At 47.6% G+C, this 129,308-nt stretch overlaps 14 protein-coding genes across 28 annotated transcripts; 7 read left to right on the plus strand and 7 right to left on the minus strand.

Annotated features, from left to right (window-relative positions):
* Positions 1-7,323: 7,323 nt before the first annotated feature.
* LOC105704486 (LIM domain-containing protein jub) lies at positions 7,324-17,743 on the plus strand. The gene is made up of 6 exons (XM_012433746.1): positions 7,324-9,658; positions 14,408-14,498; positions 15,565-15,734; positions 16,203-16,265; positions 16,492-16,674; positions 16,852-17,743. Exons 1-6 carry the CDS (start codon positions 7,856-7,858, stop codon positions 17,071-17,073), a joined length of 2,532 nt encoding a protein of 843 aa, XP_012289169.1. The 5' UTR covers positions 7,324-7,855; the 3' UTR covers positions 17,074-17,743.
* On the minus strand, positions 17,515-20,110 carry LOC105704490 (uncharacterized protein C18orf19 homolog A). Of its 3 annotated transcripts, XR_001104460.1 has the most exons (6): positions 19,154-20,110; positions 18,931-19,076; positions 18,777-18,853; positions 17,943-18,027; positions 17,739-17,823; positions 17,515-17,644 (listed from the first exon to the last, which is right to left on the minus strand). XR_001104460.1 is itself a non-coding variant. In XM_012433756.1 (4 exons), the coding sequence occupies exons 1-4, from the start codon at positions 19,528-19,530 to the stop codon at positions 17,944-17,946; spliced, it is 684 nt and encodes a 227-aa protein (XP_012289179.1). In that variant the 5' UTR covers positions 19,531-20,110; the 3' UTR covers positions 17,830-17,943. The 3 variants fall into 3 exon arrangements, 2 of the variants coding, with proteins under 2 accessions (XP_012289179.1, XP_012289181.1); XM_012433756.1 differs by lacking the exons at positions 17,515-17,644; positions 17,739-17,823 and having other exon boundaries at positions 17,830-18,027; XM_012433758.1 differs by lacking the exons at positions 17,515-17,644; positions 17,739-17,823; positions 17,943-18,027 and adding an exon at positions 18,034-18,677.
* A 97-nt stretch (positions 20,111-20,207) lies between these two features.
* On the minus strand, positions 20,208-21,278 carry LOC105704491 (CDGSH iron-sulfur domain-containing protein 3, mitochondrial). Its single transcript, XM_012433759.1, has 2 exons — positions 21,103-21,278; positions 20,208-20,849 (listed from the first exon to the last, which is right to left on the minus strand). Exons 1-2 carry the CDS (start codon positions 21,169-21,171, stop codon positions 20,493-20,495), a joined length of 426 nt encoding a protein of 141 aa, XP_012289182.1. The 5' UTR covers positions 21,172-21,278; the 3' UTR covers positions 20,208-20,492.
* Positions 21,279-21,341: 63 nt separating this feature from the next.
* Positions 21,342-22,734, plus strand: LOC105704489 (proteasome subunit beta type-4). Its single transcript, XM_012433755.1, has 5 exons — positions 21,342-21,571; positions 21,741-21,947; positions 22,009-22,155; positions 22,291-22,489; positions 22,567-22,734. Exons 1-5 carry the CDS (start codon positions 21,441-21,443, stop codon positions 22,660-22,662), a joined length of 780 nt encoding a protein of 259 aa, XP_012289178.1. The 5' UTR covers positions 21,342-21,440; the 3' UTR covers positions 22,663-22,734.
* Positions 22,676-25,084, minus strand: LOC105704487 (methionine aminopeptidase 1D, mitochondrial). Of its 4 annotated transcripts, XM_012433748.1 has the most exons (8): positions 24,715-24,820; positions 24,503-24,565; positions 24,166-24,315; positions 23,808-24,056; positions 23,519-23,710; positions 23,263-23,413; positions 23,061-23,171; positions 22,676-22,987 (listed from the first exon to the last, which is right to left on the minus strand). In XM_012433748.1, the coding sequence occupies exons 3-8, from the start codon at positions 24,241-24,243 to the stop codon at positions 22,797-22,799; spliced, it is 972 nt and encodes a 323-aa protein (XP_012289171.1). In that variant the 5' UTR covers positions 24,244-24,315; positions 24,503-24,565; positions 24,715-24,820; the 3' UTR covers positions 22,676-22,796. The 4 variants fall into 4 exon arrangements, with proteins under 4 accessions (XP_012289171.1, XP_012289173.1, XP_012289170.1 ...); XM_012433750.2 differs by lacking the exons at positions 24,166-24,315; positions 24,503-24,565 and adding an exon at positions 24,926-25,084 and having other exon boundaries at positions 24,715-24,806; XM_012433747.2 differs by lacking the exon at positions 24,503-24,565 and having other exon boundaries at positions 24,715-24,819.
* On the plus strand, positions 24,833-30,248 carry LOC105704485 (solute carrier family 12 member 9). Of its 3 annotated transcripts, XM_012433744.2 has the most exons (11): positions 24,861-24,934; positions 25,207-25,470; positions 25,586-25,720; positions 25,823-26,160; positions 26,239-26,452; positions 26,539-26,808; positions 26,881-27,088; positions 27,167-27,955; positions 28,075-28,500; positions 28,568-28,768; positions 30,230-30,248. In XM_012433744.2, the coding sequence occupies exons 1-10, from the start codon at positions 24,913-24,915 to the stop codon at positions 28,764-28,766; spliced, it is 2,865 nt and encodes a 954-aa protein (XP_012289167.1). In that variant the 5' UTR covers positions 24,861-24,912; the 3' UTR covers positions 28,767-28,768; positions 30,230-30,248. The 3 variants fall into 3 exon arrangements, with proteins under 3 accessions (XP_012289168.1, XP_012289167.1, XP_012289166.1); XM_012433745.2 differs by lacking the exon at positions 30,230-30,248 and having other exon boundaries at positions 24,833-24,934; positions 25,163-25,470; positions 28,568-28,766; XM_012433743.2 differs by lacking the exon at positions 30,230-30,248 and having other exon boundaries at positions 28,568-29,591.
* Positions 30,249-30,607: 359 nt separating this feature from the next.
* Positions 30,608-32,183, plus strand: LOC105704488 (coiled-coil domain-containing protein 130 homolog). Of its 3 annotated transcripts, none has more exons than XM_012433753.2 (5): positions 30,608-30,789; positions 30,938-31,304; positions 31,396-31,656; positions 31,731-31,869; positions 31,942-32,183. In XM_012433753.2, the coding sequence occupies exons 2-5, from the start codon at positions 30,993-30,995 to the stop codon at positions 32,145-32,147; spliced, it is 918 nt and encodes a 305-aa protein (XP_012289176.1). In that variant the 5' UTR covers positions 30,608-30,789; positions 30,938-30,992; the 3' UTR covers positions 32,148-32,183. The 3 variants fall into 3 exon arrangements, with proteins under 3 accessions (XP_012289176.1, XP_012289175.1, XP_012289177.1); XM_012433752.2 differs by having other exon boundaries at positions 30,609-30,789; positions 30,973-31,304; XM_012433754.2 differs by lacking the exon at positions 30,608-30,789 and adding an exon at positions 30,810-30,897 and having other exon boundaries at positions 30,973-31,304.
* Positions 32,181-33,120, minus strand: LOC105704493 (ragulator complex protein LAMTOR4 homolog). Its single transcript, XM_012433760.1, has 3 exons — positions 32,995-33,120; positions 32,735-32,806; positions 32,181-32,678 (listed from the first exon to the last, which is right to left on the minus strand). Exons 2-3 carry the CDS (start codon positions 32,804-32,806, stop codon positions 32,436-32,438), a joined length of 315 nt encoding a protein of 104 aa, XP_012289183.1. The 5' UTR covers positions 32,995-33,120; the 3' UTR covers positions 32,181-32,435.
* A 1,977-nt stretch (positions 33,121-35,097) lies between these two features.
* LOC105694225 (polypeptide N-acetylgalactosaminyltransferase 1) lies at positions 35,098-39,209 on the plus strand. The gene is made up of 10 exons (XM_012414693.1): positions 35,098-35,247; positions 35,337-35,632; positions 35,713-35,901; positions 35,977-36,143; positions 36,226-36,400; positions 36,463-36,793; positions 36,881-37,066; positions 37,165-37,413; positions 37,498-37,644; positions 37,720-39,209. Exons 2-10 carry the CDS (start codon positions 35,424-35,426, stop codon positions 37,867-37,869), a joined length of 1,803 nt encoding a protein of 600 aa, XP_012270116.1. The 5' UTR covers positions 35,098-35,247; positions 35,337-35,423; the 3' UTR covers positions 37,870-39,209.
* On the minus strand, positions 39,032-40,078 carry LOC105694229 (60S ribosome subunit biogenesis protein NIP7 homolog). Its single transcript, XM_012414701.2, has 4 exons — positions 40,023-40,078; positions 39,659-39,884; positions 39,446-39,586; positions 39,032-39,380 (listed from the first exon to the last, which is right to left on the minus strand). Exons 1-4 carry the CDS (start codon positions 40,076-40,078, stop codon positions 39,261-39,263), a joined length of 543 nt encoding a protein of 180 aa, XP_012270124.1. The 3' UTR covers positions 39,032-39,260.
* On the minus strand, positions 39,811-45,174 carry LOC105694226 (EGF domain-specific O-linked N-acetylglucosamine transferase). 6 transcript variants are annotated; one of them, XM_012414696.1, is made up of 11 exons: positions 44,739-45,174; positions 44,449-44,655; positions 44,218-44,366; positions 43,968-44,131; positions 43,772-43,892; positions 43,552-43,705; positions 43,273-43,473; positions 43,024-43,157; positions 42,861-42,963; positions 42,580-42,787; positions 39,811-39,884 (listed from the first exon to the last, which is right to left on the minus strand). In XM_012414696.1, the coding sequence occupies exons 1-10, from the start codon at positions 44,910-44,912 to the stop codon at positions 42,599-42,601; spliced, it is 1,596 nt and encodes a 531-aa protein (XP_012270119.1). In that variant the 5' UTR covers positions 44,913-45,174; the 3' UTR covers positions 39,811-39,884; positions 42,580-42,598. The 6 variants fall into 6 exon arrangements, with proteins under 6 accessions (XP_012270119.1, XP_012270120.1, XP_012270117.1 ...); XM_012414697.1 differs by lacking the exon at positions 39,811-39,884 and adding an exon at positions 42,414-42,482; XM_012414694.1 differs by lacking the exon at positions 39,811-39,884 and adding an exon at positions 42,462-42,499.
* LOC105694228 (uncharacterized protein At4g17910-like) lies at positions 40,303-42,460 on the plus strand. The gene has a single exon (XM_012414699.2). The coding sequence runs from the start codon at positions 40,770-40,772 to the stop codon at positions 42,324-42,326; it is 1,557 nt and encodes a 518-aa protein (XP_012270122.1). The 5' UTR covers positions 40,303-40,769; the 3' UTR covers positions 42,327-42,460.
* A 16,568-nt stretch (positions 45,175-61,742) lies between the features above and the next one.
* On the plus strand, positions 61,743-77,813 carry LOC105704516 (protein Wnt-1). Its single transcript, XM_012433807.1, has 4 exons — positions 61,743-61,843; positions 67,274-67,536; positions 76,239-76,513; positions 77,256-77,813. The coding sequence occupies exons 1-4, from the start codon at positions 61,743-61,745 to the stop codon at positions 77,811-77,813; spliced, it is 1,197 nt and encodes a 398-aa protein (XP_012289230.1).
* Positions 77,814-93,707: 15,894 nt separating this feature from the next.
* LOC105704518 (protein Wnt-6) lies at positions 93,708-120,987 on the minus strand. Its single transcript, XM_023434238.1, has 5 exons — positions 120,926-120,987; positions 107,602-107,822; positions 95,066-95,191; positions 94,672-94,871; positions 93,708-94,169 (listed from the first exon to the last, which is right to left on the minus strand). Exons 1-5 carry the CDS (start codon positions 120,985-120,987, stop codon positions 93,708-93,710), a joined length of 1,071 nt encoding a protein of 356 aa, XP_023290006.1.
* Positions 120,988-129,308: the final 8,321 nt, after the last annotated feature.

Raw genomic sequence — 129,308 nt, forward strand, 5'->3', positions numbered from 1 at the left:
CTATATTTGTTGCCTGGACGGCAGAGAATCGCCCACTCGAATTAATATTCACCCTGCGCTCGGTCTCTCGTGCACGTCGTTCCGGACAACAGATATCTAACAAGTATCGACTGGTATCGAACACTTGTCACGAAACACGCACAGCGTGTGTATGAACCCTCCGGGAAATACGTAAAATCTCTAGAAGTCTGAGACGTTATAAGCCAGGAAATATCCACCACAACCCAAGTTCAACCAACCAAGAATTAACATCTCCATATTGTCTCGAAATCATGGAGGTTAATGTTTTATCTATTGCTTGTGAATTAGATGGGTACTTAAAAGATCGATTAATTCGAGAGCAGATTCTTCGATAATACCGTTCTCCATTTCATAATACCATTCGATAATACTCGGTTTACCATTTATAATCGCTTAAGGAAGAGGCTGCTGGTTAACCCTTTGCACTCGGCATCATCCCATCTAATACATCTCGTTAATAAGCGCTGACAAACAGTAAGCCGATTAATAAGCTGCCGGTTATTAAGCGGTTCCAATAAAAAGGATATTTATCGAGTATCGGTAGATAAAGCGTTAAGAAACTTGATCGAGTCCCGCGCCTAACTCGTTTTCCAGAATTTTCGAAAGTATTTCGCAGATTCGTGATCATAACTCGGAAGGGATACAAAAGACACATTTGGTGTAAAAAACTAATTGGGGTCTATGAACTTGGAGACACGACCGTGTCTCTTGATGCCGCTACGGCAACGATCGTCAAGAGCCGTTGCGGATTTAACGACCTAAAAGTTCGTCCATCAAGACACCAACGTCTTCATATCACCTCGAGACGATTGAGGTTAACCTTCGTGTCCTCCTCAATTTTCACATCATTTACCACCATCGCGTTAAAATAAACTCATGGAACAAAAACGTACCCACATAGGAATTCACAATCGTCATATGATGAGGATAATCGGTTTACAATCAATTTGCACACCATTTGCTGCATGGAATCTCCGCAATATAAGTGCGCATATTACGGAATAAATTTCAACAAAAATTTGCGACAAATTTGTCAGGAGCTATAGCATCATTCCATGAGATTAATTTGCGGACATTGTATGACGTTAGTTAATGCTACAAATGTGAGCTAAATATGACAATTACACATGAAAGAAGTATGAAAGAGAGACGTATAAAGTAAGAAACACAATTCGTCTGAGTGGGCCAGAAGAAGTGACGAGAGCCAAAAGACCCCATTACATTCCCTCCTCTTCCCGCGCCAACTACACTGGGAGACATCAATGCCCTCCCAGGGGAGGCATTCATGTCCGCCATTATACATTCCCTCCACTTTCCGGGAAGGTTTCACAGATTCATGCTCGCAACGTCAAAAGGGACGCCGCTGCAGCGACGATCGCCGAGGAGGAGCGACCGAAAGAGTCGGCGCGGTCTTAATCCGACCGCGATAAGAACCGAGTGCGCCGAGACAAGGGACCTCCTGTAGAGCGGATCGATCTCGGGTAGAAAATCGAATTAAGCACGGCTGGAGGCGAAGCGCGACCGCGCGGCCCTTTCGGGAAAGACTGGCCCGATTTACGGGGGGAAGAGGATGCGCTTCGCGAAGCTCGTTCCTCCGGGCGTGGTGCACCGTAACACCACGAGAGAGGACGCAGACCGCGCACCGGCACGCGGCCTGCGTCACCCGAGTTCGCAGCGGCGCGGCGCTGCGAGCGGGTCCCATGGTGTTACGTTACTTTCCCACAGGCGAGCGTCTCCGCGTGCGAGAGATTCTTTCCTGCGGCGTGCACGGCCCGCGACGGGATACTACCGCTCGCGAGCTCCCCGACGCGACGAGACGCGACAAAACTCGACGGCCAGGATCCGCTCTCCATAGGAATCGAGTACGGGGCGGAAGCGATTTCCGGCTCCGAAAATGGAACGTCCTCGGGTTGATCTCGTTTCGCGATACCCCGTGCTGAGTTACTTTCTTCGGCCGATCCACCGTTACGGTCTTTCCTCGCAAGCTGTACCATAAGTCCTTACCATGAGTGCCCAAATTGGGTTCTTCTAAAAAATCATGGAAATCCCAAGTCACAATGTAAACAATGTCAAAATTGCCATGAATTCTTCCAATGAAACTTATAAACCCGTCGACGCTGTGGGAAATTTCATTTAAATCCGCGGATTAGAAATCGCTAGGATTTATCGTAACGTGTGTAGCCTTTAGTTTATACGTTAATGGAGTGCACAATGGTATCGCTCTGCCTTCGGCTGGACCGCAGCGTATAGGTTGAGTTAAGCTACACCATTTGGTTATTGAAAAGAAGTGTTTTGAAAGAATGCGCTCAGCGAGGAAAGGTATAACCGCGAACGTGGGGACGATGCGACATTGCCGCTCGTGTCTACATTAGTCACAACGGGGACAGTAATTACGCCGCTTGGCTCGACCGTTGTTTCGTCATAGAGCCACGATAACGCTCGCCGTTTGAAACGGCCGCTTAAATAGGAACGGACGAGCGGAATCGATGACTCGACGTGCACATTTCATCATTTTCTAGCGGTCGAGTCGTCGGAAATTTTGGAAGGAGCGATTCGGACGACGCGATCTGCGGAACGGTCGACGTGACGGAACAATGCCCTACGGTGCCCCGTGGTGCCCTCTTCGATTGGTTTACCATCCACTTCCGGCACGACGATCCCTTCCCTGCTCCGCGATTCGCATCCGCGTCTCTACTTCCGATGCTGCTTCCGGTGGGGACTTCATCAACCCGACCGTGACTGGGTTCGAGGGACCCCATTCGATGCGTCCACAAAGGGAAATGGGGTTTCGATATTGGTCACCATTGAGCATCGACGTTGCAACTCGAATATACAGTGTCTTCAATATTTGTCAAATGGCGGGATATCGTTACATCCCTAGTAGCACAAAATATTTGTCCTATATTTTCTATATATTTAACGAATATCGTACATTTTGTAAATATTTACCAGACATTTGAAACATTTGCAAAACGTTTACTTTAGAATATTATCCATATAATATTTATATAATATTAGCTCCACGTGTTTTCATAATATCTTTCTACCAGATATACAAAACATTTCGTTTGATTTTAATACAAGTATTTTTTAAATATCCGCCGAATACACTATAAACGTTTTAAAAATACTTAAAATCAAAATCACACGTTTTGCTCCCATAATGAAATAGCGGAACGAAAATATTAGAAAAATTTCTCGTGTTTTTTTGATACCAAATGAAGTGTCCGATAATATTCGTGAAGTAAAAAATGTATTTTTATTACATGTTCATAAATTAAAAAATATAATTTCACTATAACTTTATAAATTATTGAAACTAAATATGTCATTGAGATTTTCAACAAATATTTCGGATATCTTCGAAAGAAATCTACAAGAAATCTTAAGAAATCTGTCGCTTGAGATATTTAGCAAAGATTACAAAGAAATATTTATAAATTATTCTATGCTACTAGGGATTGAACGCGAGAATGAGCTCACCGGTTTAGTAGCTGACTGCGGAAGGTCGTGCTAGATGATTAGTAACGTTGGTGTGTTTGCAATGGAAAAGTGGGGTTTTGATATTAGTTACCAATGAGTAACTCATCGATGCTGCAACCCGAAAATACCGTGTCATCAAGATTTGCTAAGTAGTCGTCTAGCCATTAGATCGAACACGAGAATGATCTCACCGGTTTAGTGGCTCGCTCGCAGAAGATCGTGTAAGGCGGTCAGTAACTCATCGCTGGTAATGCATCGCAATCGGTACTTTACGGTGGCCGGTACTGTACTACGAGTAGTGGTGTACCGTGACCAGTTATGCATAATGACCGTGCCGTATAGCCGATAACACACGACGGTCACCATGGAACAGGTCTCACGGATAGTCATTATATCTTATCGCGAACTACCCGCTGTCTATCCTCTTCCTAAAGGTATGTTATTAGGCTGTTTCGGAAATTTGCGGACGAAATATTTCGCCGAACTTCATTTGGTGTCATAGTCACCGAATGAAGACGACCCGAAATAATCAACGTTGTTGAAGCGAGCGTTGCTAATTAATACGTTAGTCGTCTCCTCGCAGAAAAAAAGAAATACATTTTTGAATTATTAATTTGTTCCCCAACATACGGAATGTTTCGTTTTTCGTACCATCACAACTCGACATAGTTACGTGTAAATATTATATATGCAGCATGGCAGCCATGGTATGCTCCCGTTGACTTTTATTTTACATGACTTTCGATTCCTTAACGATCTGAGTTATCTAAGTCAGAGAAAGGCGCAATTCTACGTTAAAATTGAAAATGGAAATAAACGTAAAGTGCTCAATCGATGAAGCATGCGTGATTTCTCATCGAGCCAGATTCAGTGGAGAGGATTTCTGCAGACTCTGCGAATATGGGAAAAATGAAGGATGCCGGTTCGCTTTCCCACTTCCGCTCGACGAGCGGCTCTCTCGAGGACGCACGCACGTTCAGGATGGCCCGGGCTCTGGGAAAGGAAAGCAGCGGGTCCCATTGTTGCTGTCTAACGTTGCTTCCGTCGGCCTCGGCGTCGCCGAAGGTGCCTTCTATGTTGACTATTCAATTACAGGCTTTTTTTTCCGGCTCCCTTGCTTCTCGGTTACAAAATATCCCTCGTAAATGAAAATATACAGTTTGAACCGTTCCCTTCCCCTGCACCTCTTTTTCTTACTCCTGATGACGGTGGTCTCTCTGGTACTGTGAACCGATTAAGTGAAATACTTAAGGTGTTATGAAACTTGTTATGTCGGTATGTTATACATACCAAGCAAATGTTTATAAAACTCTCCTCCGAACTGGTACACCAAATAATTTCAAACTTTAACCCGTGATTATGAAGGTCCTAATGAAGGTCTTGAAACTCGTGAGATTTCAGTTTTCGCACAAAATCTTTTGTCATCCCGAAGAAGAACCAAAAAAAAAGTATTTTTTTTAAATATGAAATTTCGAGTTTCAAGACTTTCATTAGGACCTCCGTACTCATGTGTTAATGTTTTAAATTATTCCGTGCACTTAGTTTGGAGAAAAGCTTTATAAATATGTTGATATATATATATCGAATGACCCTTTCATATCACTTTAAGTCAGTTTTACGATCGCTTGTTCCCAATGAGAGAAGTGAGTAAAGATCTCATCATACTTTAACACTTTACCGATCTGCGAATTTGGAGATAAATGGCGATCACGCGTATTGCGAAACTAATTAATAGGCTTCTAACAGGAAAAGTGTTAAGATCTAATGATAGAGAAGTGGTAGGATCGAGGTAAACGTTTCGGTGCTCCTAGACGGATCATATTAAGCGACAACCTCCTCTTATGGGGCTTATGATGCGAGCACAAGAGTGCAGATATTTTTGGCTTAGTACTTCGGCTTTGTTCACAGCGCACCAGTTCGTATCGAATTTCTCAAAGAACTGCGGTTTAACGCTCACATTCAAAGTTTTTTTTCACACAGGCGCATAAGTAGTCCCCCGTCACATACATTCCACCGAAGGTCTTCAAATTTCATCCGGCATCGGTAACCCGCCCTTGCGAGGCCAAAAACTATATTTTCATTTTACCTCTTCTCTTTCTCTTAACAATTTCTATAACAAGGCACTGAGTTGCACCTGTTAAAAATGCAGACTCAAGGGTACATTGATAAATACCTGCTCCTTGCAACGATTACCCCTTTCGAAATACGCATATTAATATATTGCAAACGTCTAAGCACATATACATACATTATACATACATTACAGATACATTTAACCCCGATCGCTAATCTTCACAGTTATCGGGCGACCAGGTTGATTGCGTAAAATATGTATTAGCAGCGTGTACATTATTTCCGCTCGACTGTTGCATCCATCTGCGTAAGAAACATCTATGTCACGATATTAATCTGTGAATATATATATATACTTTTTTTCTATAAATCTGGACATATACGAGGTCCCCCAATCGCGGTCACCCCTTTCGCACGCCCCCCTTCGTTAAGCTGGCGTAAATTCACAGCTCTTTAACATTTACTCTCAGCAAACGAGGTTAAATTCCTCTCCACGCGCTTTATACACGTGATTTCCGTTTACGGCGTACTTTCCTACGTGCGAGGTAAAAAACCTCATTTTCACGTAATTACCTGCACCCACGGATCGGTTAATGCCCAGAGAAACTGGTTTGTCTAGTCAATACTGGTGGTGCATTCCACTGATGGAGAACCATCCATAATCTCTATTTTCCCCGTATTTTGTCCTTGAACTAATTGTTTTGTTCCTTAGTTTTTCCGTCTACCGTCCTTTTCAACTTTGCAGGTCTCCAACACCTCTGTCACCAGCTGGTGGCAATGCCCCGAACTCGATCGAAACGATCGAATCGATCCGAGCGCCATTTGGGTAACGAAACAAAAAGAGGCAGCAACATTACCGACAGTCATGGCGTCCCATGGAAAAAAAAATTAGGAAATGTGCTTACGTGCACTCTACAGACAACGCAATGCACTACGATCGGTTACATACTTTTGCCTATTTTGTCCTCAAAATTCGAACAAGTTCGGGCAAATCTTTGGCAACCATTCATGAAATACTGTACAATTGCGTATCTTTATTCTAGTTTATAGCCGCATAGAATATTTATTATTTTAAAGCGTTACCATGTTGCTATCTTCGTCTATGACTCCAAACTGTATGTCGTCCTTCTCTACCTATATAATAGGCTTTCCGTTTATTCTTATTCCTATTTCCCGGTTTATTAGCAATTTATCTCTAATTTTTAATAGAAATGCTCATATCGAGCATGACAATTTATGTGTTAACAAGATCCGCAATTCTTCATCATTTTCTCAATTCCAGTATGACTCGTATAGCCATTCCAACAATTTATAAATCATTTTGGAAAATCATTACACTTTATCAAAAAAGAATACCATTTTTTCTATAAACTCGTAAGTCGTCCATCGGTCAGTTCCACAGAACGCGTCGTGCGTCACACAGAGAACAGCGCTTAAACGCGCAGAGGATAAAAAACCCATCAAACCTCGGTTTAACTCCCTGCGTCACTTCCGCCGCAATTTCGATTGGCCTTCATTCTCGCCGTCTTGACGTGCCGCGTTCGGCATAACACTCTTCCTTTTCTCGAAGCCTGCGACTCCAGAAAAGTTAACTCTCCGCATTGAATATACCGTGCGTCGATAGAGTAGGCTCCGAGTTCCCGAAGTTCCCGCGAGATGACGCGCTCGCCCGCTGGCAGGTGGCGCGCGCGTCGCGCGGTCCCACGTCCCGATCGAGCGCGTCAGCTCCTTGGGGCGGTCAGCCGCTGCAGCTCGCTGGGCCGTGAGCTGCGACGCCGCCGGACTCTCGTTGGGAGGCACGCAACGCAGTCGCAGACGCCGTAGACGCCTTGGACGCGTCGCGCCGTCGAGGGTGGTCGGGCAGCCGTCAGTGCGATCGTATTCGCGAGTGCGAGCCGGTGGGCCGAGTGTCGCGGTGCGCGCGCATAACCGTCGCAGGTGGTGGGTGATACCTCGGGTCGGTGCGGGCAGGTGCTCGCGCACGGCTGCGCGCGGAGAGACGCGTATTCGATCCGCGGAGGCAGACGCCGCGGGGCGTATCCCGAAAACGGGGAACGGATCGTCCGGCGTGCTGGTCGGGGAGAGCCGGCCACCGGGTCGACGATCGCGGAAACTCTGAGCCCGGATACGCGTCTCGTGGCTCCCGGGAACGCAGACCGCTCGGATTAACGTCCCGTCCCCGGCGTCGTGGCCCGGGAAAGGCGTCGATCCAACTGCCGAGGGTTGGTCGAGGATATCCCAAGGGGTGGCCGGGTCAGGGGCGAATCATTAGCGGCAAATGTGTGACTCGGCCGACGCTCCTTACGCGCAAAAGTTGGCCTACCTCCGGCTGGACGATGAGCCCAGCCCCTACTCGTCGGCGGCCGCGGCTTCGCGGCGCGGCTCCGGGTCGCGACCCGAGGCGCAGGTGCCCGGCTCCGCGTCTAGGTCGGGCCGGCCGGTCGGGGCGATCGAGAGCTTCATCGACGGTGGCGCCCCCGGCGAGCACGCCCCCGCGCCTGCCCCGACCCTCGAGTACAAGCTCTACGAGCGCGAGAACATCATAGCCGCTTCCAGGTTCGCCACCCCCAAGCCGGTGGAGCAGGTGGACGGAGGCAAGCAGTATCCGCACCGGCACCACCACCGGCACCAGCAGCAGCAACAGCAGACTCCGGTGTACGAAAACATCGAATACTACCCGACGCAGCACCCCGTGCACCAGTCGCATCACTCGGCCCAGCATCCGGGGTACTACCAGCCGGTGGAGCCGAGGAAGAGTCCGCCCCCGGGCCAGCGAGGGAGTCCCAGAACGTCCATGGCAACCACCGGGGACGCCTACGATACCGGACTCCTGGGGTTCCGGAAAGCCCAGCCGCAGGTGCCCAGCGGCGGTCGACCCCAAGTGCGGGAGGCTTCTCCGAACAAGGAGTCCCCGCCCTACGAGGCGCCGCCGGTCTACGAGAACATTCAAGAGGTGCATCTGCACCAGGAAGTCGGCCACAACAAGCCCGGGCCCCAGGTGCCCAGTCCGTACCACGGGAACGTGAACGGCGGGGGGTCAACCGGGGGCGGCGACTACGTTGTCATGACCGGCAAGGCCCATCTCGGCCAGAACCCCCGCGTCGGAGTCGGAGTCGGAGTCGGGGTCGGGGTCGGCTCCCGCACCCGCTCGCCTCGTAGCCAGAGCTACGACTCCAGCGTGTCGGCGACCACATCCGTGGCGGACCTGCAGGCGGTCAACAGGAGCACCTACGTGCCGCCCTCGGAGCTGCAGCAGGCGAGGACCTACGGAGCGGGCTACTCCCCGGAGCGAGGCTCCCCTAAACCGGGCGTGCCCTACCACGGGGAGTCTCCTCCGATGAGGCTGCCTCCGGAGCCTGGCCACTATCGCGGCTCATCGACGGAGGACCCCACCAGGACCTACAACCCCGCCGCGGCGATACGGACCGCGGTGCCCGTATCTCACCTCCCTCGGAACGACATTAGGAGCGACCCCAGGAACATGCGCTACCGCGATGGCCGACCGGCGGAGGCGCTGATGGCGACGGCCACCACTATGTCCACCTCGGCCGCGCCGATCTGCTCCTCCGGTCGGCAACGACTGGAAAACCGCGAGGACGATGTCGATGTCATGGGCAGACAGTCGTCCGCCAACTCTGCCCCGCCTTATCATCCCGGCCATATCGGGCCCGTTCCCTCCGGCGGACATCCGCCACCCGGGGCCTCGCCCTTTGGTAGCCCCGGGCGAGGCCGCGCCCCGGGCTTCGTCCCTGGGCCCAACGATCTCAACGCCAACGGCAACGCTCGCGGCACCGGACCTAGAGGTGGCAACGGCACCCCTACGGCCTCCGACGACGACTTTTCGGTCGGCCTCGGGCCCAGGATCACGAGCCTGCCTCCTGGCGTCACCAGCGGCGTCGCTGGACCTGTGTCTCGCGACGCCGTCGTGTCGGGCCCCTCCGCAGCCCAGGGCCCGGCTTTGCGACGCACCGACCAGGACTCGGATCCTCGGAAACCCATCGGCTCGCCTACCGCACACGCCAAAACCGCCGCACCCGGGAAGGGCCTACTACCGTACAACGTTACGCCTGCTAGACCTCCTGTAAGAACACGCTCTAGGCCCTCCCTGCCCGGAACGTCCTGGTTCATCGATTTTATTTACACTAAACGACGAGACATTGCCGATAACCCACCTTGCGGTGAACGAGTCGATGGAAATTTATAATCCTTGAACAGGACGTTTTAATGGCAGGAAGGCGTTACCTTCCAGCTGATCAGATGTTTAGGAGGCTACGCACATGACGATGACTCCTGGTTCATCTATATTATTCACGCTAGATGTCGAGTCTTAGATGATAATTCATCTTGCGGCGAATGAGTCGAAAGAAATTTAAAATCCTTGGTCAGGACGTTTCAATTGCGGGGTGGCGTTACTTTCCAGCTGACTAGAAGTTTAGACGGCTACGCACGTGACGATAAGTCCCTGCGATATATTGGTGCTAACCGATCTCTGCAGGTTTAACTCACGGGTTAACGTTATAGAAGTGGATTAGACTGCACCGATTGGAAATTACGACGGTAAATCTCTGCAAACCGATCTGTACGGATTTAACTGACGCTTGGACGATATAGGAGAACTCGAATTTAATTGTACGGATTAAAAATGAGCGCGATAGATGTGAACAATTCGGGCTGTATAAATTTAACTGACGCGTGGGCGGTATCGGCGAATTCTCGATTTAACTGCACAGATTAGAAAAATTACTGCAATGAATATATGCAAATCGAGCTGTATATATTTATCTAACGCGTGGACGTACGGTAGGACTTGATTTAACTGCACAGATTGTACATCGCCGCGATAAACCCGTGCAAACCCATCTGTGCAAGTTTAACTGGCATTTGGACGCGACGAAAAAGAACTGGACTTAATTGCACGGATTTATAAATCGTTGCAGTAAATCTATGCAAACAGATCTGTACAGGTTTAACTAACGCGTTAACGCTTAGACGGTGTAGGACTCGATTTATCTCTGTACATTACATGTCGCTACGACTTATCATTACGTGTTTAGCCACCTGAGAGATCGACTACTAAGGTTGAGACCAGGAAGGACCGAAGGCCATTTTTAAGGCGCGATGTTAGGCTCGTTGCTTATGTAAATTACGCTATCGTCTTTAATGCTTAAACGAATATAATCATGACGTGAACATCCGCGAACGGGGCTCCGTCGATCGCAAGGAAACAATTTCTTCTTCTTCTCTCTTTTTTTTTTTTCATTCTCGTCAAAGCGAGTACTTCCGTTAACTCGGCTACGGCGCTTATTATGCAAATTATTCGAAAACTTATAATGCGCGGGCGAGAATAATCGCCACTCAGCATATAACGACGGTCCGTCGAAGCCGAGTCGAAAAAAGTGTAATTCTCTCCAAGTGGAAGGCAACGTCTTATTTTTTTTTTTCTTTTTTTCCCCCCTTCTTATTTCGGACAAAGAGTAGCCTGAAGTCACCCCGTAACGAGTATGAGTATTCCCGACGAGTCAGACTCGAGATGCGACATCACGCAAGCAAGTATCGGAAAGTCAGATTTCAGTAGCAACGAACGACTCCTGATCTCTCTTAAGGGGAAGTGAAACACGTCGAGGAACTTGATCGACGTTGATAAAGAAGATTTTTCTAAATGCCTACGTTGCCGACGTTCGTTTTTATATTGACAGCCGTGTCGAATTATATTGGGTATTGTACCAAATGGCATACTCCACCTGTCGTTTTCGAAAAATAATTATAAAGAAATCGAAGTAAAACTCCAGAAATCCTCTGGATTCATGCTTTCTGGGGCCCTAATTAACTGCAGAGGGACCCCCTGCGCCATCTGTGAATTCCAGGTGAATTAAATTTTCACTCCGAGACCTCGTATTACCATCATTTTAGCATAGAAACGTATACAACACTTTTTTGCCCTTATCCCGTTCAAATGCGAGTTTATCGATTACCAGAGTGTTCTAAATTGTCGTCAAATTGTCCTGACTTAAAAAAAAGTGTTGTATTCGATTCGACTGATTTGAAGGATGTTTCACTTCACCTTAAGAAACGTCAATAATAATTGAAGAATCCGCGGCTGGGGGTAAAGGCCTTCCCAGATATCTCGCGTAAGCGTAGAAGCCGTGATAAGAACTGGTCAATGAAATTGTAAACAAATATGTAACATGATATCGAATGTCGGCAATTTGGTTGGCTCTAATCTTCCTGTTACGGTTATGGTTACTATCGTGCGAGGTACTTGCGAAGGCCCATAAAGGTCCCAACAATAATCGGCATTCCTGTAACGTTATGATTTCGCGACCGAAACTTCGACGACTCGCGATCGCCGTATTTGGGAAAACTGCATTTTCTTTTTCTAACGTCAGCCTGAAAAGTCACGTGACTGCCTATAACGCTAAAATGGAGCGTCCATGGATTGGCAATTAAACTGATTGAGCCTTGAGTAAGAATAGTAGAACGCGGATTCCTCGTATCAGAGGGTGCCGAACATGGGCCGACTTCGCGCAGAAATTTCTGACTTGTGATCGCCGTATCGAACGATGTCCTGACAAGGAAGGTATCCCAGGTCGATCTCTCCGATTTGATTTTTTTTTATAATATATTATAGCAGACTAAAAACTAAGCGACACGTATTTTTTTTAATCTGCCTATAAACACTAAGGGGGTGAAACCACCATCCAAAGTAAGGCCTGTGAGGAGTCGCTCACCCCTTAACTTTTTTTTTTAATTGAGAAAGTTATATTTTTCATTCCTCGTTATGAGAAAGCTTTTCCAGGTGGATTGGTTAAAAAATATGTTCTCGTGGGTGAAACTGCCAAATCGCTCATTGACGTGCCTTACTTTGGAAGGTGGTTTCACCCCCTTAAAGTGTTTAATGGCAGATAAAAAAAATACGTGTCGCTTAGTTTTTAGTCTACTATAACATATTATAAAAGAAATGAAATCGGAGAGATCGATCTGGGATATACCTTCCTTGTCAGAATTCTTCTGGCGACAGCGAGAACCGCCTCGGCGATGTAACGGTACGCCGTTTCGTCGAAGGAAATAATCCTACTTCCTTTAAAGGTTCCTCTCTGCCCACGAGTGAGTCACTTCTTGAGGAACATCGGCGCACACTTATTTCAGTCCGTGGACTTTAATCTCCACGTGCGAGCTAGGTGGATATGACTGAACTTTTCTACACGTGGAAAGTAGCGGGAAGGAAAAACGCAAACGGGAACAGAAGTAAAGGAGAATCGACCGTTTAGGATTTTCCTTGCTACACGTTCAATGCCATTGAAACATTCAAATTTTAAGCATCGAAAATACTTGTACTCGATACGCTCGTACGTGCTGGCGACTTTAATCTCCACGTGCGAGCTCGGTGGATATGACTAAACATTTTTACACGTGGAAAGTAGCGGGAAGGAAAAACGCAAACGGGAATAGAAGGAAGGGAGAATCGACCGTTTAGGATTTTCCTCGCCACACGTCCAATGCCTTTGAAACATTCAAATTTTAAGCGTCGAAAATACTTGTACTCGATACGCTCGTACGTGCTGGCGACTTGACCTAGAAAATCGGACGTGTTCGTACACCTCTTGTTTCTCCTTTCGTCTCTCGTCTCCTCGTTTTCCCTCTCTCCTTCTCTTTCTCTCCCGTTCGGTCTCGCCTCGTGTCTCAAGCCCGCGCCCATTCGGTTACACGCGAGCACATCCGACGAATCACTCTGTCGATTGAACGAGACCGTTTTGCCAATCAATTATATAAATGCGATGATTTCGCAAAGCCAAAGCAATACTCCAGGTTCCGCACCCCGGAAACGAGATCGCGAGCCCGGATTATTCGGTGGAAAAAAAAAATATATATATAACGTCCCGGCAAAAAGATTACGGCCAAGGTTATCATTCTTTAAGGTGTCCACGTACACTGGGAGACATGAATGCCCTCCCATCCTGCACAGGCGATGCCGTATCTGCAGGGGAGGCATTCATGCCCGCCATTGTACGTAACGAAAAATCGTTGTAATGAGTACGTGCCAACCGATCTGTATAGATTTAATTGAAATGTGGATGACACGTGAACGCTATATGAACTCGATTTACCCGCATAAATTACAAATCGCTTAGATTTATCGTTACGGGTGCAGCTAATTTCACGGATTAAGGCGACGTGAAAGTGGCACGAGGGGTCAATCGATGATGAACTTTTCTCCTAACTGAGTGTATTGAATCATTAAAAACTGTTACCTCGTGAATGTGGAGACCCTAAGGAACGTCCTGGTACTCATGAAATTTCATTTTTGTTCATATTTTTTATAAACAATTTTAAAATTTTGATAAATCATGGAATTTTCTGGGTGTCAAGATGTTCCATAGGGCCTCCGTATTCGCGTGAAGAAATTTCAAATGATTTGGTACGTCCTGTTGGGAGGAGTTTTTCATAAACCATCGACTCTTCGGGTGGCGCTTTCACGTCACCTTAACCCTTTCATTGCCAAGTCCTTTCGAAAGGCCTTGGCGAAAGTCACGACAGGGTACAAGCCATAGTGCATCAAATTTTCAGCGTGTACATACGATATTAGCACCGAAGGGGTTAAAAACGATTCCTGCCTCCATTCCTAACAATGCTTCACCACAACGTCATTTTGCAAAACAAAAGGTGATGGCCAAACCGCCATACAGAGCTACTTCTTATCGATTAACTCGATGACCCTCGGGTCATTGCGATTGTCATGCAATAGAGGCCTGTTTTCTGGTGCCATTTGCCAGTTCTCCATAACAATTCCCCAAGGCCGAGCCTCCTGGTCTAATCGATGTCATCGTTTCAGGGTCCCACGGAGGCCGAGAGGAAGATCGAGGAGCTGACGCGGCAGCTCGAGGAGGAGATGGAGAAGCAAGAAGAGGAGGGCGAGTACTTTGGTAAGAGTGCCTCCATGGCTTAGTTCACATAGATCACTTTATACGCGCACTAAAGGCGTAGTTATATCAAGCTCTCAGTCTAAACTATATTCTATCGTCTTAATACAACATATTGAAAAAGAGCATATCGTACCGTCTTGGTACTTAATCGCTTTTACACCGAGTTTAGTATGCGTACTAAAAGTGTAGTTAGATCAAACTCTCAATGTAAACAGTGTACCAAAACGGTACGGTACACACATTTCTAGCGTATCGTATCAAGGCGGTACACGGTTGTTTATTCTGACAGTTCGATAAATCCACGGCTTTAATATGTGTGCCAAGTGATCGGTGTAAACCAAGTCTATGTCGCATCACCTTGCAGCACCTTGCAGCACCTTGCAGGACCTTTTAACACCTTGCAGCACCTTCCAGCGCGACATACAACGTGCCCGCGATCCTGTAGCAAGGCGCTCCAGCGCGCCGTTCGGCATTTCGTTGACATTCGCCTAAACGCGGGGGCGAGGGTTGTGGGTAGTCGGTGCACAGGCGAGTCGAGCCAGCGACCGATCCGTCCAACCTCGTTATAGATAGATCGGGCCACAGGACCAGTCGGACCGATTGGCGAGCCGTAGTCCATCGGCGAGTAGCGCCGCGTCTCGCCGCTCGTTCGCTATTTACGCGCGGGTTCCGCACCGGGGCCAAACGGGTTCCGCGGCCACGGCTTCGGGAAAAGGAACCAGAAAGATAGGAATGGCCGGACCCGTTCTGCCAGTGGCCAGCTGTGAGTCCATCGGCTGGTGCGAACGGTTCGAGCGCGTTCCCCCGAAGCTCTGGTCCATCCGCGGTCCAACCTTGAATCTGCGCCGCCCCGTTACGCCGTCCTGCGGGCGAGGAAGCGAAACTCGAGACGTGAACGACCAAGCTATTTCGGGGAAGGTCTCGAGAAACTCGAGGCCGATTACATTCGATTCGCGTAGATTAAGCATCCGCGACCGGGCCACCTTACCCGAGTTCCGAGGTCGAAATCCCCGGAGCGCGATCGCCGCCTCTTCCGGTGCCTGACACGGTGTTTCTCTTCTGGCAGGCATTTGTCACACCTGCGGCGAGAAGGTGACGGGAGCTGGCCAAGCTTGCCAGGCGATGGGCAACCTCTATCACACCAACTGCTTCATCTGCTGCTCCTGCGGACGAGCGCTGCGCGGCAAGGCCTTCTACAACGTCCATGGGCGCGTGTACTGCGAGGAGGACTACCTGGTAAAGATAACGGATTCACTCTAGTTTCCTTAACCCTTTGGCTACTAAAGGCGCCTATAGATGCCCGACGTTTGGTCCAATATTGCCAGCACGCATTTATGAATTTCGCCCATATGTGGGTAGGGACTTCCGAGGGGACTCGTTTGTGAAGCTCTTCTCCGACCTAGGTATACCGAATCGTTTGAAATTTTACCTCGTGAATGTGGAGGCCTTAAGGAAGGTCCTCGTACTCCTGAAACTTCATTTTTTACATCTTTTTCATAAACCATTTTTAGTTATGAAGAAATGGGATTTCATGGATATCGAGACCTTTCTTAGGGTCTCCGCCTTCATGTGGTAAAATGTCAAACAATTCGGCAGGTCCAATTCGGCGAAAAGTTTCATAAACGACTGACCCTTCAGCTGCCCCTTACCCTAACGATGGAACCGAATAAGTGGGTAATAAATCATTTCACTTTCAACTTTCAGTACTCGGGATTCCAGCAGACCGCTGAGAAGTGCGCGATCTGTGGCCACCTGATCATGGAAATGGTGAGTAGAAGCGCGTTGTCTTTTCTACCGCCTGAAAGACCAGGAGAAAAATATGCGTCTACTTTGAATTTCACGTATCGCCCTTACGGGACGTTGCGCGATGACCATGTAACACCAAACCTCGGGAATCCCCATACGGGAGGGTCGAGAATCGCCCGACGTAATTTATGGACGCTTTTTTCCCCTCGAGTCGCGGCTCGATCAGTGTGCAGCTCTTGCTTCGCAGATCCTCCAGGCCATGGGAAAGTCCTACCATCCCGGGTGCTTCCGGTGCTGCGTATGCAACGAGTGCCTCGACGGGGTCCCCTTCACCGTGGACGTCGACAACAAGATCTACTGCGTGAACGACTACCACAGGATGTTCGCCCCCAAGTGCGCATCCTGCGGCAAGGGAATCACTCCGGTCGAGGTGAATGCTTCGTATTTCTCGAATACGTGTCTCTCTAGACCAGGCTCTCTTGTACCTAAAATTCAGAAATCCACATTATAAAGCCGTACCTTGTAGCGACTTAATATCGGAATCTGTGATATAACGTTGTAAAAGAAATAGGCAAGTCATGTTTAACGTTATATTCCTCATAATCAGGGCACGGAGGAAACCGTCAGAGTGGTCTCCATGGATAAAGACTTCCACGTGGACTGTTACGTCTGCGAGGACTGCGGCATGCAGCTGACCGACGAGCCTGATAAGCGATGCTACCCCCTGGAAGGCAGACTGATGTGCCGGGCCTGCCACATACAGCGCATATCGCATACCCAGCCCAGGGCACCGCAGCCGGTCTCGGCGAGTTATCAGTACATGGGTTGAGCACTATTATCCATCTCCAATGACTGTCAATGCCCGCCAATGCCCAACTCTAAGCCACGAGCTGCTCCGATACCTGCACCACACATCGACCATGGACAGCGTTATCACCGTGAACATTGCGTATCGAGAAGTTGGGATGCAGATAGAAACGAGCTATATCTCGGGCATGCATTCGTGAGCGTCGGTGGTACCAGTGACTTATTTATGGGCTTATTTATATACACAAATTATATATATATAAAGGAACACTGCCAGCGGACGCGATCGGGGCCCCGATACTAGCGCGGGCCAATTGTGATACGACAACGTAATGACACTTTCGTTGATCTTTTGTACATATATACATATAGATATATACCTACATACACACACACGTGATGCGTACCGACGTTGTTTGTTGTTATTATATTATTATAATTAGAACTATGCTATCGGTAGAGTCGTTTTTATAAGGTGAACTTTTGAGACGATGACTTTGAGGCTCCCCTGTTGGATACCGTCGTCGAGAAATGCCTGTTCCTTCGTTCGCTGACTCGTCGTCCTAAATGTCGACACTCTTTCCAATATATGGCTGTAATGTGGACGAATTATCCCGAAATTGTAACGCCGTTGTACTGGATCGATATCTGCCAATGATTCCCGTAAGAAATAAAGTAGGATCTTACCCTTACGAAGGTCTTATGTTCGTTGAGTCGAGGCTAAGGAGTGAATCGGATGGAATTAATCCTCGGACGTCCGTATAGGTCAAATCTTTATGGTACACGTTGTTATAAGGACATACATTTACAGATTAGACATAATGTATATATTAACAATTCCCAAAGATCGTTCGATCTCGAGGATACGAGGCCTCGGTGTGAACCACTTACGTTACGTCTTTGGTGGTTCGGGCTTGGGTTCTTTCTCGGTGAGATTTGTCTTCTCCTTCGCTGTGCTTTTGCTTAACTGCTCGTCCTAGAACGTATGCATAAATGCAGAAAATAAAACTAAACGGGGATGCGGCATCGAAGAGATCGCTTCACGTCGGGATTTGTTAGTCATTGCGGAAAGAGAACGGTTCGAAGAAACTGAGACATGGTTCCATTTTGGAGAGTGCCTACTGGAAACTCGTTAAGTATAAAGTAAATGTAGGACACTTGGAAAAATATGCATTCTTTTCCAACACGTTTACAGTGGTCTCGATGCAAACGTTTTCATAGGACAATGAATGAATAGAACAATGGTAGAAATAAGCATTCTAATTATCCTAAGAATGACATTTCCTCCGTAACATTAAATGACACGTTCCCACTCGCGTTACCATTGTTCTACTGATGCAACAATGATACTATTTAAACAAAGCGGTACTTGCAATTAATTTAATGAGGAAAGTCTCAGTTCAATCCTGTCTTTTCTTCTACCAAGGAAATGTGCATCCAAAAATGAAAAATAACCATGCTATTCCTTAAGTCCGAGTAATGATGTAGATTACATAATGTTAATACAAATTAATGGATCTGCGTGTAATGCCGTCGTTAACACGCTCGGGAGGAAATCCACCATAGGTACAGATTTGGAGGTCAATCCGCTTCCCTTACAGAGGTAGAAGTCTCACCAGCAGATGACTAAACGGAAAATGGGCTTGATGGAAAATCCAAGGTACAAGTCATCGGGAATACTACGTATGCTCTTTCTCACAAATTATTAATCCAACTTAAACCTACCTTCTTCATGGGTGGAATCTGCTTCTTATGCATATATCCCCACCTTCGCAGGTATCCAATGGCTACAGTCGTGCCACCTACAAATAAAACGATACATGAAATCAAATTGCCCTCTTGCTCAACCATCTGTTGCCTCATTGCCGTTCGATCTTACCAACTGTGACGATGTATCTTAGCGGCGTAACTAATTTGTACAGGGCATAGACTACCGCCCAGTGACCAGCACCAGAATTATGCACCAGCTCTATGTACTTCTCACTGATGTGCAGGTATTTCATAATGGCAACTATGTCGACTCCGCTGCAAGATCGAGCAATCCAGTTATCAATTCTACCTAGTTTAGAGTCTTCAATTGCTCAACCCGGAGATATACATACTTCTTCGCAGCGATGTAAAATATGCCGACCCATCCTGCTGACGTAATAAGATGCACCGGTATCAGGACGTGCCAGTAGTCTTTGTATAGCTGTTTCATCCTCTGGAATACGGAGAGCTTCCCCGACGAAGGCGGGCTCGGTGCTGAAGCCGCATAACCGCGGTATGCAGTTCTCGTCGCGAGCGTCGATAGAGTACCTAACCTCACTCCCAATGTAAGGGCCGTCGTCGGCGCGGCAGAGAGTGCGACATCGTCTCTTCTTGTGATCTCGTGCTGGCATAACGAAGCCGGTGAGCTTCCACTCGCTGGCAGGACCGCCGAGGTATATCTTAAAAGCGAACTCGAGAGCCGTGCACTTCGCCCGATGATCGACACCATTCTCGTGAGGAATCGCGTCCGTGACACCGCGCCAGGTCCCTCCTCGCGGCCCTCGAGACAAGCTCATTGACGAGCCAGCCGGTGCCAATATTGTCGGTAATTTTGTTCAAATGAACAACATACCTTACTATTTCAGCCTGAGACTAACCAGGACTGAAGGCCTGAGTCCATGATTAAAAAACTTTGCCAATGTTTTTGTCAAATAAATATCTTACTTGCAATTTGGTCAACACTAGTGCTTCCGATGAAAAGCTTTGATGCTAAACTTTTACAGAAAAATCTAACTGGTATCTTTTTTTTTATAAAAGATACATTAAAGTTGCAGACTTCAGAGCATTTACATGCACAATTGTCAATGGAAAATAGAACAGATATGAAGTAAACTATTGTAAATGACAACAGAATTAGATAAATAAATATACATATAAAATAAAATTATGTATCTATATAATTGTATAAAGTGTACGTAGTAATTGAACACATTTCACAAGCATAAACCTTGGTAGAATTGTAAAATGACTTTATTACGAGTAGCAGCACCATCTTAATACATCCATGAGGAAATAAAAGATTTTGGGAAGAATATTGACAATGTTCCTTCGTCGTGGACACAGACCTTTACTTAATAATTTGAGAATTCTTTTGTTCCCATTTTGGTAAAAGTGCGAACAAACCAGTGAAGCTATGAAATATAATTTATATTTGCATGTTTCCATTTGTACACTTTCAATATATTTAACACTTTTAACATGTTTTCACAAGGCTTTCATTTTATTAATTAACTATTCTAGAAAGTATTACAAAGGAAAAAGTTAATAATGTAATTACATGTAAGATTCTACCCAGAACAAAGGATAAGCATACACGAGGACATTCTTTTAAAAGATAAGTGTACATACTGTATTGAGAGACCTTTTTCTACAAACTATTTCAGCTAATGACCTTTTACTTCAGGATCAAAATTAAAACTTAATTTTCTCTTGAATATCTTGCCTTTTATGGGTTCCATCGCAAAATGGTCGATTAGATGTCTGTTTGCAATTACAGAGCCAATACTCCTTCGTTTCTGGTACCTTGAATCGTACAGGTCTTTGTTTGACTTTAAGAAAGACATTTTTATGCGTTCCATCACAAAACGGTTGACTTTTGCTTTTTCCGCACAGGCACCACATATACGTTTTGTCTGCTTCACAAAGGTACTTGAAAGGTTTTTTGTCATATATCTCGCCACTCTCTGGCTGGTCACTGGCGCTGTATACATCTCTTAACAAGTTTCTCGGTATTTCAGACTCGGATGATTTGGACGAGTATCTTACGATCTAAAAAAACCCAGTATTACATATTGACTGTTGTACAGAAAATACATCATTTCTACAACGAAATGTTAGGTTATACTTCTACACTTCTCGACTTGATTTATATCTCATACTTAACTTCTTTCTTCTGATTATCACAAATTTTAATGGTTGATTTGAGGTTAGCTACACTTAAATGGATGTCTCGAGAAAACAATGGAATCTACTAAGGTGGCATAACTAGTAATTTATAAAGCTTCAGATACTGCTTACTTACACATTTATCTTTTAATAAATTGGAACTAACGTACTGCACAAACTTCTTTAAACGAGCCATCGAAGACATGTCGTATAACCTATGCGATCGCACAGCAGAAGTCACGAGTTTGTATCATGAAGTACATACAACCTAAGAGGTTCCTCAGGATGAAAACGTTGAGATTATGCTATGGTGCTGCTCTCTGTGATAACCATGTCTATCGAAATATCGCTATCTGGTGTCTAAATATGTAAACTTTTTATATTAGTCTTCACATAATCTTCTATAAATGGGGTTCACAATTCCACTGCACTTGATGACGATGATATCCGAAAGTTAAATTGCTTAAAACAAATATGGCGCTGCTTGGGAGAGGTGACTGGCAAAGTCCGTCTCCTTTTTGGCAAAATGGTCCAGCACCGGGCGTTTCATATAATTTTCCGGGCACCGTCTCGCACGGTAAGCCTGATGGAATCCAACGGTCACAGTGAGTACATGTTTTCTTGGAAACAATAACCTCTATTAAATATTTCAAACAATAACCTCTGATAAATGCATGTCACTTGAGGCATTAATGCCGTCGTCATACTTTCATGCTTAGTTTGTGTTTAAAATTTGCTGGGAACAAAATCGAGTGACGAATTAATTTCTTTCAGAGCCCCAACTACAACGGGTACTTCGGTAGTTGGTATTCAGTACAAGGATGGAGTACTAATTGCTGCTGATATTTTGGCTTCTTATGGCAGTCTGGCAAGGTACAGAAATTGTGAGCGAATCATGAAAGTTAACAACAACATCTTGTTAGGAGCAGGTGGTGATTACGCCGACTACCAATATATCAAGAACCTCATCGAGCAAAAAATGTAAGTTGCATAAAAATTTGGAATTATAAGCTTAAACATTTACCATTTCAATTGTTTATAGTTTAGAGGAAGAGTGCCTTGATGACGGGTTTACCTTGAAGCCAAAGTCTTTGCACTGCTGGCTTACTCGAATAATGTACAACCGACGTTCAAAATTTGATCCATTTTGGAACAATTTCATCATTGCAGGCTTAGAAAATGGCAAACCGTATGAATTATTTTACATTCTATGCAATTATTTACTACAAGTGCAATGAAAAATTAGTTTGAATAAGTTAGTTTAATAAAAATAGAATATTCAGTAGAGTAGTGATAAACTTCACTTGTAATTGAAAACTTGCAGATTTTTGGGAACAGTAGATAAACTTGGCACGGCATATACCGATCCAATAATTGCAACAGGGTATGGTGCATATATGGCAACACCAGTAATCCGTGCGGCTTATGAGAAGAACAAAGAAATGAGTAAAGAGGAAGCCCTTGATCTCATAAAGCAAGTTATGACAGTCCTTTATTACAGAGATGCCAGATCTTTTCCAAAGGTAAGATTTATTTTCATCTCTGCTATTTCGATATTTTGTATATTAATATTAATATTAATAACTCCTCTTTCTTTCAGTATCATATCGGGATAATAGATAAGGAAGGAATAGAAATAAAGGGGCCGATTACATTGGAGAGCAACTGGGAGGCTGCTGTAATGATAAAAAGTTAATTTACAATGACAATTATGGAATATGTCCTTTTAATGTTACTTTTCATAAATAAATCATAATTTACCAATTAACGCTTAATTTGTACACTCTATGTTAACTTGGATTCACAGAAGCAACAAGAAATTTCTGGTGATTAAAGAGTCAATATCTCACAGCCGTTATTTGTAATTAAAATAGTGTGTTCACACTGAGCAGTCCGAGCCTTATCTACAGTAACTGCAGTCCATCCATCTTCACAAATTTCAATCTCTTCCGATCCTTGGGTAATGACAGGTTCAATTGTGAAAGTCATACCAGGTTGCATTTTTCCAGGCATGTCATTTGCTGTACATAAAAATGTCTTGTCTTACCAGTGCTGGGTATCCACATGAAAAGCAATACTCCATTTCATACGCACCAATGTGATAAATATCTGGTGGTCCATGAAAGTAGTTGCCAATTCCATGACCAACAAATGCTGGAATTACATTAAATCCATGCTTATTTGCTGTTTCTTCGATTATGTTGCCTAAAAAGGAAGTGAAAGGAATAGTGACATATTTTATATATTTAAAAATATGATATAATAACTCAACTAAGAACAGAAAGTTGTAACTTACCTATTGAATTGAAATTTTCATTAGGTTTACATAATTCAATGGCATGTCTGAGACAGAGTTGAGTGACTTCAATTAGTCGCTTTGCCTCGGCATCAACGTTGCCAACCTCAAACATTGCTGAACAATCTCCATGGTATCCATTAAGGTATACCTTAATCACGATAAAATAAAACCTACATCTTCAAATTTATACTACCAACTATTTTAGTTGTGTTAGGATTTGACACTTCATAGCGCATGTAAAACTGATTCTTACTGTAACGTCGACGTTTAGAATATCACCGTCTTGGAGTGGTCGATTGTCAGGAATGCCGTGACATGCTACATTGTTGACACTCGTGCAAACTGATTTTGGAAAACCCTTATAATTTAATGGACTTGGATAGGCAGCATTGTTGATGATTAACTCATGAATATATTCGTCCAGAAGATCCGTTGTTATTCCTGGCTGTCAATAAATCATGAAAATATATAATAAGTATTTGTACATGTGTTAATTTCATGTTGAATGGAATAACGCACGTTAAGGAAACACTTTATCTTACTTTGATGAAGCCTTGAACTTGATTTAAAACCCGTTTTGCTAAGCTGCAACTATGACCCATGCACTCAATTTGATTTTGATTTTTGATTTCAGGATTTTTGGGTGACTGGCATGGAATTGTCGACTCACTGTATAATGGCTTAGGGATATGAGAAGGTACAACTTTTTTTACAGATACGGTCCAAGGTTCAACTAAATCATACTGGCCAAACTTATTGTTCATCGTTTTATGAGTCGGAGTCGCTATTATCTGTATAAGAAGCAAAAGTATTAACCTTTCAAAGCATTTCCTAAAAGTAACTTCACTATATTCTTTACCATTTTTTATTCAATAAGTTGCATTAATAACATTATCATACCTTTGACTTTTGTTGAAATAATTTTTTAAAGAAATATCTTACATGTGATATACTTTTCATATTTTTAGTGGCAAACATTTCTGTAGTCTTTTAATGTTACAGAAGGTATTAATAGTTGACACATTACAATTTCCAATTCATCGAAGTCCCCTGTAGAATTATAAATTCATCGACTCATTGAAAGAATAGTATCGTATAGTGTTTAATGTTTAAAAAATTCTTGTCAATCGCATACTTTCACATTATGCTAATGCCATACATTATCTATATTTAAATTTTTAATTTATAATTCTGAAAACCATTCGAAACTCAGTATATACATGCATACGAAACCTACCATACTGAAAATCAAACTGAGAATTACGTGATACAGATCTCTGCGTGATATTACATATACAATCTGTAATACAGATATATATATATAGAGAGAGAGAGAGAGAGAGAGAGAAAGTGACAAATCTGATATAACCTAACCTAATTTAATCTAACAAGATGGTGGAAACTTGTACTGCGCAGAAATATTAGAAATTGGTACTCAAAAGAACATACCACATATTTATTTTGCCGTGCTTTTTCTGACATCACTGCATTTACCAGCATTTACTGCCACAACTGTCAGTTCGGATAGGTTTATTAAAACCCTGAAAGGAATGTGGGAGTGAAGCACGGTAGTTTGATGTTCCGATTTATGACATCACTATTCTGTGACTAATTCCATTAGACAGTGTTGTCATTTTTGGTTCTATTATGCAAAACTTACAGTTTTCAGGTAAGTTAATAACAGAAGTATACGTGGACGTTCTTGTACCCTCGCCTTGTAATATTTTTAAACGTACACAATTACGATGTATTTGTCACTAATATATTATAACCTATACACCATGATCTTTAGTGTTGTCACTTCAGTGTCAGCACTGAAATATAAGACCAAGAACAATTACCAAATCCTGTACTTTCGTTCACAAATACTTATATAAAATATTTTTCCCCTTTTCAGTGTGATATTATCTGGACTGCTTTTTTTTTTTTTTAAAATGATAGCCTCCGAAATTGGCTCTACAAATGCAGATCCTATACATATCAGGGTAACGAGTGAGAAGGCTCCTTTGATCAGCGGTCGAGGAATCTTTCATCGCCTTTTTGGAGGAATCTTTGGGTTGGGTAAATCACCACACGTTGAGGGAGATGGCTACATCGAGTTTAGCAGTTTGGGGACAGACAGTGGGCGTACATTGGGAACCTTTGCTGGAGTATTCAGCCCTGTCACCCTGTCCATGTTCAGTGCCTTAGTTTTCATACGAATGGGTGATGATTTGAAATTATATCTTTTTGTCTATGATTTGTGCTAAAGAGACTTTGAATTTATATACTGGTGGGGTATACGTACTAAAATGTTAATATTCTTAATGTTATTTTTCAGGATATATTGTTGGAAATGCAGGATTACTAATGACGTTGACTCAGTTTGTAATCGCTTATGGAATTTTATTATTTACAGTTGCCTCTGTTTGTGCAATTTCAACAAATGGGGCAGTTGAGGGAGGAGGCGCATATTGTATCCTTTCTTTTTCTAGATAGTTAAGAAGGAAATATTACATGTATTTGAAAAATGAATGATTTATAATAATACATGAATTTCTTAACATGCAAACTATAGTTATGATAAGCAGAACTTTAGGACCTGAATTTGGGGGCTCCATTGGCACACTTTTTTTCATGGCAAATGTTGTGTCCAGTGCTCTTTGTATCTCTGGTTGTGCCGAAGGATTAGTGGAGAATTTTGGACCATCTGGTTACTTGGCTGGCAAAGATGGACTATTACCTGATGGCAAGTGGTGGAGATTTCTCTACTGCTCTGTCTTAAATACTGCGAATCTGCTCGTGTGTCTCATCGGAGCTGCTATGTTTGCTAAGACCAGCATAGCCATTTTAGCAATTGTCTGCGTTTGTCTTGGAAGTGTCTTCATAAGTTTCTTAGTACAAGGAGCGGTAGAAGTGCGTAAATATTCTCTTCATCCATGAAAAAAATAAATAACTGTAGTGCTTTACTGATCTAATTTAACTATTTCACAGGTACCTATACCAGAAGCAAACATGTTGGTACAGAATGCTACAGTACATGTAAATGGATCCTACACTGGATTGTTATCGGCTACTCTTAAGGAGAATCTTTATACAAATTATAGCATGGATTATTCAAGTGATGGCACTAGAACTGACTTTGCTAGTGTTTTTGGTGTCCTCTTCAGTGGTGTTACTGGAATAATGGCTGGAGCTAACATGAGTGGTAACATTTTGATTAAAAATTCATAATTACTCTTAACGTTAAAAAATATGATAGAATTATTTGAAATTTCTTTAATCCTGTTTCAGGCGAACTAAAGAATCCCGGACACAATATTCCTCGCGGCACATTGTCTGCAGTCCTTTTCACCTTTGTTTGCTACATTTTCTTATCGGTTTTAACGGCTTCAACGACCAGCAGATTTTTGTTACAAAATAATTTTATCTACATGATGCCTGTAAACGTTTGGCCACCTTTTGTGGCAATTGGAATTCTTACCGCGACATTTAGTGCAGGACTGAGCAATTTAATCGGCTCCAGCAGAGTACTCGAAGCACTTGCAAAGGACAATGTGTTTGGTATGAGAACATGAGAACCAGAAAAAATAGAGATACTTATGTAATAATGTTAAAATTCTAATCAACTTTTAGGTTCCGCATTAAATTTTGTAATACAAGGAACCTGGCGAGGTAATCCAATAGCTGCGGTCCTTACATCTTGGACTCTCGTCCAAGTTATTTTACTTATGGGATCTCTAAATACCATAGCTCAAATAAACTCGGTCCTCTTCTTGTTGAGCTATCTCGCCACCAATCTTGCATGTCTTGGACTCGAACTAGCCAGCGCTCCAAATTTCAGGTAAAAAATATATCGCATTAATTTCTCAACTAATTAGTTTGATACATGTTGTAATATTTTCTGTAAACTTATTTTCAGGCCGACGTTCAACTATTTCACTTGGCACACTGCTACGGTTGGTTTGCTAGGAACCTTAATAATGATGTTCACGATAAATAGCATCTACGCCTCGAGTAGCATAATTCTCTGCCTGATCTTGGTGATCGTGTTACACCTTTTCTCTCCGAGTAAAAATGCTCCTTGGGGCAGCATATCGCAAGCTCTCATCTTCCACCAGGTGAGGAAGTACCTGCTGATGCTGGATTCTCGAAAGGACCACGTAAAGTTCTGGAGACCTCAGATGCTGTTAATGGTGGCTTCTCCGAGATCATCCTGTCCGCTGATCGACTTTGTCAATGATCTGAAGAAAGGTGGACTTTATGTGATCGGCCACGTCAAGGTCGGCGACTTTACCGGCCAAAATGTTGATCCTACCCTGGAAGAATATCCTCACTGGTTAGGACTGGTTGATCATATGAAGGTAAAGGCCTTCGTAGAGCTCACCGTCACCAAGACTGTTCGAGAGGGCCTCCACCACCTGATTAGGTGTTCCGGAATGGGAGCAATGAAGCCAAATACTATCGTCCTGGGATTCTACGATGAAGAGACTCCACAGGACTTCTTCCAGAACTCCCAGTATACTACGACTGCGTTTGATAATGTTAATGGAGAAGCAAATGGTACCCTATTCCCATTGAGGCGATCTGGAGAGGAGAAGAGCATTGATCGGATTCAGTATGTGGGGATGTGCATGGATGTGTTAAAGATGAAGAAGAACCTTTGCTTGTGCAGGAACTTCCACCTGCTGGATAAGAGTCGTATTAATAAGTGAGTGCACGTCTTGACAAACTTCGAATTGAAACTAAAGATTTTTCTTTATTTCTGTCTCACGTACATTTTGTCTATACATTATGTAGGATATCGTAACATGTCTCATATTCTTTCAGGAATTCGAATTTAAAATACATCGACGTGTGGCCAGTGAACTTCTTCCAACCCTCCGATCAAGACCCCTTTGATACCACTTCATTGTTCATGCTGCAATTAGCATGCATCATTAACATGGTACCAACATGGAAAAACCTGCACTTAAGAGTGTTCAACTGTGAGATCGCGGAGAGTGAAACCAGCCTGTCTATATCGGAATCGAGTTCAATAAACGAGTTTCCGAAGGCTTCGAATGAGCATCGGATAAAGAAACTGCTGAACATGCTTCGGATTTCTGCATCGATTCAGAAAATTCCAGATTGGGGAGCACAAGTTGGAGGCCTTAATGGCAGACCTCTCATTGAGCCTAAAGCAGAAAGCTTTGATGGCGGCCATGATTCGACCGATGACATTTTGAGCAACGTTTCTCGGTCTTATATATTAAGGTAATTATTTTTTAACGAAGCCACGAGATACAATTTGGGGGGTTTCAAATTTGTTATTTTATTCCAGCGTGAACCAGTTAATAAGGCACCATTCAACTCAAACAGCAGCATCTTTTATATATCTTCCGGCTCCTCCATCGTCAACTTCTTGGGAAGAGGAAATGGTCTACCCCCAATACCTTCAGCTTTTAACAGAATTGACTGCAGACTTACCTCCGACAGTGTTGGTGCATGGTGTCAGCGCTGTTACTTCCACAACTTTATAACGGTAGACAGTTTTAAAAGATGGGGTAGACATTCTTAAGTTTCTCAAATCGAGGAATCACTTCAGAAACGGAATTTTAATTAATTCTAACATCGTTACTTCACAACATGAACATTTGTGCTGTATGAAGTTTTATATGGTTTACATTAGGATTTCATGAGAATGACCAGAGAGCATTTTATACGTAAGCTTATATGCACAAGGGTACAGAACATTGTAGGATTTATTGAAGCCATACGCAGATCGAGATTTTAATTAGACAATATTAAGAGGAAATGGATTTCGAAATCTTTTACGGTGATATAATCGAAAAAGTTGTTTCTACTAATTGGGACAAGACTTTCGGAGTCATGTTCTGTTCAGTTTGGTATATTATGACGTTGATATTTGTGGGTACCACATACTTTTTGATGTAATTATTTCTAATTATTTGAAATCGTCACTGTTGAGTTTGGGAATTTTTTGCAGGGTTATATTGCATTTAGTGGAAATAATTTTATAATATACACAAATTGTCAAAAATTCAAGATGGTAATCTTGCAAAATGTACTATTTGGTGGAAGTAGAATGGCAAAGCAATTAGATGCGATTGAAATCTAAAAAGAAAATTAATAGACAAGGTCTAACCTTGATCATATCATATAAGAGAATCAGAAAAATCAACAGTTTTGGATGTTCAGTCCGAGAAAAATGTTTTTTAATTATAACTAGAAAACTAAGGAAACTTGAAAAACTTGAAATAATCAATACTACTAAAGTCATGCGTTAACGTTACGAATTTACTGCTGCGAGTATTAATTGGAATATGTATAAAGAAAAAAAAAGAGAAGTAACATAAGTAGAATGTCCTGTAGAATTTTTTACAGATTAGACTTGTATCAGTATTCTTATTACGAATTATTCAAAACGTCGGTCACTGTGATAACTAAATTAATCAATAAGAAACTCGTTTTCCCATAAGAATGAAAATATATTTTGAAAAATCCACGAAAACCAATCCGAATTTGTATTTTTTCAGAAATACATGGTAAGAGCATTAAATCGACCTATTAACCAATGCACAATGTATTAGAAACTTATTTTTTAATTAACTGTGGACTTTCGATTAAATACAAGAAAATATATAAACAATATCATAAAAATTAGGATTAATTTATTTGATAAGTGTACATACATACATACACGTATGTAACACTGGCATTCATCGATGGCAACCTCGCGAACCTACTGCCCTCTCCGGCCGCGCGACGTACTAGTGGCAGGAATAGCGTAGAATTTGAATCGCCCAAGGGGCAGAATGGGTTTGCTAAAGAAAATAAATGTTTATAAAGAAAACAATTAATGAAAATGATTTCAATATTATTGTGAATTGTCCCTAAGTTACTTAACGCAGTTTTTGTTAAATTATTATTTACAGAATTTCTTATAAAATATATTAAAACATGTTTTATTAAATTTTTCCAGGAACACGAAGAAAGGTGTGGAACGTAATATATAAGAGACATGAAATCATGATTCCGCTTCTATGTCCGAAAGTGAATGCATTGTAAATTTTCCTACGGCATTTCACTGTATAAATATTAATAAACTATTTTTTTAGTTAAGATAATATTTTAACTTCGTTCAGTGGATGAAACAATTAAATCGCTGAAAAACTTGTTAACTTTTAATAAAACGTGTTTTAATATATTCTTTAAGAACTTCTGTAAATAATCATTTAACAAAAACTACGTTGAGTGGCTTAGGGACACTTCGCAATAATATTTAAATCATTTTCATTCATTGTTTTCTTTACAAACATTTATTTTCTTTAGCAAATCCATTCTGCCGTTTGGACAATTCACATTACACGCTACTCCCGCCGCTAGTACGCCACACGGCCGGGGAGGGCAGTAGGTCCGCGAGGTAACCACCGATGAATGGCAGTGTACTTAGCATTCTAGGATCGTTAAACTTCATCGCCTGTGCAAGAGTTGACGTTTAACCTTAAAGGAAAAGTGAAGCAAGGAGTAGAATTTACCAAGGTGGAAATTATTTTAACTAGAATCGTTGTATAGTTAACATTATAATTTTAAATCAGTGGTTTTCGTAATCTAATATTTATTTATTCCTGTCACTGGATTTAGTTTGTTGTATTCTTATTTGTTAATTATTTTCTTATTGACTTTTTAGGATTCAGGCTTTAAATTGTTAATTGCATCTTACAGTTTCCCACACCAGTTAAAAAATGGGTGAACGTAAAGGAACGAATTTATATTACCCACCGGACTATGACCCTCGAGTCGGTGGGCTCAACAAGTTTATGGGGACCCATGCACTGCGTGAAAGAGCTCGCAAACTACACATGGGTATCCTCATCATACGATTTGAAATGCCATATAATATATGGTGCGATGGCTGCGGTAATCATATTGGAATGGGAGTACGATATAATGCAGAAAAGAAAAAAATTGGAATGTACTACAGCACACCATTATATCAGTTTCGGATGAAGTGTCATCTTTGCGATAATCATTTCGAGATCAAAACAGATCCTGCGGTATGATTCCCATGTGCTTGTCTTCTAAGATTTATTATGTTATAATTAGGCTTAACTGATGTATATTTAAATTAACTTAATTCTTTAACAGAATTTGGATTACATCATTGTAAGTGGTGCTCGTCGACAAGAAAATCGTTGGGATCCCAAGGATAATGAACAGGTAGTTCCAGAAACAAAGGAAGTATCAAAAAGACTGTATGACGATGCTATGTATAAGCTCGAACATGAAATTGAAGATACAAAGACTGCACGATCGCGTGATTCTGCTCTAGATAATGCTATTGCCCTTAATGAGGCAACTTGGAAGGATGACTACAGCTCTAATTGTGCTCTACGTGCTGCATTTCGAGTAATTCAAAAAAACTATTATTTACCTTCCAGGTTTTTTCTCCAAAAGATTTTTTACTTCATGAATTATTCTAGGCACGGAAAAAAGAACTTCAAAGTAAGCAAACGACTGACCACAAGTTACTGACGAAAATGGGTATTGATGTTGATCTTGTTAATGAACATGAAGATGATATTAAATTAGCACGTTTACTTATGTACAACAAGCAAAAAGGTATGATACGCAGTAACTATTACAATAACTTAGATTCTTTCAAGAGATTGATAAAAATAATTTCTCTTGCAGAAACAAAGAAATCAGGTTTGCGACTAAAGCGATTAGTGTCCATTGCAAGGTCTAAAAAGGCAACAAAAAGTACACAATTAACTTCAACCAATAAAACGAAATTGCCATCGGTTCCTCCAACACAAGCTACATCTTCTACAGGATCTTCTAGCACCAATAGTTCACTTGTTGGTTACGATTGCTCGAGTTCTGACAGTGATACCTAGTTTCCTTCAGGTTTAATAATAATANGTAAAAAATAATAAGTATACATTATTTATTAACGTTTTATCAAGTTTCATAGCTTTCCTCCATTTTGAAGTACCTCTTTAAGTTATGTCAACTTTGTGTAACGTTTTCTATTCTCAAAGTTAACCATGTCACAGTTATGAAATTGATTCTCATAAAATATTGTTTCTCAAGTAACACTTTGTTACTACCATGTAACATTCATGGAAATGATAGATATAAGCCAATGATCATCAAATTAAACTTTGGTGAGTCAAATGATTAAATTATATTTCTACGAGAGGCTGTTCTTCATTTGGGTGTACCGACTGTGCTATCATCTTCTTTTTGACAACGTGAATCCTTTTATTCGAGAGACAAATGACGTAGCAGTGATCAGGATAGGTGATAGAGATTTTATCAAAGCCTTCGTCTGATGGAAAAGCCTCAGGGTCAATTTTATCAATCGATGTTACTAGACCAGCTATTATATCAGCAATTCGCTCATCATTTTCCAGCTCTCCTCCAGACTGAAATGGAAAATGAATTAGCCCATTGTTTAAAGGAATACTTTGTCATGTATTACCGCTAACACTGCACCATCTTCTGTTAAAACTAGGTAGCCAACTTGGTCTGGGATACGTTCCATGGATAGCATCTTTGAAACGTCAAAAGGTCACATTATCACAAAATACCTATGTAACTACATGAAAGTTCATGTTTTGTGATGGCATCACCATATATACTACACATTACGTCTGAAATCTATATTCTTCGCTTGATGAAAAAAATTATGACGCTCTTTGCAAATTATTTAATCAATCAGAACAAATAGCGACGAATTACCTTAATTATTTATGCGATAAAATACGCAATCTTTTTTAGAAAATACAGAAGTGATGTCAGAAATGAGTTAGTAATAGAGATGACTTGGGAGATTGCTCACGGACAGGGTCGCGCGATCGTATTCTGTGCTGCCCTCTCGTTTCGTACGTCAGCTTTCATCGATTTTTGCCCTCAAGAGCGGCGCAATGAATTTCTGGTAGGGGCAATAAGGAAATTTTTCACAAGACTAGGTGTACCTGATCGTTTGAAATTTTATAACGTGAGTATAAAGACCCTAACAAAGGGTTCCATAGCTATGAATTTCCGTTTTTATAAAGAAATTGAAAAATTGGAATATACAAAGATGTGATAAGGAACTGCGCATGCGCACGCCGGGGTCGGGGACCCTATATAAGGCCGAGCGCGCGCTCGGAGCATCACCCTTTGGTCTTTCGAAGGGTAAACATCGGGTTACCTGCTTCTACCGTAACTGATTTAACCCCAGTTTTAACCTACTGTTAAACCTAACGGTTAACCCCAGTTTTAACCTACGGTTTAACCTAACGGTTAAAAATCAAACTTCGGTTAACTTGGGTTGTGAAACCGGGCCTTATGGGAGACGTCCCCACTCCCTTCCGTTCCCTTTCTTAATATATTTAAGTTAATTTATTACGTTTGTAAAGGGCTTCGGTGCGCAGCAACCTTCACGTGGTGAGCTTGGGGGATCGGTGGTTTCCAACTATTGTTCGAAACCACCGGTTCGCAAATAGCTGCACGAGTGGTTCCACTTAGCGTGTGTTTTTTTGTCTGATAGTAGTTTAACGTAATTAAAAGTGGAAGCACTCGTTGCGTGCGTGCGAGATTGTACATTGCGGACAGGACGTTGTCGGGTATCTTTCCATGCAGGTAGTAATTTCGGATTTGCGTGCTAACCGAAGTAGATTTTTGCAGGTACGGCATTGCCGTACCTTTAGTGTATCCGGCAGCTTCCGTCGGCACCTAGTACGTCGTAGCTAAGCTACGGCGTGCAAGGCTACCTGGCTCAGGTTGTCGGTTGCGCGATGCGTTGTTTCGCTTTGGCGGCATCCCGCGGGAGCTCTGCCTGCTGTAAGCCGGGACAAGCCCGTCGACTGAAACTCATATTCGCGGGCCGACAGCCGAGCTGGGTTAGTCGTCGGTGACGGTGGAAGCTGCTGGATTGTTCGCGTTAGGAGTAGTATGCCCTTCCGGCAAATTATATCCGTAATTCGATGCCAACTGGAAATGTACTCGGCGACTTACCCTGTACTCTGCGGCGAGCGTTGTATGGACGGATGAGTATGGTATGCGAGTGGTTTGTTGTATGGATGGATGCTTATGGTATGCGAGTGGTGTGCTGTATGGGTTATGAAATCCTGGTTCTGTGAGTTCCTGGGACGCCGGGAACTCAACGGAACCAGGTGCCTATGCTTAGGCGGGTCCTAATCGCAGCGGCCTCCTCGTGGCGGGACCTGGGGGATCGGTACCATCCTTATGGGATGACACCGATCCGCGAACTAGCTGTGAAGTAGAATTTAATTAAGGTAAAATTTCACTTTCTCGTAAAATAATTAAGGCAAGTGAAGGGTAAAGTCAAAATGGGTGCCACGAATGTTCTTCCCTTACCATCAAAAGCGAGCAGTGTCGTTAAGCGTTGGCAAGCCACCACCGTCAACAGCTGCAAGGTATTACCATCACGAGTACGTGAGCCGTCAACGGCTACTGGTAGATGGCACCGCCGTTGCAAGTACGCGAGCCCCTACCAGAAATTCGTTGCGCCGCCCTTGGGGGCAAAAACTGTGAATGCTGACGTACGAAACCAGAGGGCAACACAGGAAGCGATTGCACGACCCTGCCCGTGAGCGATCTCCCAACTCATCTCTGTTAGTAAATCATTCGTGGAAAGTGCAGAAAGATGCGAGCGTTGAATTAGCTACTGCCCTCTCGCGACATTGCTTGGAGTTTTTATATTAACTCTAGATAACCAAACCTATAGAATATTTGTAACTACTTTCCAGTATCAGTGCCATCTGTAGAGTGCTTAAGAAACGTAAACTAAACCGAGAATCTCACGAAGGCGACAATTCACGAGAGTTGCCACCGCAACTGGCAGCTGGAGATCTTTGCTTTGACATTTGCGGCTTGACAGGTTTGATTTCAGTGCCTTTGCCGCTAATTTTAGCTGCGATTGCGTTTAAAGTGTTTCTTTCCAGCAGTTTCTTTATGCAGCACTGTTTTCGGGACAATTTTGAACTGGTAAGCGGAAATCGTTAAGGACTTTATGTTATCTCACTTGCCACATATGCATTGTAACCTCACTTAGACGATACGTTTCTCTATTTCAGATGGATTTAATTTAATAATTTGCACTGCACAACAAGTTATTTTACGAAGAAAAAGTCTGTTCTGTTGATCATGTCCATTGACTCGCAATGATAGTCTTACGACGCAGGACACTCGTCAAGATTACAGTGTGCATGATCTATGTGATCGGCGTGCTGGTCATTGCCAAACGAATGTTAAGAGTAAACGATAGCTTTGCCTTTGACAAGCAGGCATTAACATCACCCGAGTCACTGTCAAGCGCACAAACACTTGAAAGTCCTCATAGGCTAAGTTGGAGAATTAAAAACAGGGACAAGTGCGTTTGTTTGTGGCATATTTAGTTTTGTGTTTAAAATGTAAAGAAGCTTATGCAACAGTAGCTTGGGAATGTTTCAGATTTGAAAAGGCAATCCAGAAGTTTGAGAATGGAATTGTACCAGGTCTTGGAGATGGAGGAGAACCGGTCTACCTAGAAGGAGAAGAGAAAATCGAAGGAGAAAAAGCTCTGCGGACGAAAGCACTTAATATCATTGTTTCCAATCAAATATCCTTAACGAGGAAATTACCAGACGTACGCGATCCTAGGTAAAGTGCTTTCCAATTAAGAATTTCTATTTTATTTTTTATTAAGTGCGGAATGTAATTAAAGTATTATCACAGTTGCATGGATATTACGTACGATAAAGACTTACCAACTGCTAGTGTAGTCATAATTTTTTACAACGAACCATGGAGTGTTTTGCTACGAACTGTACACAGTGTTCTGGGTGGTTCACCTACTTATCTATTAAAAGAAGTAATTTTAGTAGACGATCACAGTGACGAAGGTAATCCAAATGTATTCTCATATGGGAAATGATTTGTTGGTAGTCTAGTAAGTGAAATTCATATGAAATGCTTTACTTTTAGAGGAATTGCAAGGCCAGTTGGATTATTACTTGGCAACACGCTTGCCAACAAAAGTCAGGCTTCTTCGGTTGCCGGAGCGTCTGGGATTGATACGCGCTCGTCTCACTGGTGCAAAAAATGCTACCGGTGATGTACTGGTCTTCCTTGATGCGCATTGTGAAGTAATTCAAGAATGGTGAATATCTCTTGATTATAAGTGAATTAAATATTCGGAGAACCTGGTATATCTACTTTTAGGCTGGAGCCTCTGCTGCAAAGAATTAAAGAGAAGAACACTGCAGTACTGATGCCAATTATTGACAATATATCGGATGAAACTTTAGAATATTTCCATGGTAACGAACCATCCTATTTCCAAGTTGGTGGGTTTACCTGGTCTGGCCACTTCATGTGGATAAATATTCAAGAAGATGAACTTCGATTTCGACCGTCTCCTATTTCACCTACCAAGTCACCAACAATGGCAGGTGGACTCTTTGCGATAGACAGAAAGTACTTCTGGCAGATTGGCAGCTATGACGACAAAATGGATGGCTGGGGTGGAGAGAACTTGGAGATGTCGTTCAGAGTAATCATTTATGAATATTGCAGTAATTAAGAAACATGAATGAAAATCATCTGTTTCTTACATTTCTGACAGAAAACTTCTTTTAAGGTTTGGCAGTGCGGGGGAACTTTGGAGACTATACCCTGCTCTCGAGTTGGCCACATTTTTAGGGACTTTCATCCTTACAAGTTTCCAAACGACAAAGACACCCATGGTATAAATACTGCACGATTGGCTTATGTGTGGATGGATGAATATAAAAGATTATTTTTATTACATCGTGACGAGTTTAAGGTATGGCAAGTAATTTTCCTAATATGTACTAATGTTTCGATTATAGTTTATTCTTGTATTAAATTCTTTTTCTGTTATTTCTGTTAAATGAAAACTAGGATGATCAAGAATTGATCGGTGATATTAGTGAACGACTAAAGTTACGAGAGAGATTAGGTTGTAAGAGTTTCCGGTGGTACTTGGAGAATGTCTACCCTGAGAAATTCATTCCGGATGAAAATGTAATAGCGTACGGTAGAGTGAAACTGCGAGGTCGAAATGTTTGCCTGGATAATTTGCAGCGGAATGAAGAGAAACCTTATAACCTAGGTCTCTACAGTTGTCATGATAAAGTCTTCCCCAGTCAGGTTTGTATGTCAGTAAAATTTGTGACAAAAGTCTATTAAGACGAAGATGACCAAATATTTCTTTACTATGTTATTAAATTGTAGTTCTTTTCTCTGAGCAACATTGGTGAATTACGGAGGGAGGAATCTTGTGCCAGGGTAATAAATAATCCAAAGACAAAGAAGCATATGAAAGTTCAAATGACTAAGTGCTCTGGCTCAAAGGGAAATCAAGAATGGTTACTCTCTGATGTAAGTGTACTGCACAGATTATTATTTTTCGGCAGAAAAGTCTAATGTATGAAATTGTTTTGAAATCATTTCCAGGGTGGTAAAATTGTCCACGTGGAAACTGGCTTGTGCTTAGATGGTACTGATCGTAACTCTGAACAAGATGTTGTAGCAAGAACTTGTTCTGACGCACCTGATCAGGTTTGGCAGTTTGATTTCTATGGCGAAGAAATTATTCCAAGATAATGATCGTGGATTGAAAAGATTATCAAAGTGATACGTAAAGCGAGAGTATAATATTTTTATAGGTTATCTTACGTGCCTGCCAACTTATTGACTGTCTCCTAAAGGAGGCAAGACAATGAGTTGGGATTTATTAATTCAGTCATTGAACCAGTTTCAAAAGTAACAGTTGTTTTTATGAGATGATATACAGTAAGACTTGTTGATAACTCTAGACTTTCTAAAAGCAAATAGTTGTATTTGGAAGGAAGATCATTTTTGAGGCTTGCCAGAGGCTGGTAACGACAAGATACAAGTTATTTCTGCTACTATGAAATCATGTCTTCCAAAAACTTTCCTACAATTGCAACACTGTCAAGAGTTCTGTCATATTGCTAATAATCGGTGATATTTTTTTAATGGTTTTTAAAAAACTAACTCATGCATGACAGGTAGTAACATAATTTAATCATCAAAAGTTTTTCGGACGTCGGTAGAGATTTTATAAATAATTCTAGTTAAACAAAAAAAGAAATAAGAGAAAACTGTGATTCACTCCAATCAAAAATTTACTTGGATGTGAGACTGAGGTGAAGCAATGTTGTGAACTATAGAAAAGGATGCTTCCTATTTTTTTCTCGTATGTCGTGTTAGTTTCTATATTTTATTTTTACAATGTGTGGAAAATTAGACAATATGCAGTACATCTTAGAGGGTTTAATCTAAGATGTGCAAAGTACCTGGTTTACAACCCGGTGATAATGTTTATTCAATGTTATCAGAAGAAATGAATCTCTGTTCAATGTTCTGCTTAAGGTTGGAAATAGTGATCATTTCCACAGGTGAACTGATTATTGTCCGGTAGGGTGTAGGATGTATTATTGCGTGTTTACTAGGTTTTCTGTTGTGGTTATTTATCGTTTTCTCCTTTTTTTTTTTTGAAGACTCTAAGTACGTTTGTTGAGATTACAAGTGCATTTTGTAAGTTGCATCATATATTAAATGGGTGGTCAATAGCTTTATTTAATCGTTAAAAGAGGAACACTAGCAACAGAAATATGTTAAATGATAAAGAAATATTTATATTCTTTTACGTACGAACATAAGAAACGTTTAATGTTTCTTTTCCCCTGGAGAAGATTCTTGTAATAGTTTGCCTACAACTATGATTACAAAATATCATAAATTTGTAATGCCGTGTAATTTTAATTGTATTGATTTTTTGGTTGTGCCTTACACTCAAGGTAGCATAAGACGGTTGTAACGAATTAATGGGATTCACTCTTTTATCAAGAGCGCAACAGCTGTCTTCTGAATAGAAAATGTACAATAGGTGTAAAATAAACGTTATTTTTTTAACTTTATAAAAAATTGTCTTAATGTTGGGAATATCATTACACATACAGTCATATTCATTATAGTAAAGCATCTTCCGAACGAATGTATTCTCCAATGTCTGCTTGATGAAAGCAGACAGTTGCCATTGGATCGACGTGTTTACAATCTGCTGTACTTTTAGCAGCAACACCAAAGCCCTGAAAAAGACCTTCATTATATTTTACTTCAGAATGTCTATACCTCCATTTTATTTTTTACGTACCAAAGGTATGTCATTCATGGAATATATAATAACTCCCTGATACTGCGGGGTATTTTCTGTAATACGACCTAGCCCAGACTTCGTTATATGATGACCATATAAAAACTGTTGTTCTGCTGATGACTTTAACCATACTTTGTACTGGAAAGTTGGAAATTTCAATTTTGACTTGACATATGAGGTATGTTAAACAGAGATTCAAGTTACAATTACCTGTGCATATGGAGCCAAATAGTGTAACGCAGTAATATGTAACCTAAACTTTCCTGTCTTTGTGAACTTCCCAAAGCATATGCCTACACTGATTAAATTGTCTGGGCTAACTGTATTAGCCAATGATAAAATCTTTTCCGATACGTAGTAGACTCGGTTTTTCTTTTCTCGAAAACAATAAATGCCATCAGGACGATCCACAAGAACTTTAACGTTTTCGCCGATACTGAAAAGAAATAAGCATGATTTGAAATGCAGATCTCGGAAAGTGTATAAAGTTCCATGATTCTGTACATTAATGAAATGAACTTAATATGATTATAAATGCAAACCATAACCTCTAGAAATCTCTGTATTAACTTACTATTTTGATAATTTTTCAAACAAAAGTTTCATTTTGTCCTCTGGCAACCGTTTCATTTTTTTCTACTTTTATGAACTACTTTCACAGTTTATAATAAAATTTGATAATGGAACGCAGTGATGAGCAGAGATGAGTCGGGAGATTGCTCACGGGCAGGATCGTAAGATCGCATCCTGTGCTGCCCTCTGGTTTCGTACGTTAGCTTTCACCGTTTTTTGCCCCCAAGGGCGGCGCAACGAATTTCTGATCAGAGATGAGTTGGGAGCCAACTCATCTCTGGTTTCATAATCAGAAAGAGAAACAGTTGATGATTACAGATTAACCTGCCGTAAGTTTGACGTAGATTCATGAAATAGAAGATATTTATTCGTGTCAAGTTTAAAAATGCACAAATATGGAAGTAAGAAACGGGTTTGCTTTTAATTGCATAGAAATATAGGGCTGCGTATGCGTGGGCAAGTGTGTGGGAATTAATCGGCTTCATCAGATAAGGTTAGGGTTGGATTGGTGTCGTCAGTGGCGAATAAGTCGGTGGTTCAAGTTTGATTAGTCCACGAATATGCATAAAAGAACTATTATTTTAACCGTGAGACTGAATTGTTGAAACAGGTTTAGAACTTTATAACCTAGATGAGAGAATTTCGAGAGAATAATGAAATAGCGTTATGTAAACTGACTTAACCTAATCTATTGTCGCATGCCAAACAAATGTAAAAGATAATAACGAAGTTGACGGCTTAAGAAAATATGATTACTAAAGACGATGAACGCTATAGACGGCAGCAAGAGGAATTCGTTTCAAATCACGGCGGCACGACGGCACAAGAAACCATTTTCTTGATTATGCCAAATGTCTGCAGTCTTCTTTTGACGACAACCACGATGGGTCTGATTGGTCAATACTTGAGCAAAAACGTCAAGACATTCCTAGAGTTTTTGTTAATCATTGTGCCATGCATATTATGCTGTACGGTGCTCTCGCAACATGTCGTGTCCGTCTGTGTTACTATGATAATGTTGTCCCTCATAAATATTTTTCTTATGAGGATTCCTATATATTCGCTATCTGCTACGGAGCCAAGACCAATGATTGGTAAACGTCCTTTCATTACGATCTTCCGAGCTCTCACTAATGTGATTACAATAATTTGTATCCTTGCGGTTGACTTTAAAGTCTTTCCGAGAAAATTGGCAAAGACCGAAGTATATGGGTACAGCTTGATGGATACGGGTGTGGGTCTCTTCATGGTTGCGAATGCCCTTGTAGCTCCGGAAGCTCGGGATTTTGGAGAGAAGCCAAAGAAATACTTTTTTAGGTCACTGTTAAGAAGTCTGATAAGCTCTCTTAAAGACAGCATGTCTTTACTGCTTCTTGGGATGAGCAGATTTATTGCAGTGGAGTATTTGCAGTATCAGCGCCATGTTACGGAATATGGAGTACACTGGAACTTTTTTGTAACACTGGCATTTGTTAGAATATTTGCCAGCTTGATTACTAGTACCATAAGCTCAAGATATTCACTGCTTTCTGGTATTTGGATTATAATGATGCATGAGTATACTTTGAGTAATGTTGGACTGAAAAAGTGGGTTTTAAGTAATGCACCAAGGGATAATTTTATATCGGCAAACAGAGAAGGACTTATTTCAGCACCAGGATATGTTGGACTATATTTTGTTGGAGTTGCTGTGGGAAGACTCGTTCATGCAACATATCGTTCTTTGAATGAAAATCCGGAAGCTCGCAAGCACCAAAGTGCTGTACTTGGAATTCTAAAGCAGTCGTTAGAGATAGAGTATAACGAATCAATGGTATTGTGCATTAAACTGTCATTAATAGCAGCCCAGGCATGTGCGGTTACTTTGGTTTGTGATTCTTATTTTGGAGTTTCGCGAAGATTGACAAATGCTGGATATTGTGCCTGGATTACTACCTTGAGTACTGCAATGCTCACATTACTCCTACTTGTAGAAATTGTTTCTGATATTTTAATACATGCTACTGTGACAAACAAAACATCGTCAGAGAAGGATGCTGGAAAGATGCAAAAAGGCAACGACCAGAAATTTAATGAATCAGAATGTGGTTCAATTAGAAGAATACCTGAACTTTTTGAAGCAGTTAATTATAATGGGTTAGCATTTTTCCTGTTGGCTAATCTTTTGACAGGTGCCATTAATATGGCAATACGGACATTATATACCGATAATTTAAGAGCTATACAGGTGATCATGGTTTATGCAGCTGTGAATATGCTAATTTGCGTAATACTTTTCAGATATAAAGTACATATTAAGCTCTAACGAATACGAATGTAAACCAAAGGCAATTGTTTCTGCCATAGTATTGATGTTCGATAGGTCACAAAATAAAATCACGTTTAATAAAGATTTTTTAGGAAATTCTATACTTTAATAAAAAGATCACTTTGTACAAATCTTGTATCTCCTGGCATAGGTCTGTAAATGATTTAATACTTTTCTACAAATAATCTCAGAATATGTAACATTTAAAATATAACTACATTATCAAAATTGATCAAATATCAATACCTACAAAAATGTTACACCTCTTGTTATAGGTCGTCTCTAATTAGATTTTTGTGATTTGTTAAATTTGTTTCTAAGCTCTTCATCATAAAGTCTTTAAACTTATTATGGTTCTTTACATGTTTTTCTGCTAGTGTGACGATGCGCAAAAACTCCTTGACATCAAAGCTATAATTAGTGAATTTGGCATGAGCTCCGCCATCTGGATGAGTTCCCTGAGAAAGGATGAAAAATATGAGCACAGTGGCAAATTATATTAAGTTACGTTAACAATCCTGAAGTTCTTACAGGATCCTGTTGGACGAGTTTTTCGAGATTTTCCCATGTGAAGTATTTAATTCCACGTAGCCTTGCTAAATCCTTGTAACAACTAGGATCTTCACAGTTGTACCTGTAATGTTTCTGTAGATCTAGTATTCTGACTTATTTTAAATGATTTCTGAACACTTACAATTCAAAGACTGCCGCCCAATCTGGGAGGAACATCATATGAGTTAATCCTGCGCCATGGATGCCAATGAAAATATCTGCGTTACTACTGATTTCCAGCTGCTTTTTAAATGACATATTTTTATTATAAACTGCCTGTAAACCAATGTAACTAAATTATTCCAATATTTGCATGATTATCCGTTTTTGTAAATATTTTTTTTCACCGAAGTTAAGCCATTTTAATATTTCGGAGAATTCAGATAAATACCTTCTTAACGTGGTAATTAGGATTTTTCTTCAAAGCAGTTACCAGTTCATCCTGATTCAAAATGTTTCTATATTGTGTATCTCTACTGAGTAGAACTACCCGGATCTTCGAACTCTTTCTTGGATGCAGTGGAATTTTTAAACGATGCAAAACGTGTTCTTTGAAAGCTTTGAATAGCCCACTTTTTTCACAGCCATAAATCTAAACATCATTAAAGCACTGATTATTGTTTTGATTGTTTTCACGAAGAATCATATGAAGGAAGAATTTGTTACTCACAAGAGGCGTGTTGTAGTATAGACCGAAGATCATACGAGGTAATAGAGGGAATACTACATTTTTAAAACATACTGTCTCTCCTCTAAATGTCTTAAGATCCCACAGTGGGTTCCTTGTAAATGCTTTAAAGGTGTCCTTAAATGCAGAATTATAGCTAAAAAAATTAATATTATTAATAGTTTTGCATTGTATCGTAGTTATAAAAGATTCATATGTATACTTGTAGCTTTCCCAGATCAGGATGTTGTTGTCCGTACTGAAAGCAGCAGGATGCGAGAGATTTACGTGGAGAGATGCATAGAGATTAAAAAAGTCGCAGAAGTGATGGTACATGTTCACTGCTGTAACACAATATCTTAAATAGTAATATTAGAGATTCTTATCTTCGAGCATTTAATTGTTACAAATGAACATACTAGCATCAATCTTCAGGATGTATGTCGGTTTTTCAATTACAACATCGCAGAGTCCCGATGTAATTGGTCTTTGAGGTAGTTTTCTAAAAAATCTCAGTTCTGGTCCCCAAGATTGCAGTGGACTGAGGTGATCAGCTTGTTCTTCCAGCTTCTTCTCATTCAATCTGAATAAAATCCATCAGAAAATGCTCTTTCATTTAGCAGATCTTAAAAATATACAAAGGAATTCAATATTTTATTTAGTATTTACGTGCAATATCCTCCAATTTGTCCTTCGGACAGAACATCCATTTTGTACCTTATCGGCTCTTTTCTATTTATTAAATCAGTAAAGTTGAGCATGATATTTCTTCCTCGGCAGAATCTCATGTGCTTGGAACACTCCAGTGCCGAATCATCCTGAAATAATAAGTTCATTTCCGTTACCATCAACATACTTCCCTTAAATCTTTATCTTAACAACAAGCAGATTAATACTTACTAAAAATAATGGAGTACAGAGTACTGACATCTCTTTTCGCTGTTCCTTTATGTACCCAAAATCGCCTTGATTATAAAAGGTATCTAACTGTGCCTTCTTCGTTGCAACCCATCCTTTATGATCGCCTGGACAATGTGGAGTGGAGAATGAATTTTTTGATTTGCAATCATCTTCGTATCCCCAACATGCTTCTATATTTAAGTGTTCCTAAAGATTAAATTTAAATGTATCAACTTACTCATCGTTTAATAGTTATGAAATTTATATTTAAGAGAGATCAGCCTTTTCACCTTATAAGGGCACATCGAATCATTCTTACATTTTTCTGCTATCTTAGGAAAAGAATGAAAATAATATTTTAAGTGCTCTTCTGGTAAATCAATGTCGGTGTAATTTAGACCCATCGTAACAGTGAGTGCCGATGTAATTAAAATAAGAGTATTGGTGAACAGTCGATGATCCATTATGTGTAGAATCGTAGAAATGAATGTAGGTGCCTGATCCCCTCACGCTGACACTATTAGGGAAGGTAGAAAGGAACCACCTGTTCAGGTGGCCTTTCAAATATTGGCAGGAGACACAAGCACACATGTATAGGACAAAGTTAATCAGAATTGAAATTATCTTGATTTTGACACTTTCTCCGACCGGATGCTTTGAACTTCATCCCTTTGCGTTCACTGACTCTGATAACCCTTGAAGATCTCCACGTGGGAAGGTTCCTGAATTTCTAATCCATCCTCTCCGTTACATTTGAATGGTTTCGCCTATCGATAAAGTAGAACGTTCTATTCGTCGATTTTCCGATTACGCTTTATTACCGACTGGAGATATCTATTCTATGGTTTACCATGCAACGCTCTCTTCTGTACCTACTTTATCGGGACAGTTTAAAAAGATGGCGCCACGTACGTTATCTTACCAGCAGGCAATACTCCAAATTATAAGTGAAGAACTTGGTCTTTGCGAATAGTAACTAAACTGTTTTATTTCGGTTTTGAGAGACGAGGGATAGTAAAAAGATAGGGAAGTGTTTGTTTCATCTAATACGAGGAATATTATGTTGCAGGTATAGCAAGGAATGAGGTGTTGTTGTTCGCACTTCGAAAAGTGTAAAACAAGTCGCTTCAGAGGTTAACTGGATGGACCAATTATGGTATTAGTATGAGGTGAAGATGCATATCGCCGAAAATCGGTCAGCTGTCTCAGAGGTTCGAAATTATGAGGTGTGCCCGTCGGGAAGATCATTTTCTCGGATCTTGAGAAAACATCCAGAGAGTGGCCCGAGTTGAGAATTTTCCCTCCGAAATTGAAGGCAAAGCCGCTAAGTTTAACGGATTAGGGTCTTTGGAGCAAGAAGGGAAGAGAGATGACCTCGCCGAGAAGAAGTCAAGTCCTCTTTGTTCAAGAGTTAAGATAAAGTCGAAGACAAAGACGGAGGTGGACCGAGTAGGTCGTGTTTGAGTTCTGGCAAGACATTCCGCGCCTGCAGGAACAAACCGAACGCGCCTCGGTCGCATCCGTCGACAAAACTCAAATATTATAGGATACGTGTATTCTAGGCGAGCCGGAAATCTCGGGTGTACGACACGTGTAAATCGTCACTGCCGATCTACATACTTGCAGAGTGACCTGGCTCTTACACGAGGCGCTGGAGACGAGTTTGTTCCGCTCAGGGAAGCGTTTATATTGCTGCGGAACAGGCGGGAATTTACAATTTTGTGCATCATAAGATAACGAATACTGACCACTAAACTACCGAGGTTATAATATTAGTAATCGAATTATTTTTAATACTGCAATGGAAGTAGTAAACCAGGAAAAATACACTTGACGCTATATAAAATCCTAATACCGCTCAAGATCGTGTTCACAAGGGATAAGAAACGATGTGATATTTTCTCGGCATTTTCGCTTAAAAGTCGCTTCGAAAGCACGGAAAAGCTTTGTCGCCTTGAGAGTCCTAAAGGCTGTTTACCCTGCACTTATGGTGCAGCGCTGTCGACGGTTTGGGCCAGTCCGAGGGTGGCAAATATTTACGCGCAAGACCCCAAAGAAGTCTTCTGAACTCTCTACAGGGATTCTGTTTGCAATTCCGAGACTTCCTGGTTTGTTTCCCCCGGACTTCGGGCGTCGAATCCTTTTTGTGAGGATTTGGCTTCGCGTGATTTCATAGATAACACGGATGAATCATATTTAATTTAACATAAAGAACACGCGAAGGAATGAAGGATAATGGGCGATCTTTAAGAGAACTGCGAGTGTAAGTTCGTTTACGTACCTTTATCTCTTCGTAGTTCGTTTCTGCTTGATCTCGGGCGTTGAAGTCTAGACTCTCGAGAAGAAGAGTCGGTCTCGCGTGACTTTGGTGGCGATCGCGATGCATCGCGTCCCGATACATCGAAGATAATTGCCTCGGTTTACAGGGGTCCAGAGAGATTCCTAGATGCACCCAGGTGGAACCGCAACACCAGTCGGACGTTTGAAATGGACTCTCCTTTTTCCCCCGGAGCGGTGGAATCCCGTGGGATCACGTTCCCACGATCGGGTGCTTTAAGAGCTTACAGGATTAAGCAATCGGCAACGGACGATGCTTTCTCAGATAGCGATGCTAATGCGCGCCGAGGTGGGCGCATGTGCGCTCGCAACGACTCCTTTTATATCCCCTTTATTTGTTTAGGCAGAGTGACAATTCGCTTGGCAATAAATTCATTCGCACAGTGGCCGAGAGTACCGTATTTGCTCTAATCAAGGCGATTGCCGTAGAAACTAGAGAAAGTCTCTCGGAAATGTAAATTGACGAGTTGCGCCATTATGCAGTGTTACGGTGAAGGACGCCCGCGGTCAAACTGACGATCGCAGGAAAATTGATTTTACGAAGCACTTTGGTGAAATTCCGATGAAATCTCCACAAATGCGTTTAGCTGTTTGGCCAAAATGATAACTTGTTCTCTGAGAATCAAGATGCCTATTCGAGTTTGGTGCCCAACCGAAGGGGGGGACCGAATAAGCGAATCTCGCCTGACGAGGACCGGTTAGAAACGCTGGAGGGCATGCCTTTAGAGCGCGTCTTTCGAGCCACGAAATCGATAGATCTATCGATCTCACGCTCCCGTGGGTCCGATAGGTCCGTGGGTCCCGCTCGGAACCGATTACGAAACCTTGTCACAACAGTAGCCAGCCTAATTCGTTTCGACTTTTGGAGAATCCATCGGGATCGCCGAACGGCGAGAAGGTCGAGAAGGTCCTTCGGGTCCGAGGAATTAAACAAAACAGAACGAGACGACGGAGAGATTCCCAGGGGCGTTTCGGCAATAACTCCGAGGGATAGTAAAGGAAATAAGAACATGTCGATCGCGGCAAAAAAGTCCTCAGGTAGAATCGGCTTGCGCGGGTCCCACGGAGTCGTTTTCGAAGAAAGGAGGGGAAAAAAAGAGAGCGTCTTGGCGCGAGGGGGCAGGGGCTAAGGTCGGTGGCGATTAACCCTTACTTAGCGCCCGCCACCGCCCCCGTGGTCCAAATGTCGTACAACAATGGGGCACTTATGCCTCCGTCCTTTGGTGAGGAAATCATAGAGTCATCTCGGAGGCAGGGCCTCCCCAATTATCTCCAAGGCAAAACAATTAAACGCGATCGAGAGGACCTCTTTAGGCGATGCGTCCATTCGCGGGACAAAAGGATGTGCACCTTCATCCAATTAAAGGATAATGGGATCCTGCCGGACGTGCAATTTGCCGATCCTCTTTCTCCCGATCGATAGTCTTTTCTGGTGCTCTCTTTCTACGATTTTTTCCCTCCGTCTTTCTCCTTTTTTCTTTCCGACAAGAAAAAGAGACGGAGAAGGGGGACGATGAAGCGGGACCAAAATGGCGACCCTCCTTGACCAGGATCGCGTCGGTCTCGGATCAAGATGGACCCTGATCCGTTTGCGCCCAAGCGGGTTACAACTCAAACCTTTTAGCTATTGTTTGCGCGGCGTTGTATTCTATTTGTACAACCGCTTAAACACTACGGCCGGTAAGCTCGAGCGCGTCCTCGAGAGGATCGAGTGCATTGAGTGCATCGAGTGCCCACTTGGCCAATGGCGGCCTTTCGAGGACCCTCGAGGGCGATCTTTCCGACGTGTTTCCGAATACAAACGTCCAACCGTCTCTTTTCGTCCGAATTTTCCATCCTCGCTTACATTCTTCTTCGAAGCCTCGAAAACCCACCGAGAAGCGTTACTATTTCTTCGGAATATATTCTCTCGCAACCCTCGCATATATAACTTTACGATTAATTTTCGCACGACACCGAAACGCGGATTTAATTAAAGATCGTGTCGTTTTTAAGAATTGGTCCAATTTTACGGCCTGATCCTAAATTAGAATTTGATTTCGGACTCGACCCTGCGAGGACCTCGCTTATCCACCTCGAATCTCCAGATCGGAGTCGAAATCCACTCGCCTAGAAAGACGAAGCAGGTCCCGCGAAGGCACCCCGAGTAAATTAAGCCGGATTAGCCTAATCGGGCCCTCGGACCGTCAATTAACGAGGCTATTAGTCAGGCCCGGTGACTATTAATTCGGTCGATAGTCCCACGCCGAGCGATCTGTTATGGCAATATCGTGTATTTGTCACTATCGTCCGGCTCACAAATTGGTTACAGCGCACCTGGAATGCCGGGTCCTCCGTCGGAGGATCCTTCCTTTGCGTTCTTTTTACATCTATCCTTAACCCTTTCCTTATCCTCCCGGGTGCTCCTCGTTCCCCGGGGCTCATCGGCGCGGAATCCTTTATTCGCATTTCTCGTCCTTATCTCGAGTTCCGCGTATTCTTTTCTTTTTAATCGATCTTTCGCAGTCCCCGTGAAGAGGGCTTCGCGTTCCTCGTGCAGGTATACTCCTACAGGTACAGGTATACCTGTTATACACAGGCACGGGCATACGGAGAGGGCCACTTTGGTCATGCCCTGAAAAAGGAACGACGGAGATCGGAATGGCGCGAGAAAAGCGGCATCGGGCCCGAAATAACGAGATCAGGAGCGTAACGATCGAGGAGTTATGAATCGGCCTGTATAATGGAGGGCGGGGCGACGCAGGACGTCTCAAGAATGAGACCACTGAACGTCTCTCTTAGGTCGGGCCCAGCGGGGACCAGGGATGACAAGTTCATGTGCCACTGACAGTCCCATGGGCCTTGTGGACCTATAATGTGACGACCCATGGGGCCTCAGACCCCGGGGATTCCCCTTTGACCGTCAGCCAACGACCATATATCCGGCCTGCCGCCTTGTAGCCGATAGGTGCCTCTCCTTTTTTCCCCTCTCTTTCCACCTGGCTATGACAAATTCGAAAATATTTGGGGACGACCGACGAGGGTGGCTCGACCGGACCGACACAATGGGAAAAACCACGAGGATGTCTAATTTGGAATTCGGCCATTATTAAGGCCCGACTCGAGGACATCCGCTCTTCTTAGTTAACGCGCGGGTGCCTTAAATCAAGTTGTCGGGAGGGGCTGCTCGTTTTTCGGGAAAATGGTAAAAATCGAGGATAATTATGGACTGTTGGACCTGGGTGCCTCTGGAAATCTATTACCGTCTCACCTTGGGGAGAAATGGAAAGGGTGCGATAATTACACTTGCCAAAGGTATGGCCCAGTCTGTAGTTAAGGGTGCTTTGGTATTACCGCACCCTTAAGAGGCCCCTCTTAGACTTTATGACTCTCAGGACGGCGCAGGTTCGGAATGTTTTTTTTTTCCTTAAGCCTTATCGGCTTTTATTCGGTAAGATATTACTCCTACGGTATTGCTCATCTTTATACCTGTACGTACGTAATCTACGTACCTGATAAGGCGAAGCACCTATGACTGTACCGAGTAATCTCGGCGATACCGATCAACCGGTTAATACCTACTGACCGTCTTATTTCCAAGCGGAATTCAAAGTCCGCAAGTCTCCCGAGTATTTTAAAAGAATCGCGAAAAATCGCCGAGTTGGACGCCGAGTGAATGGCGTGACGAGGGAAAGAAACTGGATTAAAGACGGTCCAGTTCCGAGAAGAAGATTAATTGAATCGGTCCTTTGCGGGGCCGCTTGTCGTGCTCCTTCTCGAGGGGGCTTCTTCTTTTTAAATTCAATTCCAAGGGGGAGATAAATTAAATTAGTCCGTCGCGAAGACTCGTCAGGTTGGCCGATTACGTAAGCGAGTGGTTAAATTCCTCCGAAGGGGCGAGGAAAATGGCCGGTGCTTTGAAGATCGGAAGGTGCGAGAGTGGCTCGCGTCGGCCGACAAAGGGTCGCTCGCAAAATCGGACAAAATGGCCGCGGGCCAGATGGCCATCGGCCACCCGCGAGCGGAGGTTCGCTGAAATGCGTGAAAAATCAGAAATGCCTCTCCTAGGGAGATTCCAGAAGGCACGGACATCGCCGCGGCCTTAAGAAGGCCCCGACACGGCCACCCGCGAGAAATGGGCCCGAGAGAGGTGGCTGAAATGGCACTAGTCACGAAACTTGAAGCGAACTTGCAATTATCATTAGATATGCGGACCTCAACGGCTTGTCAGGGCCCGCGGGGATCATCCCCCTGGAATTCGAGGAATTCCTGCATTTGGCGAACCCCTTCTCCCCAATCTCCCCCCAAGTTTGGATCCCTGTTAGCCAGAAGAACTGGCGACACTTCAACCATTAAGACCTTCACACCTATTATAAGGAATAGCTGAGTATTTTATGAAAAGGTGAACTTTATTGAACGAATAAAGGTAGTCGTAAGGAGACCAGAGTCAATTGACTGTTGGTTGGTTGGTTATTGGTTATGGCTCCAGAGTCTTCATCGCGCAGACTCTATTAATGCCAATTTATTTACTGATGGGGCTATTGGCCCCGTTCAGTTTATTTCCTTGAAACGTGGTTGTTTCTCATACTATTTCACGGTTTCGCTGTTTTATTGTGTTATATCTTTGTTTAATCAAATTTTCACTCAATTGCGTAGTTGCGTATATTACAACACCTTGCATAAATATGGTAAGAAAAAACTGGTCAACTAAATAGCCGAACGCTGATGGTGTATTGTATTTTTTGCAACTTTATTGGTCGGTTCTCACCGTAGCGCTTATGGTTACCGTTATGCGAAGTGTCTGTGGGGGGTCCTTTTACGAAGGTAGGTAGTCACGATGCGTTTTCGGCGTCCCTAAAATATCAAACCGTCCTGTACTTATTTTGTACACGATGTTTAAATTCAATTCTTTTCGACCGAGCAATCATTATTTGGCGAGAAAAGACGCATTACGGCGCTGCCAGCTGCGAGGAACCGGATCGCATTGGTTAATTAGTATCTCGGCGATACCCCGTCGAATGAGTCCTCCAGGTTAGTTCGCCGGTCGGCCACCATGGCTGGGGGGGAGGGCGCTAGTAGTCGGGGATCGCGTGGTCCAGATATCGGAGACCGCCGTGGAGATCTTCACTGACTGTCCCTCGGGGGTGGATCGCGCCGCGGGTATTTCCTGTATTAATGGTGGTGCACGCTGTGTCCCGCGGCGCTCTAATGGATCGATCGTGGGTGGCTTCGATCTACGCGATCACGATCCGGAGAGAGATCGCGAGATCGCTCGAGACACGCGTCGTTACTCCGTGGGCCGAGCCTTTCCTTTTCTCAGCGTGCCTCGCGCCGGAAGCAGCCGCCATCTTGTTTGCGCAGCACAACCGACCTCGAAATCTATGTCTCTTTTAACCCGTCTATATTCCGCAGGGATTCGCATTCCAATATCTACCTTTCGGAGACACATTCGAGCCTGTTAGTTCCTACGTTCAAGGCATTGGTAAACCTCATCTCACATTTTGGGATTTTTTCCGAGAATCGTCGAGGAGATCGGCGCGATCGCAAGATGGCTCGGCGAGATATCGCGAGTACACCTCGCGAGTGCCTTACCGATTCCGCTCGTTAATTAGCCGGCATTATTAAAACATATCCCGGCCGTGCGGCGATCCCTGGCCCGCAGGAAACGTATGGGGCCCATTAAGGCTCTAGCGAGCCGTGATGCGGCTAATTAATCGGAGATTAAGAAGGGGTTAGGCCCGGAACGAGCATCTTCGAGGGGCCGAGTTGGGGATGCGACGCGATGATCTACGCCGGCTGCGATCGGTACTATTATTTATTGATCCCGGACCATCTGCAATATCTATGGACACCTCTTCGACCTCTTGGAGTTGATCGCGAAGCCACAGGCACGATTCGCTACCTCTGGATGTACCTATAAACAAAGTCTGCTGGGAAATTATCGAGACGGCGAGTATAAAATCTGCCAATCCGGTATAGAGACTTTGGGTGGCGCATGAAGACTTGCAAATTGGCTGTCGCTGTTAAGTCGACTTGTCGTCTCTTATCCTGTGCATGTGCACACACAGGCACACACATACACACACATACACAGAGACGCGAGATCGCGTGATGATCCCGGCTTTTAAGCTGGCTCGCTAATAAAGGCGAAACGATAAAAGCGATCGGTTGTCGAGACTTCCGATCGCCCCGAGTCGGCGTAATAATTCTTGCGAGAGTACGCTCGCGTGACATACGACGTATGTACGCTGCCGGCGCGGTTACTTACGTAAATACGCGCATTCGTGTCGGATAATTGATGACGCGAGTGCGCGGGCTAGCGATAAATTCGAACAGGTGCGCCGGACGAAATTGCTCTCGTTGGCACAACAATCATTATATTTGTCACACGGCGGGGATTGAAGATGCGGATTAATTGAAAGGTAGCGACGAACGAGGGAGGAAGGGGATGGAAAAAGAACTCGAAGTGGGATTTATAATCATTGAGCATTACGCGTGTACTCGGCGTAATTCAACGTTGAAAAGTGTCCAGGCTCGGTGTATCATTAAACAAAGGGCGCGGTTTTCCTCGCTCCCTTTCCCTCTCTCGGGTTTCCCTTTCTAACGGGGCCTTAAGCGCTTCTCGTAATGCCCACTGATCACGGATGGGGCCCGTTTTGCGCGGCAATAAATACATAAATGTTTAGCCATAACGGAAGGGCATAATTCGCCGCGCAGCGCGGTGGGTGGTTGCGAGCGGACCCCGTATTTAAAGGGGCCTGAAAGGGCCTTTCGCAAATATCCCACTTTTGGGAAGGCATTGTCGGCAAGGTGGGCCTTACGGGATAGGGGGGCGACCGCTTCGAGGTAGATCCGCCATTTTTCGCGCGTAGAACCACCACGGACTTTTGGGTCCGACGAGGCGGAGGCGAAGGTGACGACGGCCACCTCTAGGGAAGACTGGGAAGAAAGGCCCTTTTTCATCTCGGGGTACCATAACCAATCGCTTCATCTCAATCTTCGCCACACCGAGGGACCCACCCTTCGTGGAGGGGCCCAAACCTTCGGATGCTGAGAACTCAGGGGAGGAGGGAAATATATTTGGCTGGAATCCGAAATGGCCGAGTTTCTCTCGGTGGAGAAAAGATTGACTGGCCCTGAAGGGCAATCACCAGCGGAGTGGAACGGTCACATGCTCGCGTGGTCATATGGTAAGGCCCATTTATGCGCCAGGAGTTACGATTGGGACAAGAGGAGAGAATCGAGGAACTATTGGCTTACCTTTTTTCTTTCAGATTCCTCGTCCCAGGAGGTCGAGACAAAGAGGAGGGTGAAATCCGGATGTTGACGCAATCGAGGCGAGAGACGAGCCAGCTCGAGGTGGGGCGGTCGTGGGGCCCAGGAATTCCGGGGCCCGTAAAGAATCGAGGCGCTGGCGTCGCTTAATTAAGGGAGCACCCATCTCGGTCGCGGGGCGAGAATGGCAGCGCCTGGTGGCGCCACCACCTTTGGATCCGCTCGGCTGGCATCGCGGGAAACAATAATTACCATTCCGCCGGGTCCTTTTTCCTGGGCCTCATCTCACCGGTGGCGGTCCTTTGATGTCACCGACGTGTTCGCACCCCGCCCACTTCGGGAAGCCATTTCGTGGTGTCCCGGGTGGCCGCACACGCACCGGGCCCCGGACCCGATCCGAGGACCCGGGCCCCTCCACGCCACACGCCGAAAACGGACCTATTAATTCCCGAGCTCGATTTCGAGATTCCGCCGCGTTATCGGCTGATCGATAAGCCTGGGCCCTTATTTCGAGTCCTAAACGGATAGAAAAGTCCCCGGGGCCTGGCTCGCATCCTTCGCATTTCTGGGCCGGACGACGCGCGAAGGATTCTGTCCCGAATTTAGACTCCTCTAGGTCCGTTTCCGCGTTCATTCGGCGAATGAGGCCCTAATTACCTCCACCGTGTCGCTCTTACGGCGAATCAATTTATTTCGGGGAGTCTACCGGAACAGTGGACGGAGGTGGACGCAAATGTAAGGACACCCGTCTTTCGAGGCCTTGGAAAAATCCTACGCGAATTGGCGTCTTGGAGGGGTCCATGTTTGCTTCGGTTACCTTTCCTGCGGGATGGCGAATGAATTTATCCGGGGGATGCTCCTCCTTGTGGGGCGCAGACCAGGCGGATCAATTTATTTCGGGGAGTCTACCGGAACAGTGGACGGAGGTGGACGCAAATGTAAGGACACCCGTCTTTCGGGGCCTTGGAAAAATCCTCCGCGAATTGGCGTCTTGGAGGGGTCTCTATTTGCTTCGGTTACCCTTCCTGCGGGATGGCGAATGAATTTATCCCGGGGATGCTCCTCCTTGTGGGGCGCAGACCGAGCGGAAGGGACCGCTCCGGGCACGAGTGGTCGAGTGGCGCCTTTCTTGGCCCTAATTCCGGCAATTTCCCTGGAACTCGACCGACAGTCCGAAGGGGTGCACCTCGAAACAGGATGAGAGCCACTCGAGTCGAAACGAGCCTTAAGTTCGCCTTGTAATGGCCAAGCTCTCGCCGAGTCCTCGAGACTCAGCCGAAACTCGAGCTCGAGCCCCGGCTTTGTGCCGAGGTTTATTCGTTTAGTTAATGAGGATGAGTGTTAACCTATATTAAACTAATCCGGGGGACCAACAGTGGCCAATAGAAAGGACCCCCCGCGGATAGGATGATCCCCCAGGTGAGTTACACACCTGCCGGGGGCCGCGGCTCGCTGAAATGCGCGTCCTCTTTTTCTTTCTCTCTCTTTCCTTCTTCCGATCTTTCTCACCCTTTGGTAATCTCAAGAAATATTTAAGGAAGGCGGATGGGTTTACCGTAATCCTGGAAAACACTTCGGCGTGATTAAGGTCCTTGCAATGGAGGATGTCTGTAAAGATGGTGATTAACCCAGGTGAGAAGTGAGGAAACGGATTCTCATGGTGGTAGAAATCATCGAGACCATGGATATGGGAAGAAAGGGCTAAAAGGTATCGTTGCACCAATGAAACCACGACTGTGAGTAAAACCAAAGACTTAAGGGGAGGAACGGATGGCGGCCATCTTAGGTTGCGCGTTCTTGCCTGTAAACGGATATAGAACTTGTTCAAAGTACACGATAATTTTTATCTTCTTAAAAACATTGTCCAATATATTTCAGCGTCTTCAATGCCTTTTAGCACTCTCTTTATCGTACTTCAAAAAGTGCACCGTATGTAGACTTAGCCGCTGTTCATGAATACGAGATTGCGTGTATTATGCAGCAACGTAAGATGGCCGCTGTATCCACTATCAGGTCAGTTCCATCCGTTTCTTCTTTAGTTCCATGGTCGATACCCATAAGACCCTGGAAACTACCCAGAAAATTCGGCAGAGTTTCGCGCCAAATATTAATGCATACATATTAAAAAAGTTCTATTTCTCTGGAAATGAATGTTAGTAAATTAACATTTTATCCGAATTTCAGATCCGTGGTGGATGTATCAAGTATCCTCACGGTGGATGAGGAAGGTGCAAGGACTCTCTGGTGGCAGATCCTTGCCGATCGGCGATCTGGACCCCATGGGCGTGGTAGGAGTGCCATATCCGAAGAGGAGGCTTTCCAGTCGGGGCAGGAGAAGCGCGATCGGCGGGCCTTTCGTGTGGTCCACCGGCTCGCGTCGGGGACCACTGTGGGACTACCCTGTGGTGTGGTGGTCCGCAACAACGGCGGCCGGTGCCGCAACTTCATTTACACCTATTCAGCGTCGGGACGCGCCTTTTGGATTTACGAGCTACCTCAATCTCGCCTCCACCGGCCGGGCCTCCCCACTCGACGCCCCACCACCGCCGGGCCCGATCCTAGGGCCCAACCGCGGGCCCAACCACAGCCCTCGGCTCGGTGCATCTCGATAAGGCCCTACCTCCTCCTGCCGCGACCGCATCCTTAACCGCGGAAATTCGCCTTATCACTCGAGCGATTTTTCTTCCATTTTCTTTTCTTTTTTCCCAACAATTTTCTGGGCCCGATATCAGGGACTCATCTTGAAAAGTCGCTTCGGTGCGAGACGGGGGTTGAGACATCGTTTTCGGCCTTCCAGGAGCCTTATGAGCCTTACGGCGGAAAGGAAGGTAGAAAGGGATATGTCGCAACTATTCGACCCTATCGGTTGACTCGATTAGGCTTTCCTGAAACAGGGCCTGATCTTTGCAGCTGGACGTGCCAGCTGCATCCGCATCTGTTAGGGCCCATCCAGAAAATTCGGCCTAACGTCCTCCTTCCGGAAGGAGGATAAAGGACGCCCCTCGCATCCCTTGAGTTAGAAAAGAGGGGGCCTTCGATTTTCGGGGCCCTATCTGCCGGGCAGATCTCGATCTTATTGGTCCGTTAATTTGGCGCTTCCTATCTCATTGGGGTCCGATGGGGAGGGGAAAGGAGGGAGGCTGCCGACTCTCCTGGAAGGGCCTTACGACGGAAATTCCTTGGCAAAAGACTCGGGCGGCCATTTTGCCAGGCTGCGTGTGGTCCACCTCCACTCTTTGGGCCCTAAGTTCCTCGTCCTGCCCCCCCTCCCCATCCCCCTCCATCCCCTGCATCTCGCCGGGTTGTCTTACCTCAACCACCGTGAATAATCGCAGGTTGAGGAAGAAGGGTGAGCCGACAAATTAAGTCGGACATAAATAATCGCCGTGGCTTAATCCACCTTGCCCCCTTCGGGCCCCTTCCCGCGCGTAATTGCACCTCGACCCTGTTCAATTCCCTCTTAAATGGCGCGTTTCCACTTTTAATAGCTCGGACCGATCTCCAGAAATTTCCAGGGCCCGTTTCCGCCGTCCGGTAAGTGGCGGATACCGCTGAAAAATGAATACACCGCCCGGCTGCGGGGAATTACGACGGGCCCATAACGCGTGCGGCCGATTCGCCAGCGAATGGGCCTCACCGCCACTCATAGGCATTCTCCTGCCAGGTCTTCCACTTTCGCGGAGATGCTTTCCTCGGTGGGAAGAAGCGAGTACAAGAAGTCCTTACTCGAGCGCCACCCGGAGATATAGATTTCCGCCATGGCGGAAATGAAGGGATCTTATTAACCCCTTAACTTACAATATCGTACGAGAGACGTGGTATATCAATCGGGTCAAACGTGAACAAAAAGGGTGAGAGACGTGTGAGACTTTAATAGTTCAGCCAAACCGTGAAATGGCCAGATGTATGACCAACACTTTTGTTGTTTATGGCATGCGCTATTGGAATTTAAATCGTAAGGTAAGGGGCTAACTCCCATTTCCCGAAATATGGAGAAGAAAAAGAGATCAAGGAATCTGGAAGATGGAGGGCGCTATCGAAACTCGCGCCCACCAGGCCCACCGAAGAGGGCGGAATATCGAATCCCATAGAGCGCCGCCATGGCGGAAAATGAAGATATTAACCCCCATCTTCCGAAACGCGAAAAATAATGAGATATCGAGGAATGTGGAAAAGGGAGAACGCGACTTGAATTTGTGCCTATTAGGCCCACCGAAGGGAGCGGAATATCGAATCCTATAGAGCACCGCCATAACGAAAAATAAAGATATTAACCCGTATCAGTCCAACCGGCAGTAATTCTGCCATCTTCTTATATTCATCTAGTATTCTTGGAGTGATAAGGGTTAACCCCCATCTTCCGAAACATGGAAAATAAGAAAACGTGGTGCCACCGAGACGGTCGTCGGAAAAGTTCAAGCGACCCAAGCAGAGTGAAATATTAGAAGGACCGGCAAGTAATGTTGTTTCTGCGCAATGAATTTAATGTAAGAAAACGATATTACTTTCCGGTCGCCCTGATATTAAAAAATGCATGCCTCTGTATTAATGGGTCAATCGGTTTCGTTCGTAGCTTGAAAAACGCAGAAAAATCGTCCAATCTTGATGGCCTTGTTCTAGTTGACTTTACTTATTTAAGAGGTTCGGAAAACGACATTCATTGTCCAATTTGACGCGCCAGGCTGAACATCGCAGATAATGACTAGGTCTGAGATTCGCGCCTCTATGTATATATATTTGGCGCGAAAATCTACTGAGTTTCTTAATGTCGAGGAGTCTGGAAAGCGTAGAACGCGACTGGAATTTGTGCCCATAGGGCCCACCGAAGAGGTCGGAATAGCGAATTTGATGGAGCGCCCCCATGGTCGGAAAAAGGGAGCGATCACAAAGTGACGATCCACTTTGCGTAGCGGGTCCCACGGAGGAATTACGCGGAAATCGCAGATCCGCACGGTACCAGGTTGACTCACGCGTTCTCGTCATCCTGCCGGCGCAGAATGCGCGTCCAGAGGTGGGGGGAAGGTGGGCGAAGGTGGCGGAGGTGGCAGGGACGTCGGGGAGGAGAAAAGGGAACGAGGGGAGCCAAGAGGGAAGAAAGAGGGAAAGAGGGAAAGAGAGAAGGAGAGGAGGAGAGAGCAACCCAGAAGGGTGGAGAGAAGGCCGGGAATTCCCCTGCGGGAAAAGTCGTGGTGGCAGCGGGTGGTGGGGTGGGGGCGTGGCCCCCGGAGGGACGCCCACCGGGTCCCGAGGGCACCACGTGCTTCCCTGTGACAGATGCCAGCCGGCACGAAGCGCGAAGCGAGGAGGAACGGGGATCCTGTATCGGCGACCCGGACAAAACGACGATTCGGTGTCGAGCTATTTTATTAGAGATTAACACATTTGCTCGCGGCAAATTTTTTCCTTTTCAAATACTGAGTACCGGGGAAAATAATGAAATTCTGAAACTGGTTGCCGCAAACTTGTATCGTTAAAGCAAGGATAAAAATTATAGAATTTGTGCGCCGCGCTGGCTAACAATTAGCGAGCCAACTAAGGAGGACGTGAATTCACGTCAGCAGCAATCAGAGATAGAATTTAAAATTACGTGAATTCACGTCAGCGGTCGCGAATGTGTTAAGAGCCTTTAAAGAAATTAAAATTACTCGAAAAATGAGAATTTCGCCAGAAATTATGGAATGGGCCTCGAGGCCTATCTCCCATGCTAGAGCATAATTCAGGAACATTCAAGTTTTTATTACGTCTTCCCGCGAGTTCGCGGGCAAAATGCCATTGTGGCGAATTTTCTTTCGAAATATCTTTCCGCATGTACCTGGAAGCGAGTACACGCCAAATTGGTCGGTACGTGGTTAATTTCGTTGGGGGAAATATATTTTTCTCAAGCCCTATAAATTTATCCATGAACCCATTGGACGTGACTTCGTGGACAATTAGAGGTTTGTTCGTTTCGCCTACACTTTCTACACTTTTACGAAAAGTGTACACTTTGGCGTTCGATTTGATGGAAGGGACGCAGAGGTCCCTGTTCATTTTGCGAGGGCATCTATCCCGAGGGTAGACTTCCTCTACACTTTCTACCCTCGATCCCGAGCTAGTGCAAGATGTTATAAAAGGCGTAGGCCGTGAATTCGGCGGCAAGTTTGAAAATTGAAAAGACCAACAAACAGGAAAGTACAAAGTTTGTCCGAAGATCTCAAGGTAATATAAATAGAAACAATGATCAATACACGTTCTTCGTGTATAAAACGATTTAGAGTTTTAATTATCTACGTAATCTTTGAAAAACATGTACAATCGTTTTTATTACAAATTATGTATTAATTTGCAGTTTATTTATTTACAATTATTATGTATCACTGCGTCACGTATTATCCCTATCATCATCATTTGTTAGAAGACATAACGGAGGAAGCGTTACGTATTTATTTCCATCATCATCCGATTAGAATAGCTCCAAAGTCGCATACTGTCTCGCTAAATAGGCCATCTTGTACTTTCTTGAGCTTCCTGGTGTTCGGGAAGTCGATGGAAGCGTATCTACCCTTCCGCACCTTTCAAGAAAAGTCTGGTACCCTCGTTACCCTCGAGGGTAGAAAGTGCAGCAACGCGAACAGACCTTAGGTTTCGGGAGAAATGGATATTATTTTCTGGGAGACGCTCGCTCGCGCAAGTCGATAGGGCATCGTTATCGGGTGATAAGCGCCCGGGCTCGGAATTCCCGCCCAGCCGGTCGGGGCCCGGTCGGAGTGCAGGGAAGGAGGCGCCCCGGAGTGGGGGGAGGCGAGGGTCCGGGCGGTGGGGACCGGGCCGGGGAGGCGGGGCGAGACTTAATCGTCCTCGGGGCCCCGGGCCGGCGGCCCGGGTGGAGGGATGGGGCGCCGAGAGAGATCGGTTCCCGTCCTGGAGTTCCTCGTGCAGTCGCTTAGCCGAGGCCTATACTTGTCCGTCGAGGGGTATCGGACCCGGGTCGAGATCGCGCCAAAGACCGAGTCCGAGTGCCGGGGTGTCTAGGACACCCCGAGAGCATCCCGGGGCCCGTCGGGCCCGTCGCAGGCGTCCGGGGTGGCCGGTCCCCACCCTGGCGAGGCCTCGCACCTGCGCCCTACCTGCTGGCTACCTGCGCCCGCCGGCCGGGGTTGGCACCCCTGGGCCCCCCACCACTTCCGAGGGGGTGCACGGGGCACACCCCCGCCCGGTGACCCGCAAGGGGTGATCTCCCCCGGCTGACCGGCTCGGCCGAGACTCCCGCAGTTCTGGACTCGGGCCCGGCTTCGCTGGACCGACATCCTTCGACCAACCTCCGGGACAACCTGCGTCTGGACCTGTCCACGACTTTGGGCCCCCACGTTCCTGCTGGTCGAGAACCTTGCAGTTAGTTGGGCCCCGAATCTTGGGGTTGGTTGGACCCGAAACCTTGAAGTTACTTCAGCCTCGAACCTTGACGTTACTTGGGCCTCAAAACTTTGACGTTACTTGGGCCTTAAAACTTTGACGTTACTTGGGCTTTAAACCTTGACATTACTTGGGCCCCGGACCTTGCCGTTGGTCTAGTCGCGAAACTTGGACATGCACTGACCCTGCCACAGCTGGGAGGTTCGGGACACCCCGAAGAGCTTGAAGTGATATGTTGGGTTGACGACTGGGCGGGGAGTGCTTGGTGATCGGTGCCGGGCCCTGGGGAGGTCCACGCTCTGGAAGCCAGGATGAAGATCTGGGTCTTGCTGGGGGCCCTGGCCATGGCCGTGCCCGCTATGCCCGCCGAAGTCAACAGGAACAAGAACAGAGGTCGAGGATCTATGTGGTGGTGAGTTGACCCCCTGGTATTAAGGTTTGTTCGTGTTCTCTACACGTTCTACCCTCGAGGGTAACGAGGGTACTAGACTCTTCTTAAAAGGTGCTGAAGGGTAAATACACTTTCGTCGACGTCCCGAACGCCGGAAAGCTCAAGAAAGTACAAGATGACCGATTTAGCGGGACGGTATGCGATAATGGATTCGAATCGGACGATGATATAAATGAAGACGTAACGCTTCCTCCATTACATCTTTTAGCAAATGATGATGATAGGGATCATACATTATGCAGTAATACATAATAATTGTAAATAAAGAAACTGCAAGTCAATACATCATTTGCAACAAATAATGATTGTACAATATTTCAAAGATTACGTAGAAAATTAAAACGCTAAATCGTTTTATACGCGAAGAACGTGTATTGATCATTGTTTCTATTTATATTACCTTGAGATCTTCGGACAAACTTTGTACTTTCCTGTTTCTTGGTCTTTTCAATTTTCAAACTTGCCGCCGAATTCACCGCCTACACCTTTTATAACATCTTGCACTAGCTCGGGATCGAGGGTAGAAAGTGTAGAGAAAGTCTACCCTCGGGGTAGATGCCCGTGCAAAACGAACAGCGACGTCTGCGTCCCTTCCGTCAAAACCAACGCCAAAGTGTATCATTTTCGTAAAAGTGTTAAAAGTGTAGGTAAAACGAACAAACCTTTAGAGTCTTACTCTCTAGTCAAGTGGGACGAGAAAGATACACGCAACGAGCATTTCCATTGACAAGCGGTTCAGTAGTTATTGATACGAATGCCTATCCAATGTACATAGATGTACGTAAACGTATAGGGAATTAAATTGCTTTTTTTTAAGTATTTGCTGCTTGCTCGATGCGTGACACTTTGGGGTACAGCCTGGCTTTGATCCTAATTTGTATGATATTTCAAACGGTGACAATTTTTATATTTTTTCTTTGAATGGCTTAAATGTTTCTTATCGATCTTACCGAGGTATGAGTCCCAGCCTTAATGTTTAACGAAACTCGCGTGTTTCCTCGGATTCGAAAACCCTTAACATAAAACGCGTCTCCGTCTATTGTCGCGCCCTTCCCAATCACTCTTCTATTCGGTGGAGCAATGTAAAAAATTCATGACCATCGTTCGATAGGAGGCGTTTTAACGACATGTCCTAGAAAGGTAATGTCAAGAATGAAACGAAAGAAATGTTTCTTTTAAGACGCGTGCGGTTTCTCGAATGTTGGATTTTTGGGTTGCGACCTGACTTAGGTCCATACTGGTACCGCAATTTCAGCGTTAAAACGCTATTTTTATGTACGGCCTTTAAATCGCTAAAAGGTGTCTTTTAACGATACAGGTAAGGAATGAGTCTCAGCCTTAATGTTTAATGCAATTACTGTGTGTTTACTTGCACTTGAAAACCCTTATTAAAAAACGCGTCTCTGACTCTTGTCGCGGTCTTCCTAATCACTCTTCTCTTGCCTCCCTCTTCGCTGGAGAGCAATGTAACCAGATTCATAACCATCATTCGCGCGAGAAGGCATTTTAACGACATGTCTTGGGGAGATAAAATCAAGGATGAAAGGGAGCAAACGTTTCTTTCAAGGCGCGTGCCCCACGCTCTCGGATGTTGCGCCAGGTCAGTGTTCGTCGCTCCGTGGTTAAAGACCGAACAAGAAACGGGATGAAACGACGAGGTGTGATTAAAGTTTTGCAAGAAACCTTGAAAATTGATATTACAACGCGTTGTCGATTGTTCATCACTCCGTGGTTAAAGACCGAACAAGACACGGTATGGAACGACGAGAAGTAATTAAAATATTCGACAAACCTTGACAATTGATATTACAACGTGTTGTCGATTTATCGTTGCGCCAGGTCAGTGTTCGTCCCTCCGTGGTTAAAGACTAAACAAGAAACGGGATGAAATGACGAGAAGTAATTAAAATATTCGACAAACCTTGACAATTGATATTACAACGTGTTGACGATTTTTCGTTGTGCCAGGTCAGTGTTTGTCCCTCCGTGGTTAAAGGCCGAACAAGAAACGGGATGAAACTACGAGAAGTAATTATGATTTTGTGTGAAACCTTGACAATTGACGTTACACCGTGATATCGATTTTTCGAAGTGTCGAGGAATTGATATCTTTTAATGGGTTTCCACTTTTCCGGTGCGTGTCGGTCTTAACGACCGCAATCGGTCGCAATTTGCCGAGACCGACGTGTCGGCCGACGGCGAGAATTCCCACGCGATTTCCTCGAAGGATTTCCAAAGAGGCCCCGGGCACGCGACTCGAGAGGCCCGATTGATATCTCCTCGTTGGCGAAACAATCGGCGAGAGCGATCGCGGCCGACAATCGGGGAAACGATCGGGAAACAATTACCGACGGCCAGGCGAGCGCCGGTTGCCTTGACGAGTCGCGTCGACTTTCGCTCCTCGGCCAATGTTGGCGGAAAATCGACTGGAATCCCGGAAAAATCTCGAGACATCACCTAACGCAAACCTTCGTAATCCGAAGAAATTCAGTATAAAAGATAACGGCTCTCCTCAGATTAATCACGAGAGATAATTAAATAAAAAATAATAGTTTTGCTCGCGTTAATTCTCTTTGGCCAATGTTGGCGGAAAATCGACAGAAATCCCGGAAAAATCTCGAGACCACCTAATGCGAACCTCCGTAATCCGTCGAAATTCAGTATAAAAGATCCACTGAAATTAATCATGAAAGGTAAATTAAAAATAAAACTCGAGGCTGAGCTGTTTGAGAACTGTGGAAAAATTTGACATCTTACGGTTAAGTTCTTTTTCTCTTTTTTTTCTATCAAAGTGGTTGGATCCGTATTAAAATAGTGGGAATAGGGGGCATCTAACACCTTAACGTCGACGTCATAGAGATTACGTGTATGTAATAAGGATGAAGATCTGTGTGTAATTTTGAGAAATCCTTGCGTTATTTGTTGCAGACGAAAGTACTGAAATTGACCCGGTATTGCGTGGGTAAAGTGTTAATGGGTTAACATTTTATTTATTTTTTTAATTTGAAATTTCGGCGGCGATAAGGTATCACCCGGGGCGAGGGGGCGACGGTGGCTCTTTCTCGGGACTGAGCGATGACGTCCCGTCATTTCCGACAGGACTACCGCATCCCGGATGACAGGGTCGTGAATCAGACGGGCGTACGTCGGCCGGGACGTCTTTTTCAGGCGGAATCCGCAAACGGGCGGTATTCCGCGGCTAGGTCCCCGACGGCCGATAAATTGCCGCGATGCGGATTCACCTTTATGCGAGACACGATCGGCGGTAATCTCACGGTACCGCTTCGGAGGCCGATCGAATTCTCGCTGATCGATGGCAACCCGTCGGCGATCGGTCGTCAACATGTGCGTCGGCGATTCCGCCTCGTCTTCTTTTCCCGGGGATTTTTTTGTCCGGGGCCGATTGGACGAGGCGAAGTCGATCAAGGAGGCCCCGAGTTGCGACTGAGTTACGCGACAAGCTCACTCGCGCGAGCCCTCTTGGCGCCGAGTCTCTTTACGCGATTGCGAGGTTAATTTTCGAGCTTGTTTGGAAAATACATCATTTTTTAATCTCTTTATGCGATTGCGAGGTCAATTTTCGAGCTTGTTTGGAAAATACACCGTTTATTTTCTCTCTTTACGCGATTGCACGGTTAATTTTCGAGCTCGTTTTCAAAATACACCGTTTTTTCTCCCTTTACCCGATTGCGAGGTTAATCTTTGAGTTTGTTTGGAAAATACACCGTTTTTCTTTCGGCGATCTGTCCAGCAAGGAGGAAGCGAAAGACTTTATCCGGGACCGATTGGACGAGACGGAGTCCATCGAGCCCCCCGATCGAGGCTGAGTTTCGCGACAAGTTCGCCCGCGCGAGTGCTCTTGGCGGCCGAGTCTCTTTACGCGATCGCGAGGTTAATTTTCGGTCTTCCTCGTAAAATTAACCGTTTCTTCGGTTTGCCGATCTTTCCGGCAGGCGGGGAGAAAAAGGGCCCGTCTTTCCCACGGGGGTTGCGGGCAGGGGCGCCCCGTGGGACGCCTCGGATTTTCTGGGCGACGTAAATTACCGGCGATATCCCTAACCGGTCCCGCGGCCTCTTATTTATGGACATCACTTATTGAATGCACGGCACAAGCCATGCATAAAGGCGGTACAACGGGTCTAACCCTGCGGACCGGAGTTTACACGGCTTAGAGGCCTCGACGGCTGCGTGGGTGTGCCCTTCTTGCACGTGCACGCTGCGCAATGTGCATGTGCGCTCGCGAAAGTGCAGGGGTTGCGCGGGGCGCCGGGGGGGCCGTAAAAAAATCGAACGACTCCATAAAGCATCGAGGTGAACCATTAAGAAAGCGAGGACAGAGGCGGAGGTGCTCCGCAGGGCTCGACCGAGACCTCCGCGTCCACTTTTGAGATTTCCTCTCGAGCCTCTTCAGGGTCTCGCTTAACCCTTCGCGGTAAAGTGACGAGTCTAGTTCGTAATTGATTTGCATGCCATCCCTTACAATTTTCATGATTAAATCGTCCTGGAAGGGGTTAACGACGGAAGATTGTCTCCACGTTTGAGATTTCCCCCTGAGCCTCTTCAGGGTATCGCTTAACCCTTCGCGGTAAAATGACGAGTCTAGCTCGTCATTGATTTGCATGCCATCCTTTACAATTTTCATGATTAAATCGTCTCGAAAGGGGTTAAGGGCGGAAAATTGTCTCCACGTTTGAGATTTCCTCCTGAGCCTCTTCAGGGTCTCGCTTAACCCTTTGCGATGAAATGACGAGTCTAGTTCGTTTTTGATTTGTATAGCATCCCTTACAATTTTCATGATTAAATCGTCCCAGGAGGGATTAAGGGCGGAAGATTGTCTCATCCGTTACATCCCTTCACAATTACCCGGAAAAATGGAGTGCTCTCCTACGAGTATTTATGAATTCAAAGTACAATTAGGGTCATCTTTCCAGGGTCCCTCCTTTGTGTTGGGCGAACTCCGGCGCTCGTGCTCGGCGTCTGGGGACTCGAAAATAAACCCGTCTTCGGGGCCCAGGGGGACATCTCGGCTGAAGATGACGGACGTCGACAGAGATCGCGGGACGATTAAAATAAATGTTTATTGTGCCGTGTTAAGCGACCCCGACACGACTGACTGACGGCATTCATCCTCGAGTCCTTCTTCGAGCTGTTTATTCGCCTGGGAAATGTTTGCCAAACGTGAAACGTATTTCGGTGACGATGCCTATCTCTGTCTCGCTCCCTTCCGGAGGATCGCCTTCTAAGGTCTGAATATCCTCCAGCTATTTCCAGAAGATCCTTCCTGAAGTACATGGCAGATATCGAATTAAGCTCGTAAGAGGTTCATGGAGTAAGGCATTTTGAGGGCTCTCTTATTTACCTTTATTTATGAATTTTTATTTCTGATTAAAGGGGGATTGCCAAAGCCGGAGAGCCGAACAACCTGCTGCCGATGTCTCCAGCGTCCCTGCACATGGACCCCACGGTTTATGCGACTCTGAGGAGGAAACAACGCAGGTTAGCCCGGGAGAATCCAGGAGTTTTGATGGCCGTGGCCAGAGGAGCCAACCAGGCCATTGTGGAGTGCCAACACCAGTTCCGGAACAGAAGGTGGAACTGCTCGACGAAGAACTTCCTTAGGGGGAAGAACCTCTTCGGGAAGATCGTCGACCGGGGTGAGTTCAAGTCCTATCCACCCTTACGAAATTGACTCACATTCACCCTTTAAGCTGATACGAAAGGGTCATTCTATGTATAAACCGTCAAAATAATTATAAAATCTTTCTCCAAATTGGGCGTACCGAATCATGTGAAACCTCAGCACGTGATTATAAAAAAAAATCTAAGGAAGAACGAGGTGCTCGTGATACTTCATTTTTCACAAAAACTGTAATTTTGGTTCTAGTCTCGGATGAGTAAACAATTTTTTTAGTGGAAATAAAACGTCATATGCACCACCGTCTTCCTTAGGGCTTTCATAATCACGCGTGAAGTGTCAAGAATTTAGAGGCATCCAGTTTGGAGAAAAGTTTTATATTTTGATGTTTTATATTTTGACGTTTTATATTTTGACGTTTTATATGTTGACGTTTTATATTTTGACGTTTTATATTTTGACATTTTATATTTTGACGTTTTATATGTATAGAATGATCGTTCCATATCATTATTATGTTTGCGCGAGATCCAATTTTACTGGAGGAGAATCCTGAAATTTAGGAACTTTGGGAACTGGGACACGATGAGTGGGCTCTTCAGGGTGTGAATAATTCCGGCGGTTTATTTAGATTTTTCGGGAGTCCTCTCGCGGCTCGAGCGTCGACAGGAAGCAGAAGAGCGGGAATATCGGGTTTCCTCTTGAATCTTTCTCGTCCCGTCCCGGTGTATCGGGTTATTCCTTAAGGGTGCTAATCGAGGGTGCTCGTCGCCGGTTACAAAGTACCGGAAACCCATCCGGTTTCGGCCTAACCATCCGTCATTAGCCGGCTAATAAAGGGGATCCCTAGGGAGAACCGGTAGCTTCCCATTGTTGGGACCCAAGCCTCCCTTCAAGAGCGATTCCACCCCTTGAACGCTGAGCGAAGAAATCACATCCAAATAAAAAGAAAAAGCATTCTTTGGTCGAATGGATCTTCACTTGCCGCTATTGACAAAATAAGAAAATAAGACAGAAATGAAGTTGAGGCAAATTATAAACGATTCTCCATTTTCTTAAGCTCCCCTTGCATCGCCTTCATATATTCTTTTATTCGTTAACAAGTTTTTCTTTCTTTTTTTTTTTTATAAAAAGTACTGAGTTGCTGGAGTTTAATTCTATTCCAAACGTGACATAACTTTCCTTCATAATTTCTATACTCGAGACCAATTTTGTACGTGGTACCCTTTTCGGGAAATCATTGTCAGTTAATCCTAACTTGACATTGCAATAGTGATTTCTTATCAGGAATCAATTTCACCGAGGAAATTTCTTCCCTCGAGAAACATTGGGATCGCCACAAGGGATTAATATCTTGGAAAGTAAATGTTTCACATTTTGTGCAAAAAAAGAAAAGAAAAACAAGGGAGTCCATTAAATAAGTGCAACGCTTGCGTTTCGCGTCGCGGAATCACGAGATTTCCGGCCAGGGGAGGGTCCCATGATCCGCCCCTGGGAGCGCCGCGAAATGAGCGTGGTGGCCTTTTTTTCGTCGTACTTAAGTGGCCATATGGGGACGAAAGGGGTGGCGAAGGGGCTGTAACCCTTTGTGTTTACGCCGACCTGGTCCGGCGAAAAAAGCTCGGCTTACAATCGGCTCGCGGAGATCTGAAAGAGCGACAGGGGAGCCGCCAGGGCGCAGGGGGTCCATTATCAGGTTGCAAAACATACATCTGGCCCCGGTGGTGGCACGTGCCCCAGGGGCCCTCAAGATCGGCTCCCGAATGGCCCCGCGAAAATCCCTGCCCCCCTGGCTCCTCTATTGTCCCCACTCCATCGCGTTATCAGATCCTCTTATCTGGTATAACGTTTTGCGCCGATTTTTTTTTCCCCTCGAAGAAGCACCCCTCCTCACCCCATTCCCTATCTAACGACCCTGGACCCTCTTCGGTCATGGCGAACAGATTTTTTTCCATGAAAATCTGTGGACCAGATTCTTGAATTTCCAGCTCCTCGAATTTTTATATTTAAATCGCCCTTGTGGGAGTTTTACGAATTCTCGATTTGCGAACGGAAGGGAGGAATTCGAAAGGTGGGGGTGAACTGTGGTTTTGGATTTTCCTAAGGGTATCGCATTTTTTCGGGCATAAGATAAGGGAGCCAGAGGGGATTGTTCTGTTGCGGTAGGTCAGGGGTCCTTTAAATCTGGCGCGGGCCCTTATGGGCGAGATTTGACGGATCGTCGATCGGGCCCAGAGCGTCATTGACAAAATGGGACTGCCTTGTTTAGCCAGGACCCGGGAGCGAACGATTAGGAGCAAAAAGAGCCCTGCTAATGGCGGATTCGTTTCATGGGGGGCCTGAAGAGTATCAACCGGACTTGGGGTGTATTCCCTGTGTAAGGCCGCGGGTACATGGGGCCCCACCTATCTTTTGGTTTTGGGGCCTGACGGGCGACAACTTGACGGATTGGCCATTCGGCTACGGATGTCACTGACAAAACGGGACCAAATCGTTCGGCCCTCGATCCCCAGGGTGGACAATTAGTCCTGCGCGAAGGACCATTAATCCTGCGCCGTCTTCGATTTGTCAGGCCGGAGATGTGGATATCCGGGACCCCCTCTCGTGATTTCCACGCCCGTGTTCCGGATTAAACGACCTCTCCTCGTCATTTCGAAGTCCCTAGACAATGATTACACTTAAAAGATTCCCATAAAAATGTATGAAATTGTCCCGTCACATGCGTAACTCCCTAATATTCCCTTGTTCCTCATTAAACGACCCCTCCTCCACTGGAAATTCACTGGAAATGGTCCCACTTCCCTTGTCAAAATTTAGGAAGAGGCGTGTATTTAAGTAGACATTATTGTAAGACTTAATTTTGTTTCATGCAATTTGAGGGATGATTTGAATTAGTGAACTATTTATTGAGCCGGGGTTAATTCAGATGTGGACGAGACAACTTCATAAATTTTTATGAAGTTGTTCCGTCACGTGCGTGACTCCTCAATGTTCCCTTGTCAAAATTTATGAAAAGGCGTGTATTGAAGTAGACGTCATTGTGAGACAACTTTATTCACGCAAGTTGAGGAATTATTTGAATTAGTAAACTGGTTATTGCGGCCGGGGTTAATTCGGATATGGGGGGACTCATGATTTCAGTAAGTGGTGAATTTTTTAATGTTACATCGCCTGACTTTTCGGAGTTGTACCAACTCGCGTGGCTTTTTTTTTTAGAGATCACGAGATTGATAAGATGCGCCAGGTCGCGTTCGCTTTCGCTTTCATCCGGGCTCGACGACACCTGGACAAAACGCGTCTCATCAATCTGAAATAAACGGGCAAGAGCGATTAGTTGTGCAGACCGGATTAGGCGTCCGCCTAATCGGGGATCGCCATTAAGCAATCGGCAGAATCTGCAAAAGGCACCTAGAGTATGGAGGGCTACTCTTTGCGCGAGCTGTACCCGGTATTACAGCTGGTAGTGAGTGCGTTCCCGGCCTGTAATCATTTTGCCGCCAAGAGCCACCTACCGCGCCGATGCACTCACCGATGTACTCACCGATGCACTCACCGACGCACGCCATTGCACCCCGTCCCACCTAAAGGTGCGCACCTTGCGACGTCCCTCCGTGGAAGAGGACCTCCTCGGGTAATCGCCGATGTCGTGGGTCCTCTTTTGAGCCCGCCATTATCGGGTATCCCAGATTGGGTGTAATAAAAAGGGGGAGTGAAAAGTCAATGTGCAGGTCTGCACTTTTTATTATACCGTTAAGCGTAATTATTCCACGTTTTCACGGGATTTTGCGTGGCGAGGTAAACAGGAGTTATGTAAGCTGTAAAAAGGGGGAATGAGTTGAATGCACTGGTTTTATTGCACTATTACACCTTGCGTTGTTCTATGTTTCTATGCGGCATTGAGGGAGGTCAGGTCGGAAGAAGTTAGAAACGTGTTAAGGGGGTATATGCAGTTGTCATAGGTGAAATTCAGGATTTTTTTTTTCATAAGTAAAGTGCATTTTTTAATCGAAAACACGAGGGTGATTTCATCGTACAATTATTAAATTTTAATAGCCCGTCATTATTGGATATCCCAGATTGGGTGTAATAAAAAGGGGGAGTGAAAAGTCAATGGGCAGGTTTGCACTTTTTATTATACCGTTAAGCGTAATTATTCCACGTTTTCACGGGATTTTGCGTGGTGAGGTAAACAGGAGTTATGTAAGCTGTAAAAAGGGGGATTGAGTTGAACGCACTGGCTTTATTGCACTATTACACCTTGCGTTGTTCTATGTTTCTATGCGTTATTGTGGGAGGTTAGGTCGGAAGAAGTTAAAAACGAGTTTCACGCTCTGTTTTCGATTGAAAGATGCATTTTAGTTATGGAAAAGAAATTCTTGATTTTTGCCTTTGACAGCTGCATATAATCCCTTAAAGAGTCACAGAGTAGAATGAACAATTTTGCATAATTTTTATTGTACTATTACATGGCGTTATCTTTTCTTTCGGTGGAATTGAGCGAGGTTGGGCCAAAGGGGATGGAAAAAGGGAGAGTGGAGGGTCACGAAATGAAATGCAGATTTTTTTTTATTATATCATTACTTGCCATTATCTTCGGTTAGGATGGGCTTTTTAGAGGTGAGGTCTCCAGGGGTGGAAGAAGGGAGAGGGAAAAGTGAATGAGGTGAGTGTACGCTTTTTATTATATCGTACACGTCATTATTTCACGTTTCGACGGGATTGAGCGAGGTCAGGGAACAGGGGCGGAAGGGAGGCCGAGTCGGTGCCAAATGCCTGCGAGGAAGAACAGGGGCGAAGAACGGTCGAAATGGCGAACTCGTTCCTCGGCGAGGGCGCGAGAGCCTCGTTCTTTGAGGCGCAAAATGGGCTCGTTGTCATTTCTAATCACGTCTTCATTAGGGCCCACGTTCCAAGGGCCCCATCCCCCCGGGGATCCATGTCGCGCGACGTATATGATCGGCCGTTTATAGGATAAATTCAATCAATGCCCGTCGGGCCTACGGGTCGCTGCTTATATGGCGCGCGTCAGCTTTTTGCTATGGCGTTACGCTCCCATAAATCGCGGCCTATGATGGGCTACATGTGTCGACGGCACGCCACGGTTTCTTGCGAAAACGTGAGCCGCGACTCAAGAGGCCTTAACGGACATTTTTACATCTTGTTTGCTTCCTCCGAGCGGTCCCTGCAAGGCCCGGACCAGTTCCGCCTTCCTCCGCGTCGTCGGCCGCCATCTTGGACGGGTCCAAACTGCGCGTTTCCGGAGTCTCGCGAAGATTCCCCTTTTTTTTCTTTTTTCTCTCTTTCATTCCCCGCGCTTCTCGCAAGGTTTCTTACTATTTTCACGTTCTCTCCCTCGTCTTCGCAGGACTCCGCAGTCAATTCGGGACGTTTGTCGGTTTTTCTTGGCCGTTACGTCGATTTGAAATCCCGAGGTGGACGCTTTCGCAGTCTGGTCGAGGGTTAGTTGGGTTTCTTTGTTCGGAAGCGAATCGGAGGTTAGGAAGTGAGGTTAGGAGATCGGCGGGGGCTCGGAGGATACGGGAAGGTCCTCGGGGTGGATGCCGGGGGTCGGGGCGGCGGTAGCAATAATTTCCAGCGATTTTATCTCCGTGGAATTTCAGCTTGACGCAAATGCCTCTCGTAAAGTTGCGTCGCGATGTCGCTTAGGGCGATCTCGCGGTCGAACGAGTCCGAGGACTCGTTCCGACTACAGAACAGCTCAAAAGTCTCTCGACGTCGCTCTACTTGGCGCTACTTGCTCTCCGTTGCCATAACCTAACGACAGGCCTGCTCTAGGGAGGTCGCGCTAAATCGGAACGCGACCGATCCCCTTTTGCCTCGGCACCGGTTTCGAGCCGCTCCCCAAATCCCGTTTTAATCTCGGCCGAAATTTGTCCAATCCCCGTCGTATCATCGTCAAAAAATCAACCCCAATGACAACGCATCATTATTTCTCAAACAGATTTTAATTTCTACAATTTACATAGGAAAAGCCTTAAAATAATTAGCAAACGCGTGTTTCTCTTCGTTCTTCTTGCTTGGCGCGTTCTTCTCTTTTTATACCTCTCTTCTCTCTCCACGGTCCAGTTACACCTTCACCGTACACGGACCGATAAGCGTAACTATTTATCGCGGCCTCTCGGGGGAATGCCAGAAACGCGAAGGGATTATTTATTGAGCGCTTCCACCCGGTGTTCCCTTCTCGGAGACGACCGATAACGATTCCTCGGGCAGGCCGCGTTATCTCGGCCCTGTTTGACGATCGTAAAACGACGAAGCTCTTGTACCCCGCGAGAGGTTAGCCCGCTCGCGGGAAAGCCGAACCGGCGCGCCATCTCGCGGCCGATTAGTTTGACGGGCTCGCGCGATCTCTTTTTACGAGCCTCGTGTCGATGACTTCACCGGCTCTCCCTCTCTTTCTCTCGGAAACGAGTAATCCTCTCTTCCTACGTGAGTAAACGCAAGGGGATACGCTGGGAATTACTCGTCGTCACCTTTTATTCTCCCCAATCACTCAGAATGGAGACAAAAAAAGGGCACCAACTTCCCCTTAAGAGACTATACCACTGTGAACGTCGAAAGAATTACAGATTTTGGAGGCGAAAGTATGAGTTAAAATTAACATTTTACCATGATTCAGGTACAGCCAATGGCCATGTGTTTACTGAACATGGTACTAAAATTTGAACCCGATCGGTCCAGCCGTTTTTGAGAAATCACCTGCGCCAGGTGCAAACAATGTTTTTGTTTCTCTTTTTTTCACTACCCTACGTTTGTAATGATAAATAAATAAATGTGTATTTTTTACTAGAAAGAAAAATTTCTCTATATTCTCCTACGTTAGGCCGTTCACGAGGAAAGAAATGTTCGTGCCATTATGTGCAGTACTTTTTGAGACAAGAAATTGTGAAAAATGTGTAATTCTTTCGACGTTCGCATTGGTAGAGCCCCTTAAAAGTCGACTCTAACCCGTTTTCATCGCGCAACTTTGAGATTTCATCGTGAGCACATTTAAAAAAAATATGTCTTTCTTTCTTCATTACTTCCTAAGGTTTCCTGCAATTCCTTGAACTTCTGCGCGACTTTCGAGAAGGGGACCCCCCAAAGAACGAAGGCGTGTTTTCTTAATGGCTGACACGTTTTCGCAGCGGGCGTTAAGCCCGGTCCGCGATCTCACCTCGTCCCGGTCATCCCGGGATAAGCCGGTCCGTCACGCCAGTTCGCCATGATGACAAATAATATCTGGAACCAATCGAATTTAAGGGGTCCCGGGATGCGCGAGGTGTCCCCCCGTAATCGAGTGTAACGGCGCTGTAAATCTCGTGGCTCCCTTTCCGCGGGGCCCCCCGGCGGTGCCCGCTTCCGTTCCCTGGTACTTTGTCCCAGGATTAGGGAAAGCAGCCCCTTCGGCCTTCCCGAGGCAAATCGGCAAAAGAAGGAAGAGGACGGACTCCAAAAGTCGCTGAAAAGACTCGTAACGAATACGCATCCTCCTCGGGAGATCAGCCACGCTCGACGCCCTAAGAAAATCCCTCCAGACGTCTCACTTCGTCATTGGGCGTCGAAAATCGCGCCCAAACTCCCCAGGAATAAGGACCGTAACGTGGGGCATCACGAGACAGCGGGGGTCTAACTTTTCCCCGAGGCCGCGTCCGCGTAAAGAAACTCGGCGGCCTTGAGGCGCGCGCGTGTATGTATATGGCGCGAGACTCGGTCGAGTGGAATCGAGACGCGGTTTTCCGCGCCGTATCGAGTTTTCGCGCGGGAGAGTCTCTCCGGGGGGCCCAGGGGAGTCGGGACCAGCGAGGAGGCCTCAGGGGAAGGCAGGGGGAGCCAGGGCCCGAGGTCGCAGGTCCCGAAACTCGTTCTCAGCGCCTTAAGGTCCGCCCAAGTCGGGCCCGGCCTCTGATATCTTTACTACGGCCGGCACAAAGGTGCCGGTAGGCACCTGCGCCTTATGCAGATAAGGTCGAGGTGCCGGGGTCACCGATGGTGGGGGAGGCCGGGGTTAGGGGGCCCCTTCACCTGCGGCGCTCGGGGCCCGCAGGTAGTCCCAGGGGGATTGAGACGTTCCGACGTCACCTCCCACGCGCCACTTGGGAATCTTTTGACCGGGCCAGGTGCACCTGTTGCACCGACCTCGTCCTGGTCGCCCCCTCCCCCTTCCCCCCTCCCCCGGCTCCCTGCGACCTCTAATCACGCCGTCGTGATCGATCTTCCGGGGTCAAGGCCGCAACTAATTGCCCGCGTGGCAGTTTTCCTCGGGGTCAAGGCCATCGCCAGAGGGGACGGTCAATAGGTGTCAGGGCGGCCCTATAAAAGGCCCTCGTAATGTGCTCGTAAAGCATAATCTCGCGTAATTAACGGGATCTTTTTAATAGTTTGACTGGACAAAAAATTAGCCCCTTTCCCCCTCCCGCCGATCCACCCTGGCTAGACCACCCGCCGAAGAGGCTCTCCGGGACCGCCCCGGAATCACGGGACACGGGTAAAACGGGCCGTAAAAATTTTGTTGGGGGCTTTTAGCGGACCCTGGGACTAAGAGCGCTGCTACGTTAATGTCGTATTTATCGGGATCGGTGGTTTATTGGTCGTTTATCGCCGGCTGCCGTGTGGCGGGCTCGTCTTTTGAAGAACGCGATGCCTGGGAGACATCCCGGTCGTGCACCAGTTCGTTGGGCGTCGTCTCTTATCCAGCTTTTTTTTTCATGGCTGTTCCAGGGTGCCGGGAGACTGCGTTCATCTACGCCATCACCAGTGCAGCGGTGACGCACAGCATCGCCAGGGCTTGCAGCGAGGGCAGCATCCAGTCCTGCAGTTGCGATTACACTCATCAGTCCAGACCTCCTTCGGCTGTTAGGGACTGGGAATGGGGTGGGTGCTCGGACAACATTGGGTACGGCTTCAAGTTCTCCAGGGAGTTTGTGGACACCGGGGAACGCGGGAGGAACCTCAGGGAGAAGATGAACCTGCACAACAACGAGGCTGGGAGAGCGGTAAGTTGGAGGCGCCTAGATTAAGGCGACGTGGAAATGGCGTCCGGGGTCCCCTTCGTGAAACTTTCTTTCGAATCGTTTCGAAATTTAGAATATGATATGGAAGCTGTAGGAAAGGTCTCGAGACCCATGTAATATCAATTTTTTTAAAACTTGTTCACAGCCGTTTTAAAAATTTCCTATAAAAAGTGAAGTTTCATGGGTGGTCGAGACCTTCCTGGTGGTCTTCGTGTTCATAGTGTAAGGTTTGAAACGATTCGCTGCATCCGGTTCGGGGGAAAGTTTCGTGAACGGTTGACTACTCGGATGCCACTTTCACGTCCCCTTAAGGAGATGTGAAAAACCGAGGAAGCTTGACTTAAGGGCAGCCATGGTACGCTGAATGGGAGGATGTTGAAGGGGTTTGACGGTAGTTTCTGGATTCGCCAGGGCGGATCTCAAGGGAAGCTGATAAGGGGCTCGATAGCTTGGACCACCCAATCTTGCTCTCGAGATCCGTCCTGGTGGAGTCGCCGAAAAGGGTCCTTCCCCGACCCGGAGTTCCCTTCTAAGTCGGTAGGACCCATCGGCAAAAAGGCTGCCCGATTTCGGGGCCCCAGTTTCCTCTCGTGCATTATTGAAGCGTCGATCGCTGCCCGTCTCCGGTGGAGGCAAAAAGCCCACCCGGCTGTTCGGTTTTTGCCGTGTCACGTGGACGAGGGCGCTCGAAAATGATATGGGACTCGTCGATATCTGTCAACAGCACGTCTCGTCGGAGATGCGGCAGGAGTGCAAGTGCCACGGGATGTCGGGCTCGTGCACCGTGAAAACCTGCTGGATGAGGCTGCCGAACTTCAGGGTAGTCGGCGACAACCTGAAGGACCGGTTCGACGGAGCGTCCCGCGTCATGGTGAGCAACTCCGACCGGGCACGGGCCAACAGCAACGCGATCATCAGCAACTCCGCCAGCAACTCCGTCCACGCCCATCGGGAGGGCCTAGGGCGCCGGCACAGGTACAACTTCCAGCTGAAGCCCTACAACCCCGAGCACAAACCCCCGGGTCTGAAGGACCTGGTCTATCTGGAGACCTCGCCGCCGTTCTGCGAGAAGAACCCCAAGCTCGGCATCCTGGGCACCCATGGCAGGCAGTGCAACGACACCAGCATTGGGGTCGATGGCTGCGACCTCATGTGCTGCGGTCGCGGCTACAGGACCCAGGAGGTCATCGTCGTCGAGAGGTGCGCCTGCACCTTCCACTGGTGCTGTGAGGTCAAGTGCCAGCTCTGCAGGACCAAGAAGACCATACACACGTGTTTGTAAGGACCTTGTGTTAAGACACCAGCTGAACAGGGATCATGTCACGATGCCAAACTGCAGGACCTAGGAGGTCCTCGTCATCGAGGTGTGTTCGAACCTTTCATTGGTCCTGCGAGGCCAAATACCGATTCTGTGAGACCAAGAAGCTCGTACACACAATTGCCTGCGAAAACCCAGATACAAGGACCTCATACATGGAGCGGGTGAATGTGAACTTCTCGGTGACACTTCGCGATGGGAGTCCTAGACCTCCAATTCCTAGGGACGCTTTAAAAAAGGCGAGAGAAGGTGTGCATTTATTTATAGGGTCCAGAAGGTGGTAGGTAGCACCTATCCCAGGGAACCACACGGTGTGTGTACGTCATAGATTGTGGAGTTCAGGGGGATTTAGGTGGCTTCACTAACTAATATTCCCCGGTTTCTCGATTTATGGAGAGTGCGAATCCTAGAAGAGACCTCGTGCAGACCCTGGAGGGAATTCCTGGAACTTGCGCCGTAGTTCTCGGGAGAGGCCGGGAATTCGGCGGCGTCTCTGCCTCTCCTGGTCGACCATGCCCAGTATTAACGTGAACCGATTAGTTATTTATTGATCAGACCCACGGGGGCGCTCGGAATGACCGAGTCACGGTCTCTAGGCGTGCAATTAACCGTTTAACAAATTTGCGCCGATAGGCGTCGACGTGTCAAACCGCGACGCACGTAGGTGGCTTTGCTAATCTGTAAATATGAGCTTTAACGTCGCTCCGTCCCTCTCCCTCGGGCCGTCGCTCTCGTTTCCCCCGTAAATCTCTTTCTCTCTCTCGCTCCCTCGTTCGACGTCTAAATGTCCATCTGTCACTGACATACTAATTGCCTTTGCTGTCCGGCCACGCCTCTCTCTGCCGCTGTGTCTAACGCGCGCCGGACCTCGAGAGTACGCGCGAGTATCATTGACATTTATTTATTTAACGCCGTGGGCGCGCTCGCGAGGCGCGAACGTCGTTGTAAATAAAGCGTAGCGCCGAGTGGTAAATTAATAATTTGCGACGGCCTGCACGAGGCCGGACGGGAGGTTGGCACCACTCGGGGGCAGTTCCGGTTGATCAGCCATTTGTAAATAGAAACGGCACCCTCTTCGCGGTTCATTTCTCCTTAAACCACGCAAGCTATCGAAAAACGTGTCAGACAAAAGTTGCTCCCAGTCCCACCCTCGACAACTTTTGTAAAGGCCAATTTCATCCTCGACGTTGTCTGACGCAAGGATAGGGAATTTTATACGCGCGGGTCTCCTCGCTAACCTCGCGTACTCGAATCCCAGTAACTGTACATAAAATGCACGTCCCAGCGGGGGTTAATCAACATTTTGCAATTTTTTATATGACGTTGGGTAGGAACCAAGAAGTTTTAGATACAATTCGAGACGTAGGTCATGTGGACCTGGCATTTGTAAATATTTCAGACCGGTGGAGCCCGGGTCACGTAATGCACCTTACCCGCGATCTCTGCCAATTTCTACGGGCGCGCCTTCTTTGCGACGAAAATGTCCTGAATGAAACTTCTTTGGAGTATTATCCTGAACAAGTTTCATCTGAAGCATTTCGCTCCATCGCTCACCGGTCGAGCGGAAAACTCGATTTTAGATTAATTTATTGGGCGACGTGGACGCGCTCGCGAGAGGCGAGCGTCCTCTTACGTCGCTATGGATACAATCGATTTCCCGAGTGAGATTTACGAATCTGTGAGGAGAACTGCACGAGGCTAACCTATCGGCGAGGTGGAACGCTAATAAGACTCGCAGGAATTTGGTTCGTAAGCCGTTTGTAATTAGTTTTAACCGAACGTGTGTAGGTGCCCTGCAAACGCTTGATAAGAAACGTATTTCGTGCCGTTCTTGCACTTGCCGTTGCACTCTTCAGGGCCCTTGGCGAAATACAGTGGAAGCTTTTATACGCTACAAAATAAGCTTCAATATCGCGAAAGGAGTGGGGAAGGCCCCGCCCAGTTCGTCCCCTCTCCTCGCCAGACCTACTAAATCCCCACTCCTCGTCCACGCGTAAGAGATCCCACTGTATTCCTCACCTAGGAACGCCGTTTACGTATAAATCTATAAATTTATAAATATATATATACATATACTAATTAAATTATTTTTCTACCGTAACGACCGTGTCATAGAGTCGGAGACTTTTTAGGGGAGATCCCGAGTACCAGTGCCGGTGGCGAGATAGTTGTAAACCGAATTGCACTCGCCGACGTTGTGTATAGTACATAGTTGTAAGTAATTATTCCTCTAGACCCCATTCCGGTTATTTATAAAAAAAGGTATATATATATGTATACATATATTTGAGCATAAGATAGGAGAGCGAAGTGGAATAAAGTGATATACATGTGTACGATGAGGATATGTGTTGTGTTATGTATTGTACTCCGTTCCCCGACAGAGGCGAAACAAAAATGGCGAACCGTGTTTCACTATTGTCCTGTTAAGAGAAACGCATGCCGATCTCGCAGTAAACCACGCACTTTTCTCGGGACCGTTCCATTAATAGTGCGGATAACGTCACGCTTCTAATGCGAAACTAACGCAACTTAAAGCGTTTCGCACGCGGGGGATAAAACGGCACGATAAATAGTATTCATAGGGGGACGCCTTCTATCAGCCGCCATTTTTGAGGCCCTCGAATTTTCTCCCTAAAACTCGCTCCTTGTTCCTGGAATATTGTTAACGTTGCTAAATGTACATATAAGCCGGGAATTATTCCATAAATTCGGTTTAGTAGTTAACGGTAGTTTTTGGGGTAGAAAAAAAGGGGACCCTAGGGCCCAAATTGGTAGTCGGTGAATGGAAGGTTGCGTGCCCTTGAGAGCGCATCCCATTAATGGATGGCTTGGAAGAGGGGGAGGGTTGTAAAGGGATAAAGGGGGGAGGGAACGTCTCGGCGGGCTGAAAGAGGCACGCGTGACGGTATGCGTAATAATAGTAAAACTGAATGAATCCTGCGGGGGTTTTCGGCCAGGGAGCGGAGAAAACCGGGGCGGAGGTGGAGGAAAGCGAGATCAAAGGCGCCGCCTCGAGAAGTGGCCGGCTGCCCGAGATTCTTGTCTCCCGCGGGAGATGCTGGGAGCCTCCCGTGGCAGGAATTTGTTTTAGTATCTTGGTATATGTGCCCCTACGGCCCCATCGGGCTCCAAAGGGCTCCATCGAGGGGGTTCCTTTTAGGCCAGAGGGTCCTCTTTATTCGCGCTCGCGAAGATCCTGCCGATTTTCTCTGCCACCTGTCGAATTGATTTCAACTCCATTTTTTTGGAGATCTTAAAGGACTCTCTTCAAAGTCCCAGGAAATAAGGCCCGAAAGTCTCAAGAGATGTCTTTATTCCAGGAGAGTTCCCAGGTGTGAACCGATCTCCCTGAATTTTTGGAGGGGTTTGAAGGACTCCAGGTGAATTCCATCCTGGGACTTCTGGAGGTGTATGGTCATTTTCGGGGAATTCTAGACATTACAACTGTTATTGGTGACTCACGGGGATTTAAACGCCCCCTACGGGAGTGCGTGGATCGCGAGCACAGTCGGGGCCCGTTTACTCCGAAATGGGCCTTGTTTAATAAATTATTCATAAGCATATCACGCGCTCCCGGGAGAGTGGCACCTAATTCCTTTCCAAGTACGAGGAATTCCGGATAGGGCCCCGTGCGAGAGGGTCAGGAAACGCAGCGACCCCTATACGTGGCTCGACTGGTAGTAGGGCCCGAAGAGGGAGTAGCATCTGGGCCCGTAAGGCCCAAGGAAGGTTGGCCGGCGTTCTCGACGTCCCCGGGGCCCGGGGGCTCCTCGAGGGCCCAGATTATGCCGGACGAATGCGAGATTCGTCGCGGTCCCCGGGGCCCGGGCCCATCAGCGATGCCGCGCGCGTGTGCGAGCGGACGACGACACGCGACGTGTCGCGGCGGGCCCCAGATTCCATCTCCCGCGGGCCCGAGGTCTCATAACCTCTAAATGTTTTCAACGCCTCTATCAGATGCGGGGCCCTTGAGGCCCCGGGCCTTGAAGTCGGCCGCCGTGACCCGGGGAAATCGCACCCCCGCGCGAGAATCTCCGCAAAGCATCCATGCCGGCCTTTTTATCGAGACAAAAGTCGCCTGACATTTCGGAGGGGCCTTACTTTTGGGGGCCTTAAGGTGATATGAAAGTGTCATATATACGTACCAAAAAGTTAAGATATTTATAAAACTTTTCTCCAAATTGGGCGTACCGAATCATTTGAAATTTTACCACGAGATTATGGAGGCCCTAAGGAAGAACGCGATGCTCGTGAGATTTCATTTTTCGAAAGAAAAAAAAAAACTTTTATATTTATCTCGGACAAGAATCAAGAGAAGACATTTTTTTTTCTTCGAAAAGTGAAATTTCACGAGCATCACGTTCTTCCTTATGGCCTCCATAATCACGTGTTAAAGTTTCAGATAATTCGGTGCACCCAGTTTGGAGAAAAGTTTTATCAATACTTTGACATTTATACGTATATATATATATTTTTTTTTCACATTTTATTCTATATATATAGAATGACCCTTTCATATCACCTTATGGTAATTTAAAATAGGATTAGGGAGGCAGCTGAGAGACCAGAAGCCACATGTCTTGATAGCCGAAAACTGCCTTTCGATAAAAGACCATTTAGATTGATCAAATGTGTTTCCAGAGGAAACGGGGCGACGTACGGTGTACGTCCCGAAATGAAATAATCGAATCGGACGCGCTTCCAATGGCGGGCCGATGCGCTCCTTTCGCGGCCGATTATCTGGACGATTGAATGGGCCCTCCATTGCGGGAGGGGGCGAGGGGCCCTTGGTAAAAAGTGCCACGCAGAGCAGCGGAGAGGCCGAAAGAACTCAGCGGTAGGCACTGTGTGTTTTTCGAATTAAAGGGAATCCAATTGTTAGTTTTCCTGGCGGCGCGTCGATGATTCGCCACGCCACTCATGCTCTTCTTCTGCCGGGAGGAGGACGTCCCTCGGACGTATCGCTCGCTCGGCTCGGAATTAAGCCATTCCGCGCGGCACCAGAAAAAGGTAATGAAGCCCTCGTGGGGCCCGTGGAACCAACGCGGGCCCAACGCGGAACACGGGGCCCCATGACCGGGACATCACACCGTGGCGAACGCGATACGTAAATCTCCCTGTCTCGCTCTACCGCGGCCGCTTCTTCAAGGATTACCAAGATGGCCGCAGCTGGTGGTCCAGCACCCTGGGAGTCCGGGAAACCATCGCTTGATTTCTTCCGACTTCTCTAACCCCATAGAAACGGCTTAGAAGGACTCCAGACCCCGAAACGTGGGATCCTTGTAGTAAAGAAACTCGGCGTGCGAGGGTGTTTTTGGTGCGGAACGCGACTTCTGGGTTTCGCTTACTGATTCGTCATTTTGCTGCCGGTGGTCCAGCACCCTGGGAGTCCGGGTAACCTTCGCTTGATTTTCCTTTACTCCTCTGACCCCTTAGAAACTGGTTAGAAGGACTTCGGATCCCGAAACGTGGGATCCTTGTAGTATAGAAACCCGGTGTGCGAGTGTTTTTGGAGCGGAACGCGACTTCTGAGTATCGCTGAACGATTCGTCCTGTTCGCCACTGTAGAGCGCGGCAAATGGAAGGAAAAATCCTGAAGTGGGTTGAAAAAATTGCTGAAGGCTCGAAGGGAATCCGGGAGCCCTTGAGGACGCTCGGTCGGAACATGGCGGAACATTCGTTCCAAGGTGGAGTGCTCCTGTTCCGAGGTTCCCACAGTCGGGCTGTGGATTCCGCGCGTCCCCCGCAACCGGAATGTTTTATAACATGCCAAAACACCGATAATTCGACCGTGTGGTCCGGAGCGTCTCCACAGCGGACGGCGCGTTCCCACGGGGAAGGCCCGTTCCAGGACCCGCTAAGGGATTCCTGCCATACCACGGTGTGTCCTTAGGCGCGGGTGCCGCGTGCGTTCTTCAATCGTAAAAACGATAAATTCGTTGATTTACGCGGGGCCTTTTTATCGGGAATTATTCGCTCGAAAGTCCCGGGCTCGTCTATGAGGCCGATTAGTCGGGCCCTGCAAGTCCCATTTAGTGGTCTTGCCCATGGGAAAGGTGAATCGTCCTTGAATCCTTTTTCCTTACCTCTTATCAACTATCTTCTGCTAAATTGTCCATTATCAATTTTAGATACCCTGCATGAAACATTTAATACTTCCTCTATGCACTTGGCGCGAGACTCAGGCGCGTGGAGTACCGCGTTTCTTTACGTGCCGCTCCTACCTGGATCCGGAGACTTTACCGGTAAAAAGTCCTGAAAAGGCCAATCTGAACCTGCGTTACAGTTTTTACTCCCTCTTTCCAGTCTCTAAGTGAAATCCATTAGATGGTCTCGCGGGGCCGAAAAATGCACCGCGAAATGGCCGCTTCGGGTCGCCATTGAAGCCACATCGAATTCGATTATTTCATTTCACAATGTGCACCGTCGAGGTGCCCTCTTTGTTCCTCGTTCACCGCGTGAAGGACCCTTCGAGGAATCGGGGCCTAATCGCGTTAGGCCCATGGTCCTGCCGGAGCAAGAAATAATGAAGCGCTCCCACGAGAGGAGAAGGACGACACCGACAGTTCCCAAGAAACCGGGAAAAAATCGAGGAAACTCGCGTGAAACGAGAAGCCGATTATTTTCCGGCATTAATTTCAAATGCTGCGTCGAGTTCACGCGAGAGAGAGACGAGAGGCACGGAGGGAGAGAGGAAGAGCGAACCGTTAGAGGTTTCACACCTAGGAGGGAGCAAAGGATCGACGAGGTTGTTAATAATTTCGGAGGAGAAAGGCGGCCCAGGACCACCTAGGAAGCCGGCAGGATCGGCTGGAGTCACGGCGTCAAGGCTTAATTAATGATTTTACAATATTGGAATTAGTCCCGGAGCCGGCCGACCAGAAACGCCCGGCAAGAAGTCTCGCGAGAGGTCCTCGGGAGGTCCTGCAGGACCCCCGGATCCTAGAGGTCGGAAAAAGGCGGTGGAGTAGCCGGAGAAACGCAAGAGAAGGGACTCGTTGCCCGACAAGAAAGGGGACAAGCCCAGGAGAGGAGATTCAGATCGGCGGTGCATTACGCGGCATGAGTCGCAGTTCTTGGTGCTCATCTCGACCATGGACACCACCCATATCGCCGATGGGCACTCGGAATATCACAAACGCGAGATTTCGAACTGGATTTCACGTATTTCGGGTCTTCGAGCCCCAAGATGTATCCAAACATTCAGAGAAAGTCGCCGGGCTGGAAGAACCAAAACGCACTTGGCGCGAAACTCAGTCGAGTTTCGTTACATGGAGGACCCTATCGGATACTTAATTTACAAGTTATTAGATAAGAAGAGGGTTAAAGAAGCGCGGAGGAGCGATTGTCGCGAGACTCGAAGGACCACGGAAGAGTTGGACAAGCAACGCGGCATGAGTCGAAGTTCTTGGCGCGAAACTCAGTCGAGTACCTTTACACGGAGGACCCATTCCGATACTTCATTTGCGACTTATTAAAGATGAAGAGGGTTAAAGAGAGTCGGAGGAGCGATTGTCGCGAGATTGGAAGGACCGTGGAAGAGGTGGACACGCAAAAAGGAGAAATCCGGTAGTGAGACCCAACAAGAAAAGGGAACTTCGGGCCCCTGGGGCCCGCGGATAATCAACCCTTTATTCTCGGGGCGGATCTTGGTGAGTCATGCCGGCGACTCGTTGGGAAATTAGGTTATGAAATGATTCACGGACCACCGTGGCTACATCCTCGGAGGCCCCGCGCGAGCCGATCGGGCCCGATGAGGCCCCGATACCTCGCCATGGGAATCCGCTCGGATGCGAGCCTTGAAATCGGAACGAGTTAACGAGAAAAGAGGTGCCGATAAGGATCGGAAATTACCAGATGGCCGTATTTAAAAATATTCCCGTAGAATGGGCCTTGACAGTAGAGAGGAAAGCCCCGAGGCGGCCTGGAAAGGGAAAGGGAAAAGTACTCGCAAATCCCAGAGAAGCGGGCCCAGTGTTCGGCAAAGCGCAGCCGACAGAAACAGCGGCGGAATCGAGACAGAAGGTGGTCTCGCGAGGCGAAGGTGTGCTCGAAAGAGGGACTTAAGGCCCCGAACCCACCGCCGTGTTCCGCGAGGCCCCGGTAATTACGAAGGTAAGGCCCGACGTGGCAGTATTGGGCCGCGCTGGGCCCATCGGACCCCATCGGACCCCATCGGGCCCCACCGGGCAAGGCCGCGCAGAGGCGTCAAAATCGCCGCCGGCTCGCCCGGCTCCGGCCATTATTGAAATTGATATTTTATCGAGAGCGCGCACGATCCGCCGCCGTAATCGCCGGTTATTGAGTTATTTCGCGATAATTACGAAATCAATAAGGATAATTTAACGGTCGCCCCGATGCGGCCACTTTTGCTTCTTCGCCGTTTCTTCGACGTATCGTCGGAAGAACGACGCTAATGCGCGCCACTAATTGCGTCTAAGAGAGACAAGAGGGGCCCGTGCATTCTCGATGCACTTTCCGGGGCCTTAAGGCCCGCGTGGGCGGCGATCGGCTGTTGACAGATCATTTAACGATCCCTGGCAGATTCGCGGGCTAAAGGCGCGTTTAACGCTCGGTCGTTTAGCCGAGAGGAGTCGGCCATTGGTGCAACGACATCCACGCTAATTGTTGGGACTAACTAACGGGCCTTACTTAGCGTCTCCACGAAGAGCGCAGCACCCTTACGCGGAAGCTTAAACCGAGCTGCTTGCGATCCTTGCGATCCAGAACCCGAATGTCTAAAGGTACATCATGAAACACTAAACTTTAACGTGAAATAATTATTTTCAAGGCTGGTTGTTATTTGTTATCTTTGTGTATATTGTTTATCAAGTGTAACTTATCATGACATGATGGTACGTACAAGTTCCCAGATAACGAAAGGAGTCCGACTGGAAAAGTAAAACACTTCTATTGTGTAGATAATTACTCTTTACATTCATCTTTGTATTTTGATATTGGCTCAACGTTTTCATTACTGTCAGTGGTTTATTAACATTTGAAGTGAAATGAAAATGAAAATAATAATGGTTCGAATAACTAGTACCAGAATGCTTTTCGTGATAGAATTATTAAGGATAATTAATAATATGTAATAATTCTCTTTACGTTAAAAGTTTCATTTGTAATGCATGTACATACTGATTTTTCTTTTTTTTATTATGATTTTCATGTCGACGAAGATCCTGCAGAGATCCGGTCAAGGATCGCGAATGAAGAGCGCATCCAGGATTTCCTCCGTCTTCGTGGGGGGGCCCAATGGAGGGCGGAACGTGGGGGAGATCGAGTCAGGACCTGGACTCGTCCTGGTGGTAAATGCACGCATCCATATCCCACTTGTCGTGGGTGGACGCGCGACATGCGCGAGGACAACGGGACAAGTGCAGGACATGTCGGGCTCCCTCGGGCAAAAGGACTCTGGTAATTGCTCGCTCGGGGGGAATAGAAGAAACAAAAAGGACCTTCGCGATCCGTCATCCTGGGATCGCATTATTCTCCCTAGGGAGTCCTCGGATCCCCCGAAGTCGTCTTGACTTTGGTCCACAAGCAATCTGCAACGATTTTGGATGATGGGCCTTATCGGTCGAAAAAGTAATCTTGGAGTAATTTGACAAGAATGGTGCATCACATAGACTATGGGTCTTACCGGTAAAAGGAGTGATATTCGGGTGACTCTACAAGAACGATGAGCCGTGTGGATTTTGGGCCTTATGGGTAGAAGAAGTAATATTCGAGAGGAATGAATGCATTTACAAGGATCTTGCCCGAATCACGCATCGTGACGATAGTCTGGATGTCATCGCGCCGCGATAACGCCGGGCCTTGTTGGGCCCGATCGAACAATGCTGGGCCCGGACTCTTAATAAACGATCCTCGTTTTCAGCGATCCGTCATCCCGATTAGTGCGCCGGGCCCACGTGGGATTCCCGTGTCGGGCCCTCTTCTGTCAAGGCGCGCGCGACAGTTGGGCCCGACTCGGTGCATCGGCGTGCACCGTGAATTAACACTATTAAGGGCCCGTTATCCGGCCGATCGCACGGGGGGTCGAGGGGGCGCGTCGATCCCTCTTAGATCGATCCCGATCGATAAGTCGCGCGATCTGCCCCCCACCCCGAATACAATGGCGGCCGGGCCCAAAACGGCTTCATTAGGGGGCCGCATCGCTCGGATGCCCCACGGGAGACGCGCCTCTTGTCATTGTGCCGGGCAAGGCCCACCATTTAACCGGGCCCCCATTGATCCACGCGTTGGGGGATGACCCGAATCGTACCGGAAGACCTCCGAGGCGCGCGGATAAGGCCCCGACGGTCCCCGGGGTCGAGGATCTCCGAGGGACGTGCTTTCTCCGCAGACTTGTGCCGAAATATCGCGGCAAGGCGATGGATTCCACCGGGGCCCGATGGGCCCTATGGGCCCTCGGTGACCGATAGTCCCCTCCCTCGGCGCGTTGCTGCCTAGGCGAGTCGGCACCTCCGCGGCGCCGGCCACTAACCGGAGGTGCCCTTTATCTCGGGGCCCGATCGCGCCCTCGCGATGGGCCCGCCTTTAATTCACAACCCTCCCTGGCCATAACTCGCATTTTACTCCTCGGTGTTTATGTAGTTTTAATAATGCCTGATATCTCCTCTTGGCGCGTCCGCGAAACACGCCCGGGCGCCCCGCTGGGCGCCGGTGTGGTCGTGGGGCCTGGCCGCGAAACTTTGGGCCCCGAGCGGCCGCGGCTGGACCCCGGCCGCCCCTTGGCGTCGCAATAGTTTCGCATTCGGCTCGGTGCACCGGGCGTAGCACATGTTAACAGGGGTTTAAACTTTTATTAATAAGGATAAATCAGAGGCGCCCCGCGGATGAAGTTGTCGGTGCCCCAGCTACGCCCGGCGCGCCATTTCGTGCACGAGCGCGCGCGCCGGTTGGGCCCCGGGCCCCGCGTAGGGCCCCATCGCGCAAGTATATTGTAAGGGATCGCTCTCTCGGCCGGCTTTATGACCACGACCACAATGTCGTCCTCCCGATGTGCGAGCAAGCCTCGCTATGTGCACCGGGATATTTATCGACTTGCATACTCGAGGATGCGCTCTCCGGTGGAGCACAGAGATGGGAACCATGAGAAGAGGCCCACTTCGGGCCCACTTCGGGGCCCGCGCGGTGGTATCCCTCGCGCACTTCGATAGCCTCGCAAAATGGTGGTGATTTGCCTGGTACCTCTACAAACGTATCGTACTCTTCGCCATTTTCCAATTTTCCGAACGATCGCTTCAGAATTTAGGAAAATAGTTCAGATGAAACTTCTTCCTTTCGGTCTCCTCGACAATTTTGGTGGGGAACACTTTTTTGTAGCAGTTGCCATATCGCGCATTTTGATAGCTTCGAGAAATGGTGGTAATTTGGCTGGTACCTCTACAAACGTATCGTACTCTTCGCCATTTTCCAATTTTCCGACCGATCGCTTCAGAATTTAGGAAAATAGTTCAGACGAAACTTCTTCCTCTCGGTCTCCTTGAGAATGTTTGTGGGAAACAATTTTTTGTAGCAGTCGCCATATCACTGATAGGCGCGTAATCGTGCCTTCGCTGTTGTCGGTAGAACGTCAGTTCCCGAAGCGACTCCCAGTTTCAGAGCGCATTCCAACTTTGCCATTTAGTGAAGTTCAGTTACCGGTGCTCGAACGAAGCGTGAAGTACGTTAGCGGTCGGGGCCGATCCCCGACACTGTACAATGGGAAATATCTCAGGTGTGTCAAGGTTAATTAACCCTAACGCGAGTAGTTACACGCCCCGCTCCACGGACGCGGAGATGCAGCTGCACCTGGTGCATCTACTCCGTTCCGTTCTCCACTAGACTCACGACTTCTTACTAACGAGAATTCGCTTCTCGACCCTCTCACTGCCCTTTCCTCGGCGAAGGAAAAATTCCGACGCTGTCCGGGATTTTTCAAAGAAAGGAAACATTAAACTTATTACAAAGGTAGCGAGGGCTTCGATACGTTAATGACGTGCAGCGTTTAGTTTAGAGCGGAGCGAAGTGACTCCGACCGGCTTCATAGCTTTTCCCCCCACTCTCGCGCCTCCTCGCGGGAGTGGAGGGGAGCGGCCGTGGAGTGGGGGAAGCCATGAAGCCAGTCGGAGTCACTTCACTCGTCACCAATTGGAACGGACAGTACCAATCTACCTAATCCTTGAACATTTTTCTTATTCAAGATCTCTCGAGGACGGTGTTCAGGAAGAATCCGAATAAACTTTCCTGATCGGTCCAGCGAGCGGCTTAACCTTAGAATCGTCGAATTAGCGCGAAGCCGAGCCTTTCTTTCCAATTACCGTGGAATTGTGCAAAGAACAGGCATCGATGGTACCCAGGAAACCACGTGGGTTGTAAGTCTCGGTTCAGGTCTTCGCTTTTCCTGAAGGGGGCCCCAGCTTCGCGGAGGTGCTGGAGGGGCCGGTAGCAACGCTCGCCGAGGGGATCGCTGTGCAAACAGCAATTGGAGCTCGTTAGGAACGCGTTAGGAGTCGTTAGAAGTAGTTAGAAGCCGCATTTAGCGACCCCTCGCTGGTCCGGGATTTCTTGAAGCATCCGCGAGGCTCGAAGGAGATTCTATGGGAGAAGCTTCCGGGAAGATGCGACCGAGGTGCCACAGAACCTTGGACACCAGGAGAGACAACTACCACACCTTCCTGGGGAACAATGGCCCGGTGTCAGCAATTTCCACATCTTAGATATCGTCCTTTTTATACAATTCCTTCTATCTTCGTCCTATTTAATCACGCTAACATTTCCATTAACCACACATCCATGGAGAAGTTACCTTGATTAAATAGAAAGAAGGTAGGAAAACTTTCAGATGGACATAACAAGAGATGACCAACACATGCTGGGGCACAATGGTCCAGTCTGAAAAGGTTCGAAGAGGTTCTAGGATACTAACAATTTCCACATCTTAGGCGTGAACATGGAGTCGATCTTTACATACACGTTTCCCTACTTTCGTCCTTTCTAATCACAGTAACTTTTTCCCTTTATGAGTTCTCCATAAGGTCCAGCATCCGCGTCACTGGTCCAGGCTTACGCAAGCCGAAACCGAGTGTATTAGTCGGGGATCGGTTTCCAGAATGTCAGCAGGGGAGGGGCAGGCGGGGGCCGGAGTCCCTATGATATACCATAATGTGGTATAATGTTGGCGAGCAAGGGAGAGAGGAGATGACGGGGCCCATAAAGATTTCAGTGACCTCCTTGTAGCGGAGAAGCGCATGTCGCGCCCGGTGGCCGCTTCCCGAGAGCGGGCGCTTAAGCCCGCGGAATTATCCTCCTGTAAACACCTACCTAATTAAGATTGGAACATTTTAACGTCCACGCGGGACCCCTATAAACTGCCTAACGTATGGTCAGTTTGTTAAGCTTACGGGTTCGTTTAATTAATATCGGCGGCCGAGGAGGGGCGCGAGTGCCGTCCACCTTCGCCGGGTTTAGTGCCTCCATGGGGCCCGCCGATGCACCCGGGGCCCGTTTGGGCCCGTAGGGCCCCGACATTGACTAAAGGAAGTCCCGGAAAATCGTAATCGAATTTTGTCGAATTTTTAGGGTCCCTTTCGGGGAGCGGAGGACCCTCTCTCGGCCAGGAATCCCCGAAAGCGTGACGACGTCGAGCGGGAGATGAAAGGCCGCCCTGGAACTCTCCCACGGGAAACAATCCGGTCATTCCCGGAACGATTAAAAGCGGAACAATGCCGAGCGGTACCAAGATGGAGTGCGGAACAAGCGCGGGGCGTGCCGCGCAACAAAACCGCAAACGCGCCCGTGATTAATTGCGATGCCGGACGTCGCCGGACGTCGCCGGACGTTGTCGGACGTTGCTGGACGTCGCCGGACGTCCCTGCGACTCGCCGATGGGAAACAGGACCCGGGAATGTCCCTCGAGCCCCGAGGGGATTTCCTATCCCGGAATGGAGAACGTTCTTACTGAGAAGACCTGAACAGTTTCTTAGAAAATGGGGAAAGAAAAGGATCTTTCACATGATCCATTACTTAGACAATGGAAAAAGTGGATGGGATAATTTTGGTACTCTTTGATTCGTTTCCTTTTTCAAATTTCTTTCACAAAAGCTTTGAGAAACAATGGCGGCCTGGGAAGGCAAAGGGACGCTGCAGTTCTCGTGCGAGGAGAAAAATGGCGTCCGAGGTTTCCGGGCTCAATTTCGGAGGTGGCCATTTTCTCCGAGCCTACGCGTAGGCCCAAATTATCCCTCGGGATTGGACCACCCAGCTGACGGGGAACAGACCAATCTCCTGGCCATGGGCTAATCGCGCCTTACCGAAACCGAGGTGGGGCTAATTGCGCCACCAGCAGTGCACCTCTCCTGCTCAAAGGGCCTTATAAGGCCCTCGTCTTGTTCCCCTATTCCGCGTAATCGCGGAAAATTAATAATTCTACTTACCGGACTTCAAGTCTTTTCATTCAAGTCTATCTAACCCGTGTCTTGGGTCCCAGAATCCAAAAAATGTACAGCCACGTCTTACGGATACGCCGAGCGCAAAGACGCGGCGCCGCCATTTTGGATCACGCTTCTCCTCCGTATTTCGGTAAAATGGACAGTTTTCGCTTTAATTTTCTGCACTTCGGCATTGGAGCGAATGTTTTGGAGCCTCGGATACTCCGATAAAGGTCGACCTGTTAATTGCTTTATCCTGAACGCCCAATAAATGGAGGGAATCTCTGGATTGGTCGTTTAGAGATTGTGTCCCTTGGGAGGACGCCGTCGGCGTCGTTTATGGCGTGCCAGCGACGTCGCGACGGCACGTATACACCCCGTGACGCTTTATGGGGACGCGAAATTCCGCGGCTCGCCGTAAAACTATTTTATAGGACATGTCGACAGGAGTTCGGTATCGGTCCTGAAACTAACGGACAGCGGACTCCCTTATAAAGAGAAATTACAGCCCGAGAACGTGTTCTACACGCGCGACGAACGCTGGGGGGATATCATTTTCGGTTCCCCAGGGTTCCTAAAAGTGATACCGAAGATTCTGTGCGCGATACTTTGCATTCGATGGCTTTTTACGAGGCTGTTTCTAAAATCTGTTTAATTAAACGAAGGTTTCAAGTTTCGCCGACAACAGGACTCACCTTAACGTCGAGGCCACCTTCGGCGAGGGTTCAAACCCACCTGGGGGAGTCGGGTGAAAAGTAATTTTTTTTATCCGTTTTTTTTTCACCATAATCGAGATGTAGCTGGTTGGGTTATGGGATTTTCATTGAAGAGACACAGAGAAATTGCGGATGTAGTATATTTATAAAAAAGGAAACATATCAGTCTTATGTACAAAAGACGAGAGTTTGGGGCCGCGGGTAATAACACATACTAAACGAGTTATACAAGGCGTTGGGTATATACGAGAGTAAGAAACCTTCCTCGAACTTCAATCCTCACTTCTTATCGACATTATCAGAACTTCTTCGAAGTTTCTCGCGAGTGCTGAACGAGTACAATGCGCGCGCCTCCGCTTGCAATATACAGTACCGGGGGATTGAGAAAGCTGAAAAAACTATATTGCGGCAACAAAATCGCCAAAAAAGAAACACTCAGCTAAGCTCGAGGATACTGCAAGGGGAGAGTAGCGGGGGAAAAAATGATCAACCCCCATGGGTCCAAGAATCATGGCACTCGACAAAAGGATCAAACCTCCCGCGCACGAGTCCAAATGAAGGGCGCTACCGACGAACCGCGGCAAGTAGCAAAAAAATCATTCCCATGAAAGTTACTCGTCGCCTGCCGATGAGTTACTTTTGTTGGAAGCATTTTTCCATATCTTGCCTGTGGGAGGCGAGAATCGCGGAAAACGGGGTGGACGCGGCTCGATACGTGACTAGCGGCACGTGTTGACGGTCTTTTTGACCACGCAGGTGTTGCAGGTCACCTCGCAGCACCACCTGAACCTGCACTGACAGTTGACCTTCTCTTTGACGACTCTCGTGTCGTAACCACGGCCACAGCAGAGAAGCTCGCAACCTTCGACCCCTGGACTGGTGGCGTTGCATTGGCGACCCTGGGTCCCCAGGGAGCCGGTCTTCCGGTTTGGTCTGCAGAAGTCAGGGGAATCCTCGCTGTACACCAGGTCGAACCTACCAGGGGGCTTGATGGTCGGGCCCTCGGTGATGAAACTGTGCCCGTCGTTCCCGGGGATGACTTTGGCCGCCCCGTCGAAGGAGTCCTTCAGTCGGTTTCCCACCTCCCGAAAGGCCGGCATCTTCCTCCAGCAGGTGCGCACCGTGCAAGACCCTGAGAGTCCATGACACTTGCACTCGGTCCTCATGAAGTTCCTCACCGCCTGAGAATAGAGCACCAGGTCGACGGGAATTTATTGCCCTGGTCGGTCGTTATGTATGGTGTGCGTATCGATATAGGGGGTTATTCACTCAGGAAATCATGGATTTTAATGATGAAATGTAAAATAAGTCACGAACTACCGCTTCTTCTTGCCGAAACTATGAACTATCTCCCTGGTAGCATAGAATAATTTCTAAATATTTGTCTGTAATCTTTGCTAAATATCTCAAGCGACAGATTTTTTAAGATGTCTTGTATATTTCATTCGAAGATATCTGAAATATTTGTTAGAAACCTCGATGACATATTTAGTTTCAATAATTTATAAACATATATAGAGATTATGTTTTTTAATTTAAGTTCAGTAATTGTACTATGAACTCACGTTCTGTTTTCGATTAAAAAATGCACTTTAGTTATGAAAAGAAATTCTTGAATTTCGCCTATGACAACTGTATATTGCCCCTTAGGAGGAATTCTGTCATTCCAGGGAAAAGGCTTACCAATCTGCCCGCGTCGTTGTTGTGCAGCTTCACCAGGGTCTTGATGTCGCTGCGTTTCCGATAAGGCGCGTCCATGAAATCTCTGGACTTCTTGAAGCCGAAGTTGACGTTGTCTCCGCATCCTCCCCATTCCCAGTCCCCTTCTTCAGGGATAGGCCTGCTGCGATCGTTCGAAGACCTTGCAAGCTTCGCGCGGCTGCCTACGCACCATGAAGAGTCACGAGAAACCATGAAGAGACACGAGAAACGGTGAAATGTCACGAGAAATTATGAAAAGTCAGGAAAAACCATGGAGGGACCCGAGAAACCATGAAATGTCAGGAAAAATCATGAAGAGTCACGGAAAATCAGGAAGACCCACGAAGAGTGCAACCAGTACCTTTACTATCTCCACTCTCACCTTTACTCGTCATCTTATCACAGGAGCACTCGACTAGGTCGCCCATGGTGCAGGCTCTGGTCACGGCATAAGTCACCCCAGCAGCCGTGATGGCGTTAACGAAGCCAGTTTCCCTCGTGTCTGTAAAAAGAAACGCCATGCCCGGTTCCATTAAACTCGCCGAGTCGAAGAGACTCGGAGGGAGGTCCTTCCGGAAGTCGATCGCGATCGATTAACGGCGTAAAACCCGATCAAGCCTCTCAGGCCCCGGGCCTGATCTCCATGGGAAACGGGACCGAGCTGCCCCGAAAATAAAGCAATCCGAAAAGGGACCTCCACCGGTTATGGAGAGGGGGCGATCGGATCGGCCGAAAACAAATCGGATTACACATCGTTAAATGGATAAGACAATTAGCTCTCCTCTGGACCTTCTTCGAGAAATTGACACCTCCTGGCCACGCATCGAAGTCCCCATGGAGGGGAAAAAATCCATTCATGGAAGGATTTGGAGGTCTAATTAAAAGGAACTAAAAATTGTCCCATTCACTGGATGATAGGCAATTAATCGTGGTATCGCGTTTCTGGGATTCGAGGCGATGGTAGTTTGCAGCCTCGTTGAGCACCGTTTAGGGGGAATTGCATTCCCGGAGTGCACTGTATGCCTTGCACATTGTGTGCCTAAGGAGTGTACCTTGGAAGGTGAAGGCTATTTCCCGAGGTCGAGGTGGGAAAAATCGGGGCAGCTCCGGAATGCTGCGTACCGATCTTCCGTGACGAAATAGACCTCGGCTAAGTATCGGCTCTTCAGGGTCCTATCAGCCATCTTCACGGAGGCTTACCGGGCTTCGCAGATCCCGAGCCGATTCGCGATGATACCAATAATAAGACTAATAGTGCACTAAACCGCGAAGCTCCCTCGCAAATTGCCAGGCTACCTCGGTCGCTCGGAAAGTTCGACGAGAGCCGCTCTTCAGGGTGATCCTCCCCCTGGCGTGGCATCGCGAGACGAAGAGCACCAATTTAGGCCTCTATCTGGGGATCTAAGTCGGAAATAGGAATCTATTCCTGTCTGGTAATGACGATCATGATCATCCGATGAACAGTGCACCTAGAGAATAGCCTCTTCAGGGTTGGTGGTATTTTTCTTGGCTTTGAAGTCAGGAAGTTTGATCAGTTTTAGGGGCGAAGTTGGAGGAATTGCGTGGTTTTTGATTAGGTTGGTTTGTAGGAGAGACTGGTACTCGAGGACCCGATGGGTGATCATTTCGGGTCCAATAGGAGAAGTGGAGGGGTCTTCTGGGCAGCACGAGTCCCACAGTCCTTGGGTCCGTGGGTGCTCCGGGATTCCGGGCGTGTATTGGGTTTCACCTGTCACGTTTCCACTCCATCATTAGGGAACAATGTGCGCCAGTTGCACCCCTCTCGGTCCGGCAGATTATGCTCCCCTCGGCCCATTTGTCTCTCACCTGCCGAGCATCCGGGCTTCGCCAGGTCCTTATTTCTCATCGCCCGGTCCTCTTTGCGGATGCTCGAACCCTTCCCTTGGCTCTCCGTGAGCTGAATTCCAGAAGGCTGACGGTGACCTTAACCCAATTACACCTATCGAAGATCCATGGGCATCCGAACGCGCAACCCCATGCTGCAACCCATCGATTTCGGCAAACTTCATCTAGACGTCTCCCTAGACCAAATCCTACCAGTTAGCGTTGCTATCTCAGACTTCAAACTTAAAATCCTTCGTCACAAGTCATGAGCAAATTCACATTGGTTGGTTCGTCACGCAATCAAAAGCTACCAAGGATCACCAGCATCCCTCCATCCGAGACTGGGAGTCATCCGTTCCTTGCGTCGGTTTGGTCTCGACTTCAGGGATGGGAGATGGTTCCCTTGGAAAGGGTTATATGCGTTAAGCCTTGGTCCCCATAGTTTCCATGGAAGCCAGCACCTTCCATCTGAATATCCTTTCAAAGGTACCTTCCTAAACCAGGTTCTACCAAACTCTAAGTCCATCATCACATAGGCAAATTCACATTAGCTGGTTCTCCACCAGATCCAAGGCTACCAAGGATCACCAGCATCCTTCCATCTAAGACTCGGAGTCACCAAGATGGACTTCCTCGCGTTGGCCTGGCCTCGACTTCAGGGACGGGAGATGGTCCCCTTGGAAGGGGTTATACGCGTTAAGCCTGGTTCTCCGTGGTTCCCATGGATTCCAGCGTTGGGTATCTTCGGGCAAGATCGACGGACGGGCCGGCGCTGCCACCGGGCGTATCTCCCGATGCATCGCCTCACCTTTCAGTGCGTATTTAAACGATACGATAGTTTTGTACGAGCGATCTTGATATCGGGCCGCCTCGAGCCGGCCTCTGGCCCGGAGGCCGCCTCATCCGCGGCCCGGTTCCCCTCGGACTGCCGGCCCTCCATGGGACCCCTTAACATGACGGAAGCATCGCCGAGATCGCTCCCAGATCGCCAGGGACCCGCCGATCGAGGGATTCTTTACGCAACGACGGCCCACCGCTCCTCTCCGAGGGAGATCATCTCTTCTCCGAGAGGGGCCCACACAGGTACGCGCACACCTTTGCACGTACGCATCAGGCCCAGCTTCTGGGACTCGCGGAAACCCGGGATCGCTCGGATAACCATCGCGCTCTTTACGTCGTTACCTCGGAAGCCGTCCTTATTTGGATGGTGGGCCGAGACCTGATACCTCGAAGACAGAGCCAACTACATTTGGGAGCGGAATTGAAGGGCCCTTTTCCTCCGGGAACTCTACCGTCATTAAGGGTTTCATTAAGACGTCGGTGACGAAGACAGGTGGCGCTTTTTTGACGGCCAGGTTGTTTGGAAGATGGACCGAGACTCGGTACCTAAATGACTTTGATAGAACCACCTAGACTTTGATACCCTGAAGATTCTAGTAGAGACAGCTACGTTTGGGAACAAAATTAAAGGTCCTTTTCTCTTGTAGTCTAGCCTAGACTGAGACCTAGGACCAGGATCATTGAGGGTCCCATTAAGGCGTCGATGACAAAGTCATTACAGGTGGGTGGAGATCTCGGTTTTGCGCTTCCTTGACGTCCAGATTCCAGGCTCCAGATTCCTGGGAGGGAGCACTCTGGGGGGAGGAGACTGGAATCTGAAAAATCGGAATTAGCTGCGGCCATCCCGGTACCATCCAGAGGGACCCGAGAGCATAAGTACGCGGCAGGAAGCTCGAGAAGAGCAGCCCGGGCAATTATACACCGCGTAAGTCTCGCTCCGAGGATAATGCCCCGGAATGCTGATAATTGGCCGTCCCGCCAGGGGGAACCTTGCACCTGGCCGGCTCGAGATACTCCGCGAGATCATCAGCTCGCGATCCCTCGTGTCTAATTGATCCACCGTGATTTATACCCTTCGCTGGATCCGCGGAGTCTCGACGACCACGTCGAACCACCTGGTGAGGAATTCCAGGGCAGGACATGTCAGGAAATATTTAAAAAAAATGAACCCTAGAGAAGTAGGGAAACTGGTGGCGCTGGTGATGAGTAGGTTCAACTTTTATAGCAAATTTTGGGGATAACTAGCTAGGGGGTGATCGATCACGTTTCCAGGTTAAATGCTGCTGGTGCGTAGACGAATACGTAAATCGTGGGTGATTAATCGGTCCCCTGCATTACGCAAGCCTATAATTGCGGCCATGCATCAGCCATTGTGGGTTACGCTCCCGGTTAAGCCGACCACTCTGCGGACGTAGATGGCATCTCGATCCTGGCGGTGATTTGTTCGGAAACGCGGGATTTATCACGGCCGATGCGCAATTCGTGCGTAATTCGCCGGGAGGTTCGCTAAGACCCGATCGGGCACGCGCCTTTCAGCGGCCCGAGGAATCGATAAATCCTCGTCGGGCTCCGATCAGCGGACTCGTGGAACTTTCCCAACGAGCAATAATGGATCGAGAGGTGATCGAGTATCCGTCTTCAACCTGAGTGAACGCTCTGGTAAAGGTTTGTCGCGAATCGCAGGTCTGGATTAGCCAGGGAACGTGGAAACTGAAATACCCAACACCCTAAGAGACGCTATCCGGCTCCCACCATCGCAGAGACTCGTGCAAACTTTCTAATCGACAAAAATGGATCGGGAAATGATTAGGTCTTTATATTTCATCAAAGTGAACACTTTGGGAAAGTTCTTTCGCAAGTCGTATGTCTCGATTAGCTGGGGAATGTGGAAAATGAAATACCCAACACCCTAAAGGATCCGGCTTCGAGCAGTAGATCCATTATAGAAACTCGTACAAATTTTCCAACCGACAGTAATGGATCGGGGGGTGATCGGGTCTCTATATTTCATCAAAGTAAACGTTTTAGAAAAGATCTTTCGGAAATCACGGGTCTTGATTAGCCGGGGGACGTGGAAAACGGAATACCCAACACCTGAAGGGATCCCTTAAGGTTAGTGGGGGCCCCGGAATCACTCGTTTTAGGTGGAATTAGACAAGTTCTAGGGTCAGAAGTCCAGGGGAAACTGCCACAGGTTCTAAAGGAGAGGTAGGAACCATGAATTCTTCAATGGGACTGGTGGAATCCCTTATCAAGGCGAATTCGATCCAAGCGCTGATGGTAGTCCGCGGGGTTGCGCGTCCCACGGCCGTCCGACAAGGAAACCACGACGGCGAATTTAATGGCAGCGGGATAGCGAAGGCGTCCTTACATCTTCCGATAAATTCCCAGGGACATGAATGCCCGGTGGACACATGAATAGCCAATGCCCGGCTTCAGTGGAGTCGGCGGGTGACCAATTGCGGCTAGGCACTCGCCTGCTTTCGAGATTCCCCGGGACTTTTCTCCGTGGTTTTAGCCCCGTCTGGCTCCACTCTGGAATCCTTCATCGAGGATATTCCAGGCCGCGACTTCGGGATGCCTCGGTAATCACTGTCTCTTCCCGGCCGCAATTCCGCACGGTTCCCCCCGCAATCTCGCCACCGCTAAAAGGCCACAGGAAAAAGCGCCAAACGGGCTGGTTGAACCTGAAGTGTCCCTCGACGTCTGGGAAATGTGACCAGGTATGAAGCTTCCCTGGAAAGAAGCTCTTTGTTTCCTCTCCTTCTTCTTTGGGGAGTAAAGACATTTGGGCTACAGAATTCAGCCCGACCTGGACGTCGAGAATCGCGCAAAAGGGATTCTTCTTCAGCTTCGTGAGCGTTCCCGTCCTAAGTATCGATTTGACTCAGAAGAAAGAATTTTTCCAGCGAGACTTCTTTCGTCTTCTTTAGTCACGGTCATTTCAATCGGTCTCTAAGGCCATGCTTTCCAGGGAATCGTTATAAAAAAAACGCCATCACTCTTTCATAGAAACTCCCTCTTTCGGATTTGGAGCCTCCTCATAGAGGTAGTACCCAGTGGAAAATAGTAGAGTGACGTATTATTAATTATTCTTAATTATTCCATCACGAAATGCCCTTACGCGTCCGGCACTAGTTATTCACATCGTTATTTTTATTTTTCATCTTACTTTAAATGTCGATGATTAACTCAGACGGTAACGCACTGACACTGTAACGAAAATGCTCAGTTGTGTAAATATTAAAACACAAACATGAATCTATACAGGAATAACTAAACATAATTAGGTTTCACTTTCGGAGTCATCCCTTTCGTGACGCGTGCTTCTGGAAGAAGTTTGACATAAAAAATGAGGAACCACGGCTGATGTAGTACTTGCAAGGCAATTTACTTTAAAGGGTATTTGTAGTGTTTTTTGGTTACCATGGCTTTTTTTATATACAAGTGGAATATCCGAGGATCCGGCGAAGGAGTCTGGGAATCCGGGGCGGAGAACGCGTGGCTCGGTCACTCAGACCGGATGAACGTCCAGAAGAGTGCTGGGAGAGGCAAAGAAGAAGCGGCGAGCTCGCTTTCGGAGAGGCCGAGGCACTCTGGCGGATACATGTACGGCAAAGTGTAGGGTCTAGTAGCGCAAAAGTGTATGCGTAACGCGCTCGTAAAGATGGCCCGACCGGGAGGAGAGTCCCTCTTCCCTGGTTCCTCCCGCGGGAGCATTCAAATGTCAGGCTGGCAGTCCGACCGAGTAACAGATCTGTCCTCCGCCGAGGAGTTAACGTACGGTAGTCCGATACGATAAACGCACGGGACACTAAACTGTTTGCTGTTGTCAATCCTTTGTGGAGGAATACCGGCCCGAGGACGACTAAGGGCCGAAGACAACGCGAGCGTGCTGGGATTTACAGGGACCACTGAAAATCCGAGGACTCCTGCGAATCTCGGGTTCCCCTGAAGACTGGAAAGCTTCCAAAGGACCAAAAATGTGTCAGTGTCCTAAAGATGGGGAATTGCCATCAGGGTACTAAGGTTGAGTAAGATCTGATGACGGTGTAAGGGTACAGATTGGGGATTTAAAGGGATTGTTAAAAAACTGAGGGTTCCTGTGAATCTCTAAAACCATTCTTCAGGTTCTCTTGTGAACACAACGAAGTCTCTAAGCAACCTGAAGATACGCAACAACCATCAACTCGCTGACGACAACGCAAAGCCCTCAATCCACGCAAAGATATGAAACTACCATGACAAAATCATGGCCGCCTCCGCCTTGAAGACGATGCCAGGGTGCTGGTTAATCCACGGAACTCTTCGAAAGCTGCGACCTCCTGCGGATATCTGAAACCGTTCGTCAGGTGCACCTGAACACAGGCAGGCCCCTAATTTACCTGAAGATGCGCAACAACCGCCAGGAGAAATTAGTTCCTCCGCCGGGGGTCCAAGACGCGCAGCAGCCTCCAGGGTTCCCGCAGCTTATTTTCTCTCTCGCCTCTAAGAATCTTCGAAAAGGACCCTGAAGAGACCTGGCGAGGCGTGCAAGGCGACGTTCCGTGCGCGAAGAATCGCTTTTCCAGGCCCCTCCAGGCGCCTGCACGCCATAATCGGCGTTCATGCACCGACATTGTGCCCTCCGGAGGTGCTACCGGGCACCATAAATAAATCATGCAAATTTACCCCGGGGACCGGGAGCCTCCTCCGTCTCTTCCGAACATAATGGACGGCTTAACGACAGGGTGCCAATAATATTTTGCGCAAACCCCTCGTAATATGGTGCAACAGGGGCTGGCCCTTCGCCCTGGGGTTGCTACCACCCGCGGGTCGGGGACGGTGGGGTTATAAAACTTAACCCTGAAGGCCGCCATCTTGGATTCTACTTTCTCCTTTTCCAAAGCACAAACCGTCCTTCTTCTTCCTCGACACTTCGTATGTCTTCGACTTCCATGCCCTCGCTAATTGCAGCCTGTGCAATGACCCTGCCTGGTACATACCGGTACACTGATTGCGCGAGGGAAATACAAAGAGGCTCGACGGTGTTACATAATAAATACCATAATTCCGTAGAAGGCGAGTCGGGGTATTAAAAATCCATAAACGAGCCTACAACGGTCCTCGTAACTTCGAGTCGTTTCAATTCAAGATTATCGCTCCGCGATATGACTTTTCGCGCGGAAATACTTCCAGGGTTTTTCGATGATTTTTTTAAAATCATTAATTTATCATGAAGAATTTTGTATCAACGATCGCAGATATTCAGGGGAGATGGAAGATCGGTCTTGAAGATTACCACCTGAAAAGGTACCCGTTTCACATATTTTTCCCTGTTTCTTTAGTTCTTTTCTTCTCCTCTAGATCTCTCGCTAGTATCAGCGAGCAAGGATCGGCGAAAATAAATGATAGGAGATAGAAGCATTAAACGGGAATCCGAGGCGAAGTGCAGGTAGGATGCGTATATTAGTTAGCACGGTGCTACCCGAGAGACGGCAAACACTTAGCACGACCGCGCTAAACGTGTCTTGGCCCTCTCATTATCACTCGTCACCTGTTAAGAGGATCCCTGGCGGAGTCCCGCGAGGAAATCGACCACCGCGTCGTTCCGAGGGGACTTTACGATTCGAATCTCTGAAGAAAATAGGCGAGAAGTAATAAAAATGCCCATTTTCCCCAGCAGTGCTCCTAGAAACCCCAGGGAGTCCCACAATCTCCACGTCTCGCTCCGATTTTCACCGCAAGCCATCTTGGACACGGCGGCCATCTTGGATCCCGCGACTCACGTATCTTGGATCAACGTTTCGCGATATCGATAGATTGCATATCTCAGAGCGGAATTTAGATAGGCATCTAGTTAGCCGCCGTTGCCTTGAATATTAATAGTTCCGTCTCTTTGCATTTCACTGGAAATACGGCACTTTTTTTGGACTTTTGCGACGGAAAGTTGAGTTCAGCGCGGAGACCAAGATGGCGGCCGGGATACCCCTGGTGACAGACCGGGTTTATTAGTCGCATTCCAGGGAGGATTCCTGCGGTACTTTGACCTCTACTGGATATTAATAATTTCCAGGGTTGTGTATGTGTGTGTATCCGTGTATAAGATGCAATATCGTATGAAAATTCCGTTTTCGTTGTTCATTTCGTTTCAGGCGTTCCGGTCCCGCGGCGAAACGCGCACCTCGGTTGCAGCGCTTAAAACGCGGTACCTCGAGGCGAGGGCCTCATCGAGGGCCTCACCGAGGGTTCTAGCGAGGTCCTAAGACGCGGAGTTTATTGGCGGATTCCTGGGGGAAGACCGGGGGGACTTCGGGCCCCGAGTGAGATCTTCGGGGAGCGGGCGTTTACGAGCCGCCGGATTCCCGCCGCGTTTAACTGCCAAATAATTAGCCCCGATTTAGTGGCGATTTTATTTAACTCCGGCTGCTCCATTACAGATAAGGCCCAGAGTCGCGCGCGACGAGGAAGGTCCCTAAGGAGGCCCGGGCGGGCCCAGGGGGCCTCGAGGGGTCCGTCCTCGGGGACCACCGGCGCGCCTCGAACGTCTTGGGACCTTTTTTATTACGCGTAAACTGTCCTCTTTATTTCCACGAGGTTCCCGGGACTTGCGACCTCGTCCAATCGGCGAGAGGAACTCACCAACGACTCACTTCGGGGCCCGGGCCCGCGATTTGGGCCAGCTGCGGACTCGGAATTCTCGAAACGCGAGATCTGAAGAGGTTGGACCATGAGGTAGGAAAAACCTATCTTTTTTCGAGTTGGGGGAAGTTTCTCGATTTTTGAGGGACGCAGCATCGTGGGGCCTGACGCCATCTTGGGTAAGGCCTAATGATAAGGGATGGTATTAGTCATGAAGGATTGGGGAACAGGGAAAGGAATTAGACGTCTCTTATTGCGCAGTGTCGGGTTTTCTGAGTTACGAGGATAGGTCCCATTTTCTGGAAGACAGGGAAGGAGGCCCATCTCGATAAATCGTAACGGGACATTTGGGGCCTGTTGGTAGCACTCGGAGGTTTAGCGCCCGTGTTCGGGTTCATCCGGACACGCGGCATCCCTCAATTAAGGGATGCTGACCACCGCGGTTAGGTCCCCGGGGCTGTTCTATTCCGACCTGTCCCCAGCTACCTCCAGGACCACACAGCGGCAGGACTACCTGGGCCCTATCGGCGGATCGGGCCCATAAAAATGAAGCGCCGCCAGATAAATAAACGTCAATCGGGAATTAAGATAGGCGTCGTCACTCCGGTAGCCGAGGGGCCCAGGAATCTTTCCAAAATTCTGGCCGACCTCGCGGACCAAGGCCCAGATGAAAGGATCCGATAGGGCCCACCTTAATGCACTTTCATTGCGTTCACGCATCGAGGATGCGTGTCAATTAAGATCCCCGAAAGTGACTCCCATGTCCTGCTGCTTCTTAAGGAGCAGTTTGGGCCCCACCCCTATTTCTCTTGAGACTTTGAAATTGGGCCTTCCAGTGAATCCACTCGGACGAGAAGACCGCTTACATACAATCGATAACCGCTAATTCGAAGGGCCCAATTTCCATAATTTTCCTTATTAATGAATTATTTTCTGTGTATTTCTGGGATGTTAAACGTCGCGATTTGGCGATTCGGTGGAGGGAAGTGAAAGAGATGATTGCCGATAGGTCCCAAATTGCATTCTCCCGGAATCTCGTATTTGGGTCCCGTTACCTCGGAACCGTTTCTTCTTGTTGGCATACGTCGATTTCCACCGAGCCGTTCTCAATCTTGGAATTCTCTCTCTATCCTGGACTCGTGTCGGGCCCCGTACCGGGGCCCGTGGGGCTACGGGGCCGCGTCCGAAGAGGCACCGGGTGGGCCCCGAAAAGTCATATATTTCTTGGAGGCTTCCCACGGCGAGCTGTCCTCGCCCACCGTGGGCGACCTGGTCACCGAAAATCCAGGAGGCCGTCGTCACCGTTCGACGACCGGTTGAGTCTTAAGTCCGAAACGACCATCCACTCAACTCACGATTCTTGATTTCGTGTCGACGTGCCCCTCTAAACCTTTACCACTACGTTTTGGGACTTACGTTAGTTAATTACTGTAATAAGTCCCCGCTAGGTGCAGCGTAAATCGTGACGAAAGCAAAACTTCAACACGATCTGGTGAAATATCACGGGCCCTCTAAGCAAGTAGGGCCCACACTATTTCACGAACAATCCGTTAGTATTTTGGGTCCGTCGGCGATTGTTCCTTCGCCGAGTGTGGACACTTGCCGCGGCAAAAAGGGCCCAGAATAAAATATGGGGGGATTAAATGAAGTTGCAAACGTTCGGTATTGCGCATCGCGGCACGCAACGGGCTCGGACTTTCGGGCCCCGTGGGGCCCGGCCGGGGCCTTATCCCCTCCCATCCCCCTTCCCAGAGCGGCCGCGATTATTTATGGCGGTGCGCGCGCAAGGTACACCCACTGGGACTTTACGATCTTCCAATGAAGCATAATCGGACATTGTCGTGTTTATGGCGTCCGTGGAGAGCGGGCCGAAGGCCGTGGGTGCCAGGTGGAGCGCCATTGAAGTCCCCGTGGGATGTCTGCGGTGTCGTACGTAAGGCCCCGGAAAAAAGGGAGAGAGAAAGAGAGGAACGGAAGGGAGCGAGAAAGAGAAAACCTGGGTCATCTTCGAGCGGGTCCTCGACAGGGTCGTATTTCACCGGAGATCCCTCTCTTCGCTTGGCTCTTCCAAATTGGCCGTAATTCGGCGTCGGGCCCATTTTCACGTCGTATGACCCCATGGCGGGCGACCCCGTGGCGTGTGGCTACCGACTGGCCCACGAGTCGCTCCCCTCCCCTCGAGGATCTCTATACAATGGAATTATATTTCCGTTGTCTCCTCAGTGAAAATCGATGAGCCCGTTGAAGGGGCCTTAAGTCCCAAAAGCGCTCTTGCCGCAATCGGGATGCAGCGTACTAGCTGGATCAACGTTCACACGAAAACTATGTTCACGTTGTAACTGGAATAGATAATCGACTCGAGACAATTGTACGAAATTGGGCCCACTTTTTTCTGCAACCTGATCCGTAGTATGGTGAAAGGCCCACGAAGTGTAGAGATCGATGGTCTCTGGGTAGTATCCTCCCGTTCTGTAAATCCCTCATTAGCTCGACATTATTCGTCGATTTCCTTCTTCGCGAATCGGGTGGGTCGGTCCCTTTGGAAGGGCCTCAGGCCCCGAGTGCACCCGAATCAAAGAGGAGAAGATCCGATCGGCGAAGGAAGAGGACTTTAATTAAGGGAACATATTGCCACTAATATCCCACGGACAGTGTCAATCTGTCGAGCTACCAAAGGGTCCACCGAGCCGTAAGATCGGTCGGGGCCTCATCTCGGGCCCCATCGGAGGCGAGCCGTGTCTTCGATTTAGTTGTCGCGTCCGATCGTCCGGAATTAACCCGGACGGCCATAACCCGCACGGTAGACGAGACCACTCGATCGGACGTCGCGTCGGGCCACGTCGGACCCCTTGGGCCCGTGGAATTAGGAGGAATTCCGAGGCTAAATTAAAATTTATTCCTCCCGCCACTTAAATGCCGAGATAAAGCCAGCTAGGATGATCGCAGCCCAGCCGATCGGGTCCCGACGTTTCCCGGGGCCCGGTCGCGGGCGCGGAGGGGCGCACTCGTGAAATCTAATTTACGGCCGGGGACCCTAATGAGGGAGGAAGAAAAAAGCCTGCGGTTCCTCCGGGGAAATCGCGAACCTACGAGGTCGTCGGGGTTGAATGCAACTCTCCCGGGCCCGAACGTTTAATCCGAACGAATGGGCCCTAAGGCCCCGTGGGGCGACTCCGCGCAGAGTGTGTAATCGACATCCGGTCCTAATGCCGAGCTGGAAGCGCCCTGTAATCTGCCGCGAATGCGTGTATTGTCCTCCAGAATACACCGGCCCAGGGGTTTGGGCCCCTTTCAATCACGGAGAGGCGTTTTGGGCCCACCCCCTCCCCCGAGGCATCAACCTTCGGCGGAAACCTAACCGACTGGGAGTTCCCGTGCCCGATTTCGGACTTCTGGGCCCGATCCTCCCCCGGGGACTCTTTCTCGAGTCTCGAGGGGACCCAAATCTTTGGGCCCTATTCGCCCCTCCCCGAATTCATTCATCAACCCTGCACCCGGTGTTGATGCTCGAGCGTTCAATCAGAAATTACATGAAGGGCGAAGAAATCTTCGCTGGGAGATGGAGATGCCCAAAATTATGACGTCTTTCAGTTAAAGAGGCCTTACCGCGAAGAAGGATCTTCTTCAGGGACCTCCTGGCATTTGTGCAATTCCATCGGCGATTCCTGAACTGGTATTGGCACTCCCTCGTGCCCGCCTGAACCCCCCTGGAGATTTCCTTCAGCAAGGCCGGCTCCTTCCGGCAAATGTCGGACAGCTTCCCTTTCAGACGACGCGTCTTCTTGCAGACCAGCATCGGATCCATCACCACCTGACTGCCGACGGCCCTGAAACTCGAGGGTACGTTCCTTCATCGTTTATTTAATAAAATTGACCAACCACGTGACCAACCAACCCAGTGAAAAAAAAAAAGAAAAGAAATAGAAACTTTTAAGTCAAGGTGATGTGAAAGTGGCGTTAAAGAGCTCTCGCTTATGAAACTTTTCCCCGCAAAGGGTGCATCGAATCGTTTCAAATTTGTCAATGTTAATATAAAGGCTATAAGGGAGATCCTGACACCCATAAAATTTTAATGGAAGAAAAAAAATCTTTCATAGATATTTTCAAAATTTCTTTGATAAACAATGAAATTTCATTTACGTCAAGAGCTGCCTTTCAGCCTCCATGTTCACGTTGTAAAGTTTGAAACGATTCGGTACACTCAGTTTGTAGAACAGTATCGTGAACGATTGACCCCTCGGATGGCACTTTCACATCCCGTTAAAGGGAATTATAAATGGAAATAGAAATTTACAGAAATGGCGCCAACACTAAGCTACAAACATGAATGCAAATAGTAGTTAACAGTAAAAGAAATAAGCGTTTCACTTTCCGAAAAGGGTTATCTTCGTTTCGTTCGCGATCTTACGCGTACTAGCGTGCTATCAGAGGCATCGGTTAAAAAATGTGAAAATTAAATTGTCAGATTATTAATGCCCAATTTGTAGGGCGGGATCGGAATCCTGGCTACCTTGACTTCGACTTCCGTCCTTCGTGTATAATTAAATGAAACATCGCCCCAGAACGGCCCACCGAGGGGATGGGAAGCTAAGAGAAGAGGATACATTTTCGCGAGTCGAGGGAGCGGGAAAAGAGGAAATAGAGGGAGAGAGACGGATATACGTGTCGGGCAAAAGGAAGGAGACAGGGAGACCTCTCGGTATAATTTACGGAAGGCCACAAATCCAGCGGCGCGACGGCCGCTAAGTTGCCGGTTATTTAGCCTGGCGATATCTCAAGCCGATGAGCCAAAATGGAGAAAATGGAGAAAGTGGAGGAAACGGGGGAAATCGGGGAGCAGGAAGCCCTCTGGCGAGATTAAGCGATTCACGAGCGCTAACCTGGACCGAGATGTTATGTCTTAGGAGGACCCTAAGAATCCGATCTAAACGCGCGCGATTTATCGCCCGCGTCTTGATCCCGTATTTATTCTGGCTCCCTCGTAAATTAGGAGAAAAGCGCGGAGAATTCGCTCCTCGGCGACTCCCGAGTCCCTGGGGAGAGTTCCGGGCCCTACTGGGATGGCGAACCCTTCAGAACTTCCGATTGACCAATATCTGTCAGCTATCTATATCTATCAGGGTATTCATCCGGTATTTGTTCTGGCTCCCTTATAAATTAGGAGAAAAGCGCAGAGAATTCGCTGTTTGGCATCTTCCGGGTTCCATGGGAGAGTTCCGGGCCCTACTGGGATGGCGAACCCTTCAAAACTTCCGATTGACCAATATCTGTCAGCTATCTATATCTATCAGCGTATTCATCCGGTATTTGTTCTGGCTCCCTTATAAATTAGGAGAAAAGCGCGGAGAATTCGCTATTCGGCATCTTCCGGGTCACTGGGAAGAGTTCCGGGCCCTACTGGGATGGCGAACCCTTCAGAATTTCCGATTGACCAATATCTGTCAGCTATCGATATCTATCAGCGTATTCATCCGGTGTTTGTTCTGGGTCCTTTATAAATTAGGAGAAAAGCGCGGAGAATTCGCTATTCGGCATCTTCCGGGTCACTGGGAAGAGTTCCGGGCCCTACTGGGATGGCGAACCCTTCAGAACTTCCGATTGACCAATATCTATCAGCTATTTATATTTATTAGCCGATCAGCTGATCGGTTGATGGGCCACTTCTAAGTAATCCGCAAGCCTTGTCTTTGATCCCGGGTTAAACTCTTCTGTGGTCGCTTTTCCTTGAAATGGAGCGTCGGGGCCTTAGGGCCCCGCTAGACAAATCCTGCGAGAGCTCAGATTGATCAAAGCCTGATCAGCTGCTCTGGTGATCAGTTTCTTCTCATTAATTCAAGAGCCTTTGACCCCGGGTCAAATCCTTTCTTGATCGCTTTTTCTTGAAATTGGCGCGACGCGACGGGGCCTTAAGGCCCCGCTAGACGAACCCTGCGAGGGCCCAGATTGACCAAAGCCTGATCAGCTTGTTCCCATTAATTCGAGAGCCTTCCCTTTGACCTTAGGTCAAATCCTTCCGCGGTCGCTTTCTCTAGAAATCTTCGCCCAGCGTCCGGAGGGGCCTTAGGGCCCCGCAGAATGCACCCAGCAAACGAGCCGACGCCATTACGATAATTAAAGTCCGGTCCATTATATGAGGAGGGTTGACCGTGGTCCGTGTGGTTCCGTGCGGTTCCGCACGGTTCCGCGCGGTTCCGCATGGTCCCGCGTGGTTTGGCGCGGATTCCGCCTCGGGATGATTATGCCCGGCCCCGCAAGAACCCCGGGAAGAAATGAAGGAAGAAGGGCAACACTTCGAGCGGCGACCTTCGTTACGAAACGTTAATTAAGATCATTAGTTCTGCGTCGGTCGGATGCCTTGAGTGCGCCTTGGCCTTTCTGGAATGCGCACCGCTAATGGCGATTCCCCTTTCGACGTGCTTATGCTTTTCCTCTCCCCGCAATCCGGGGAGGAGAGACGGGAACTCGCGTTTTCGACTCGGAATCCTTTAAACGAGTTTTCAAAATCGAGTCCATGCCCTTTTAAACTCACCCACTTGGTAGGTATAATACGTCATGTAATATATGTGGTTTTCGACATGTGTATTGCAACCTATAATACGTCCCTAATTTTCTACGCGAGCATAAAGTACATTACGCCCTTTTATTTCTAAATAGAAAATAACACATCCAATCAGAAATAGTGTTAATTCGAAAGAATATTGAACGCCAACGCCGAATTAATTACTCCCTAAAAATTGTTACGTGTTTACACTCGCGCTAAAAGGCGTTTAAAACCTAGCGGATACACGTATCATTCTTCAAATTGGAAACGTAATTTACTGTTTTTCTACAATTCTTTACGGTAAACTACTTGCTTCACGTAATATACGTAAAAAAAACCTGAAAAAACGGGAAATTGCCCAACTTTGAACTTCCTCGCAAACTATTCCAAAAGTCGATCCTAGTCGAAGGGGCGAGGGTTCAAATCCCTGCTCCGAAATATTATTTTTTTTTCTTTGCGCTTCTTTTTTCTCGAAGATATTCACACAAATCATGTATAAATCCTCGTCGGACGGTGGATAATCGGTGTCGTAATTCGCCTTTACTCGGTGAATTAAATTGAATAAAATTGTATAATAATTTCGAGAAGCGGCTACGCGGGTACTTCTCCGTTGTTCCGAGTAATGAAAGAGGAAGGAAGGAAATTGGGGATACTTTCTCACACCTCGGCGGTCTTTTCGAGTCGCGGGGCACGGAGGTCGAGTCATTCATGCGGTACTTACGGTCTTTGCTCGAGACTCGGTCTCGAAAGTCTCTCGACTCGTCGAGAGAGAAGTATCGACCACTCGGAGTCGTACTTTCCGAGAAGGCGCAACTGGCCCGACATAACAGTCACGTTTGCCAGGGAGTTACGAGACGCGCTGTATATTATGTTTAGCTGTTACACGTAACCAATGCGTGAAGGGAGAGAGTGGGCTGAGTAAAAAGGAGGAAGAAAGACCGATACCCGGGCGTATTTCACGGACCGTTTGCCTCCCCGGGGAAACGTTCCTCACCCCGTTAGTCACGTAAACGAACCCCAAGACGAGACAATCGAGGGGTGAGAAGACCGAATTTTCTACCCATCGCCCTGGAAAATCTGACCTCCGCCTCGAGGTCAACGGGGCGACCTCCACCCCCGATAACCACCCTGAATTATTAAAGGTTTATTCGGGGCTCGTCGAAAGGGTTAAACCACCCCCGTGGAAAAAGACGCGCATTTGCATGTGGAGTGAAAAATGTATTCCCCGAGTGTATTAAATCGTTTCAAAGCGACTTGTCGTGGCGGGATTATTTTAGGTTATGGACGAGATTTGGAGGTTAGATACGCCGCCTTAAGTAAGGGTTTATATTAAGTATAGATAATTAATAATCGCATTTAAGCGGTTTTTGTATTGAAATGGTGGGTTTGATTTTTTAGGAATTCCTGAAATGGAGGTCTTCGAGGACCAGGTGCGAGGATTCGAGGGTGTCCTTTCCGGGACTTCTTGAGGACCTCTTGAAGATATTTCCCGGAAAGCAAAGAGGACATTTCCTGAAGGCAGGTGAGGGATTTTTTGGAGACGCGACCGTCAGGGAATTTCTGAGTGGTCCAGCTGTTCTCGCATCCCTAAAGACTCCTCGAGTCTTCTGAATCATTTCTTCCGTCCACGCACGATACATTTATCATCCGCTTTCGCATTTTCGAGTATTCCCTGAAATCTGTTATCAAAGGAGAATTATTCCTCTGAGCGAGTAAATTTAATTATTTTCAATAATTTCTCATTCACCTGATCGAAAGTGATCCCGAGCGGCGAGACCACTTTCGATCAGCTGAATGACAAATGATTGAAAATGCAAAATAGAGTTAATGAAAATACCAAGATGGCGGCGTTTCGTGCATCGCCCGTGATTATAAATAAATTAAATCCATTTAAGAGTGAACGTGGAGTTATTTCCCGGACTCTTCATAAATTTACAGAATATCAAGAGTAGTCAGAGGAATCTTCGCCTTGGTATATACTTCTTCTAATAGTAACTACAAATCTAACAACAAGGAATAAGCCATCAACTTCCAGAAAATTTAATATGGCGTCACAAGTTCGGTAATTTAATTGAACACTTCTCACCGTTAAGATCTTTACTGATATTTGCATTACAGTACACGTAAAAACAAATCGTAACGTTAAAAATTGGTCAATTCATTGCTGAACATGGGACGCCATGTTGAATTTTCTGCAATATCATTGGCCAGTCCTTATTATTACGTTTATAGTTACTATCAAGCAAGATATTTCTAAAAACCTTTAGGTTTAGGTCCCCGCTAGGTATCCGCGAAGACCTTAAAGCATTGATAGAGATCCACAAGAAACAATTGGTCAATAAATTGCTGCGAAAATTAGACGCCATGTTGAATTTTGTGCAATTTCATTGGCCGGGGTTTATCATTGCGTTTATAGTTACTATTAGGAAAGATATTTGTAAAAGCCTTAGGTTTAAGATCTCCGCTAGGTATCCGCGAAGACCTTAAAGCATTGATAGAGATCCGTAAGGAAAAAAGGCGATCGGAGGAGTTCGGGGTCCAGGAGACGCGGCTCCGAGGAGACGGAGGCTGCGAGGGAAGAGTCGGGATGGATACGTCGTCGCTTACGAAAAGCGTGGAGAGGCCGGTTAGGTCGGTCGACTTATTTATTGCCTCATTAGACGCACTCACTTTGCTCGAAGGCAGCTCCACGCTGTCTGCTCGGATAGACAGTGACGAGCGCGGTGGCTCGGGGCCCGAGCCGGTTTACATGCCCCTCTCGGCCCGGCGTTCGACCAACAAGAAAACTCCACCCTGGACCAGGACCCGAGATTCCTCGAATTCCCCGCCCGCTCTCCCGCGGTCCCAGCCCGGGGACCAGGAAAGGACCAAAGGAGAACGCTTCTCAAGGAGGTCCCGCAGGCTCCCACGCGAGGACGAGAGAAACTCGCGCAAGAACCGAGAAAATGGCGGACGGCTCGAAACCGATCGAGTCGAGCCCTCAGTTTCCGGGACCAGTCCGGAAAATGGACCCCGCTGGAGAACGGCTGATTTTCATAGAAAAGTCGGCTGGATGTAGGAAAGGGTACAGGAAAGGATCAAAGGAGAAAGCTTCTCGAGGAGGTCCCGCAGGCTCTTACGAGGACGAGAGAAACTCGCCCAAGAACCGAGAAAATGGCGGACGGTTCGAAACCGATCGAGTCGCGCCTCCTGTTTCCGGGACCAGTTCGGAAAAATGGACCCCGCTGGAGAATGGCTGATTTTCACAGAAAAATCGGCTGGATCTAGGAAAGGGTACAGGAAAAGACCAAAGGAAAACGCTTCTCAAGGAGATCCTGAAGGCTCCCACGCGAGGACGAGAGAAACTCGCCCAAGAACCGAGAAAATGGCGGACGGTTCGAAACCGTCGAGTCGAGTCCCCAGCTTCCGGGACCAGTCCGGAAAATTGACTGAAGAACGGTTGATTTTCGCAAAAAAGTCGGCTGGATCTAGGAAAGGGCCCAGAAGTCCCGAAGGAGCTCCACCTGACGACACCCTTCGGGAATGTCGCCGACAAATTGGAGGCACGGGGTCACCGTGCGAACGGACCCTGGCCTGGAATTTTTGCACGGTGTCTCTCCATTGTGTCGAGCCTGCTCCTTCCTCCCGAGAACCCTTTATCAAGAGGGCCTTAAGGACCTCTGCGAGGAGAGGCTCGAGATTCGGTAAAAAAGACCACCAGAAATTTTCGCTACGGCTTCCAGGGTAGCGTGGGAGAGTGCGTGGCAGGGTGGGAACTCGCGAAGTTGCCTTGCTAGTGGAGTTACCTATTCTCGGGGAGTTTCTAATTGCTTTTAATTAATCCTTACGAACTTCTCGATTTTTCTATTGGTTTCGCGCCTTGGATCGTTTTTCGTTCCCTTCGAGTAAAATTCCATCTTGGAATAGCTGATAGTTGAATCTTTTGGAGTTTAACGACAGTGCCTCGCTAGTGAAGTCATCTTTTTTCGAGGAGTTTCTAATTGTTCTTAATTAATTCTCACGAAATGTTTGATTTTTCTATTGGTTTCGCGCCTTGGAACGTTTATTCGTTCACTTCGAGTTGAATTCGATCTTGGAACCCATCCTACCATTTGGAGTCTAAGATGCTTCAGCAGCGGAGTTACATTTTCCCTGGTAGTTTCCAATCGTCTCTAATCAATTCCATAGAGTTCCGACTTTTCCCATTTTTCTCGCGCCTTGGAACGTTTGTTCCTTGCCTCCGAAGTGAAGTTGATCTCGTAACGACCGACCATGGCGACGGCGGATTAGTCGCGAGGACGTCAATCAAGCGGAAGTCAAAATACGCCGTCGACCCGTCCATAATACCGGCAGCGAGCCGGCAATGACACGGGTATCAGGGTTTTGCAGTGACACGCGTGCACGCACGACACGCGCGTTCTCCGCCGTAAGGTAGCACCACTCGAGAGCAACTTCACCTCCACGCGGTGGTGCACAAAGACTTAACCTCTCTTTTTCGTTCCGATTTCTGGGCCCTCGTTTCCCTCGCGTGATTTACACTCGCGCGATCGGTCGCGCCCATTGGTCACCGCGCAGGAACGATTGGCGGCCATTTTCCATTTTCACGGGACGTCTTTTATACTGATTTTAAAAGAGCGCAACTAATGCCGGAATTTGTAATATTAACATTTATTTTAGGCTACATAAACCGCGATCGTTAGCATTCATTGGTCAGTGCGCAATATCGACTGGCGGCCATTTTCCATTTTTAAAGGATGCCTATTATATCCATTTTAAAGAAGCGCGACGAATGTGGGAATTTGTAGTATTAACATTTATATTGGGCTATTTGGGAGGGGGATTAATAGCGTCGTATCAGGAGGTGCGTTAAGCATAGCTCGGTAAATCCACTAGAGGGGATTTAGTCGCCAGATAAATCCGACCGAAGACGCGCGGCCATGATCGAGTGCATCGGCGCGAGGGCGAGCAACTATATTTAATACGCATCCGCCGTATAAAGAGAGAAACATTGAAGTAGACGGATAGAGAGGGAAACGCGGGTCCCCGGGTGTCGTAAGCGTGTTACACTTTCCGCACACGAGCAGAAGAATTATGTCTGTTTACGTTGGCTCGAAACGGTTCGCCCCTTCGAAACCCCTCCACCCAGTGTTATCCATTATGCCGTATAAATGCGCGTAAGTGACTTCTGTCTGCAAGATTCCCAAGCGAGAATAATGGCGTGAACATGGGTCTAAATGCAATTAAACAAATGAAACAATTAATAATATTCGGGAGCGCGCCGTGCCATTAGTATCGACACCACAGCGCTTTAATTTCAGTAGCGCGAAGTTGCTTGAAAACGCGGGAATTTCAAAATGCACCGGCTTAGTGACGCAAACACAGGCTTACATGCAATTAAATCAATGATGTAATTAATAACATCCCGCAGCGCATACCTTATATCATCATTAATCACTTCAGAGTTGCCCAGTTACCTGATATCGACGTCAGATATCATGTAATTATCTCCTTTTGTTTACAGCGATAAATTGGTCGCGAAAGTGGAAGAACGCGGTAAAAAACTGGAATTTCAAAACGTGCAGACTTAATGACATAAACATAGGTCACAAAATGCAATTAAATGAATGATATAATTAATAACACCCTGCAGCGCGTGCCCTATATCATTATCAATCACTCCAGAGTTGCCCGAAGTTACCTGATATCGACGTCAGATATCATGTAGTTATCTCCTTTTGTTTACCGGGATAAGTTGGCCGCAAAGGTGGAGGAACGCGGTAAAAAACTCGGGAATTTCAGGACGCCTGCTCTAGCTCGCAATTGTCCGGCCGAGAGAGAGGGAAAGAGAGCCAGGCAGAGGTTGGGAGAGCAGGAAGGAGAGAGGCAGGTGAGACGGTGGGAGTTCCGAGTGGTCCAACCAGCGCGAAGGTAGCCGCGGACTGCCCACCGCGGCTCATTGGCCAACTTCGCGGGCTACGGCGAGAGAGTGTCGCATTATCACCGAAGCGAGCCCGACATGCTCCGATGCGAGCACTCTTTTCCGCGGATCTTCCCGGTGAGACAGGAGGTAAATGGATCCGGCACATAGAAACGGGCCCGGCGCGATGATACATCGAGTCGACGCGTGCTAACGAGTCCTTCGCAGGCGGAGCGGTCGACCTAACCTAGAATCCGAGGCGCGGTAAGTTCCTACGAGATCGCAATTTCATCTACACTTTTGGTTTCAGGAGATGAAACGGAGGGGAGCATACGAAGAATAGAAAATGAAGGTAAGAAGAAGATGCAAGAGGATAGAAGAAGAGAGTCGACGCGTGCTAAAGGGTCCTTTACAGGTGGAGCGGTCGACCTAACATAGAATCCGAGGTGCGGTAAGTTCCTTCGAGATCGCAATTTCATCTACACTTTTGGTTTCAGGAGATGAAACGGAGGGGAGCATATGAAGAATAGAAAATGAAGGTAAGAAAAAGATTCAAGAGGATAGAAGAAGAGAGTCGACGCGTGCTAGCGAGTCCTTCTCAGGTGGAGCGGACGACCTAACATAGAATCCGAGGTGTGGTAAGTTCCTACGAGATCGCAATTTCATCTACACTTTTGGTTGTAGGAGTTGAAACGGAGGGGAGCATATGAAGAATAGAAAACGAAGGTAAGAAGAAGATGCAAGAGGATAGAAGTAGAGAGTCGACGCATGCTAACGAGTCCTTCGCAGGTGGAGCGGTCGACCTAACATAAAATCCGAGGTGTGGTAAGTTCCTTCGAGATCACAATTTCATCTACATTTTTGGTTGCAGGAGATGAACAGAGGGGAGCATATGAAGAATAGAAAAAAAATATAAGAGGATGAAGGAAGATGAAAGGAGATAAAGGAAGATAGTAGAAGTTAGGAGAGGGATGAGCTGACTTGGACGTAAATTCGGCAGGACGCAAGACCGTCTAACAATTAAGTACCTCACCAGGTTTATCGGTTCCGATATACAATATGTAGTGCACCGAAAAAAATAAAAGACCCGCATTCGTTTATACATGCTAATCGCGAGGTGCAAAGAGAAGAAAAGCCCCCGGGTTTCAAGGAGGAGCGTCGCGGAATGTTTCGGAGGAAGGAAAATGGCGGATCTTAGGAGAAGACGAGGGCCGGCGTGTTATGGAAACAGAGTTCGAGGATAGATGCCAGAGGGGATTTTCATCGGGGGTCTCGGCAGCGGAAGTCGCGCCGATCTAGGATCCAAGATGGCGGTCCGAGCCCTTTGCTCGGCCGACGATCTGGACAAGTTCCTGGCAGATCTCCAGGAGAAGAGGCGCGAAATTCCCGTGGCCCGTAGGCCACGTAACGGTGCACGCCGTGGAATATAAATGCGTCTCATTGAGAGGAGCGAATTCCTCGGCTGCGTGCGGCCCTCTCTTCCCTCTTGTCCGGCCGGGGGCCGCAAGAGGCGCTTTTCTCGTTCCCTTTCAGCGGCCCCGGAGCAGGAGAGAGAAGGAGGAGAGGAGAGTCCACGGGAGCGGACGGTCCCTGTCGACTTACAAATTATACGCGCTCCCCGAGATTTACGGTGACGCGAGAGCGAGACCATTGTCCGTCCTCGCTCACTTCTTTACTTCTTTACCCCTTTAACTCCTCGGCTGAGGCCCGCGGTCCGGTTTCCCCGGGCCCACTGTGCAATGGGCCCAGCCACCGGACGACGGGCCCAGAGTTCCCGCGAAAAAACCCGGGAATGCCGGCAGACCCAACGAGCCCGCTCCCGCGACGCTCAGCGCCGATCCGACGTCGACGTCGCGACGACTCCGATGATCGAGGGGCCCCGAGTCCCAATTTCAGGGCCTGGGCTGGGACCGGAATGTCTCGCTTTATTTCACGACCTCGGCACATGAAGTATTGTCTCTTTTTATCGGGGCCTCTTGGACGATTTCGTCGGTCTGGTTGGAACTGGGCCTCCCGGGGCCTTAGGCTGAGCGAAGGCGCGGCTCCTCGATCTCGATATATTTATCATACGTGCCGGCTCGACACTTTTCGGTCACTTCCACAAACAATCTGGAGTGGAGTCCAGTCGGAACGGAAACGACTCAGGACGGCAGAAATCCTTTTTAAATCGTGGACAAATATTTGAGGCCCCTCGAGAGCCGCGGCGGGGCCTCAGGCAAACGAGGGGCCCGGGCCCCTAGATAAGTCTTCCGAAATTTCTCGGGAGGAAGTCTTCGCCTTCGGGAAACCGCGACAATTTACGCCGACGCGCGAACCGGTCTACTCGAATTAGGAGATTTATATGGAATTTCTTTGAAATTTCTCTAAAATGTATAGAATTTCTTTTCGTTCCGCCAATTATGAGGCTCTGCGCGTGTGAAGTCCATCTTTATGCCGGGGCCCGTTGACAAGACCACCTTGATAAGACCTATCTCCGTGTAAACGTTTGCACCCAACTCGGGAGGACGCGCGTTATTATTTACGAGCGTGGAGATATCCAGCATGCGATTTTCGCCACGAGAGGAATTTCGCGACATTCTTGGATTCCAGTTAAACGGAACCAAAATGGCTGCCGAAATGGTCCCATGTAATAGCCGAGTACTGCAACGTTTCAAACGCTTCTAACAATGTCTCCAACAAAATGCAAAAAAATGTAACACGCCTAATCGACGACAATGTGTAATAGTATTATGAAGATGCAAGAAGCAAAGAGCAAAGTTTCACTAAGGAAGATGGAAAAATATACGATTCAAAATAAGATAAAAAGTAACCAAAATGCGATTACCGCCACGACAAAAGTAGAGAAATTTCGCGACATCTTCAGATTCCACCAAAACGGAACCAAAATGGCTGCCGAAATGGTCCCATGTAATAGCCGAGTACTGCAACGTTTCGAACGCTTCTAACAATGTCTCCAACAAAATGCAAAAAAATGTAACATGTCTAATGTGCAATAATATTACGAAGATGTAATAAGGAAAGAGGAAAATTTCGTTGATAGTCGTGGAAAAATACGGGTTTCAAGTTAAGGTGGAAAATTCGCAAAGAGAAGCTGTCTCCGTGACTCTAGTAAAAGAAGTCGTGGTAACTCTTCACGAGGAAGTGTTTTTGGGAAACGAAAAAGCCGCGTTTGGAGATCAGAAGAGGCGCTCAGTGTGGGAGTTGCGTAAGATCGGAATATTCCAAATAAAACGGCTCTCGATCTTCGAAGAAACTCGTCGTGTCGCACATAGAATTGTTTATACACGGCAACTCCGACCTTAGCCGAGAAGAGCCGCCGGTGTTACTCGTCTCTCTAGGTGAAGTACCCGCTAACGGAGGCTGTGCATCGCAGACGACTGCTGTTTGTTTGAGGCCGGGCTTTTATGGCTATCACGTGCTACCGTGGGCTGCTTTTCGTCCTCCTCTCCCTGTGCGAGACTCGTTTCCTTGTTTCCCATTCTTTCCCCGAAGCGCGAGACATCGCGTCGATCTTCGGATGCTTCGAGGAAGAATATAGAGGACGGAGCCGAGAAGGAGGAAGAAGAAACGAGGACGAATTCGGAGATCATTAAAATCTGATTTATTCAGCAGGTTAGATTAGGTTAGGAAGCCTGGGAGAGGTCTCGAAGAAGCAAGGATCCATCATGGATCTTTAAGAAGGATCGATAAAGTGGTTTGGAAGATGCCACGTAATTTCGCGAGTGTTCTTCGAGTATGAAGCAAGGAAATGTATCCTTTCTTGATCGGATCTGATTTATTAATCAGGTTAGATTAGGTTAGGAAGCCTGGAAGAGGACTCGAAGAAGCAAGGATTCATCATGGATCTTCAAGAAGGATCGATAAAGCAGATTTGAAGTTGCCAGCTGATTTCGCGAGTGTTCTTCTAGTATGAACCAAGGAAATGTATCTTTTCCTGATCTGATCTGATTTATTAATCAGGTTAGATTAGGTTAGGAAGCCTAAGAGAGGACTCGAAGAAGCAAGGATCCATCATGGATCTTTAAAAAGGATCGATAAAGCGGATTGGAAGTTGCCACGTAATTTCGCGAGTGTTCTCCAAGTGTGATCCAAGAATAAGAAACTTATCTTTTCTTCGAGGTTCTCTTCAGGTATTCTTTCTGGATTTTCATTGGCACTTTCGAAACGTTTCAGAAGCGGACGCAGGAGAGGATGGCGCGCAAGAAGAAGCGAGAAATTGGAAATATTCGCATTTATTTGAGAAAAATCTACGAGAAATAATGCTGCAAAGCCAGAAGCTTCAAGAAGCTCTTCAGGTACTTATTGTGGATATCCTCCAGCGCTTTAAAAACTCCATGAGTCGACTGAATAAAAGAAAGCGGCGAGCAAGAGGCGAGAGATGAGCAAATTTCGAGCGATTTGTCCAGGAAATTCCTGAAGGAGGTGCCAAGGAGAAAGCCGATGAGCAAAGAGCTGAACGAAGCTGGTTAGGCGACCTCAGGGTCGGGACTCACCAGAAAGAGCCGGTGATGGGGGTGACCAGGAGGAGGCAGATCGCCACGAAGACAGGGCGCATCTCCACCCTCTCCCTCGCCTGGCGAATTTCGGGAAACTTCCAGGAAGCGGTTCCGTCTTCAAGGTCCCTACGAGTCCTGGGGTCCTCTTCTAGGCAGCGACGCGGCGCAGGGACGAGCTCCTACGAAACTGGACCGATCTTCTGCCCTCACCTGCAGAGGTCGATATCGAGCCAGGGGTATCCGACATAATTTGCCGAGATACCCAGGTGAGACCTAAGACGTGGACCAGGTAACCGCTTCAAAGCTGCGACTTCCCCAAATTACCAGCTTCAGGATTTTGGGTCCGCAATTAATTTCCGGTCCCTTAATCGGAGTATCCTGAGGTTCCCTAGGTGTTCAGGTACAGGTGCACGTCTATAGCCGGCGTTCCACGTTCCCTCGAAAGCCCTTGAAGATCATCCTCGTAGTCTTCAAGGCCGTCTTCCAGAAGTGGGCCCAACGTTCTTCAACGACACCTCAGGGTGGAGGATCACTTTCCAGGGTCATCAGCACCGATCCTCGACGGCCAAAGAGGGAAGAGGGTGCCGGTCCCGACGTTGAAAACACCTGCCACCACGTTTCGGAGAACCTCGGGGACCGATGGGGCCTCTTCGCCGGGAGTCCCAGAAGTCCTTTCCAGATGCCGGGTCCAGGTGCCCATGCGAGTCGCGACCGTCTCTTGCTCCGCCGCCGAGGGTGTCAGGAGCACCCCCGAACTCCGCAGCACCAAGGGTGCCCAGCCGATGTGCGCAGGTCCCGCTGGTCCGGGACTTCCGGCGACGTCCTGCCCGGTGATTTCCCAGGATTCTGCAAAAACGCGCCTCGACAGTGTTCCTGCCAGAACTACGTCACCGCGGTCTTTGAGTGCAGCCTTACCCCCACCCCGGGGCCCGGAGCTGCCCCCACCCCGAAGCCACCACCACCGCCACCATACCACCACCACCAGCACCACGCCGCCTCCAACTATACGCGCTGCTGCGAGGAAGGTTCACTATGGCCCCGGGTGTTTCCTAGAGCGAAAGGGACCGGGTTGGTGAAGGTCAGGGGTGGTAAGGCCCACGGGGCCTGGGTCAAGGTTGGAGAAACGGACGAAGGTTGGGTCTAGGTCGCGGTAAGGGTCGCAGGCTGGGCTCTGGAAACCTGGAAAAGGGCGAAGGAGAGTCAGAGATGGAGAAAGAGCGAGACGAAGAGAGACAAGGGCGATCAGACTGCGATCGCCGACACAGGCTCCGAGGGAACGCGTGCGACTGTGGACTCCGTGGACTTAGGCAGGTGAGCGCCGCTCGGCGGCGAGCCGGCACACCATCTCCCTCTTCGCCTCCTCCGGACCCCGAGAGAGAGTCGCTCGCGTCCCGGGTACCCAGGGATGCCTGGGATGCTGCGGAGAGAGATGCGCCGCCGGCGCGGGAGGGAGAGAGGAATAGAGACGGGAATAGAGAGGAGGCAATGAGCGAGACGAAGGATGAAGCGCTCTAGGCAGAGTTTGGGCGGAGAGACGTGGGCGGGGGGAGGGGAACAGGAAGACCAGGTCGTCGCCGACTCGGCGTCGGTCCCCGAGGCCCTAGGGCGGGCCTTGAGGCTCTGGGGTTAAGGGTCGAGCAGGGTCACCTGGCCACCTGAGTGAGTCGCCGGGCCGAAGGTGGACGAGGTCGAGCTCGGGCATGGCAACACCGTGTCGGGCCCCTCGGCGGACTCGTAAGACCCATTTTTGAAAACCTGAGAAATGGACGGGTGAAGTCGGTTGCGTGGACCGAGTCTATTAGGAGGGATAAGGAATTGTAGAAAAATTTGAGTGATCGGAAATTGGGCCTGTGGGCCCATGGTTGGGCGCGTTGGACCCATTCTTTCGGCCTCCCACGGGGTAATCGAAATTGTGGGACCACGAAGCCAACGGCTGAACTCGTAAGCACGGCGACCTCGCGGTAGGTGACTAGTCGAGGGCCCATTTCCCGGGCCCGTAGGGCCCCTGGCGCGGCTCGGCAGCCGCAGCCCTCTTTCTCTCTCTCTCCGTTCCTCTCTCAGCGCTGGGAACGAAAGAGGTGGAGGCGCAGCGCGTGCTCTTGAGGTCGGCGTGTGGCCGAGCCTTTCATCTCCGCCGCCGTGACAAAGCCGCGAATACCTCGCCGGGGACTTAAGGCCCAACGTTTGCCAATCCTCTAGTCCGATTCCTTGCTGTCTCCGACTGGAATATCTATGAAAACTCCGGGGCCTGACTCGGTTTTAAAATCTCCGCTCGGGAGCGCGATGACCCTATCGGGCCAGAATGGGCCCGATTGGGCCCGATCGGACTCATCGTGCCAGTCGGATATATACCTCAGGGCCTCACAGGGGGAGGGGACCAGCCAGCAGGAGTCCGTATTACAGCTCATTTAGTAGCGGGCTCCTACGGCCCATTCTTCGGGCCCTCCTCGAGAGTTCCACTCGCTTGGAACAGGTCCGAGGACCTACCGGCGCGGATCTGGGCCCAGTTTCGGTTCCCATAGGGCCCCGCGGGGGCTCGGGCCCAGGAATCGACCACTCGGATGCACTCTCCCGCGGGGTGGCGAGTTATATCGACCCGACTCGAACACCCTGAAACTCGAGAACGCCGACCCCGTCTCGCTCGTGCTCGATCGGGCCCTAGGACCTCCAAGCTTCGATTGGGCCCTAGGGTCCCCAGGCCTAGATCGGGCCCCTAGACGGCGTCCCAGAATTCCGACGACACGTCCTACCGTGCGCAACCATCCGATCTATAATTGCCCAGAAATTCCATAAACTTTCGTTTCATCAACGCGTTCGTCGTTTGAGAAATCGCTCGCCTCTCACTTTATCCGAGAAGAGCGCTAACTAAAAGTGCGCCTTAACATCCAAAGATGGCGGATGAAAGGAGTCACGATGGACGCTGCTCGGGTGCCGTAATCGCGGAGGAATTGCGCAACTTGCGCAATCCGTACCGAGGGTTTGCAACGTAAAGTGCATTCTCGAGAATGCAGTCCTTCACGGATACCCTCTAAGACCGAAGTCGGGCCGAAAGAAAAGGGGCCCGAAAAATGGTCGATCGAGTCTTGTCTCATTATCGGAGTAAATGGACCCCCTTAAGGACCGATTAAAGACCACGTGACTAAAGTCACGCCGCTCTTAGTTTAAAATCCTTCTTAATGATCGGATGCCTTAAATCGCAATTAATTGCGGCGCACTTTCTCCGCGGGAAATTTGTGTAAAAACTCGATCACCGGGTACGCACATGAAAGTAATAACGAGCTCCGTGCGCGCCATTATCGCGAGTTGCACAACGCACCGAGGTCAGGAGTACTCGGAGGGTAATTATCGTGCGTTGGGATAAAGAGAGGCACAGAGAATCTGAGGAAAAATGGATTTCTGAAATTACACCCTCGATCGAGTGGCTTATGCATGAGTAATTACAGATGTTACATCAACGCACAAGTGAACGTGCGCGGCAACCGATCTTAGTCATGGATCGAGTTTATTTTCGTGAACCCCTTTTGTACTTGAAACGCTGTCATAATTTTGTTTTTTTTGTTTCTACATGTTTTAGGGGAAGTCTGTATAAACTCATCTCTCGACGATGACCATTATTACTGAACCAAGGCGCGCGAGTCCCAGTTCCGCTTTCATCTTCACCCTCCACGAAGGCGAGGAAGAGGAGGGTAAAAGCAGGCGTAAAAGTTGGCAGCCTGGTGGCTGGCATTGTAAACGTAACACTTGTAACCGCGACCACTTAGTGCGCCGCTTTCATCGGGCTTTTCATTTGACTCCACGCATGACGCCTCTGGAAGAGCGGCCATAACTCTTCAGGGCCGCGGATTCTCCTTGCGTCTGCATGCGATGCATGGTAGAGCTGGCCCTATCGTTCCTTTTCATGGTTTTCATGGTTCCACGTCCATTTAGGGATGTCTCGTAGTCATTTTATTTTTCCAGCAGGACGGAAAAGTCCTGAAAGGGTGAGGACCAGAATCAGATGGGCAGCTGCGAGGTGATCGAAGACAATTTTCCACTAATTGCCGCTCGGGCGGTGCAGGAGGTTTTGGGTAAGTCCAGTGTTTCCCTGGAGAACGGTGGAGATGCATGGCAGAGCTGGTCCTATCGCTCCTTTTCATAGTTCTACGTCCATTTGGAGATGTCTCGTAGTCATTTTATTTTTCCAGCAGGACGGAAAAGTCCTGATAGGGTGGGGACCAGGATCAGCTGGGCAGCTGCGAGGTGATCGAAGACAATCCTCCCCTGAACGTCGCTCGGACGGTGCAGGACATTTAGGGTGAGTCCAGTGTTTCCCTGGAGAACGGTGGAGATGGCAGCTGGTCCTATCGCTCCTTTTCATGGTTCCACGTCCATTTGGGGATGTCTCATAGTCATTTTATTTTTCCAGCAGGACGGAAAAGTCCTGATAGAGTGGGGACCAAGATCAGCTGGGCAGCTGCGAGATGGTCGAAGACAATCCTCCCTTGAACGTCGCTCGGACGGTGCATGGGGTTTTGGGTGAGTTCAGTGTTTCCCTGGAGAACGGGGGACATGCATGACAGATCTGGCTGTATAATTTTTTTTCATGGTTCTACGTCCATTTCGAGATGTCTCATAGTTATTTTATTTTTCCAGTGGCACGGAAAAGTCCCGATGGAGTGGACATCGGGACCAGCTGGGAGGCCGCGAGATAGTCGAGGACAGTCCTCGCTGGATGTCCCTCGGACGGCGTAGTAGGCCTTTGGTGGGTCCAGCGTTCCCCTGGAGAACGGTGGAGACCAACACAGACGCGGAATGGTCAGTAATTTATGGGTGAGACTAATTACCGGGGAATGCAGCTCCTCCAACTCACGGCCATTCCGTCCAGAGAGCGTCCAGGCCAGTTCCAGGCTCTCTGCTCTCCCACCGTCGTCGTCTCCCTCTTCTTCGTCCTCTTCGTCCCCGTCAGCCGCGTCTCTCTCCCCCGCGATGCTCACCCTGGAATTTAATAACCGGAGGACGACGGTGCGCTTCTCCTTCCACCTCGTCCTAGATCACCTCCTTCTCGCACGGATGCCGAAGAACGCGAGGATTCCCCGGGGATGGGCGTTCCGGAGATGCAGTTGGAGCCGATGGTTGCAAACCGTATGATAAATTTGAAGTAGCAGTGGTGGAAAATGGAGACCTGAAGAGGACGAAGAAAAAAAGACAGGAAAACCTCGCAGCAAGGTCGCTTCAGGCTGGATGGTGCAATGGAAGATTATGGTCTAGAGCCGTGTAATGAATTTAATTTTCCAAGTATGGGAAATGGAAGACGTTGGGAAAGGACGAAGACAGGAAAATTTCGTGGCGAGGTTGTATGGTCGTTTTAGATTGGTCGATGCAACGAGGATGATGGTCCGGGACTGTCTCATGAATTTAATGTTGCAGGGATGGGAAATGGAAGGCACTTGAAAAGGACGAAGACAGGAAGATCTCCAAGTCGCGTGGCTGGTTGATGGGTCCTACATCAAGGGTCCCAGAAGAGGCCCACCGCGATGGAGGAGCTCCCCTGGGAAGGCTGCGAGGAGGTCGACCAGGATAATGGAAACGGGCGTGTTCGGGGCAGCCATCACGGGCGTTAGAACAATACCCGGGCCAACTCGGGCCGTCATTTGGGCATTAGCCCCGGCACAAGGCCCCGCAATTTGGGCCGAGTCCCGGGTCACCTCTTGCCTCCACCCATTAAATACCATTATACGTTTCACTCGGACACCGGTCGTCGCGTGAACCGTGAATTCCCGAGAGCCTGGTGGAGGATGGGTCCGAGCGGGCCCAGGAGAAAGATGGGCTAGTACGGGCCCAGGAGAGAGATCGGCCAGGACGGGCCCGGAGAGAGATCGTACGTGAGAGCCATTTAAAGGACCACTCTCTGCTCTCCCTTTCCATCCTCCGATTTTGGAAAAAGTCCCATTATCCGGGCAGGAGGGTAGAAACGAAAACAATGGGTCCGAGAAGTGCGCCCCGCGCGTGGGACCGATGTCCCGTGTGGGACGAGGTCCCTCCTCCGTCTTTTCTTCTCCTTTTCCGCCCCCCTCCCGGCGGGGCCCGCGGGCCCATGGGCCCACGTCTGGTTCGCACGGACGCGACCACTGGACCGTCTGCGACGCGGCCTTGCCCGGGACCGCGACAAAAACCGACCTCCTCGGTGCCCTCCTCCACCTTCTCACCTCGGGGCCCAACCAGGACCCGGGACCAGGGTCAAGGATGAGCCTGCGGTGAAATTCTTGGACACCCTATCGAGGAACGCCTGAAAAAGTGCGTCCCCCCCGAAGAGTTTCGCCTAATGATATTTGGGCCCTTAACGAGACGATATCAAATATTCAAACATTTATAACGAATGAATTAGGTTAGGACAGAAATCATCGTGACGTCACAGAGCTACAATACCTCGTGCACTGCAAAGAATACGAGTCACTATTAAATAATTAATAAATGTACAAGGAAATAAGAGATCATCGTAAGTGACGTCACAGGCCCACGTGACGCTGGCGCTGCAAATAGTACACGACATTGTTAAAGAATTAATTAATATAAATGAGGGAAATGGGGTTAGGATCATAGCGACCTCGCAGGACCACGTGACGTTGCACGGTGCAAATAGTACGAGAGATTTGTTAAAGGATTAATTAATATAAATGAGGAAAATGGGGTTAGGATCATAGTGACGCCACAGGGCCATGTGACCTCGCGCTCTGCAGCGCGGCGCGGTCTTTGCTTATTGCGGATCGAAGAGGTAGGTAAATATAAGTGGCTTACAACAACGCGCGGCCGCTGAGCAATTACACGGCACTTATGGGGCCCGTATCGAGGGCCCGTTTCGAGAGGCCGAGTTTCCACAATGGTAATTACGAGGGCAGCCGCTCATAAATTTCATACGCTAAACGCGGCCGAGCGCTCTCGGCAGAGGGGCGCTCGGCATTCGAGATATCTGCTCGCGGGGCCCACTTTCTATTTCCCATAGGCACATCGGGCCCCGATACCGGCCAGATCTACGTAAATCGAGACGCCGATCCGGCGAACGAGCGGCGGGAACAGGGACCTATATAAACGGGGGACGCCGCACAATGGGGGGACTTTTCTCGATTTATGTCTCCAGGCTCTTCGGGAAGTCCCATACTTAAGCCGTTGACTCGAACGGTGAAAAGACTGATCATCGGGGATGGCGATTAGATACGAACGAGTCGAGTTTCTATCAACAGCAAAGTGATCCACTTCTATGTGTAACAGGACCTCCTAGATTCGATATGAGTAAAGGGTATGTACCCTGCGCTGCAGCGCGGAGCCGCATGGGATGTTACTAATTACATGACCAAAAATTATAGTCACAGGTGTCAGTGATGGATATTAAATATGAAGGGGTCGAGTTTCAATTAGCAGTAAAATGATTCACTTCTATTATGATAAGACCTTCTCGATTCGACAATGAGTACAAAATTAATATGTCGTATTTCAGCGTGCGAGGTCGCACGCGAGGTTGCTAATTTAAGGACCCAGGCCTATGTCGTGGGAGTATAAAATATTCTCCACGAAATCCCGACGAATCGAGGTAAAAAGCGAGGCTGGCGAATTAACCGCACTCCTGGAATCATTAATTCGATCGGGCGGCTTTTTGCGATTCATATTCACGACAGCGTGGCTATTTCGCGCCCGATGAATTAAAACCACAGATGGAGAAAGATCGAAGGCGCGCCCTGGGAACGACGTAAGGACGCTACAGCGTCCGGGAGGATCCAAGGAAGGAGCCATAAGTAAACGATCCACGATCCCGATCGATCCTTGGCGCCGAAGCCGGAAACGGATCAAGACCGCCGCTCGACAGATCGCCGTCGAGCGATCTCTACGAGCAGAGAATCCGTAAACTGGACTCCAGAGACCGGGAGGGGAAAAATCCCATCCGAGATCGGGCAGGATCGGTGTCATTCGGTCGTCCTGGACATCGGTTCCCATCCAGAACGCGATTCCCAAGGGAGCAGATGAAACACCTTCAGGCACTTCTACCTCTTCAAACTCCACAGAAGGCCGAAAAGGTGCGGGGAAGAAACAAAATACCACAAAAATTCACCAATTTATTAATTAATTACAATTAATTGCTATCGGATAGAGCTTTTCCAAGGTTCGTGTCTGCAGCGTCCAGGACTCTCGCAAAAGCGCGGTGAGGCCATAAAGATGTGGCTAAAATATAAAGAACCGCAGAATTCTCCGTTTTATTAATTACTTGCATTATTTATTACGAACGGAGTTAATTGTTCCGAGCTGCGTGTCTGCAATGTCCAGGAGCGTTCAGGACCAGTCCGGGACTCTGACGAGGCGTGGAGAGAAGGACGTTAAGATGCGTCTAAAAAATAAATAACCACAGAACTCT

This window comes from Orussus abietinus, unplaced genomic scaffold, assembly GCF_000612105.2.
Source record: "Orussus abietinus isolate OABI.00-Male unplaced genomic scaffold, Oabi_2.0 scaffold6, whole genome shotgun sequence".
NCBI classification, from domain to species: Eukaryota; Metazoa; Arthropoda; class Insecta; order Hymenoptera; family Orussidae; genus Orussus; species Orussus abietinus.

Coding starts and splice junctions, on each gene's coding strand:
- LOC105704486 (XM_012433746.1), top strand. CDS start 7,856: ATGTGTGACTCGGCCGACGCTCCTTACGCGCAAAAGTTGGCCTACCTC. Junction 14,499..15,564: donor AGAGGAGGGCGAGTACTTTG/GTAAGAGTGCCT, acceptor CTCTTCTGGCAG/GCATTTGTCACACCTGCGGC. Junction 16,266..16,491: donor GCCACCTGATCATGGAAATG/GTGAGTAGAAGC, acceptor CTTGCTTCGCAG/ATCCTCCAGGCCATGGGAAA.
- LOC105704490 (XM_012433756.1), bottom strand. CDS start 19,530: ATGGTGTCGATCATCGGGCGAAGTGCACGGCTCTCGAGTTCGCTTTTA. Junction 19,077..19,153: donor TTTTACATCGCTGCGAAGAA/GTATGTATATCT, acceptor TCGATCTTGCAG/CGGAGTCGACATAGTTGCCA. Junction 18,028..18,776: donor AGATTCCACCCATGAAGAAG/GTAGGTTTAAGT, acceptor CATACGTTCTAG/GACGAGCAGTTAAGCAAAAG.
- LOC105704491 (XM_012433759.1), bottom strand. CDS start 21,171: ATGTCTTCGATGGCTCGTTTAAAGAAGTTTGTGCAGTACGTTAGTTCC. Junction 20,850..21,102: donor ATTTATTAAAAGATAAATGT/GTAAGTAAGCAG, acceptor GGGTTTTTTTAG/ATCGTAAGATACTCGTCCAA.
- LOC105704489 (XM_012433755.1), top strand. CDS start 21,441: ATGGCGCTGCTTGGGAGAGGTGACTGGCAAAGTCCGTCTCCTTTTTGG. Junction 21,948..22,008: donor AACCTCATCGAGCAAAAAAT/GTAAGTTGCATA, acceptor AATTGTTTATAG/TTTAGAGGAAGAGTGCCTTG. Junction 22,490..22,566: donor ATGCCAGATCTTTTCCAAAG/GTAAGATTTATT, acceptor TCTTTCTTTCAG/TATCATATCGGGATAATAGA.
- LOC105704487 (XM_012433748.1), bottom strand. CDS start 24,243: ATGTTTGCCACTAAAAATATGAAAAGTATATCACATGTAAGATATTTC. Junction 23,711..23,807: donor AAGTTCAAGGCTTCATCAAA/GTAAGATAAAGT, acceptor ATTTATTGACAG/CCAGGAATAACAACGGATCT. Junction 23,414..23,518: donor TTCTAAACGTCGACGTTACA/GTAAGAATCAGT, acceptor ATCGTGATTAAG/GTATACCTTAATGGATACCA.
- LOC105704485 (XM_012433744.2), top strand. CDS start 24,913: ATGCAAAACTTACAGTTTTCAG. Junction 25,721..25,822: donor TGAGGGAGGAGGCGCATATT/GTATCCTTTCTT, acceptor TGCAAACTATAG/TTATGATAAGCAGAACTTTA. Junction 27,956..28,074: donor GATAAGAGTCGTATTAATAA/GTGAGTGCACGT, acceptor ATATTCTTTCAG/GAATTCGAATTTAAAATACA.
- LOC105704488 (XM_012433753.2), top strand. CDS start 30,993: ATGGGTGAACGTAAAGGAACGAATTTATATTACCCACCGGACTATGAC. Junction 31,305..31,395: donor AGATCAAAACAGATCCTGCG/GTATGATTCCCA, acceptor ATTCTTTAACAG/AATTTGGATTACATCATTGT. Junction 31,870..31,941: donor TATGTACAACAAGCAAAAAG/GTATGATACGCA, acceptor TTTCTCTTGCAG/AAACAAAGAAATCAGGTTTG.
- LOC105704493 (XM_012433760.1), bottom strand. CDS start 32,806: ATGCTATCCATGGAACGTATCCCAGACCAAGTTGGCTACCTAGTTTTA. Junction 32,679..32,734: donor AAGATGGTGCAGTGTTAGCG/GTAATACATGAC, acceptor TTTCCATTTCAG/TCTGGAGGAGAGCTGGAAAA.
- LOC105694225 (XM_012414693.1), top strand. CDS start 35,424: ATGATAGTCTTACGACGCAGGACACTCGTCAAGATTACAGTGTGCATG. Junction 36,401..36,462: donor TGTGAAGTAATTCAAGAATG/GTGAATATCTCT, acceptor ATCTACTTTTAG/GCTGGAGCCTCTGCTGCAAA. Junction 37,414..37,497: donor ATAAAGTCTTCCCCAGTCAG/GTTTGTATGTCA, acceptor ATTAAATTGTAG/TTCTTTTCTCTGAGCAACAT.
- LOC105694229 (XM_012414701.2), bottom strand. CDS start 40,078: ATGAAACGGTTGCCAGAGGACAAAATGAAACTTTTGTTTGAAAAATTA. Junction 39,885..40,022: donor TTTGAAAAATTATCAAAATA/GTAAGTTAATAC, acceptor ATTTCTTTTCAG/TATCGGCGAAAACGTTAAAG. Junction 39,587..39,658: donor ATTTGGCTCCATATGCACAG/GTAATTGTAACT, acceptor CCAACTTTCCAG/TACAAAGTATGGTTAAAGTC.
- LOC105694228 (XM_012414699.2), top strand. CDS start 40,770: ATGATTACTAAAGACGATGAACGCTATAGACGGCAGCAAGAGGAATTC.
- LOC105694226 (XM_012414696.1), bottom strand. CDS start 44,912: ATGGATCATCGACTGTTCACCAATACTCTTATTTTAATTACATCGGCA. Junction 43,893..43,967: donor CATCCTGAAGATTGATGCTA/GTATGTTCATTT, acceptor ATTGTGTTACAG/CAGTGAACATGTACCATCAC. Junction 42,788..42,860: donor AACTCGTCCAACAGGATCCT/GTAAGAACTTCA, acceptor ATCCTTTCTCAG/GGAACTCATCCAGATGGCGG.
- LOC105704516 (XM_012433807.1), top strand. CDS start 61,743: ATGAAGATCTGGGTCTTGCTGGGGGCCCTGGCCATGGCCGTGCCCGCT. Junction 67,537..76,238: donor CGGGAAGATCGTCGACCGGG/GTGAGTTCAAGT, acceptor TGGCTGTTCCAG/GGTGCCGGGAGACTGCGTTC. Junction 76,514..77,255: donor ACAACGAGGCTGGGAGAGCG/GTAAGTTGGAGG, acceptor ATCTGTCAACAG/CACGTCTCGTCGGAGATGCG.
- LOC105704518 (XM_023434238.1), bottom strand. CDS start 120,987: ATGCGCCCTGTCTTCGTGGCGATCTGCCTCCTCCTGGTCACCCCCATC. Junction 107,823..120,925: donor CCCATCACCGGCTCTTTCTG/GTGAGTCCCGAC, acceptor CTCGAGTTTCAG/GGCCGTCGGCAGTCAGGTGG. Junction 95,192..107,601: donor GAAGAAGATCCTTCTTCGCG/GTAAGGCCTCTT, acceptor TTCTTTTTACAG/ACACGAGGGAAACTGGCTTC.